We start from the raw sequence: 141,844 nt of genomic DNA, 5'->3' as shown, positions 1-141,844 counted from the left end.
GCATGACGGGGAGAAATTCCCAAGAGTAGGTAGCTTTAGCCCAGAAGTGTTGCAAAATTTAAGGAGGAGGATATGTCTCATTAAATCAACAAAGAGACGAATCCAACATTATGATTATTTGCAGTTATGGCAACAGGAGGGTGAAATACAGAGAGGATTGGCTCTGGCGGCGGGATCTAATCCTATCAAGAAATTGGTAGCCACGGCCCCGCCGCCACCATACATATCAGGAGAGAAATTGGTTGCGGAGAATGACGCATTAGGGTGTAACAAACAAAGACTTAGCAACTGTGTAAATGTTAATAAGTTAACAAATGCAAGTATTAACCCGTGCAAGTTGTACCCTGTTTTGAACTTTCCCCAGGAGTGTGATCAAGAGGACGAATCGGCAACAAAATCGGCGCTCTCTCTAGCAGCCACCATAGCAGAGACAACAGTAGGCACGGCTCCACCCACGAGATTAGTAACAAAAGCCCCTAGCGGAGGGATAGGTGAGGTCGTATCTACAGGTAAGTACGGCACCATACACTATGCTGAAACCATTTCACCACAGGCTGTAGAACCTACACAGAATGATGTTAGTAGACTGTTAGGGTAATAGCAGTGCCAAATGGGAAAACTGACACGACAGGAATAACACCTGTTAGGAACATTGCCATGTACAGCCCATTTTCCCGAATGGAATTAAGAACCATAGTGTCAGAATTCCCTGACCCTAGGAAAGACTTAGTTGCTAGCCAGAAATACATCAGAGACCTAGGAAACACTTTAGAGCCCAATAACAAAGACTGGCAGATATTGCTGAGGGCATGTTTACCCTCCAATGTCGACGCAGCTCAATTTTTAGCTGACTGTGGATTGGATCAGGATGTACCTCTTACAGATGTGTACAACAAAGATAACGTAAAAAGAATAAGTTTACAGTTAAAGGAGTATTTTCCAGCGATAGTTAAATGGAACAAGATTTTCTCCATTAAACAGAAAGAGTCAGAAACTGCTGCAGAATATTTTCACAGGGCATTACTAGAAATGGCAAAATACACAGGTATAGAGGACATTAAAACAAACATAAACCATCGAGAAGTAGCAGTATCTGTACTAATGGATGGTTTAAAAGAGACATTAAAGACAAGGGTACAGACCACGCAACCATGTTGGCGAGGTCTGTCGGTGGCTACTTTGAGAGAGGCTGCTATTGATCACGACCGGAATATCACCCGACACAGGGAGTCACAAGGTGATAAGTTAATGGCCGTAAGTATACAGGCCGTGACCACAAGGCAGCCTTTGTATAAATCACCAAACCCTGTGGGTAAGTCAAATGTGGTAACTTGTTTTTCTTGTCATAGACAGGGACACATGGCACGAGACTGTAGAGTGAAAAATTCACAAAACTCATATCAACCCCCTAGACAACGACACGACACACGACATTGGGAGCAGGGTCCGCAGAAACGGAGTTATGAGCCACATGCAGGGGAAACAAAAAGATACCCCCCAAACAGAGACTGGCAAGCCTCTGGCAGTTCCCATTTAACCCCTTCACAAGTAGTTGCTGCCAGCGGGATTCAGGGAGGTCACCATACCCAATAGGGGTGTGGCCATACCTGTAATCTGCAGCCAGTAAAATTGATTGCAAGTCTTGGGAGTGAACCCGAAATTGCAATAAATGTAGCTGGTAAATCATTAAACTTTCTTGTAGATACGGGGGCGGCCAAATCAGTGATAAATTCGACAGTGGGCATGAGAACCACTGGTAAGACAATTCCAGCCATGGGAGTAACGGGAGTAGTCCAGCACTACCCTGTTAGCAAACCAGCCGAGATTACAGTAGGGCCTTTACATACCAAGCATTCCTTTTTGCTGGCTGCATCGGCACCGACTAATCTCCTGGGAAGAGACTTATTGTGTAAAATGGGGTGCGTCATTTATTGTACTCCTGAAGGTGTATTCTTGGACATACCTGAGAATCACGCTCAGGAAGTGCAAGACATGTTAGACTCCCCATCAAAATTAATGTCACATACCATTATGACAAATAGGACTCCATCCCAAGTAGAAGAAATGACATCCCAGATACCAGAGTCACTGTGGACTAAAGACGGACAAGACACTGGATTGATGGCAAACGTAGCTCCAGTAGTTGTGCAAGTAAAAGATGGTAGGATAGCTCCAAAAATCCCACAGTACCCTCTGAAGCCAGAGGTGGAGTTAGGAGTTTACCCAGTAATAGAGCGCTTGCTACAACAGGGCATACTGGTAAGAACATCCAGCACTGCCAATAGTCCCATCTTCCCTGTTAAAAAGAGTGGGGGGAGGGGTTACAGGCTAGTGCAGGATCTAAGGGGGATTAACAAAATAGTTGAGAGTCAGTTCCCCGTAGTGCCAAATCCAGCTGTCATCCTTATGCAAATCCCTCCCACTGCGAAATTTTTCACTGTTATTGACCTCTGCTCCGCTTTCTTTTCGGTACCTCTGCACCCTGACAGCCAATATTTGTTTGCATTTACATACAGAGGAGTCCAATACACATGGACTCGATTACCACCAGGTTATATAGACAGTCCAAGTATATTTTCCCAGGCTTTGCATGATTGTTTACAGTCTTTCCAACCAGAGAGTGGATCAGTATTAATACAGTACGTGGATGATCTACTACTGTGTTCTGATTCATTGGAAGCATCCCTGAAGGATACGAAACAGCTCCTGTTTCATCTTTCAGACACTGGACACAAGGTTTCCAAAGACAAGTTGCAATTATGCCAAACTAAGGTAAAATATTTGGGACACTGTCTAACACAAGGACTGAGACACCTGACCGCTGATAGAATTCAAGCAATTAGAGACATGACTCTGCCACAAACCCAGCAACAGATCAGAACGTTTTTAGGAATGTGTGGGTATTGCCGTAACTGGATCCCAGGATTTTCCATTCTAGCATTACCTTTGCAGGAGATGGTTTCCTCAAACAAGCCTGATCGGATTTCGCACACAGACGAGTCCGAGATGGCATTTGAGAGACTTAAACAGTGCCTAACGCAGGCACCAGCATTAGGTATGCCAGACTATGGGAAACCCTTTGAGCTGTACGGAACAGAAAGTGCTGGTTGCGCGGCAGGCGTCCTAACCCAAAAACACGGTGATGCCAGCAGGCCAGTAGCATACTATAGCGCTCAACTAGATACGGTAGCGCGATCCCTCCCCACATGCTTGCGAAGCGTTGCTGCGATAGCATTGCTAGTAACGAAAAGCGAAGATGTAGTGCTAGGTCACAACCTCACAATTCATACACCACATGCAGTGTCAGCCTTGCTAAATTCTGCCCAAACCAGACACGTCTCATCAGCGCGGTTTACAAGATGGGAACTGGCACTAATGGCCCCCGTAAACATCACCATAAGGAGATGCAGTGCATTAAATCCTGCAACATATCTCCCAGGTGTGCCTGGACAGGCACAAAGGGTGGAGGATGAGAGTGGTGGGGAAGGAGGATTTAATACAAAGGATGACACACATGATTGTATGGAATATTTAACCCAAAATTTTACCGCAAGGCCTGACATCAGTGACAACCCACTGGAAGATGTAGATCTAACTTTCTACATGGACGGTAGTTGTCACAGACAGTCAGACTCGGGAGACTTGTGTACTGGATACGCAGTCGTAGATGACCAAGGCACCATAGAAGCGGAACCGCTAGGCCCACCTCACTCAGCCCAGGTTGCTGAACTGGTCGCCCTAACCAGAGCATGTGAATTGGCTAAGGGCAAATCAGCCAATATCTACACCGACTCTAGATACGCATTCGGGGTAGTCCATGATTTCGGAGCCCTATGGCGCCTCAGAAATTTCATGACGGCAGCTGGTACACCGGTAGCGCATGCAGCTCACATCAAAAGGCTTCTAACAGCGATACAGGAACCCGACAGAGTGGCTGTTATCAAGTGTAAAGCACACACATATAGCCAGGACCCAGTATCACTTGGTAACAGCCGAGCAGACGAAGCTGCTAAGTTAGCAGCTGGTACCCCCAGACAGACAGACACCACACAACTGATGGTATTTAATACCATCAACACACAGAAGCTGTGTGAAATGCAAAATTTGTGTTCCACACAGGAAAAGGCAGTCTGGAAGGCAAAGGGATATGGCCAGGAGTCCTCAGGACTCTGGACGGATGGACAAGGTAAACCAGTGGCCCCCAGAGCATATCTCCCATGTTTAGCTGAGGCAGCTCACGGGCTGACTCATCTGGGCAAGGAAGGAATGTGCAAGTTGGTAAGAGCATATTGGTGCGCCCCAGGATTTTCATCTCATGCAAGTAAGAGAGCAATGTCATGCCTTACATGCTTGAGAAAGAATATCGGAAAGGCAATACCAACAGAACCATCTCATATCCCACCTACAGGCGGTCCTTTTCAGGTAATACAGATTGACTTTATTCAATTACCCCCTTGTCGAAATTTGAAATATGTACTTGTTTGTATAGATGTGTTCTCAAATTGGGTCGAAGCATTTCCTGCGGCCACAAATACCGCTATGTTCACTGCTAAGAAAATTGTGCAGGAATTTGTATGTAGATATGGTATCCCTAGAATAATTGAAAGTGATAGGGGTACCCATTTTACAGGTGATGTCTTTCAAGGAATGTGTAAGTTGATGGGAATTGATAGCAAGCTGCACACTCCATACCGTCCACAGGCGAGTGCGAAGGTGGAAAGAGTGAACAGCACTATTATAAAATAAACTGAGCAAAGTCATGGCAGAAACAGGATTGACATGGCCAGAAGCTTTACCCATTGTACTATACAGCATCAGAACCACTCCCAGGTCCCCTCTTAATCTGTCTCCCTTTGAAATCTTGTTTGGCCGACAACCGCATGTTATGATTAACCCTCAGGATGATTTGAAGTGTAACAATGAAGTGACTGTAAAGTACCTGGTTAATATGAGTAAACAGCTAAGGAATCAAAATGACAATCTGAAGCTAGTGATTCCTGATTTACCAGATAGTAATTGTCATGACATTGGACCTGGGGATTATGTAATGATACGGAATTTTCTACGCTCAGGTTGCCTTATTGACAGATGGGAAGGACCATACCAAGTCTTATTGACTAGCACTACAGCATTGAAAGTTGCCGAGAGAGAGACTTGGGTTCATTCGTCCCATTGTAAGAAGGTTGCTGATCCAGAGAGGTCCCGTGATAAGGAACAGACGGTAGAGGAAGTTGTATCACTGGAGTGTCTGTTCCAGGAGGACTGAGGCGGCACCTGAGCATCGAGAATCACAAGATCAAAAGCAGTTGTCGATTCCCTGTTCCCTTTTATTGTTTTCCTCCACTTCCCATCCCCTCTCCCTCAAATTATTTTTCCCCCTTCTCATTCTTCTTCGTTTCCTCCTATAAGATGGACTTGCCCCAAGAGACTGTGATCCGGATTTTCCTGTTAACCATGATGTTGACCAGAGCAGTCTGTTCCGGCGAGAGTACCATGGAGGTCGAGAGAGGTTCTGGAATGGGTTCTGATGGCAGAGATGGAGGCGTAGTTTCCCAAGAACAACATAATCAACAAGCAAAGGCGAGTATCAGAAAACGATCCGATAGCATTGACCATAGAAGGAATTGTGAAGGATTGTTAGCTGAAGAAAACTGTATCTGTAGGCTCTGTGACAATGTAGTTGAGGATGGGTGCATCAAGAAATGCCAATCCAGTTTTAATATCCACATGGACCGGCATCCCTTGAGTGACTATCACTCCTTAGTGGGTAGTGTGTTAAATCAAACAGATTGTTGGGTATGCTCTCAAGTACCTCAAGGTCATAGCAAATCAGGACTAGTACCATTTCCTTTAACGATAGGGGAGGTACTTGAGCTAAGTGGTGGGAGGCCGGTGGACAGGAGGTTTAATATCTCCAGTCCTCCTAGTTTGAAGCTCCACCAATATCATGTGGATAGATCCCTAATATGTTTTAACATTTCCAATCCCCGAAAGCCGGGAAATTGGGAAGTGTCATGGAGTAACCAAACCATGACCTTTTCATATAGAGCAGATAGAATGCCGACAGATACAGAGCTTATACGCCACATAGCCAGTAGAGGAAAATCTTTCCGATATAGGTATACCCTAGGAAATAGGATTACGAGAGTTGGAGAGGTATCACCAGGATACTGTGCACATATCGTACAAGCTGATACGTGTACTAGACAGATGGGAGAATTAGGGTTAGGAGATTTAACATGGAAGATGTGTAATATGGTTATGTCCTACTCCGTCCCATATGTTCTCCCCGATGATGCATATTTCATATGCGGGAGGAAGGCGTATAAGTGGCTTGCCCCAAACTCTGAAGGATTGTGTTATATTGGAAAAGTACTGCCTGAAGTAATGACTGTATCACATGCCAAAATGAAAGATATTCACCGTGTTGCCCAAGCTCCTTATACTCATACTCATTACGAGCACGTAGTTAAACGGCACCTGATAGAAAGAACAGAGCATCCGGCCTCTGACATGATCCATGAATCCACCGGGATTCAGTTTCTAATCGCGTTAGATATCACTCGCACCGCTAGAGGAGTGCTGAACTATAGATACATCTCTGCGCTTGCAAATTTGTTAGACAATATCACAGAAATGTATGATGACACGTTTAGGTATACTGGAAGAGAACTTCAAGCTTATAAAACAGAACTAGTTCAGCATAGAATGGTTCTTAATTATCTCACAGCAGTAACAGGTAGATATTGTGTCACACTGGCAACGCAGTACGGCGTGAAATGCTGCACATATATAACGAATAGTACCGAGGACCCGGTCGAGGTCATAGACCAAAAGATGGACGATATTCTCCAATTGAAGTGGGAATTTCGCAGGAGACACAATCTCACCCTTGCTGCTGTGAGTAATGAGCTGACTAGTTGGGTGTCATGGTTGAACCCGCGAAATTGGTTCTCTGGTTTAGGAGAATGGGCTCAAGGAGTCATAATGGATGTTGGGAAGTTTCTTCTATGTATCTTAGGTGTTGTCATAACGATTGGCTTGATATTTAGATGCGGTCAGGCTTTAATGAAGTGCAAACGTAGTACCAGGGTAATGAGTCTAAGGAGTGAGGAAATTGTAATTCCAATGGATTTGATTTATGACCCAACTGTAGAAACAATGATGTGATGAAAATGCGATTTCTACGGTCCGTTTCTTTCACCTGTTTTTTTCCGGTTTCTCCAAGGTAACAAGACCGACGTTTGACGAGGAATTTGATGATCCTGTATACAGACAACGGATGGATTAAAGAAGAAGTTTTGACAACCTTATACACAGAGATTTGATGAACTATGCCATAGACCCCCAGTTTCCCTAGAAATTTTAAAATTACGCTAGCCCAACACTTTTGTAAGTCTATGGACATTGACAAAGCTTTTTGCCCACACGCCTTTTGGCAAAAGCACAAAGAAGACTGCATTCAACAGACACCGAACAAGACTTCAACCGACAAATGTTCATTAACCTGACATAGAATACCACTGCATTTTACCATAAGTGTTCTTTATCTTCATCTCTACAACCTTCAGGTAATTACACACATAGTCGATAGGGAATACAGGCACAGATATCAGCAATCACATATTCCCCCATTCATGTATCATCAACTAAAATGTGCTCCCCATTTTGTTACAACCACAGCCGAAGAGAGCTCGGTAAAGTTTGACAGCCTATCCACAGACCCGTACCACGGGATAAGAAGGAATTCCAATGTATACTTCGCAATACCTCGAAGCTTGATTTAAAACATGTACGGCACGATGATACATGACCCCCAAACACGGATTCATACACACATGCTTCTGCTATCTCACTAGGTCATACCCTTTTCCTACCTTCTCCTCTCCTCCCCTACCCAACCATGGAAATGTATTTACACTTGACATATATTTTTCTCTTTTTGAAATGTTTTAGGAAGTGGCAGTTATTGTTGACTGCCAAAGGGTGGACTGTCAAAGTCAGAAAAATATCACGAGGCACACTGCCATATTTGCACCTCATATGTGTCCCTGCTGCGCATGCGTGCGCTCTCCCGTGCGTGCGCATACTCGCTGTTGCGGGCACCCGCAGGCGCACGGTGTGCGCATTTACGGTAGAGATTGTATGCGTCTAGCGGGCGACTCGTTCATAACATATTTTAACTATATAATGTATTTTGTAGATTATGGTCCCTTTGATAGATTCTGAAAGTTTGGTTAATGTAGCATGTTCATGGACAGAGAAATCCCTCTTTGTTTGATACGAAGGGTCAGACAGGAGTAATACAGTGGTGTTTAGTATCCATCGGAAGAGTATTTAATTAGCAATATTCCGGTGTTGGTTTGAAACAGATTAATCGCTCGTGCGAATAGTTATGGACATAAGAAGTTTATGTCCATTTACTATTATTTGCACTTACTTATCCATGCGGCGGGAAACCTAGTTTCCCACCCACCTGAGCAGTTGGAAATCGTCACAGCCCACCTGTATGAATCAACCTATGACCTTTTGTTATAATGCGAAGAGGAATTCCTGTGTCCAATGAACAATGAGATTGTAGGGACCATTGAATTGTATTGTGTGTGGGGCATAAATAGACAAGCCGATCACATCCAGCTCACTCTTCAACGGTTCTCATTGCTGATAATCGGGAGCTGGATGTCCAGAGGCGCATGCGATCGTTCCCCTTTGTGCGTAAGTTTTCTCCGCAATCATATTGTCTTTCTTGTTATTGTGAGCCATATCTCTCTCTCTCTCTCTTCTCCTCTTTCTCTCGTATTCTCTTAAACGTAATAGTATTGTATTGTATTTCCTGTGTAGTTACCTGGTTAGTTAGTCTGTGTTATATTGTAGTGTATGACTTGTACTGTATTATTCTTTTTGCAAGTATAAACATTCATATAAGGCGTTAGACCCTAAGCCCGGTAGTTGTGTATTTATTATAGTGTTAAGTATTCACAGAGCGTCGGTGACGCTCAAACAGCTTTTAAGTTAATAAGGTTACACTGTGTTGCATCTACACCCTATCTCTACACTAAGGTTTTACTGCATATTACATTGTTTATGGTTTAGAGATAAAGGTTTAACATTGTGAGCGTCTGCGCCGCTGGTGATCTCCTCGTGGTCCCGAGCGTCCGCTACGCTATAGCGAACCATTACGTTAGTCAGCAGCCAATAGCGTGCCTGCCTGTGATCTCTTGGCCGTGAGCGAACGTGACGCTTTAGCGTCTCGACCTCGGCTAAGCGATTGCTACGCAACGTGCGTACCCTTACGGTACTCCATACGTCAATAGCGTACAGTGTTCTTAGGCCTCTTAAAGGGTTTTAAATAAGATAAATATTTAGCTTTATCAAGGTTGAGGGAAAGTGGAAGTAGGAGAGGAGACTGTAAGGCAATCCGAGCAGAAGAATTGCAGAAATGCAGGTGAGAAAAGCAGTGTAGGCTCAAGGGGTGTAGATTTAGTATGAAATGAGTCAAAAGCGTAGATAAAGTGGGTGCAGAAAAGTATTTGGAGTGTAAGAAATGAAAGGATTGTGAGAGGTTTAAGAAGCAATGGTAATTATGTTAGATGTTTTAAGTGTTTGCAGGTAAAATTGCATTGGTGCAGCTGTGCTTAAAAAACAAAATTACAATAATACAGATACAGGCATTTGTAGGTGAAATGGATGGTTTATGAAATGTCCAAGTAAGGTAGTTCTGTGCTATGTAATCAGATGCAACAATCAGGAGGTGAGTGATCTGAGGAGTAAGTGACTCACATTTGTTATTAGTTCTTCAGTTTTCTTTGTTTTGTTAGATTGGTGTGTTTCTGTTTTCCTTCTTTTTCACTTCGATTGAACGCTGATTGAACACTGCTGTTATGTGTCAATTTTATCACGCTTTGATAAAAATGCACGCTTAGATCAATAAATGCACAGCCAAATGGCTTTGCACAGCCTACACCATTGGACTTAAGTAGAAGACTATTACAAGTGAAACCAATAATTGAAATCTGTAACCACACCCCACCCCCTCAAATGCCAGGCAATAAATTACCTTAAAAACAACAACCAGGCATTCCACAAAGATTAAACTGAGTCTATATCATTCAAAACTTTAAAAAAGTACTTCAAAATCACATACTATGCAATAATGTTTCAATTTGCATTACCCAGCAGAATTAGCTTTGCATATATAGATATAGTGCAGCAGAATATATTGGTGGTTGTAGTCAATTGTAATTACCTGTAGGTGACAAGAAGAGAAGAAACGTCAATTCACAATCGATATCAGCTGAAGATAAATTAATGCTGATTGAACACTGCTGTTATGTGTCAATTTTATCACGCTTTGATAAAAATGCACGCTTAGATCAATAAATGCACAGCCAAACGGCTTTGCACAGCCTACACCATTGGACTTAAGTAGAAGACTATTACAAGTGAAACCAATAATTGAAATCTGTAACCACACCCCACCCCCTCAAATGCCAGGCAATAAATTACCGTAAAAACAACAACCAGGCATTCCACAAAGATTAAACTGGGTCTATATCATTCAAAACTTTAAAAAAGTACTTCAAAATCACATACTATGCAATAATGTTTCAATTTGCATAACCCAGCAGAATTAGCTTTGCATATATAGATATAGTGCAGCATAATATATTGGTGGTTGTAGTCAATTGTAATCACCTGTAGGTGACAAGAAGAGAAGAAACGTCAATTCACAATCAATATCAGCTGAAGATAAATTAACGCTGATTGAACGCTGCTGTTATGTGTCAATTTTATCACGCTTTGATAAAAATGCACGCTTAGATCAATAAATGCACAGCCAAACGGCTTTGCACAGCCTACACCATTGGACTTAAGTAGAAGACTATTACAAGTGAAACCAATAATTGAAATCTGTAACCACACCCCACCCCCTCAAATGCCAGGCAATAAATTACCTTAAAAACAACAACCAGGCATTCCACAAAGATTAAACTGGGTCTATATCATTCAAAACTTTAAAAAAGTACTTCAAAATCACATACTATGCAATAATGTTTCAATTTGCATTACCCAGCAGAATTAGCTTTGCATATATAGATATAGTGCAGCAGAATATATTGGTGGTTGTAGTCAATTGTAATTACTCAGCAGAATTAGCTTTGCATATATAGATATAGTGCAGCAGAATATATTGGTGGTTGTAGTCAATTGTAATTACCCAGCAGAATTAGCTTTGCAAATATAGATATAGTGCAGCAGAATATATTGGTGGTTGTAGTCAGTTGTAATTACCCAGCAGAATTAGCTTTGCATATATATAGTGCAGCAGAATATATTGGTGGTTGTAGTCAATTGTAATTACCCAGCAGCAGCTCTACTGCACTCAACATCACCAGTGCTCACAATATATATAATGCTATATACTATGCCATAGTGGTGCTTACTATATAACACCTCCTACTGCGTTCCCCCTGGCAATGAGCATGACACCCAGAGAGTGAAACCCCTGGCAATGAGCATGACACCCAGCACGTGAAACTCTTGGCATTGAGCAGTTTTTGTAAAAGTAATTAGAAGCTTTACTGTAGGGCATAGTGTATCACAGATATTGTGGTGAGTGACATAATATGTTCCAAAGGGCATTAATGTGTGGGGCTTAACATGGTGGAAATTACTGTACTTTTTTCCCTGTGGTGGCCGAGGTCTGTTGGTGCAGGGTCAAGAACTGGGGTGTAAGGTAGTCTTTGCCTGCAAGGCTAAGCCCATTTTATGGAGACCATACCCATTTTTGCGAGGTCACGCCCCCCCATCCCGTCCGGAGCGCTCACGCAAATATAGTTTTTTTTATATATATATATATGGGGGAGGGGCACAATTTTTAATGCCAATGGTGGCGGGGGGCACGCATTTGAAGCCAAATTGTTTAGAAACACCCCTGCAAGAAAATATCTGCAAATCCAATGTTACCATAAGTGTGGCATATACCTGCGCTTGCTCGCGGGGTGAGAACATCTCCCTAATTGAATTCAGCGATATGAATAGAGGATGTGCAGCAGCCACAGAAAGGGTTAATCTCTGCAGCTTGTCACTAAATTACATTGTTGCAATTTTAGCTGGGAGCTGCAATAATTACTCTAATACATAACACAGCCAACACTTCTATATTCACACAATATACTGCATGGTGAATATAGAAGTGGTGCTTACTAAACAGCACCTCCTACTGCATTCCACATCACCGCTGGTCACACTCATATCAGGCCCATAATGCTGTATACTATGCCATAGTGGTGCTTACTATATAACACCAGGTGCTGTGCAGTGGTCAAAACACACTAACTGGTCCCATGCTGTTGTTGAACTAAAGGCCTATACACACGATGAGATTCGGTCTATGCTAATAGGTTTAAAAAGGTTACATAAAAGCTACTTTATGTATTTATTCATTAAAGTTTTTAAGTTGTATTTTACAACCATACAATGATATGATATATAATGTATCGTATAATCATTACATAATGTTGATGGCATTGAATTGTCTCTGCCTTGACTAGTGGCAGCAGCTTCAGCACTAGGTGGAAGTGGATCTTGATCTTTCCCTATTTTACCCTCCACCTTTTTGTTCTCCATTTTTTAATGTGTGGAATTATATGCCAGTAATATATCTGGAATTAGACGGTGGTAATGTCTGGAATTAGATACCACTAGATAGATACCAGATATCACTGCATACCCTCCAACATTTTACACACAAAAATCGGTACAAATTAGAAAAAGGGGCGTGGTCACGGGTAAAGGGGGCGTGGCCACGCCCCTTTTCCTATACTTTCAATGGAAGTTTGGAGAGCCAAAAATAGGTACAGACCATGAAAAAAAGGTACAGTTGGAGGGTATGTCACTGTGACTGGAATGATGACATATGCACAGTGACAGGACACTACCACAGCACCCTACAGCAGCCATATGCGGCACAAGACACTGGAGTATTAGTAATGTACTGTAGTATACTGAGCACCACAAGACAATGAGCAGTGATACGGAGCACTGATGAGATTACTAGAACTGACACTGAGCAGCCAGATGCAGCACTGGACTATGAGCACCACAATGCAGCACAAAACAATGAGCAGTGATACTGAGCACTGATGAGGATACTAGAACTGACACTGAGCAGCAAGATGCAGCACTGGACTATTAGTAATGTACTCTAGTATACTGAGCACCACAATGCAGCACAAGACAATGAGCAGTGATACTGAGCACTGATGAGGATACTACTGAGAACTGACACTGAGCAGGAGAGACACACTACAATTTCATCTTGCGCCTCTTTTTTTATTTATCTTTGCATCATGTGCTGTTTGGGGCTATTTTTTTAAGTGCCATCCTGTCTGACACTGCAGTGCCACTCCTAGATGGGCCAGGTGTTTGTGCTGCCCACTTGGGTCGCTTAGCTTAGTCATCCAGGGACCTTGGTGCAAATTTTAGGACTAAAAATAATATTGGGAGGTGTGAGGTGTTCAGAATAGACTGGAAAGGAGTAGAAATTATGGTTATTGAGCTTAATACTATAGGATCAAAATTACCCCCAAATTCTATGATTTTAGCTGTTTGAGGTTTTAAAAAAAAATCACCCGAATCCAAAACCCGAAAGGGTGGTTTTGCCAAAACGCCCCGTATCTAAAACACAACTGCGGATCCGAAACCAAAACCAAAACATGAAACACGAAAAATGCCCGCTGCACATCTCTAGTTAGGGGAGAAGCATGTAGCCTTGTAGACTATGCACAGCTATATCTAGAAAAATATACGATCTAATCTTTAACCAACCAATGCAAGAAAGTATTTAATGTGAAAATACGAAACACTAGACTAATTGGAGGTGCGCCCTAAAGCATATTACAATGTTAGGATTAGGGGGTTCGGAAAGACCTCTAGTGTATACTAGAGATGAGCGGGTTCGGTTTCTCTGAATCCGAACCCGCCAGAACTTCATGTTTTTTTTCACGGGTCCGAGCGACTCGGATCTTCCCGCCTTGCTCGGTTAACCCGAGCGCGCCCGAACGTCATCATGACGCTGTCGGATTCTCGCGAGGCTCGGATTCTATCGCGAGACTCGGATTCTATATAAGGAGCCGCTCGTCGCCGCCATTTTCACACGTGCATTGAGATTGATAGGGAGAGGACGTGGCTGGCGTCCTCTCCGTTTAGAATTAGAATAGATTAGAGAGACACTTGATTTACTAATTTTGGGGAGCATTAGGAGTACTCAGTAGTGTACAGTGCAGAGTTTTGCTGATAGTGACCAGTGACCACCACTTTTATTTATAATCCGTTCTCTGCCTGAAAAAAGCGATACACAGCACACAGTGACTCAGTCACATACCATATCTGTGTGCACTGCTCAGGCTCAGGCCAGTGTGCTGCATCATCTATTATCTATATATAATATTATATATATCTGTCTGACTGCTCAGCTCACACAGCTTATAATTGTGGGGGAGACTGGGGAGCACTACTGCAGTGCCAGTTATAGGTTATAGCAGGAGCCAGGAGTACATAATATATTATATAGTGAGTGACCACCAGACACACAGTGCAGTTTATTTAATATATCCGTTCTCTGCCTGAAAAAAGCGATACACACAGTGACTCAGTCAGTCACATACCATATCTGTGTGCACTGCTCAGGCTCAGGCCAGTGTGCTGCATCATCTATATATATATTATATATCTGTCTGACTGCTCAGCTCACACAGCTTATAATTGTGGGGGAGACTGGGGAGCACTACTGCAGTGCCAGTTATAGGTTATAGCAGGAGCCAGGAGTACATAATATTATATTAAAATTAAACAGTGCACACTTTTGCTGCAGGAGTGCCACTGCCAGTGTGACTAGTGACCAGTGACCTGACCACCAGTATATAATATTAGTAGTATACTATCTCTTTATCAACCAGTCTATATTAGCAGCAGACACAGTACAGTGCGGTAGTTCACGGCTGTGGCTACCTCTGTGTCGGCACTCGGCAGCTCGTCCATAATTGTATATACCACCTAACCGTGGTTTTTTTTTCTTTCTTTATACATACATACTAGTTACGAGTATACTATCTCTTTATCAACCAGTCTATATATTAGCAGCAGACACAGTACAGTGCGGTAGTTCACGGCTGTGGCTACCTCTGTGTCGGCACTCGGCAGCCCGTCCATAATTGTATATACCACCTAACCGTGGTTTTTTTTTCTTTCTTTATACATACATACTAGTTACGAGTATACTATCTCTTTATCAACCAGTCTATATTAGCAGCAGACACAGTACAGTGCGGTAGTTCACGGCTGTGGCTACCTCTGTGTCGGCACTCGGCAGCCCGTCCATAATTGTATATACCACCTAACCGTGGTTTTTTTTTCTTTCTTTATACATACATACTAGTTACGAGTATACTATCTCTTTATCAACCAGTCTATATATTAGCAGCAGACACAGTACAGTGCGGTAGTTCACGGCTGTGGCTACCTCTGTGTCGGCACTCGGCAGCCCGTCCATAATTGTATATACCACCTAACCGTGGTTTTTTTTTCTTTCTTTATACATACATACTAGTTACGAGTATACTATCTCTTTATCAACCAGTCTATATATTAGCAGCAGACACAGTACAGTGCAGTAGTTCACGGCTGTGGCTACCTCTGTGTCGGCACTCGGCAGCCCGTCCATAATTGTATATACCACCTAACCGTGGTTTTTTTTTCTTTCTTTATACATACATACTAGTTACGAGTATACTATCACTTTATCAACCAGTCTATATATTAGCAGCAGACACAGTACAGTGCGGTAGTTCACGGCTGTGGCTACCTCTGTGTCGGCACTCGGCAGCCCGTCCATAATTGTATACTAGTATCCAATCCATCCATCTCCATTGTTTACCTGAGGTGCCTTTTAGTTGTGCCTATTAAAATATGGAGAACAAAAATGCCACTCCTAGATGGGCCCGGTGTTTGTGTCGGCCACTAGGGTCGCTAATCTTACTCACACAGCTACCTCATTGCGCCTCTTTTTTCTTTGCGTCATGTGCTGTTTGGGGAGGGTTTTTTGGAAGGGACATCCTGCGTGACACTGCAGTGCCACTCCTAGATGGGCCCGGTGTTTGTGTCGGCCACTAGGGTCGCTTATCTTACTCACACAGCGACCTCGGTGCAAATTTTAGGACTAAAAATAATATTGTGAGGTGTGAGGTATTCAGAATAGACTGAAAATGAGTGTAAATTATGGTTTTTGAGGTTAATAATACTTTGGGATCAAAATGACCCCCAAATTCTATGATTTAAGCTGTTTTTTAGTGTTTTTTGAAAAAAACACCCGAATCCAAAACACACCCGAATCCGACAAAAAAAATTCGGTGAGGTTTTGCCAAAACGCGGTCGAACCCAAAACACGGCCGCGGAACCGAACCCAAAACCAAAACACAAAACCCGAAAAATTTCAGGCGCTCATCTCTAGTGTATACACTACTATATACATTTTAAGATAGGAAGGTACAAATTACATATTCACATTGCATCTATGGGCTGGATTCAAATGTCCCTTTCCTCCCTCAATCGTGCCCGTCAGCAGCTATTCTAATGTTGCTGCCAACGGGTGCGACATGTTTATTTCAGCTCGCTACCCCCAGGGGAAACAAGCTGAAATGTGTGCAAAGAGACCCATTTGGGCAACCAAACGGTGTCTTTTCACGATCGCGCCCATTACTTTATTCAGGTTTAGGTGCTTTGTGCACCTAAACCAGAGTGTAATGGGCGCAATAATTGAGGGCATTTGAATTTCCCTTATATGTGTGTGTGTGATATACACACAGACACACATACTGTATTTCTTTATATAATGGACACCTCAGTTTCTATTCATTCATGTCCTGCCCCCTACTCTGTCAGACCCCTTCCCCTCTACTTTTCTGACCCCAAACGCCACTCATTCTTGTTGAGTGCTGGTGGGCCCATTCAGAATTTTGCTATGGGGCCCACAAAGGTCTAGTTACGCCACTGGGCAGGGTTATAGAGGAGGCGGTGCAAGGCATCCTGGGAACAGTCAAAGCTTTAGCCTGTTGGTGCCTTGGATCAACATCCAACTCTACACCCCGATGTTAGTGTAGTGCCTTTTGGGGTTAAGGTTTTACAGAAAGTTAAAGGTTTTTTTAATTTAGTAAAATATGCCCCATTTTAAAGATAGGGCATTTAAATTTGTTGCACCTGTGCAGTACATAGCAGCCTGCAGGGCATGTACAGTGGCTTCATTTGGGTGCACATACATTGCCGGCTCCTGGTCGCAAACTGAAATTATTGTGTGTAAGTGGAATTAGCGGTGTTTATGTCATACAGGGGGGTGGGGGAGGTTTGTGGTTGGCGGGGGGCACGCTGTGCGATTATTATCCTGCATCTATACATACATGCGCTAACACCTGGACATACACTGATGTACCCACACCTAATATCCATACATACACGCCCTGACACCTGGACATACACCAACATTCCCACACCTGCATCTATACATACACATGCTGACACCTGGACATACACCAACATACAAGCACCTGCATCTATATATACACGCGCTGACAAATGGACATACACCGACGTACCCACACTTGCATCTATACATACATGCACTGACATCTGGACATACAAGCACCTGCATCTATACATACACGCGCTGACACCTGAACCTACACTGACGTTCCCACACCTGCATCTATACATACACATTCTGACACCTGGACATACACAGACGTACCCACACCTGCATCTATACATACACGCGTTGACACCTGGACGTACACTGACGTACACACACCTACATCTATATATGCATGGATGCAAATGTGGGTACGTCTGTATACGTCCAGTTGTTAGCATGTGTATGTATAGATGTTAGGTGTGGGTACATCAGTGTATGTCCAGGTGTCAGCACATGTATGTATAGATTCACATGTGGGTACGTTGGTGTACGTTTAGGGGTCAGCGTGTTTATGTATAGATGTTGGTGTGTGTATGTCAGTGTACGTACAGATATAGGTGTGTGTATGTATGTATGTATGTATGTATGTATATGTATAGAGGAAGGTGTGATACATACATATAACACATACATGATAGATACATACATATATCACACACACGATAGATAGATAGATAGATAGATAGATAGAACACATACATACAAGATAGATAGATACATACATACATACATACATACATACATACATGATAGATACATATATACACACACATACGATAGATAGATAGATAGATAGATAGATAGATAGATAGATAGATATCACAAACATATATGATTCATACATATATCACACACACATACATGATACATACATGAGAAAGACCTGGGATGGTGATGAGGCCCGGGCCCCCTGCTGATGTTGCGTTGAGGAAGGCAGTGTTCCAGGGCGGATGCCAGTCGGGGAGAGCGCCGCGCAGCCCGGGAAAAATACTGCTGAGGAGCTACATCTGGAAGAGCCCCAGGGAGGGAGAGTGTCACATGCCCCATCCTGCGCGGCACACTCTGCAGGCCTGCACATGGGAAGGGAGGTCTCTGGCCACACATACTCACCCTGCTGCTGAAGCCCCGCTGCTGTCCCCATCAGCGCTCTCCAGCGCTGAGGAAGCACAAGGGAACTCTCGTCTGGGGACAACAACTGCAGGGAGACCACATCTTTTCAGATGAACATGGGAGGGCGGAAGGCTGCCTAATACTGAAGCACCCTCAGACATTAAACCATATGCAACAACTATTGCAAGCATTCCTGGGGGAAGGTCTGCAGCAGACGGATTTGCATTCGGTGATGTCATCCAAGCAGTGGGCCAAAGTTGGCTGGAACCCTCATCTGTATATGAAAAGAGAAAAGGGGCATGCGGGGCATGGCGGTCTTTTGCGGCGCTTGGATAACCCCAAGTTTGCATTAAACACCCCCACCCTCCTTCGGTGTGGGGCTCATGTTGGCCATGCCCAAGCCCCTGAAGCATTCAAGCTGATTTCTTGCAGCAGCTGGGCACTGTAACAGCTTCAGAGCTGCTCTACAAGACAAGTAAAGGGGTGTGGGCCCTGCAGCACCACCGGTAGTTTGCATACACACATATATAGGACAGCATCTCTTATATGCCCCAGGGTCAATAAAATAGTATCCTTGTCTAGGCTATCCATCCCCTCAGATAAGGCATTTGTCCATGTCGCTACAGCACTACACACCCAGGTCGACGCAATTGCCGGTCTGAGTAAGGTACCTGAATGTGTATAAATGGACTTCAGGGTAATCTCCTGTTTGCGGTCAGCACACTCTTTGAGGGTAGCCGTATCCTGGGACGGGAGGGCTACCTTCTTGGATAAGCGTGTTAATGCTTTGTCCACCCTAGGGGAGGATTCCCATCGTAACCTATCCGTTGATGGGAAAGGATACGCCATAAGAATCCTTTTGGAAATCTGCAGTCTTTTATCTGGAGATTTCCAAGCTTTTTTACATAACTCGTTCAGCTCGTGTGAGGGGGGAAAGGTTACCTCAGGCTTCTTTCCCTTGTACATATGTACCCTCTTGTCAGCGACAGGGGGTTACTCTGTGATGTGCAAAACATCTTTTATTGCCATAATCATAAATCGAATGGATTTTGCCAATTTTGGCTGTAACTTTGCATCATCGTAATCGACACTGGAGTCAGAATCCGTGTCGGTATCTGTGTCAACAAACTGGGATAGTGGGCGCTTATGAGACCCTGACAGTCCCTGCAACATAGGATCAGGCATGGGTTGAGACCCTGACTGTCCCAAAGCTTCTGCCTTGTCTAATCTTTTGTGCAATGAGTTTACACTAGCATTTAAAACATTCCACATATCCATCCAATCAGCTGTCGGCGGAGACACCACATTCATTTGCTCCCGCTCCTCTCTAATATAGCCTTCTTCCTCAGACATGTCGACACACGTGTACCGACACACCACACACACAGGGAATGCTTTTTCTGAAGACAGTTTCCCCACAAGGCCCTTTGGAGAGACAGAGAGGGAGTATGCCAGCACACACCCCAGCGCTATATAACCCAGGAATAAAACAGTAACTTAATGTTTGCCCAGTAGTGCTGCTGTATGTAATTTGCGAATTATGTGCCCCCCCCCCTCTTTTCAACCCTCTTGTCTAACGTGGTATAAGCAGGGTAGAGTCCGGGGAGCTTCCTCTCAGCGGTGCTGTGGAGAAAAAATGGCGCTGGTGAGTGCTGAGGGAGAAGCCCCGCCCCCTTGGAGGCGGGCTTCTATCCCGCTTAAACTGTAAAATTGGTGGGGGCTCATACATATATACAGTGCCCAGCTGTATATATGTTATATTTTTGCGAAAGAGGTTTATATTGCTGCCCGGGGCGCCCCCCCTGCGCCCTGCACCCTTACAGTGACCGGAGTATGTGAGGTGTATGGGAGCAAAGGCACACAGCTGCAGTGCTGTGCGTTACCTCAGTGAAGATCATGAAGTCTTCTGCCGCCTCTGAAGTCTTCTTTTCTTCTCATACTCACCCGGCTTCTATCTTCCGGCTCTGCGAGGGGGACGGAGGCGCGGCTCTGGGACGGACGGCGAGGGTGAGATCCTGCGTACCAATCCCTCTGGAGCTAATGGTGTCCAGTAGCCTAAGAAGCAGGACCTTGCAACTCAGAGAGTAGGGCTGCTTCTCTCCCCTCAGTCCCTCGATGAGGGAGTCTGTTGCCAGCAGTGCTCCCTGAAAATTAAAAACCTAACAAAATACTTTCTGTCAGAAAGCTCAGGAGAGCTCCTGAAAAGCACCCAGTCTCCACTGGGCACAGTATCAAACTGAGGTCTGGAGGAGGGGCATAGAGGGAGGAGCCAGTGCACACCCAGAACTAAAGTCTTTCTTAAAGTGCCCATGTCTCCTGCGGAGCCCGTCTATCCCCATGGTCCTTACGGAGTCCCCATCATCCTCTAGGACATTAGAGAAAATAGGATTTTAATACCTACTGGTAAATCCTTTTCTCTTAGTCCGTAGAGGATGCTGGGCACCCGTCCCAGTGCGTACTGTGTCTGCAGTTATTAAATGGCCCTTAACTCCAGAACATTTATGTGGAGACAACTTTCCTGACTTGACCATCTTCCTTGGATGTTTTCCCCCTGTGTGACTGCTCCGCAGCCTCGGAGGGTTGCATCCGTGGTCCCTAGGATCCCGTCCTGGATCCCAAACCATCACCCCTCTAGGTGGTGAGAACTGTGCAGCCACCAATGGAGTGAGATTCTGGTCTTGGAAGACAGGATTATCCTCCGGTGCATGTGTAGGTGGGATCCGGACCACTTGTCCAACAGGTCCCACTGGAACACTCTGGCATGGAGCCTGCCAAACTGAATGGCCTCGTAGGCCGCAACCATCTTCCCCAGCAACCGAATGCATTGATGGATTAACACTCTTGCTGGTTTCAGAATTTGTTTGACCAGACTCTGGATCTCCAGAGCCATTCCACTAGAAGAAAACCTCTTCTGTGTCCAGTATCACTCCCAAAAACAACAACCGCGTCATTAGGACCAACTGCGATTTTGGCAAGTTTAGGAGCCAACCATGTTGTTAAAGAACTGTCAGGGAGAGTAGATGTTTTGCACCAACTGGTACCTGGATCTCGCCTTTATCAGGAGATCATCCAAGTACGGGTAATTGTGACTCCTTGCTTGCGAAGGAGAACCATCATTTCCGCCATCACCCTGGTGAAAATCCTCGGAGCCGTGGACAGACCAAACGGCAACGTCTGAAATTGGTAATGACAATCCTGAATTGCAAACCTCAGGTAGCTTGATGCAGTGGCTAAATGGGAACATGTAAGTAGGCATCCTTTATGTCTACCAAAACCATGAAATCTCCTTTATCCCCCGGACTGGAGATCACTACCCTGAGAGATTCCATCTTGAAATTGAATTTCTTTAGGTAGAAATTAAGGGATTTCAGATTTAAGATTGGTCTGACTGAGCCGTCCGGCTTCGGGACCACGAAGAGGCTTGAATAAAAACCTTCTCCCTGCTGACTAAGGCTGATTTGAACAATCGGTGAGGGGGAACTTCTTGAAACCCCAGTTTGTACCCTTGGGACACTATTTGTAAAACCCACGAGTCCAGGTCCGAATGAATCCAGAACTGACTGAAGAGTTTTAGACGTGCCCCCCAGTGGCGGAACTAGCGAGCAGTGGGCCCATGTGCGACAAAATGGCTTGGGGCCCCCCCCCATCCCATCCCATCCAAGTCCACCCCCTCACCCCTGGAGAGGATCTGGTGAGGGGGGCCTGCTCAGGGAAGTGGATACCTAGCAACAGTGCCGTAACTAGACATTTTAGCAGTGTGTGCAAGAAACGGCATTGGAGCCCCACCCCTGCATGCAAAACAGGGGCAGTGCGCGCCGTAGGCGCGCGCAAAAAAACATAGTGGCGTGGCTTCGTGGTTAAGCGGTGTGGCCACAAAATAATACCAATTCATAACACGGTGCACAGTAGTCTCCATTATTCAAATTACGCCGCACAGTAGCACCACTACACCAGGTAGAGACCCTTTTACACCTTACGGCGGACAGATTCCTCTTTTTACACATTACAGCAGACAGCGTCCTCTTTTTACACATTACAGCAGACAGCGTCCCCTTTTTACACATTACGGCAGACAGCATCCCCCTATTTTACACAACGGCAGACAGCGTGCCCTTGTTACACATAGCGGCAGACAGCGTACATTTTTTTCACATAACGGCAGACAGCCTGCCCTTGTTAAACATAGCGGCAGACAGCGTACACTTTTTACACATAACGGCAGACAGCCTGCCCTTGTTAAACATAGCGGCAGACAGCGTACACTTTTTTCACATAACAGCAGTCAGCCTGCCCTTGTTACACATAATGGCAGACATCGTACACTTTTTACACATTACAGCAGACAGCTTGCCCTTGTTACACATTACAGCAGACAGCTTGCCCTTGTTACACATTATGGCAGACAGCGTGCCCTTGTTACACATTACGGCAGACAGCATCCCCCTTGTTACACATTACGGCAGGCAGATTCCCCCTTGTTACACATTGCGGCAAGCAGATTCCCCCTTTTTACACATTGCGGCAAGCAGATTCCCCCTTTTTACACATTGCGGCAAGCAGATTCCCCCTTTTTACACATTGCGGCAGGCAGATTCCCCCTTTTTACACACTGCGGCAGGCAGTCCCCCTTTTTACACATAGCTGTAGGCAGATTCCCCCTTTTTACACATAGCGGCAGGCAGATTCCCCCTTTTTACACATTGCGGCAGGCAGTCCCCCTTTTTACACATAGCTGCAGGCAGATTCCCCCTTTTAACACATAGCTGCAGGCAGATTCCCCCCTTTTACACATAGCTGCAGGCAGATTCCCCCTTTTTACACATAGCGGCAGGCAGATTCCCCCTTTTTACACATAGCGGCAGGCAGATTCCCCCTTTTTACACATAGCGGCAGGCAGTCCCAAGAAAGAAAGAGAAGAAAGAAAGAAAGAAAGAAAGAAAGAAAGAAAGAAAGAAAGAAAGAAAGAAAGAAAGAAAGAAAGAAGAATTATACTTACCCTCTCCGCTGGCTCAAGCTCCTCGTGCAGCTTGACGATTCCCGGGCAGTAGAGAAGGAGGAGGAGGGAGGTGGAGGAGGGAGCCGCAGCAGCGCTGTGTTATTGGTGGAGGCGCTGCTGCTGCTGCCCCTCTGCTTCACTATAGGCTGTTCTCGGAAGACAGCCTATAGTGAAGCAGAGGGGCAGCAGCAGCAGCGCCTCCACCAGTAACAAAGCGCTGCTGCGGCTCCTTCCTTCACCTCCCTCCTCCTACTCCTCCCCCCCGTGCCGCTGCTCCTCTCATCTCCAAGCGACCCTCCTCCCTCTTCGTGTGTTACAGAGGCGGCAGCGTGTCTGGTGCTGCGGCTGCTGCCCGTAGTGCCCTGGCCTGATCTGTTCGTTACGACGGGCGGGCGGCGGGAGTCGCAGGACGCAGACCCGACGGGAGCGCTGGTGTGCGGCTGCGGCATGATACAATGAGTCATTGTGACTCATTGTAATGCCGGCGGCTGTGGGCCCTTGAGTGCGGCGGGGCCCCAGTGCAATGCACTGCCTGCCCTGCCAGTAGTTCCGCCCCTGGTGCCCCCCACTGGTGTGGGCTCCTGCAAGAGAGCCCCAGCGTCATGCAGTGGATTTGGCAGAAGCAGAGGACTCTGCTCCTGCGATCTTGAAGAGGCTTCTTGGAGTCAGCATCAGCATTCCCTTGGTGAATCCACAATGCCCTCCTATCCGAGACTGCCATGAAATTGGCCCGTGAGCACTTGTGCCCGGTGTAGGATTTTTAAATATGTGTAGTTTACTGTATGCAAGGGTTTAAAACCTTTTAGGAACTGAGATCTAAGGTGTATTACATGTAGTTTAAAAAAAACAAAAAAGGTTTATTTTATGGCAGTAGTTTCCAAACTGGGGTTCTTGCACTGGTAGCATAGTTTGGTGGTCCAGGACCAATTAAAATTATTTATACTTTATTAAATTGCCAAAACCATTCCCTCACAACATAACTGAACCTGAGGATGACATGCTATAAACACAATTTACTTAATTTTATATTTTTTTCTGAATTTCTCAATAAAAAAAACTTTGGCCTAGGGGTGCCGTGAAACAAATTTTGATACTATTTATTTATATAGTGCTCTTTCTCCAACAGGACTCAAGGCGCTTGAGATATGGCTTCTGGAACTGAACACAGGATTCTAAATGTGGCTGTACCAAGGACCTATACAGTGGCATTACTGTATTACTTTTTTCTGCTACTGGTTCTTTACCTATGCAAACAAGCATCTGACTTGCCTTTCCTATTGCTTTGTTACATTGCTCACCTGAAATAGTAATACTTAGATAGCTTTCCTCTTGCCATTATAATGCCCTTAATATTATAGTTAGCCTTTGTATTTTTGAGACGTGTATGATTTTGCATTTTTTGGCATTAAATGTTGCCATGTTCTTGACCATTCCTCTAGTCCAGGGGCGGAACTGCCAGAGACAACGGAGTCAGTTGCCGCCGGGCTCCAGCCCTAAAGGGGCTTCCTCCATTGCCCTCTGGCTGTTACGTGCCCTTCCTATTAAATAGACAAAGGCGCTACCAGCAGGGTCTCGCAGTTTGTACATTCCATGCCGTAACACCCTTCTTTCCACCTTTTTCAAGACCCAGCCCAGCAGCCTCGCCGCTGCCACCACCGCTAGCTGCAGCACTGCCAGCGGTGGGGTGCCCCTGCTTCTTCTCACACCACAGATAGCTGGGCAGCACTGCAACTGCCTGCCTGATTGCTCCGCCCCCTTCCGGCTCCCAAGCACCTCTGCTGCCCAGTGATCCAGGAGCCTGCTGCTAGGAAGAAGTGGCCGAGCTTCAGCAAGCGAGTCTGGACACTGGCGGAGGAAGCCATGATAACCAGATAATGGGGAGTGGAGAGCCAGTTCCAAGGTAATACTTTATACAGCTGGTTGAGATCCTGGTCGGTGGATATGGATTCCAAGAAAACCCTGGAGGTGCTTCCTTTCAAGGGAGACACTCTCTTTGGAGAAGACCTCAATAAGATTGTAGCTGATCTGGCTACTGCTAAAACAGCTTGCCTACCTAGTATGACTCCTACCACGCAGAAGGCTAAAAGTACTTTCCCTTGGCCCTTTCATCCTCAAGGTAAAGCGTACCCAAGGTCAGGCATACCCAAAGCAAGCTCATGCTTCCAGACCTGCCAAGCCCAGACTGAAGCAAGCCTGGGCTGCCCATCAGCCTGCTTCCAAAACGGACAAGCCTGCCGCATGACGGTGCAGGCCTCCCTCTGGGGGATCCCAGGGTGGGGGGCCCGACTTCTAGGTTTGGCATAATTCTAAGCTAGAGAATTCTGTTTGGAGCTCACCTTGTACTTTGTGAAGAAATAATCAGCATTGTGGCTGAGCAGATACATGTAGTGTGTGGCTGCAAACTGCATGGATCTGCTGCGTTGTAATGCTGATACTTTTTTTTTCAAAGTACCAATAGCTTCATATAATGTTCACAATTTTTATGCAGGATCAAATAGCTCAATAGGTAGGGTGTTTGATTAGAATTCAACAGGTTATAGGTTTGAATCCTGGGTATGGTAGTTTGAGATGTGTTATTTAATAAAGTATGTTGTTCTGACTGCCGGCATCCTATCACCTGGGATATCATACTAAATAAATGGAGTTGATCAATTTTTTTTATTTTTTTTTTAAACTAGGGACAATTTCCAGATACTTTTCTTTATAACTGAGATTGCCCCCTGGAACTTCACATCAGTTGACAACTATGCATGAGTGGGCAGTGCTTGCTCTGGATCTGCCCACCCATTTATGTGCCGTCATAAAAGAAAGCACAACTGACAGTTATCCTGGGCGTACACTACACAATTATCTGTCAGGCTATCTATCCAGTCTGGATGGATGGAATGAAAATCTGGTAATGTATCGGAGCAAATGTCAATTAACCATTTGCTCCCAAACACTAGAAAAGTGGTCAAAAATGGTCATTACACAAATTGGTTAAACCCAAAATTTAACCAATTTGTTTAGGGGACCATTTTTGTCCATTTTCTAGTGTTTGAGAGTAAATCGTTGATGGTCATTTGCTCACATAGATAACCGGATTTCTATTCCAACCAGCCAGTGTTGGAGATATGGTCTGCCAGATTACATAATGCATACCAGAGCCATAACTAGACTTTTTGGTGCCCTGTGACAGATAATTATATGCGCCCCCCCCTCCCCATTTTTGCAATATGGACAAAAGGCGCATGCCTTGTGGGGAAGGGACATAACAAGATTGGTCTCAGAGAAAGCACATGAGATATGAAGATATATCTAGTATACTTGACACTCAATGGTTTGTGGTATTGCCGGGGTGCCCTCCTTAAATGCATATACAGTCACACATGGCGTGTTTGTGCAAATGGCATATCAGCAGTCAGCACTAACTGGTGACATGCCATTTGTACAAGTAAGCCATGTGTGACTAATATATAAACATACTTTATTAAATAACACCTCAAACTATCATACCCAGGATTCAAACCTATAACCTTTTGAATTCTAATCAAATACCCTACCCATTGAGCTACTTGATCCTGCATCTATTCTAACCTCCAAAAACAGATTGAGTTGCATTTTCCAGCGTGTTTTGTTTGCGCCTTTGCAAATGTCTTACATCGACAAACTTATTTAGTACTATTTTGCAAATAGGGTTACATTGTCGCAACATTGTGTTCCCTAATTGCTTGATTTTTTTAAATGCAACAATTGATAAAGACACCTGATAATTGCTCTGTGGAGTCTTATTTTGTGTCTACTTCTTATCTACATTTAATTCCCTACCTCTAATCAAGGCATTTTTAAATGCTGGGGGCTGCCAGGACGTGAGGCCTACCTAGACTTTAGATCTGAATTTGAATGTACTTGTGAACTAACTTAATTTCCTACTTCTAAATTCATTCCTAAATTCACTACTTACATTAATCCTGTAGTTGGGCATTTTGAGCCTTCAATTGTGGGCATTGTTTTGTGTCCAGACCAGCAGCTGGTGGTGTGCATTTGCTGGAAAGGCATCGAAGACCTCCGATATGCTGCATCTCCTGATGTGTGTCTCCCTCAAGTGGCTGTCAGCAAATGCATGCTAGACACCCCATTCCAAGCTGATTGTGACATCACGGAACATGCATCATAGAACAGGCATGCTAGAATATGGGTCTTCAACCTGCGACCCTCCAGCTGCTGTGGAACTACATATACCAGCATGCCCTGCCTCAGTTTTAGCATACCTTAATAGCAAAACTGTGGCAGGGCATGCTGGGATGTGTAGTTTCACAGCAGCTGGAGGGCCACAGGATGAAGACCCATGTGCTAGAGCCAAGCCGCAGGTATATTGAATGCTAGCAAGCTGAATGTTTAAATCATTTTTGTTCCGCAGCATTCCAATGCGGAAGATTCCATGGAACCAGAGATTATTCCATTGAGAAGGACATGCTGCCTGGATGACTACACTGTGCAAATTAAATCACGGAGCCAGTTGGTTTGTGGGTGGCTCTGGTGACTGGGTGGTTGGGTGGGTGGTGTGTCGGAGGTGGAGCACATGCAAATGATTGTGTATCATCCAGCTAGTGAGAGAGAAAACTCATGCAGGAGTGTGCCTGCTTGTCAGTGGGTTATGCACCTTGCCAGACGTCAAATCTACATAGAGCAGCTGGAGGGGACAAGAGCAGGTTTGCAAAATATAGATAGAAGAGCATATATGCTGGCACATTCTCCATGATTGTGTCAGCTTATGTTTTGGTGCACTGCACTTTCCTCCACTAAGTTTTAGCCATTTTTGTTAAGCTCAAGTGTAGTTGCTTCTCGGCCTTTTGGCTGTGATCTTGTATCGTGGTTGAAGGGTCTGCTGGAGGGAGGGATTGTTTTCTTCATTGGCGAAAGACCAAAGATATTCCAGGATGGAAGGCTTGGGAACACTATCCGTTTTTCAGTTGTGGAAGAGCACAGAGGTCGGATTGGACTACATTCTATAGTAAAGGATACCTTTCTATTTATTGCCCCTCCCCTTATATGTGTCTGTGTTACAATAAAGCTTCGGTCTTGTGATTCCCTCACCCTCTTACACTCCACACACATAGCCTTATTAACTGTTGTATTATTGTATAGTTTAAATGTATAGTGCAGTTCATGATTTATAGTGTAGGCTGGCCTGTGCTGTAGTTCTTGAACTGTACTATACCGACAGCATTTGTATTGTGTTTTGGCTGTGCTGCAACACAGTACTTATGTGTGTAATGTTTATGTATGTTTTTTTGCTTCTTTATGTCAATAAAGACTGCTTTTTCAATCCAATATCTGAAAACAATCAATGTTTATCTTTGATGGCAATAGAAGTGGTATGATATTTGCTACTTTTGAAAGGCAATATCTGATATGTCCCCTATCTGGGAACCATATATTAAATGGCTTTTCAGAAAAGGAAGATGGTAGAAGAGCTTTCAGTACTTGTTGGACCGATGCACATTTCCTATTCTAGCCTCCAAAAACAGATTCAGTTGCATTTTCCAGTGTGTTTTAAATGCGCCTTTGCAAATGTCTTACATCGACAAACTTATTTAGTACTATTTTGCAAATAGGGTTACATTGTTGCAACATTGTGTTCCCTAATTGCTTGATTTTTTAAATGCAACAATTGATAAAGACACCTGATAACTGCTCTGTGGAGTCTTATTTTGCGTCTACTTCTTATCTACATTTAATTCCCTACCTCTAATCAAGGCATTTTTAAATGCTGGGGGCTGCCAGGACGTGAGGCCTACCTAGACTTTAGATCTGAATTTGAATGTACTTGTGAACTAACTTAATTTCCTACTTCTAAATTCTTTCCTAAATTCACTACTTACATGAATCCTGTAGTTGGGCATTTTGGGACTTCGATTGTGGGCATTGTTTTGTGTCCAGACCAGCAGCAGGTGGTGTGCATTTGCTGGAAAGGCATTGAAGACCTCCGATATGCTGCATCTCCTGATGTGTGTCTACCTCAAGTGGCTGTCAGCAAATGCCTGCTAGATACCCCATTCCAAGCTGATTGTGACATCACGGAACATGCATCATAGAACAGGCATGCTAGAACATGGGTCTTCAACCTGCGACCCTCCAGCTGCTGTGGAACTACACATCCCAGCATGCCCTGCCTCAGTTTTAGCATACCTTAATAGCAAAACTGTAGCAGGGCATGCTGGGATGTGTAGTTTCACAGCAGCTGGAGGGCCACAGGATGAAGACCCATGTGCTAGAGCCAAGCCGCAGGTACATTGAATGCTAGCAAGCTGAATGTTTAAATCCTTTTTGTTCCGCAGCATTCCAATGCGGAAGATTCCATGGAACCAGAGATTATTCCATTGAGAAGGACATGCTGCCTGGATGACTGCACTGTGCAAATTAAGTCACGGAGCCAGTTGGCTTGTGGGTGGCTCTGGTGACTGGGTGGTTGGGTGGGCGGTGTGTCGGAGGTGGAGCACATGCAAATGAATGTGTATCATCCATCTAGTGAGAGTGAAAACTCATGCAGGAGTGTGCCTGCTTGTCAGTGGGTTATGCACCTTGCCAGACGTCAAATCTACATGGAGCAGCTGTAGGGGACAAGAGCAGGTTTGCAAAATATAGATAGAAGAGCATATATGCTGGCACATTCTCCATGATTGTGTCAGCTTATGTTTTGGTGCACTGCACTTTCCTCCACTAAGTTTTAGCTATTTTGGTTAAACGCAAGTGTAGTTGCTTCTCGCCCTTTTGGCTGTGATCTTGTATCGTGGTTGAAGAGTCTGCTGGAGGGATTGTTTTCTTCATTGGCGAGAGACTGAAGATATTCTAGGATGGAAGGCTTGGGAACACTATCCGTTTTTAAGTTGTGGAAGAGTTGAAAGACTGGATTGAATTACATTCTATAGTAAAGGATATCTTTGTATTTATTAATCCTCCCTTTATATGTGTCTGTCTTTCAATAAAGCTTCGGGCTTGTGATTCCCTCACCCTCTTACACTCCACACCCATAGCCTTATTAACTGTTGTATTATTGTATTGTTTAAATGTATAGTGCAGTTCATGATTTATAGTGTAGGCTGGCCTGTGCTGTAGTTCTTGAACTGTACTATACCGACAGCATTTGTATTGTGTTTTATCTGTGCTGCAACACAGTACTTATGTGTGTAATGTTTATGTATGTTTTTTTGCTTCTTTATGTCAATAAAGACTGCTTTTTCAATCCAATATCTGAAAACAATCAATGTTTATCTTTGATGGCAATAGAAGTGGTATGATATTTGCTGATTTTGAAAGGCAATATCTGATATGTCCCCTATCTGGAAACCATATATTAAATGGCTTTTCAGAAAAGGGAGATGGTAGAAGAGCTTTCAGTACTTGTAGGACCGATGCACATTTCCTATTCTAGCCTCCAAAAACAGATTCAGTTGCATTTTCCAGCGTGTTTTGGATGCGCCTTTGCAAATGTCTTACATCGACAAACTTATTTAGTACTATTTTGCAAATAGGGTTACATTGTTGCAACATTGTGTTCCCTAATTGCTTGATTTTTTAAATGCAACAATTGATAAAGACACCTGATAACTGCTCTGTGGAGTCTTATTTTGTGTCTACTTTTTATCTACATTTAATTCTCTACCTCTAATCAAGGCATTTTTAAGTGCTGGGGGCTGCCAGGACGTGAGGCCTACCTAGACTTTAGATCTTAATTTGAATGTACTTGTGAACTAACTTAATTTCCTACTTCTAAATTCATTCCTAAATTCACTACTTACATGAATCCTGTAGTTGGGCATTTTGGGACTTCGATTGTGGGCATTGTTTTGTGTCCAGACCAGCAGCAGGTGGTGTGCATTTGCTGGAAAGGCATCGAAGACCTCCGATATGCTGCATCTCCCTCAAGTGGCTGTCGGCAAATGCCTGCTAGACACCCCATTTCAAGCTGATTGTGACATCACGGTACATGCATCATAGAACAGGCATGCTAGAACATGGGTCTTCAACCTGCGACCCTCCAGCTGCTGTGGAACTACACATCCCAGCATGCCCTGCCTCAGTTTTAGCATACCTTAATAGCAAAACTGTGGCAGGGCATGCTGGGATGTGTAGTTTCACAGCAGCTGGAGGGCCACAGGATGAAGACCCATGTGCTAAAGCCAAGCCGCAGGTACATTGAATGCTAGCAAGCTGAATATTTAAATCCTTTTTATTCCGCAGCATTCCAATGTGGAAGATTCCATGGAACCAGAGATCCTTCTATTGAGAAGGACATGCTGCCTGGATGACTACACTGTGCAAATTAAATCACGGAGCCAGTTGGCTTGTGGGTGGCTCTGGTCACTGGGTGGTTGGGTGGGTGGTGTGTCGGAGGTGGAGCACATGCAAATGATTGTGTATCATCCAGCTAGTGAGAGAGAAAACTCATGCAGGAGTGTGCCTGCTTGTCAGTGGGTTATGCACCTTTCCAGACGTCAAATCTACATGGAGCAGCTGGAGAGGACAAGAGCAGGTTTGCAAAATATAGACAGAAGAGCTCTCCAGCCTAGTTTGCTGTCTGTTTCCACTTCTCTTTTCTTGAGCCGCTCCCTTCTATGCCCTAGCGCACTATCCTGACTTCTCCCATCTGCTTACTTTGTGCCTTCCAACGCACAATGCGAACTACAGGTAGTGCTGCAGGGCCCACACCCTTTTACTTGCCATACAGAGCAGCTCTGGAGCTGTTACAGTGCCCAGCTTCTGCAAGAAATCAGCTTGAATGCTTCAGGGGCTGGGGCATAGCCAACATGAGCCCCACACCGAAGGAGGGTGGAGGTGTTTAATGCGAACTAGGGGTCATCCAAGCACCGCAAAAGGCCGCCATGCCCTGCACGCCCCTTTTCTCTTTTCATATGCAGACGAGGGTTGAAGCCAACTTTGACCCACTGCTTGGATGACATCACCATATGCAAATCCATCTGCTGCAGGCCTTCCCCCAGGAATGCTTGCACTAGTTGTTGCATTTGGTTTGTTGTTTGGGGGTGCTTCAGTATTAGGCAGCCTTCTGCCCTCCCATGTTCATCTGAAAATATGTGTTCTCCCTGCAGTTGTTGTCCCCAGATGAGAGTTCCCTTGTGCTGCCTCAGTTGAATCTTCTTTACTTGACAGAGATGTGCCTGAGCAGCGGCCCTCCCCAGCCCTATCCTAAATCATACTTATTTTGCATAGGAGATACCATCAGAGCCGGCCCTAACCAATATGATGCCCTAGGCAAGATTTTGTCTGGTGCCCCCTAGCACCACCCCTGGTTCCGCCTCTGACCTTGCACTTCTTTACCAGAACCATCACCCCTCAGCCATAACAGTCCTTATTTTGGTGTTTGTACCCCCTATATTTTAAATAGGAACAGTTCGCACATTTGGCGCACAGCCCAAAAAGGGGTGTGTTTTTGCTGGCAAGGGGCATGGCCACACAATAGTAACCCCAATTCCAAATACGCCACACAGTACTGCACTTTATTCACATTTGATCATGCGATAGTTTCCATAATTAATATTACATCCCACAGTAGTATCACTTTACCTTATAAACGTTACTCCTCACAGTAGAGCCCCTTATTCACATTACATCACACTGAATTGCTCCTTATTCACATTACACTACACCCTATTGCTCTTTATTCACATTAGACGACACAGTAGTACCCTTTCTATACGCAACACCACATAGAAGAGCACCTTAAACACATAATTCCACACAGTAATGCCCCTAACACATATGAGACACATTATTAATGTCCTTCTAAACATAATGTGCTTACACATTATGACAACCTTTATTAATGCCCTTTTACACAGAATGTCCCTTACACATATGCCGCACATTATTAATGCCCTAATACACATAATGACACACATAGTGCCCCCTACACATTTGCTGCACATTGTTAGTGCCCCTATACACATAATGACAAATACAGTAGTACCCTGTTACACATACTGTATGCCACACATTATTAATGCCCTTATACACATAATGACACATAGTGCCCCTTATACATATGTTGCACATTAATGCATTTTTACATAACACACATAATGCTCCTTACACATATTCCGAACACTACTGCACAACCAACCCACTCACATGCACACAGCACTCACACTGCTGCTAACACTGTGACCTCTGCCTCTGCTTGGATACAGATGTGTCCTCATAAATCTTGCCTCAGTGCTAACGTCGGGCACATTTTTTTATGAAAATGCATCTTATTTGCATTGTTATGTGGCTAGGATGCACAAGCAGCTTCTGCTGATTAAAATGATATACAGCATGCCTTTATACTGTGTGAGACTGTGGCTGTATCTGCATATGAAATGTTACACACAGAATATAGGCATGCTGCATATCATTTTAATCAGCAGAAGCTGCTGATGCCCCTGGGCATATCAAATGCCCTAGGCAATTGCCTAGTTTGCCTATAGCTATGGCCGGCTCTGGATACCATGGTCATGAAGATTGTTCTCCCAGGGTGAGGTTCATTCATTGCATTCTGGGTATGCTGACCCCTGTGATTTCCCCAAATGTGGGAAACTTGACTGCATTATTTGTGGTAGTGGGGGACTGTGTTTGTGCTTTCCTCTGGTCAGCTCTGGTAAAAGTCAGATTTATTTGTCTCAGATCTTCCTCTAGCCTTGTTCTTCTTTCGAGAGTTCCCATGTGCTGACTCAGTTGGATCTCCTTCACTTGACAGGGAAGTGCCCGAGCAGCGACCCTACCCAGCTCTAGCCCAACTCCTACTTACCTGCCAGGTGAGATACTATGATCATGAAGGTGCTTCTCCCAGGGCAAGGCTCACCCATTGCACTCTGGGTGTGCTGCTCTTGCGATTTCCCCAAATGTGGGAAACTTGACTGCATAATTTGTGTTTCCCCTGGTCGGCTCTCGTATAATTCAGATCTCTTTGTCTCAGGTCTCTCTCCAGCCTAGTTTGCTGTATGTTTCCACTTCTCTTTTCTTGAGCCGCTCCCTTCTATGCCCTTGCGCACTATTATGACCTCTCCTGTCTGCTTACTTTATGCCTTCCAACGTCAATGCAAACTACAGGTAGTGCTGCAGGGCCCACACCCTTTTACATGCTTTACAGAGCAGCTCTGGAGCTGTTACAGTGCCCAGCTGCTGCAAGAAATCAGCTTGAATGCTTCAGGGGCTGGGGCATAGCCAACATGAGCCCCACACCGAAGGAGGGTGGAGGTGTTTAATGTGAATTAGGGGTCATCCAAGCGCCGCAAAAGGCCGCCATGCCCTGCACATCCCTTTTTTCTTTTCATATGCAGACGAGGGTTGAAGCCAACTTTGACCCACTGCTTGGATGACATCACCATATGCAAATCCATCTGCTGCAGGCCTTCCCCCAGGAATGCTTGCACTAGTTGTTGCATTTGGTTTGTTGTTTGGGGGTGCTTCAGTATTAGGCAGCCTTCTGCCCTCCCATGTTCATCTGAAAATATGTGTTCTCCCTGCAGTTGTTGTCCCCAGATGAGAGTTCCCTTGTGCTGCCTCAGTTGAATCTCCTTTACTTGACAGAGATGTGCCTGAGCAGCGGCCCTCCCCAGCTCTATCCCAAATCATACTTATTTTGCATAGGAGATACCATGGTCATGAAGATTGTTCTCCCAGGTTGAGGTTCATTCATTGCATTCTGGGTATGCTGACCCCTGTGATTTCCCCAAATGTGGGAAACTTGGCTGCATTATTTGTGGTAGTGGGGGACTGTGTTTGTGCTTTCCTCTGGTCAGCTCTGGTAAAAGTCAGATTTCTTTGTCTCAGATCTTCCTCTAGCCTTGTTCTTCTTTCGAGAGTTCCCTTGTGCTGACTCAGTTGGATCTCCTTCACTTGACAGGGGGGTGCCCGAGCTGCGACCCTCCCCAGCTCTAGCCCAGCTCCTACTTACCTGCCAGGTGAGATACTATGATCATGTAGGTGCTTCTCCCAGGGCAAGGCTCACCCATTGCACTCTGGGTGTGCTGCCCCTGTGATTTCCCCAAATGTGGGAAACTTGACTGCATAATTTGTGTTTCCCCTGGTCGGCTCTCGTATAATTCAGATCTCTTTGTCTCAGGTCTCTCTCCAGCCTAGTTTGCTGTCTGTTTCCACTTCTCTTTTCTTGAGCCGCTCCCTTCTATGCCCTTGCGCACTATTCTGACCTCTCCTGTCTGCTTACTTTGTGCCTTCCATCGCACAATGCAAACTACAGGTAGTGCTGCAGGGCCCACACCCTTTTACATGCTTTACAGAGCAGCTCTGGAGCTGTTACAGTGCCCAGCTGCTGCAAGAAATCAGCTTGAATGCTTCAGGGGCTGGGGCATAGCCAACATGAGCCCCACACCGAAGGAGGGTGGAGATGTTTAATGCGAATTAGGGGTCATCCAAGCGCCGCAAAAGGCCGCCATTCCCTGCACATCCCTTTTTTCTTTTCATATGCAGACGAGGGTTGAAGCCAACTTTGACCCACTGCTTGGATGACATCACCATATGCAAATCCATCTGCTGCAGGCCTTCCCCCAGGAATGCTTGCACTAGTTGTTGCATTTGGTTTGTTGTTTGGGGGTGCTTCAGTATTAGGCAGCCTTCTGCCCTCCCATGTTCATCTGAAAATATGTGTTCTCCCTGCAGTTGTTGTCCCCAGATGAGAGTTCCCTTGTGCTGCCTCAGTTGAATCTCCTTTACTTGACAGAGATGTGCCTGAGCAGCGGCCCTCCCCAGCTCTATCCCAAATCATACTTATTTTGCATAGGAGATACCATGGTCATGAAGATTGTTTTCCCAGGGTGAGGTTCATTCATTGCATTCTGGGTATGCTGACCCCTGTGATTTCCCCAAATGTGGGAAACTGGACTGCATTATTTGTGGTAGTGAGAGACTGTGTTTGTGCTTTCCTCTGGTCAGCTCTGGTAAAAGTCAGATTTCTTTGTCTCAGATCTTCCTCTAGCCTTGTTCTTCTTTCGAGAGTTCCCTTGTGCTGCCTCAGTTGGATCTCCTTCACTTAACAGGGGGGTGCCCGAGCAGCGACCCTCCCCAGCTCTAGCCCAGCTCCTACTTACCTGCCAGGTGAGATACTATGATCATGAAGGTGCTTCTCCCAGGGCAAGGCTCACCGATTGCACTCTGGGTGTGCTACTCCTGCGGTTTCCCCAAATGTTGGACACTTGATTGCATAATTTGTGTTTCACCTGGTCGGCTCTCGTATAATTCAGATCTCTTTGTCTCAGGTCTCTCTCCAGCCTAATTTGCAGTCTGTTTCCACTTCTCTTTTCTTGAGTTGCTCCCTTCTATGCCCTTGCGCACTATCCTGACTTCTCCCGTCTGCTTACTTTGTGCCTTCCAACGCACAATGCAAACTACAGGTAGTGCTGCAGGGCCCACACCCTTTTACTTGCCTTACAGAGCAGCTCTGGAGCTGTTACAGTGCCCAGCTGCTGCAAGAAATCAGCTTGAATGCTTCAGGGGCTGGGGCATAGCCATCATGAGCCCCACACCGAAGGAGGGTGGAGGTGTTTAATGCGAACTAGGGGTCATCCAAGCACCGCAAAAGGCCGCCATGCCCTGCATGCCAATTTTATCTTTTCATATGCAGACGAGGGTTGAAGCCAACTTTGACCCACTGCTTGGATGACATCACCATATGCAAATCCATCTGCTGCAGGCCTTCCCCCAGGAATGCTTGCACTAGTTGTTGCATTTGGTTTGTTGTTTGGGGGTGCTTCAGTATTAGGCAGCCTTCTGCCCTCCCATGTTCATCTGAAAATATGTGTTCTCCCTGCAGTTGTTGTCCCCAGATGAGAGTTCCCTTGTGCTGCCTCAGTTGAATCTCCTTTACTTGACAAGGGAGGCATTTTGGATTTTTTCTTTGGGTACCCTTACACCTGATGGTCTGAATGAGAGCATCGAACTGAACAACATTGGCAGTCTCTGAAGATTTTATCTATTGATTTACCTAATATATTATTTATTGAATATCCATTTATTGTATGTTTAATAAATAAACAAAATTATTAGAAGTAGCTATTTTGGAAACAGCTTTCCTCTTAGGATGAAACTGTATAATCCTGTTGTGTGTGTTCCTTTAAAGTTCTTTAGTAAAATCCACTAGTAATGATGAACATCAGATTTCTTCCTCCATCCTCTTTTTACACTTTCTCTTGGTTCTATATATATATTTTTTTTTTCTATTTTTTTTTTCCCTCCTTCTCCCAAAAGGCCCCCCTCCCCCCCCTCCCTGTTTTAAATTTTAAAATCTTTAAATATTTAAATCTTTGAATCCTTAAATTGTCTGTTTAATATTTATTTTTTCTTCATTTCTTTTTGTTGTTTAAACAGCAATGTAATTATTCCAGGGGTTAAAATAATGAAATATAGAAATAATATTAACAAAAATTAAAGGTAAAAATGAATTGATAGAATGATCCCATTAAAAGTAAATAAATAATATGGATGTTAAGCTGAGCGGGTTGGATTCGAACATGGGACTAGCTGCATAGAGTGCATTTGATGTTTCCCCTGCGCCACAAGAACTGCTTTAGTAGTGGCATGGATTTATGTTACCCTAAAAGGTTTTATATAAGTAAATGGGGATCCTTAGTGCTGAGTCTCTGAATTATGTATATGTGATTATAGATATGAGGTATTGATTGAAAGATTATAGGTTAATCTGTATATAGATTATATATTTTCTGTTATTTTTTAAACCACCTTGTTGCTTATTTTATTATTATTTTTAATCACCATGTTGCTTATTTTTATATTATGAAATGCCTTTATATGTGCAATTGCAATTAGAAAGTTGTTCCATATGTGGGTCATTACATGTATGCATCCAATTAGTACATGTATGTATCCAATCAACTAATTAGTAATGCTATTGGTCCGGTGCATTTTAAAAAGAGCCTGCTAGGCTGCTGATGTATCCTCTGATGAAACCGCTCTTGGATAACAGCGGAGAAACGCGTAAGAAAGGTGATTACCGGACACTCTGATTGCTGAGATATAAGCCCGTTCATGAACGAGCTACATCACGGCGGACGTCTGATGTAAAGACAGCGGTGAAGGGGAAAAAGCAATTTGAGACCGAGCAAAAGGAGGTCTCTACCCCACGGCAGGGAGAAATATCCCGACCGCGAGTGCCAATAAGATCCAGCCACGGTTAACGGGGGTCGTAGCATACCGCTGTGTTTCACCAACCATCACAGCGCTCTCCCCCTGTTTTCTTTCATTACTCACGTGAGTTACATATGAACTTTAACTGCAGTAAATAAGAGGCGTTGGTTACAACTGTTGCTGTTCATCCACAAGAAGGAATTTAATGTATCAATTACAATTGGAAAGTAACGATTAAATTACAACAGCTGTATCCAGGAGGATTTTTTGGACACTTTAATAAACATTCCGTTGTCATCAAGGGCAATATGAAATAGATCCTGATTACATTTAGATATGGATAGTGGTGCCTATATATGTTGACTCCATTGTATTTTATTGAATGTGGGTTTCTTCTGTCTATATATATTTTTTAAAAATAAAGAGCTTGTACATTTTATTTTTTGCGCTCCCTTGATAACAAGTGTGATTATCTTTAAAATTTGGTTTATTATTGGTAGAACAGTACTACCTATGGGAGCAGCATTTTATAATATATGGTGAAAATTAATAGATGTATAAAGATTAAATAAGCAACAAATTGGTGAAATAGATACGTTTTGATAGGAGCGCTGGGTTCTATATATATATATTGACATTTGGTTATATATATGTATAGACTTTATAAATTCTTGACAGAGATGTGCCTGAGCAGCGGCCCTCCCCAGCCCTATCCCAAATCATACTTATTTTGCATAGGAGATACCATGGTCATGAAGATTGTTCTCCCAGGGTGAGGTTCATTCATTGCATTCTGGGTATGCTGACCCCTGTGATTTCCCCAAATGTGGGAAACTCGACTGCATTATTTGTGGTAGTGGGGGACTGTGTTTGTGCTTTCCTCTGGTCAGCTCTGGTAAAAGTCAGATTTATTTGTCTCAGATCTTCCTCTAGCCTTGTTCTTCTTTCGAGAGTTTCCTTGTGCTGCCTCAGTTGGATCTCCTTCACTTGACAGGGGGGTGCCCGAGCAGCGACCCTCCCCAGCTCTAGCCCAACTCCTACTTACCTGCCAGGTGAGATACTATGATCATGAAGGTGCTTCTCCCAGGGCAAGGCTCACCCATTGCACTCTGGGTGTGCTGCTCCTGCGGTTTCCCCAAATGTTGGACACTTGACTGCATAATTTGTGTTTCCCCTGGTCGGCTCTCGTATAATTCAGATCTCTTTGTCTCAGGTCTCTCTCCAGCCTAGTTTGCTGTCTGTTTCCACTTCTCTTTTCTTGAGTTGCTCCCTTCTATGCCCTTGCGCACTATCCTGACTTCTCCCGTCTGCTTACTTTGTGCCTTCCAACGCACAATGCAAACTACAGGTAGTGCTGCAGGGCCCACACCCTTTTACTTGCCTTACAGAGCAGCTCTGGAGCTGTTACAGTGCCCAGCTGCTGCAAGAAATCAGCTTGAATGCTTCAGGGGCTGGGGCATAGCCCCACACCGAAGGAGGGTGGAGGTGTTTAATGCGAACTAGGGGTCATCCAAGCGCCGCAAAAGGCCGCCATGCCCTGCACGCCCCTTTTCTCTTTTCATATGCAGACGAGGGTTGAAGCCAACTTTGACCCACTGCTTGGATGACATCACCATATGCAAATCCATCTGCTGCAGGCCTTCCCCCAGGAATGCTTGCACTAGTTGTTGCATTTGGTTTGTTGTTTGGGGGTGCTTCAATATTAGGCAGCCTTCTGCCCTCCCATGTTCATCTGAAAATATGTGTTCTCCCTGCAGTTGTTGTCCCCAGATGAGAGTTCCCTTGTGCTGCCTCAGTTGAATCTCCTTTACTTGACAGAGATGTGCCTGAGCAGCGGCCCTCCCCAGCTCTATCCCAAGTCATACTTATTTTGCATAGGAGATACCATGCATCTATACATACATGCGCTAACACCTGGGCATACACTGATGTACCCACACCTAATATCCATACATACACGCCCTGACACCTGGACATACACCAACATTCCCACACCTGCATCTATACATACACATGCTGACACCTGGACATACACCAACATACAAGCACCTGCATCTATATATACACGCGCTGACAAATGGACATACACCGACGTACCCACACTTGCATCTATACATACATGCACTGACATCTGGACATACAAGCACCTGCATCTATACATACACGCGCTGACACCTGAACCTACACTGACGTTCCCACACCTGCATCTATACATACACATTCTGACACCTGGACATACACAGACGTACCCACACCTGCATCTATACACACACGCGTTGACACCTGGACGTACACTGACGTACACACACCTACATCTATATATGCATGGATGCAAATGTGGGTACGTCTGTATACGTCCAGTTGTTAGCATGTGTATGTATAGATGTTAGGTGTGGGTACATCAGTGTATGTCCAGGTGTCAGCACATGTATGTATAGATTCACATGTGGGTACGTTGGTGTACGTTTAGGGGTCAGCGTGTTTATGCATAGATGTTGGTGTGTGTATGTCAGTGTACGTACAGATATAGGTGTGTGTATGTATGTATGTATGTATGTATGTATATGTATAGAGGAAGGTGTGATACATACATATAACACATACATGATAGATACATACATATATCACACACACGATAGATAGATAGATAGATAGATAGATAGAACACATACATACAAGATAGATACATACATACATACATGATAGATACATATATACACACACATACGATAGATAGATAGATAGATAGATAGATATATATCACACTCACATACATGATACATACATGAGAAAGACCTGGGAAGGTGATGAGGCCCGGGCCCCCTGCTGATGTTGCGTTGAGGAAGGCAGTGTTCCAGGGCGGATGCCAGTCGGGGAGAGCGCCGCGCAGCCCGGGAAAAATACTGCTGAGGAGCTACATCTGGAAGAGCCCCAGGGAGGGAGAGTGTCACATGCCCCATCCTGCGCGGCACACTCTGCAGGCCTGCACATGGGAAGGGAGGTCTCTGGCCACACATACTCACCCTGCTGCTGAAGCCCCGCTGCTGTCCCCATCAGCGCTCTCCAGCGGGGAGCGGGGCCAGGATGAACCTCAACCTGTGAGAACTATCTTCATGATCAAGAGATCTCATATGCAAGATAAGTATGTGTTGGGAAAGGGCTGGGGAGGGCGGCTGCTCGGGCACACCCTCGTCAAGTTAAGGAGATTTAACTGAGGAAGCACAAGGGAACTCTCGTCTGGGGACAACAACTGCAGGGAGACCACATCTTTTCAGATGAACATGGGAGGGCGGAAGGCTGCCTAATACTGAAGCACCCTCAGACATTAAACCATATGCAACAACTATTGCAAGCATTCCTGGGGGAAGGTCTGCAGCAGACGGATTTGCATTCAGTGATGTCATCCAAGCAGTGGGCCAAAGTTGGCTGGAACCCTCATCTGTATATGAAAAGAGAAAAGGGGCATGCGGGGCATGGCGGTCTTTTGCGGCGCTTGGATAACCCCAAGTTTGCATTAAACACCCCCACCCTCCTTCGGTGTGGGGCTCATGTTGGCCATGCCCAAGCCCCTGAAGCATTCAAGCTGATTTCTTGCAGCAGCTGGGCTCTACAAGACAAGTAAAAGGGTGTGGGCCCTGCAGCACCACCGGTAGTTTGCATACACACATATATAGGACAGCATCTCTTATATGCCCCAGGGTCAATAAAATAGTATCCTTGTCTAGGCTATCCATCCCCTCAGATAAGGCATTTGTCCATGCCGCTACAGCACTACACACCCAGGTCGACGCAATTGCCGGTCTGAGTAAGGTACCTGAATGTGTATAAATGGACTTCAGGGTAATCTCCTGTTTGCGGTCAGCACACTCTTTGAGGGTAGCCGTATCCTGGGACGGGAGGGCTACCTTCTTGGATAAGCGTGTTAATGCTTTGTCCACCCTAGGGGAGGATTCCCATTGTAACCTATCCGTTGATGGGAAAGGATACGCCATAAGATTCCTTTTGGAAATCTGCAGTCTTTTATCTGGAGATTTCCAAGCTTTTTTACATAACTCGTTCAGCTCGTGTGAGGGGGGAAAGGTTACCTCAAGCTTCTTTCCCTTGTACATATGTACCCTCTTGTCAGCGACAGGGGGTTACTCTGTGATGTGCAAAACATCTTTTATTGCCATAATCATAAATCGAATGGATTTTGCCAATTTTGGCTGTAACTTTGCATCATCGTAATCGACACTGGAGTCAGAATCCGTGTCGGTATCTGTGTCAACAAACTGGGATAGTGGGCGCTTATGAGACCCTGACAGTCCCTGCAACATAGGATCAGGCATGGGTTGAGACCCTGACTGTCCCAAAGCTTCTGCCTTGTCTAATCTTTTGTGCAATGAGTTTACACTAGCATTTAAAACATTCCACATATCCATCCAATCAGCTGTCGGCGGAGACACCACATTCATTTGCTCCCGCTCCTCTCTAATATAGCCTTCTTCCTCAGACATGTCGACACACGTGTACCGACACACCACACACACAGGGAATGCTTTTTCTGAAGACAGTTTCCCCACAAGGCCCTTTGGAGAGACAGAGAGGGAGTATGCCAGCACACACCCCAGCGCTATATAACCCAGGAATAAAACAGTAACTTAATGTTTGCCCAGTAGTGCTGCTGTATGTAATTTGCGAATTATGTGCCCCCCCCCCCCCCCCCTCTTTTCAACCCTCTTGTCTAACGTGGTATAAGCAGGGTAGAGTCCGGGGAGCTTCCTCTCAGCGGTGCTGTGGAGAAAAAATGGCGCTGGTGAGTGCTGAGGGAGAAGCCCCGCCCCCTCGGAGGCGGGCTTCTGTCCCGCTTAAACTGTAAAATTGGTGGGGGCTCATACATTTATACAGTGCCCAGCTGTATATATGTTATATTTTTGCGAAAGAGGTTTATATTGCTGCCCAGGGCGCCCCCCCTGCGCCCTGCACCCTTACAGTGACCGGAGTATGTTAGGTGTATGGGAGCAAAGGCACACAGCTGCAGTGCTGTGCGTTACCTCAGTGAAGATCATGAAGTCTTCTGCCGCCTCTGAAGTCTTCTTTTCTTCTCATACTCACCCGGCTTCTATCTTCCGGCTCTGCGAGGGGGACGGCGGCGCGGCTCTGGGACGGACGGCGAGGGTGAGATCCTGCGTACCAATCCCTCTGGAGCTAATGGTGTCCAGTAGCGTAAGAAGCAGGACCTTGCAACTCAGAGAGTAGGGCTGCTTCTCTCCCCTCAGTCCCTCGATGAGGGAGTCTGTTGCCAGCAGTGCTCCCTGAAAATTAAAAACCTAACAAAATACTTTCTGTCAGAAAGCTCAGGAGAGCTCCTGAAAAGCACCCAGTCTCCACTGGGCACAGTATCAAACTGAGGTCTGGAGGAGGGGCATAGAGGGAGGAGCCAGTGCACACCCAGAACTAAAGTCTTTCTTAAAGTGCCCATGTCTCCTGCGGAGCCCGTCTATCCCCATGGTCCTTACGGAGTCCCCAGCATCCTCTAGGACGTTAGAGAAAATAGGATTTTAATACCTACTGGTAAATCCTTTTCTCTTATTCCGTAGAGGATGCTGGGCACCCGTCCCAGTGCGTACTGTGTCTGCAGTTATTAAATGGCCCTTAACTCCAGAACATTTATGTGGAGACAACTTTCCTGACTTGACCATCTTCCTTGGATGTTTTCCCCCTGTGTGACTGCTCCCCAGCCTCGGAGGTTTGCATCCGTGGTCCCTAGGATCCCGTCCTGGATCCCAAACCATCGCCCCTCTAGGTGGTGAGAACTGTGCAGCCACCAATGGAGTGAGATTCTGGTCTTGGAAGACAGGATTATCCTCCGGTGCATGTGTAGGTGGGATCCGGACCACTTGTCCAACAGGTCCCACTGGAACACTCTGGCATGGAGCCTGCCAAACTGAATGGCCTCGTAGGCCGCAACCATCTTCCCCAGCAACCGAATGCATTGATGGATTAACACTCTTGCTGGTTTCAGAATTTGTTTGACCAGACTCTGGATCTCCAGAGCCATTCCACTAGAAGAAAACCTCTTCTGTGTCCAGTATCACTCCCAAAAACAACAACCGCGTCATTAGGACCAACTGCGATTTTGGCAAGTTTAGGAGCCAACCATGTTGTTAAAGAACTGTCAGGGAGAGTAGATGTTTTGCACCAACTGGTACCGGGATCTCGCCTTTATCAGGAGATCATCCAAGTACGGGATAATTGTGACTCCTTGCTTGCGAAGGAGAACCATCATTTCCGCCATCACCCTGGTGAAAATCCTCGGAGCCGTGGACAGACCAAACGGCAACGTCTGAAATTGGTAATGACAATCCTGAATTGCAAACCTCAGGTAGCTTGATGCAGTGGCTAAAAGGGAACATGTAAGTAGGCATCCTTTATGTCTACCAAAACCATGAAATCTCCTTTATCCCCCGGACTGGAGATCACTACCCTGAGAGATTCCATCTTGAAATTGAATTTCTTTAGGTAGAAATTAAGGGATTTCAGATTTAAGATTGGTCTGACTGAGCCGTCCGGCTTCGGGACCACGAAGAGGCTTGAATAAAAACCTTCTCCCTGCTGACTAAGGCTGATTTGAACAATCGGTGAGGGGGAACTTCTTGAAACCCCAGTTTGTACCCTTGGGACACTATTTGTAAAACCCACGAGTCCAGGTCCGAATGAATCCAGAACTGACTGAAGAGTTTTAGACGTGCCCCCCAGTGGCTGAACTAGCGAGCAGTGGGCCCATGTGCGACAAAATGGCTTGGGCCCCCCCCCCATCCCATCCCATCCAAGTCCACCCCCTCACCCCTGGAGAGGATCTGGTGAGGGGGGCCTGCTCAGGGAAGTGGATACCTAGCAACAGTGCCGTAACTAGACATTTTAGCAGTGTGTGCAAGAAACGGCATTGGAGCCCCACCCCTGCATGCAAAACAGGGGCAGTGCGCGCCGTAGGCGCGCGCAAAAAAACATAGTGGCGTGGCTTCGTGGTTAAGGGGTGTGGCCAAAAAATAATACCAATTCATAAAACGGTGCACAGTAGTCTCCATTATTCAAATTACGCCGCACAGTAGCACCACTACACCAGGTAGAGACCCTTTTACACCTTACGGCGGACAGATTCCTCTTTTTACACATTACAGCAGACAGCGTCCTCTTTTTACACATTACAGCAGACAGCGTCCCCTTTTTACACATTACGGCAGACAGCATCCCCCTTTTTTACACAACGGCAGACAGTGTGCCCTTGTTACACATAGCGGCAGACAGCGTACATTTTTTTCACATAACGGCAGACAGCCTGCCCTTGTTAAACATAGCGGCAGACAGCGTACACTTTTTACACATAACGGCAGACAGCCTGCCCTTGTTAAACATAGCGGCAGACAGCGTACACTTTTTTCACATAACAGCAGTCAGCCTGCCCTTGTTACACATAATGGCAGACATCGTACACTTTTTACACATTACAGCAGACAGCTTGCCCTTGTTACACATTACAGCAGACAGCTTGCCCTTGTTACACATTATGGCAGACAGCGTGCCCTTGTTACACATTACGGCAGACAGCATCCCCCTTGTTACACATTACGGCAGGCAGATTCCCCCTTGTTACACATTGCGGCAAGCAGATTCCCCCTTTTTACACATTGCGGCAAGCAGCTTCCCCCTTTTTACACATTGCGGCAGGCAGATTCCCCCTTTTTACACATTGCGGCAGGCAGTCCCCCTTTTTACACATAGCTGCAGGCAGATTCCCCCTTTTTACACATAGCGGCAGGCAGATTCCCCCTTTTTACACATTGCGGCAGGCAGTCCCCCTTTTTACACATAGCTGCAGGCAGATTCCCCCTTTTAACACATAGCTGCAGGCAGATTCCCCCCTTTTACACATAGCTGCAGGCAGATTCCCCCTTTTTACACATAGCGGCAGGCAGATTCCCCCTTTTTACACATAGCGGCAGGCAGATTCCCCCTTTTTACACATAGCGGCAGGCAGATTCCCCCTTTTTACACATAGCGGCAGGCAGTCCCAACAAAGAAAGAAAGAGAAGAAAGAAAGAAAGAAAGAAAGAAAGAAAGAAAGAAAGAAAGAAAGAAAGAAAGAAAGAAAGAAAGAAAGAAAGAAGAATTATACTTACCCTCTCCGCTGGCTCAGGCTCCTCGTGCAGCTTGACGATTCCCGGGCAGTAGAGAAGGAGGAGGAGGGAGGTGGAGGAGGGAGCCGCAGCAGCGCTGTGTTATTGGTGGAGGCGCTGCTGCTGCTGCCCCTCTGCTTCACTATAGGCTGTTCTCGGAAGACAGCCTATAGTGAAGCAGAGGGGCAGCAGCAGCAGCGCCTCCACCAGTAACAAAGCGCTGCTGCGGCTCCTTCCTTCACCTCCCTCCTCCTCCTCCTCCCCCCCGTGCCGCTGCTCCTCTCATCTCCAAGCGACCCTCCTCCCTCTTCGTGTGTTACAGAGGTGGCAGCGTGTCTGGTGCTGCGGCTGCTGCCCGTAGTGCCCTGGCCTGATCTGTTCGTTACGACGGGCGGGCGGCGGGAGTCGCAGGACGCAGACCCGACGGGAGCGCTGGTGTGCGGCTGCGGCATGATACAATGAGTCATTGTGACTCATTGTAATGCCGGCGGCTGTGGGCCCTTGAGTGCGGCGGGGCCCCAGTGCAATGCACTGCCTGCCCTGCCAGTAGTTCCGCCCCTGGTGCCCCCCACTGGTGTGGGCTCCTGCAAGAGAGCCCCAGCGTCATGCAGTGGATTTGGCAGAAGCAGAGGACTCTGCTCCTGCGATCTTGAAGAGGCTTCTTGGAGTCAGCATCAGCATTCCCTTGGTGAATCCACAATGCCCTCCTATCCGAGACTGCCATGAAATTGGCCCGTGAGCACTTGTGCCCGGTGTAGGATTTTTAAATATGTGTTGTTTACTGTATGCAAGGGTTTAAAACCTTTTAGGAACTGATATCTAAGGTGTATTACATGTAGTTTAAAAAAAACAAAAAAGGTTTATTTTATGGCAGTAGTTTCCAAACTGGGGTTCTTGCACTGGTAGCATAGTTTGGTGGTCCAGGACCAATTAAAATTATTTATACTTTATTAAATTGGCAAAACCATTCCCTCACAACATAACTGAACCTGAGGATGACATGCTATAAACACAATTTACTTAATTTTATATTTTTTTCTGAATTTCTCAATAAAAAAAACTTTGGCCTAGGGATGCCGTGAAACAAATTTTGATACTATTTATTTATATAGTGCTCTTTCTCCAACAGGACTCAAGGCGCTTGAGATATGGCTTCTGGAACTGAACACAGGATTCTAAATGTGGCTGTACCAAGGACCTATACAGTGGCATTACAGGTTGAGTATCCCTTATCCAAAATGCTTGGGACCAGAGGAATTTTGGATATCGGATTTTTCTGTATTTTGGAATAATTGCATACCATAACGAGATATTATGGTGATGGGACCTAAATCTAAGCACAGAATGCATTTATGTTTCATATATACCATATACACACAGCCTGAAGGTCATTTTAGCCAATATTTTTTATAACTTTGTGCATTAAACAAAGTGTGTGTACATTCACAGAATTCATTTATGTGTCATATACACCTTATACACACAGTCTGAAGTTCATTTAATACAATATTTTTAATAACTTTGAGTATTAAACAAAGTTTGTGTACACTGAGCCATCAAAAAACAAAGGTTTCACTATCTCAGTCTCACTCAAAAAAGTCCGTATTTTGGAATATTCCGTATTTCGGAATATTTGGATATGGGATACTCAACCTGTATTACTTTTTTCTGCTACTGGTTCTTTACCTATGCAAACAAGCATCTGACTTGCCTTTCCTATTGCTTTGTTACATTGCTCACCTGAAATAGTAATACTTAGATAGCTTTCCTCTTGCCATTATAATGCCCTTAATATTATAGTTAGCCTTTGTATTTTTGAGACGTGTATGATTTTGCATTTTTTGGCATTAAATGTTGCCATGTTCTTGACCATTCCTCTAGTCCAGGGGCGGAACTGCCAGAGACAACGGAGTCAGTTGCCGCCGGGCTCCAGCCCTAAAGGGGCTTCCTCCATTGCCCTCCGGCTGTTACGTGCCCTTCCTACTAAATAGACAAAGGCGCTACCAGCAGGGTCTCGCAGTTTGTACATTCCATGCCGTAACACCCTTCTTTCCACCTTTTTAAAGACCCAGCCCAGCAGCCTCGCCGCTGCCACCACCGCTAGCTGCAGCACTGCCAGCGGTGGGGTGCCCCTGCTTCTTCTCACACCACAGATAGCTGTGCAGCACTGCAACTGCCTGCCTGATTGCTCCGCCCCCTTCCGGCTCCCAAGCACCTCTGCTGCCCAGTGATCCAGGAGCCTGCTGCTAGGAAGAAGTGGCCGAGCTTCAGCAAGCGAGTCTGGACACTGGCGGAGGAAGCCATGATAACCAGATAATGGGGAGTGGAGAGCCAGTTCCAAGGTAATACTTTATACAGCTGGTTGAGATCCTGGTCGGTGGATATGGATTCCAAGAAAACCCTGGAGGTGCTTCCTTTCAAGGGAGACACTCTCTTTGGAGAAGACCTCAATAAGATTGTAGCTGATCTGGCTACTGCTAAAACAGCTTGCCTACCTAGTATGACTCCTACCACGCAGAAGGCTAAAAGTACTTTCCCTTGGCCCTTTCATCCTCAAGGTAAAGCGTACCCAAGGTCAGGCATACCCAAAGCAAGCTCATGCTTCCAGACCTGCCAAGCCCAGACTGAAGCAAGCCTGGGCTGCCCATCAGCCTGCTTCCAAAACGGACAAGCCTGCCGCATGACGGTGCAGGCCTCCCTCTGGGGGATCCCAGGGTGGGGGGCCCGACTTCTAGGTTTGGCATAATTCTAAGCTAGAGAATTCTGTTTGGAGCTCACCTTGTACTTTGTGAAGAAATAATCAGCATTGTGGCTGAGCAGATACATGTAGTGTGTGGCTGCAAACTGCATGGATCTGCTGCGTTGTAATGCTGATACTTTTTTTTTCAAAGTACCAATAGCTTCATATAATGTTCACAATTTTTATGCAGGATCAAATAGCTCAATAGGTAGGGTGTTTGATTAGAATTCAACAGGTTATAGGTTTGAATCCTGGGTATGGTAGTTTGAGATGTGTTATTTAATAAAGTATGTTGTTCTGACTGCCGGCATCCTATCACCTGGGATATCATACTAAATAAATGGAGTTGATCAATTTTTTTTAATTTTTTTTTTAAACTAGGGACAATTTCCAGATACTTTTCTTTATAACTGAGATTGCCCCCTGGAACTTCACATCAGTTGACAACTATGCATGAGTGGGCAGTGCTTGCTCTGGATCTGCCCACCCATTTATGTGCCGTCATAAAAGAAAGCACAACTGACAGTTATCCTGGGCGTACACTACACAATTATCTGTCAGGCTATCTATCCAGTCTGGATGGATGGAATGAAAATCTGGTAATGTATAGGAGCAAATGTCAATTAACCATTTGCTCCCAAACACTAGAAAAGTGGTCAAAAATGGTCATTACACAAATTGGTTAAACCCAAAATTTAACCAATTTGTTTAGGGGACCATTTTTGTCCATTTTCTAGTGTTTGAGAGTAAATCGTTGATGGTCATTTGCTCACATAGATAACCGGATTTCTATTCCAACCAGCCAGTGTTGGAGATATGGTCTGCCAGATTACATAATGCATACCAGAGCCATAACTAGACTTTTTGGTGCCCTGTGACAGATAATTATATGCCCCCCCTCCCCATTTTTGCAATATGGACAAAAGGCGCATGCCTTGTGGGGAAGGGGCATAACAAGATTGGTCTCAGAGAAAGCACATGAGATATGAAGATATATCTAGTATACTTGACACTCAATGGTTTGTGGTATTGCCGGGGTGCCCTCCTTAAATGCATATACAGTCACACATGGCGTGTTTGTGCAAATGGCATATCAGCAGTCAGCACTAACTGGTGACATGCCATTTGTACAAGTAAGCCATGTGTGACTAGTATATAAACATACTTTATTAAATAACACCTCAAACTATCATACCCAGGATTCAAACCTATAACCTGTTGAATTCTAATCAAATACCCTACCCATTGAGCTACTTGATCCTGCATCTATTCTAACCTCCAAAAACAGATTCAGTTGCATTTTCCAGCGTGTTTTGTTTGCGCCTTTGCAAATGTCTTACATCGACAAACTTATTTAGTACTATTTTGCAAATAGGGTTACATTGTCGCAACATTGTGTTCCCTAATTGCTTGATTTTTTTAAATGCAACAATTGATAAAGACACCTGATAATTGCTCTGTGGAGTCTTATTTTGTGTCTACTTCTTATCTACATTTAATTCCCTACCTCTAATCAAGGCATTTTTAAATGCTGGGGGCTGCCAGGACGTGAGGCCTACCTAGACTTTAGATCTGAATTTGAATGTACTTGTGAACTAACTTAATTTCCTACTTCTAAATTCATTCCTAAATTCAATACTTACATTAATCCTGTAGTTGGGCATTTTGAGCCTTCAATTGTGGGCATTGCTTTGTGTCCAAACCAGCAGCTGGTGGTGTGCATTTGCTGGAAAGGCATCGAAGACCTCCGATATGCTGCATCTCCTGATGTGTGTCTCCCTCAAGTGGCTGTCAGCAAATGCATGCTAGACACCCCATTCCAAGCTGATTGTGACATCACGGAACATGCATCATAGAACAGGCATGCTAGAATATGGGTCTTCAACCTGCGACCCTCCAGCTGCTGTGGAACTACATATACCAGCATGCCCTGCCTCAGTTTTAGCATACCTTAATAGCAAAACTGTGGCAGGGCATGCTGGGATGTGTAGTTTCACAGCAGCTGGAGGGCCACAGGATGAAGACCCATGTGCTAGAGCCAAGCCGCAGGTACATTGAATGCTAGCAAGCTGAATGTTTAAATCATTTTTGTTCCGCAGCATTCCAATGCGGAAGATTCCATGGAACCAGAGATTATTCCATTGAGAAGGACATGCTGCCTGGATGACTGCACTGTGCAAATTAAATCACGGAGCCAGTTGGCTTGTGGGTGGCTCTGGTGACTGGGTGGTTGGGTGGGCGGTGTGTCGGAGGTGGAGCACATGCAAATGAATGTGTATCATCCAGCTAGTGAGAGTGAAAACTCATGCAGGAGTGTGCCTGCTTGTCAGTGGGTTATGCACCTTGCCAGGCGTCAAATCTACATGGAGCAGCTGGAGGGGACAAGAGCAGGTTTGCAAAATATAGATAGAAGAGCATATATGCTGGCGCATTCTCCATGATTGTGTCAGCTTATGTTTTGGTGCACTGCACTTTCCTTCACTAAGTTTTAGCCATTTTGGTTAAATGCAAGTGTAGTTGCTTCTCGCCCTTTTGGCTGTGATCTTGTATCGTGGTTGAAGAGTCTGCTGGAGGGATTGTTTTCTTCATTGGCGAGAGACTGAAGATATTCCAGGATGGAAGGCTTGGGAACACTATCCGTTTTTCAGTTGTGGAAGAGTTGAAAGACCGGATTGGACTACATTCTATAGTAAAGGATATCTTTGTATTTATTAATCCTCCCTTTATATGTGTCTGTCTTTCAATAAAGCTTCGGGCTTGTGATTCCCTCACCCTCTTACACTCCACACACATAGCCTTATTAACTGTTGTATTATTGTATTGTTTAAATGTATAGTGCAGTTCATGATTTATAGTGTAGGCTGGCCTGTGCTGTAGTTCTTGAACTGTACTATACCGACAGCATTTGTATTGTGTTTTGGCTGTGCTGCAAAACGGTACTTAAGTGTGTAATGTTTATGTATGTTTTTTTGCTTCTTTATGTCAATAAAGACTGCTTTTTCAATCCAATATCTGAAAACAATCAATGTTTATCTTTGATGGCAATAGAAGTGGTATGATATTTGCTGCTTTTGAAAGGCAATATCTGATATGTCCCCTATCTGGGAACCATATATTAAATGGCTTTTCAGAAAAGGGAGATGGGAGAAGAGCTTTCAGTACTTGTAGGACCGATGCTCATTTCCTATTCTAGCCTCCAAAAACAGATTCAGTTGCATTTTCCAGCGTGTTTTGGATGCGCCTTTGCAAATGTCTTACATCGACAAACTTATTTAGTACTATTTTGCAAATAGGGTTACATTGTTGCAACATTGTGTTCCCTAATTGCTTGATTTTTTAAATGCAACAATTGATAAAGACACCTGATAACTGCTCTGTGGAGTCTTATTTTGCGTCTACTTCTTATCTCCACTATTCTGACTTCTCCTGTCTGCTTACTTTGTGCCTTCCAACGCACAATGCGAACTACAGGTAGTGCTGCAGGGCCCACACCCTTTTAGTTGCCTTACAGAGCAGCTCTGGAGCTATTACAGTGCCCAGCTGCTGCAAGTAATCAGCTTGAATGCTTCAGGGGCTGTGGCATAGCCAACATGAGCACCAAACCGAAGTAGGGTGGAGGTGTTTAATGCGAACTAGGGGTCATCCAAGCGCCGCAAAAGGCCGCCATGCCCTGCACGCCCCTTTTCTCTTTTCATATGCAGACGAGGGTTGAAGCCAACTTTGACCCACTGCTTGGATGACATCACCATATGCAAATCCATCTGCTGCAGGCCTTCCCCCAGGAATGCTTGCACTAGTTGTTGCATTTTGTTTGTTGTTTGGGGGTGCTTCAGTATTAGGTAGCCTTCTGCCCTCCCATGTTCATCTGAAAATATGTGTTCTCCCTGCAGTTGTTGTCCCCAGATGAGAGTTCCCTTGTGCTGCCTCAGTTGAATCTCCTTTACTTGACAGAGATGTGCCTGAGCAGCGGCCCTCCCCAGCCCTATCCCAAATCATACTTATTTTGCATAGGAGATACCATGGTCATGAAGATTGTTCTCCCAGGGTGAGGTTCATTCATTGCATTCTGGGTATGCTGACCCCTGTGATTTCCCCAAATGTGGGAAACTTTACAGCATTATTTGTGGTAGTGGGGGACTGTGTTTGTGCTTTCCTCTGGTCAGCTCTGGTAAAAGTCAGATTTCTTTGTCTCAGATCTTCCTCTAGCCTTGTTCTTCTTTCGAGAGTTTCCTTGTGCTGCCTCAGTTGGATCTCCTTCACTTGACAGGGGGGTGCCCGAGCAACGACCCTCCCCAGCTCTAGCCCAACTCCTACTTACCTGCCAGGTGAGATACTATGATCATGAAGGTGCTTCTCCCAGGGCAAGGCTCACCCATCGCACTCTGGGTGTGCTGCTCCTGCGATTTCCCCAAATGTGGGAAACTTGACTGCATAATTTGTGTTTCCCCTGGTCGGCTCTCGTATAATTCAGATCTCTTTGTCTCAGGTCTCTCTCCAGCCTAGTTTGCTGTCTGTTTCCACTTCTCTTTTCTTGAGCCGCTCCCTTCTATGCCCTTGCGCACTATCCCAGGATAATTATGGTAGCTGGTCTGCGGGTAACAGCTCTCAGATCCACTTCTAGAAAAAATGCAACAATGTAATTTGAGTGACAAACTGCAGAGATGAACGCTTTCTGTGACTGCTGCACAGGGATCACACAAACTCTATTCATAGGGCTGACTTCACTTAGGGGAGATGTTCTCGCCCCGCAAAGAAGTGCGAGTATATAACGCACTTACGGTACCATTGGATTTACAGATATTTTTTTGCAATACACTATGGGGGTCATTCTGAGTTGATTGCTCGCTATTTAAAACGGTGGAGTTAACATATCTCACGTGGAAGGTGGTCATGTTATTAGCCTTGGCTTCGGCTAGGCGAGTGTCGGAATTAGCGGCTTTGTCACATAAAAGCCCATATTTGGTGTTCCATGTGGATAGAGCGGAATTGCGGACCCATCCTCAATTCCTACCAAAAGTGGTCTCATCTTTTCATATGAACCAACCTATTGTGGTGCCTTTGGCTACGCGTGACTTGGAGGATTCCGAGTTACTTGATGTGGTCAGGGCTTTGAAAATTTACGTGGCCAGGACGGCTAGAGTCAGGAAAACTGAAGCGCTGTTTGTCCTGTATGCAACCAACAAGATTGGTGCCCCTGCTTCAAAGCAGGCTATTGCTCGCTGGATTTGTAACACGATTCAGCAAGCGCATTCTATGGCTGGATTGCAGTTACCGAAATCGGTCTAGGCCCATTCCACGAGGAAAGTGGGCTCTTCTTGGGCGGCTGCCCGAGGGGTCTCGGCACTACAGCTGTGTCGAGCTGCTACTTGGTCAGGTTCAAACACCTTTTCAAAATACTATAAGTTTGATACCCTGGCTGAGGAGGAACTCATGTTTGCTCAATCGGTGCTGCAGAGTCATCCGCACTCTCCCGCCCGTTTTGGAGCTTTGGTATAATCCCCATGGTCCTTACGGAGTCCCCAGCATCCTCTAGGACGTTAGAGAAAATAAGATTTTAAACCTACCGGTAAATCTTTTTCTCGTAGTCCGTAGAGGATGCTGGGCGCCCGTCCCAAGTGCGGACTACTTCTGCAATACTTGTATATAGTTATTGCTTCAATAAGGGTTATGTTATAGTTGCATCGGTCCTGCACTGATGCTACAGTATGTTGTTTTTTCGTACTCATAACTGGGTAGTTTATCACAAGTTATACGGTGTGATTGGTGTGGCTGGTATGAATCTTGCCCTGGATTAACAAAATCCTTTCCTCATACTGTCAGTCTCCTCTGGGCACAGTTTCTCTAACTGTGGCATAGAGGCGCATAGAGGGAGGAGCCAGTGCACACCCAGAACTAAAGTCTTTCTTAAAGTGCCCATGTCTCCTGCGTAGCCCATCTATCCCCATGGTCCTTTCGGAGTCCCCAACACCCTCTACGGACTACGAGAAAAAGATTTACCGGTAGGTTTAAAATCTTATTTTCTACTTTATTCTTTTCTATCCTAGTTTATTACGACCAACTCTCATCCAAGGAGTTTGATATTCTACTACCTGCATGCAATTTAAATTGCTTAAATTGTTTATATGGTTGATTTGTCCTTCACAACCCATAATCTGCAACTTGGATGTACTTGTGTCATTGAAAATCTTATAATAAAAATGTTTATATATTGAAAAAAAAAGTTATAAGACATATGCATTCAATATTTGAAGAAACAAAATAAAATAAAGCTATGTATTGGGTTTCACTAACAAGCACATTGGAAGACTTGACTACTGTTAAAAGACATGCATTACATGGTATAGAGCCACAAACCACAATGTAGTAAAATAAAAACAAACTTACATGTGCTAGAGCTGGGGAGGGTCGCTGCTCGGGCAGCCCCCTGTCAAGTGAAGGAGATCCAACTGAGGCAGCACAAGGGAACTCTCGAAAGAAGAACAAGGCTAGAGGAAAATCTGAGACAAAGAAATCTGACTTTTACCAGAGCTGTCCAGAGGAAAGCACAAACACAGCCCCCCACTACCACAAATAATGCAGTCGAGTTTCCCACATTTGTGGAAATCACAGGGGTCAGCATACCCAGAATGCAATGAATGAACCTCACCCTGGGAGAACAATCTTCATGACCATGGTATCTCCTATACAAAATAAGTATGATTTGGGATAGGGCTGGGGAGGGCCGCTGCTCAGGCACATCTCTGTCAAGTAAAGGAGATTCAACTGAGGCAGCACAAGGGAACTCTCATCTGGGGACAACAACTGCAGGGAGAACACATATTTTCAGATGAACATGGGAGGGCAGAAGGCTACCTAATACTGAAGCACATCCAAACAACAAACAAAATGCAACAACTAGTGCAAGCATTCCTGGGGGAAGGCCTGCAGCAGATGGATTTGCATATGGTGATGTCATCCAAGCAGTGAGTCAAAGTTGGCTTCAACCCTCGTCTGCATATGAAAAGAGAAAAGGGGCGTGCAGGGCATGGCAGCCTTTTGCGGCGCTTGGATGACCCCTAGCTCGCATTAAACACCTCCACCCTCCTTCGGTGTGGGGCTCATGTTGGCTATGCCCCAGCCCCTGAAGCATTCAAGCTGATTTCTTGCAGCAGCTGGGCACTGTAACAGCTCCAGAGCTGCTCTGTAAGGCAAATAAAAGGGTGTGGGACCTGCAGCACTACCTGTAGTTCGCATTGTGCGTTGGAAGGCAAAAAGTAAGCAGACGGGAGAAGTCAGGATAGTGCGCAAGGGCATAGAAGGGAGGGGCTCAAGAAAAGAGAAGTGGAAACAGACAGCAAACTAGGCTGGAGAGAGACCTGAGACAAAGAGATCTGAATTATACGAGAGCCGACCAGGGGAACACAAATTATGCAGTCAAGTTTCCCACATTTGGGGAAATCGCAGGAGCAGCACACCCAGAGTGCAATGGGTGAGCCTTGCCCTGGGAGAAGCACCTTCATGATCATAGTATCTCACCTGGCAGGTAAGTAGGAGTTGGGCTAGAGCTGGGGAGGGTCGCTGCTCGGGCACCCCCTTCTCAAGTGAAGGAGATCCAACTGAGGCAGCACAAGGAAACTCTCGAAAGAAGAACAAGGCTAGAGGAAGATCTGAGACAAAGAAATCTGACTTTTACCAGAGCTGACCAGAGGAAAGCACAAACACAGTCACTCACTACCACAAATAATGCAGTCAAGTTTCCCACATTTGGGGAAATCACAGGGGTCAGCATACCCAGAATGCAATGAATGAACCTCACCCTGGGAGAACAATCTTCATGACCATGGTATCTCCTATGCAAAATAAGTATGATTTGGGATAGGGCTGGGGAGGGCCGCTGCTCAGGCACATCTCTGTCAAGTAAAGGAGATTCAACTGAGGCAGCACAAGGGAACTCTCATCTGGGGACAACAACTGCAGGGAGAACACATATTTTCAGATGAACATGGGAGGGCAGAAGGCTGCCTAATACTGAAGCACCCCCAAACAACAAACCAAATGCAACAACTAGTACAAGCTTTCCTGGGGGAAGGTCTGCAGAAGACGGATTTGCATACGGTGATGTCATCCAAGCAGTGGGCCAAAGTTGGCTGGAACCCTCATCTGCATATGAAAAGAGAAAAGGGGTATGCAGGGCATGGCGGCCTTTTGCGGCGCTTGGATGACCCCTAGTTCGCATTAAATACCCCCAACCTCCTTCTGTGTGGGGCTCATGTTGGCCATGCCCCAGCCCCTGAAGCATTCAAGCTGATTTCTTGCAGCAGCTGGGCACTGTAACAGCTCCAGAGCTGCTCTGTAAGGCAAGTAAAAGGGTGTGGGCCCTGCAGCACTACCTGTAGTTTGCATTGTGCATTGTAAGGCACAAAGTAAGCAGACGGGAGGAGAAGTCAGAATAGTGCACAAGGGTATAGAAGGGAGGGGCTCAAGAAAAAAGAAGTGGAAACAGACAGTAAACTAGGCTGGAGAGAGACCTGAGACAAAGAGATCTGAATTATATGAGAGCCGACCAGGGGAAACACAAATTACGCAGTCAAGTTTCCCACATTTGGAGAAATCACAGGGGCAGCACACCCAGAGTGCAATGGGTGATCCTTGCCCAGGGAGAAGCAACTTCATGATCATAGTATCTCACCTGGCAGGTAAGTAGGAGTTGGGCTAGAGCTGGGGAGGGTCGCTGCTCGGGCACCCCCCTGTCAAGTGAAGGAGATCCAACTGAGGCAGCACAAGGGAACTCTCGAAAGAAGAACAAGGCTAGAGGAAAATCTGAGACAAAGAAATCTGACTTTTACCAGAGCTGACCAGAGGAAAGCACTACCACAAATAATGCAGTCGAGTTTCCCACATTTAGGGAAATCACAGGGGTCAGCATACCCAGAATGCAATGAATGAACCTCACCCTGAGAGAACAATCTTCATGACCATGGTATCGCCTATGCACAATAAGTATGATTTGGGATAGGGCTGGGGAGGGCCGCTGCTCAGGCACATCTCTGTCAAGTAAAGGAGATTCAACTGAGGCAGCACAAGGGAACTCTCATCTGGGGACAACAACTGCAGGGAGAACACATATTTTTAGATGAACATGGGAGGGCAGAAGGCTGCTTAATACTGAAGCACCCCCAAACAACAAACCAAATGCAACAACTAGTGCAAGCATTCCTGGGGGAAGGCCTGCAGCAGATGGATTTGCATATGGTGATGTCATCCAAGCAGTGGGTCAAAGTTGGCTTCAACCCTCGTCTGCATATGAAAAGATAAAATTAGCATGCAGGGCATGGCGGCCTTTTGCGGTGCTTGGATGACCCCTAGTTCGCATTAAACACCTCCACCCTCCTTCGGTGTGGGGCTCATGATGGCTATGCCCCAGCCCCTGAAGCATTCAAGCTGATTTCTTGCAGCAGCTGGGCACTGTAACAGCTCCAGAGCTGCTCTGTAAGGCAAGTAAAAGGGTGTGGGCCCTGCAGCACTACCTGTAGTTTGCATTGTGCGTTGGAAGGCACAAAGTAAGCAGACGGGAGAAGTCAGGATAGTGCGCAAGGGCATAGAAGGGAGCAACTCAAGAAAAGAGAAGTGGAAACAGACTGCAAATTAGGCTGGAGAGAGACCTGAGACAAAGAGATCTGAATTATACGAGAGCCGACCAGGTGAAACACAAATTATGCAGTCAAGTGTCCAACATTTGGGGAAACCGCAGGAGTAGCACACCCAGAGTGCAATGGGTGAGCCTTGCCCTGGGAGAAGCACCTTCATGATCATAGTATCTCACCTGGCAGGTAAGTAGGAGCTGGGCTAGAGCTGGGGAGGATCGCTGCTCGGGCACCCCCCTGTCAAGTGAAGGAGATCCAACTGAGGCAGCACAAGGGAACTCTCGAAAGAAGAACAAGGCTAGAGGAAGATCTGAGACAAAGAAATCTAACTTTTACCAGAGCTGACCAGAGGAAAGCACAAACACAGTCCCTCACTACCACAAATAATGCAGTCCAGTTTCCCACATTTGGGGAAATCACAAGGGTCAGCATACCCAGAATGCAATGAATGAACCTCACCCTGGGAGAACAATCTTCATGACCATGGTATCTCCTATGCAAAATAAGTATGATTTGGGATAGAGCTGGGGAGGGCCGCTGCTCAGGCACATCTCTGTCAAGTAAAGGAGATTCAACTGAGGCAGCACAAGGAAACTCTCATCTGGGGACAACAACTGCAGGGAGAACACATATTTTCAGATGAACATGGGAGGGCAGAAGGCTGCCTAATACTGAAGCACCCCCAAACAACAAACCAAATGCAACAACTAGTGCAAGCATTCCTGGGGGAAGGCCTGCAGCAGATGGATTTGCATATGGTGATGTCATCCAAGCAGTGGGTCAAAGTTGGCTTCAACACTCATCTGCATATGAATAGAGAAGAGGGGCGTGCAGGGCATGGCGGCCTTTTGCGGCGCTTGGATGACCCCTAATTCGCATTAAACATCTCCACCCTCCTTCGGTGTGGGGCTCATGTTGGCTATGCCCCAGCCCCTGAAGCATTCAAGCTGATTTCTTGCAGCAGCTGGGCACTGTAACAGCTCCAGAGCTGCTCTGTAAAGCATTTAAAAGGGTGTGGGCCCTGCAGCACTACCTGTAGTTTGCATTGTGCGTTGGAAGGCACAAAGTAAGCAGACAGGAGAGGTCAGAATAGTGCGCAAGGGCATAGAAGGGAGCGGCTCAAGAAAAGAGAAGTGGAAACAGACAGCAAACTAGGCTGGAGAGAGACCTGAGACAAAGAGATCTGAATTATACGAGAGCCGACCAGGGGAAACACAAATTATGCAGTCAAGTTTCCCACATTTGGGGAAATCACAGGGGCAGCACACCCAGAGTGCAATGGGTGAGCCTTGCCCTGGGAGAAGCACCTACATGATCATAGTATCTCACCTGGCAGGTAAGTAGGAGTTGGGCTAGAGCTGGGGAGGGTCGCAGCTCGGGCACCCCCCTGTCAAGTGAAGGAGATCCAACTGAGGCAGCACAAGGGAACTCTCGAAAGAAGAACAAGGCTAGAGGAAGATCTGAGACAAAGAAATCTGACTTTTACCAGAGCTGACCAGAGGAAAGCACAAACACAGTCCCCCACTACCACAAATAATGCAGTCAAGTTTCCCACATTTGGGGAAATCACAGGGGTCAGCATACCCAGAATGCAATGAATGATCCTCAACCTGGGAGAACAATCTTCATGACCATGGTATCTCCTATGCAAAATAAGTATGATTTGGGATAGAGCTGGGGAGGGCCGCTGCTCAGGCACATCTCTGTCAAGTAAAGGAGATTCAACTGAGGCAGCACAAGGGAACTCTCATCTGGGGACAACAACTGCAGGGAGAACACATATTTTCAGATGAACATGGGAGGGCAGAAGGCTGCCTAATACTGAAGCACCCCCAAACAACAAACCAAATGCAACAACTAGTGCAAGCATTCCTGGGGGAAGGCCTGCAGCAGATGGATTTGCATATGGTGATGTCATCCAAGCAGTGGGTCAAAGTTGGCTTCAACCCTCGTCTGCATATGAAAAGAAAAAAGGGATGTGCAGGGCATGGCGGCCTTTTGCGGCGCTTGGATGACCCCTAATTCACATTAAACACCTCCACCCTCCTTCGGTGTGGGGCTCATGTTGGCTATGCCCCAGCCCCTGAAGCATTCAAGCTGATTTCTTGCAGCAGCTGGGCACTGTAACAGCTCCAGAGCTGCTCTGTAAAGCATGTAAAAGGGCGTGGGCCCTGCAGCACTACCTGAAGTTTGCATTGTGCGTTGGAAGGCACAAAGTAAGCAGACGGGAGAAGTCAGGATAGTGCGCAAGGGCATAGAAGGGAGCGGCTCAAGAAAAGAGAAGTGGAAACAGACAGCAAACTAGGCTGGAGAGAGACCTGAGACAAAGAGATCTGAATTATACGAGAGCCGACCAGGGGAAACACAAATTATGCAGTCAAGTTTCCCACATTTGGGGAAATCGCAAGAGCAGCACACCAAGAGTGCAATGGGTGAGCCTTGCCCTGGGAGAAGCACCTTCATGATCATAGTATCTCACCTGGCAGGTAAGTAGGAGTTAGGCTAGAGCTGGGTAGGTTCGCTGCTCGGGCACTTCCCTGTCAAGTGAAGGAGATCCAACTGAGTCAGCACAAGGGAACTCTCGAAAGAAGAACAAGGCTAGAGGAAGATCTGAGACAAATAAATCTGACTTTTACCAGAGCTGACCAGAGGAAAGCAAAAACACAGTCCCCCACTACCACAAATAATGAAGTCGAGTTTCCCACATTTGGGGAAATCACAGGGGTCAGCATACCCAGAATGCAATGAATGAACCTCACCCTGGGATAACAGTCTTCATTACCATGATATCTTCTATGCAAAATAAGTATGATTTGGGATAGGGCTGGGGAGGGCCGCTGCTCAGGCACATCTCTGTCAAGTTAAGGAGATTCAACTGAGGCAGCACAAGGGAACTCTCATCTGGGGACAACAACTGCAGGGAGAACACATATTTTCAGATGAACATGGGAGGGCAGAAGGCTGCCTAATACTGAAGCACCCCCAAACAACAAACCAAACGCAACAACTAGTACAAGCATTCCTGGGGGAAGGTCTGCAGAAGACAGATTTGCATACAGTGATGTCATCCAAGCAGTGGGCCAAAGTTGGCTGGAACCCTCATCTGCATATGAAAAGAGAAAAGGGGTATGCAGGGAATGGCGGCCTTTTGCGGCGCTTGGATGACCCTTAGTTCGCATTAAACACCCCACCCTCCTTCGGTGTGGGGCTCATGTTGGCAATGCCCCAGCCCCTGAAGCATTCAAGCTGATTTCTTGCAGCAGCTTGGCACTGTAACAGCTCCAGAGCTGCTCTGTAATGCAAGTAAAAGTTTGTGGGCCCTGCAGCACTACCTGTAGTTTGCATTGTGCATTGGAAGGCACAAAGTAAGCAGACAGGAGGAGAAATCAGGATAGTGCACAAGGGTATAGAAGGGAGGGGCTCAAAAAAAAAGAAGTGGAAACAGACTGCAAACTAGGCTGGAGAGAGACCTGAGACAAAGAGATCTGAATTATATGAAAGCCGACCAGTGGAAACACAAATTATGCAGTCAAGTTTCCCACATTTGGGGAAATCACAGGGGCAGCACACCCAGAGTGCAATGGGTGAGCCTTGCCCTGGGAGAAGCACCTTCATGATCATAGTATCTCACCTGGCAGGTAAGTAGGAGTTGGGCTAGAGCTGGGGAGGGTCGCTGCTTGGGCACCCCCCTGTCAAGTGAAGGAGATCCAACTGAGGCAGCACAAGGGAACTCTCGAAAGAAGAACAAGGCTAGAGGAAGATCTGAGACAAAGAAATCTGATTTTTACCAGAGCTGACCAGAGGAAAGCACAAACACAGTCCCCCACTACCACAAATAATGCAGTTAAGTTTCCCACATTTGGGGAAATCACAGGTGTCAGCATACCCAGAATGCAATGAATGAACCTCACCCTGGGAGAACAATCTTCATGACCATGGTATCTCCTATGCAAAATAAGTATGATTTGGGATAGGGCTGGGGAGGGCCGCTGCTCAGGCACATCTCTGTCAAGTTAAGAAGATTCAACTGAGGCAGCACAAGGGAACTCTCATCTGGGGACAACAACTGCAGGGAGAACACATATTTTCAGATGAACATGGGAGGGCAGAAGGCTGCCTAATACTGAAGCACCCCCAAACAACAAACCAAATGCAACAACTAGTGCAAGCATTCCTGGGGGAAGGCCTGCAGCAGATGGATTTGCATATGGTGATGTCATCCAAGCAGTGGGTCAAAGTTGGCTTCAACCCTCGTCTGCATATGAAAAGAGAAAAGGGGCGTGCAGGGCATGGCGGCCTTTTGCGGCGCTTGGATGACCCCTAGTTCGCATTAAACACCTCCACCCTCCTTCGGTGTGGGGCTCATGTTGGCTATGCCCCAGCCCCTGAAGCATTCAAGCTGATTTCTTGCAGAAGCTGGGCACTGTAACAGCTCCAGAGCTGCTCTGTATGGCAAGTAAAAGGGTGTGGGCCCTGCAGCACTACCTGTAGTTCGCATTGTGCGTTGGAAGGCACAAAGTAAGCAGATGGGAGAAGTCAGGATAGTGCGCAAGGGCATAGAAGGGAGCGGCTCAAGAAAAGAGAAGTGGAAACAGACAGCAAACTAGGCTGGAGAGCTCTTCTGTCTATATTTTGCAAACCTGCTCTTGTCCTCTCCAGCTACTCCATGTAGATTTGACGTCTGGAAAGGTGCATAACCCACTGACAAGCAGGCACACTCCTGCATGAGTTTTCTCTCTCACTAGCTGGATGATACACAATCATTTGCATGTGCTCCACCTCCGACACACCACCCACCCAACCACCCAGTGACCAGAGCCACCCACAAGCCAACTGGCTCTGTGATTTAATTTGCACAGTGTAGTCATCCAGGCAGCATGTCCTTCTCAATGGAAGGATCTCTGGTTCCATGGAATCTTCCACATTGGAATGCTGCGGAATAAAAAGGATTTAAATATTCAGCTTGCTAGCATTCAATGTACCTGCGGCTTGGCTTTAGCACATGGGTCTTCATCCTGTGGCCCTCCAGCTGCTGTGAAACTACACATCCCAGCATGCCCTGCCACAGTTTTGCTATTAAGGTATGCTAAAACTGAGGCAGGGCATGCTGGGATGTGTAGTTCCACAGCAGCTGGAGGGTCGCAGGTTGAAGACCCATGTTCTAGCATGCCTGTTCTATGATGCATGTACCGTGATGTCACAATCAGCTTGGAATGGGGTGTCTAGCAGGCATTTGCTGACAGCCACTTGAGGGAGACACACATCAGGAGATGCAGCATATCGGAGGTCTTCGATGCCTTTTCAGCAAATGCACACCACCTGCTGCTGGTCTGGACACAAAACAATGCCCACAATCGAAGTCCCAAAATGCCCAACTACAGGATTCATGTAAGTAGTGAATTTAGGAATGAATTTAGAAGTAGGAAATTAAGTTAGTTCACAAGTACATTCAAATTCAGATCTAAAGTCTAGGTAGGCCTCACGTCCTGGCAGCCCCCAGCACTTAAAAATGCCTTGATTAGAGGTAGAGAATTAAATGTAGATAAAAAGTAGACACAAAATAAGACTCCACAGAGCAGTTATCAGGTGTCTTTATCAATTGTTGCATTTAAAAAATCAAGCAATTAGGGAACACAATGTTGCAACAATGTAACCCTATTTGCAAAATAGTACTAAATAAGTTTGTCGATGTAAGACATTTGCAAAGGCGCATCCAAAACACGCTGGAAAATGCAACTGAATCTGTTTTTGGAGGCTAGAATAGGAAATGTGCATCGGTCCTACAAGTACTGAAAGCTCTTCTACCATCTCCCTTTGTACATTCAAATTCAGATCTAAAGTCTAGGTAGGCCTCACGTCCTGGCAGCCCCCAGCATTTAAAAATGCCTTGATTAGAGGTAGAGAATTAAATGTAGATAAGAAGTAGACACAAAATAAGACTCCACAGAGCAGTTATCAGGTGTCTTTATCAATTGTTGCATTTAAAAAATCAAGCAATTAGGGAACACAATGTTGCAACAATGTAACCCTATTTGCAAAATAGTACTAAATAAGTTTGTCGATGTAAGACATTTGCAAAGGCGCATCCAAAACACGCTGGAAAATGCAACTGAATCTGTTTTTGGAGGCTAGAATAGGAAATGAGCATTGGTCCTACAAGTACTGAAAGCTCTTCTCCCATCTCCCTTTTCTGAAAAGCCATTTAATATATGGTTCCCAGATAGGGGACATATCAGATATTGCCTTTCAAAAGCAGCAAATATCATACCACTTCTATTGCCATCAAAGATAAACATTGATTGTTTTCAGATATTGGATTGAAAAAGCAGTCTTTATTGACATAAAGAAGCAAAAAAACATACATAAACATTACACACATAAGTACCGTGTTGCAGCACAGCCAAAACACAATACAAATGCTGTCGGTATAGTACAGTTCAAGAACTACAGCATAGGCCAGCCTACACTATAAATCATGAACTGCACTATACATTTAAACAATACAATAATACAACAGTTAATAAGGCTATGGGTGTGGTGTGTAAGAGGGTGAAGGAATCACAAGCCCGAAGCTTTATTGAAAGACAGACACATATAAAGGGAGGATTAATAAATACAAAGATATCCTTTACTATAGAATGTAGTCCAATCCGGTCTTTCAACTCTTCCACAACTGAAAAACGGATAGTGTTCCCAAGCCTTCCATCCTGGAATATCTTCAGTCTCTCGCCAATGAAGAAAACAATCCCTCCAGCAGACTCTTCAACCACGATACAAGATCACAGCCAAAAGGGCGAGAAGCAACTACACTTGCGTTTAACCAAAATGGCTAAAACTTAGTGAAGGAAAGTGCAGTGCACCAAAACATAAGCTGACACAATCATGGAGAATGCGCCAGCATATATGCTCTTCTATCTATATTTTGCAAACCTGCTCTTGTCCCCTCCAGCTGCTCCATGTAGATTTGACGCCTGGCAAGGTGCATAACCCACTGACAAGCAGGCACACTCCTGCATGAGTTTTCACTCTCACTAGCTGGATGATACACATTCATTTGCATGTGCTCCACCTCCGACACACCGCCCACCCAACCACCCAGTCACCAGAGCCACCCACAAGCCAACTGGCTCCGTGATTTAATTTGCACAGTGCAGTCATCCAGGCAGCATGTCCTTCTCAATGGAATAATCTCTGGTTCCATGGAATCTTCCGCATTGGAATGCTGCGGAACAAAAATGATTTAAACATTCAGCTTGCTAGCATTCAATGTACCTGCGGCTTGGCTCTAGCACATGGGTCTTCATCCTGTGGCCCTCCAGCTGCTGTGAAACTACACATCCCAGCATGCCCTGCCACAGTTTTGCTATTAAGGTATGCTAAAACTGAGGCAGGGCATGCTGGTATATGTAGTTCCACAGCAGCTGGAGGGTCGCAGGTTGAAGACCCATATTCTAGCATGCCTGTTCTATGATGCATGTTCCGTGATGTCACAATCAGCTTGGAATGGGGTGTCTAGCATGCATTTGCTGACAGCCACTTGAGGGAGACACACATCAGGAGATGCAGCATATCGGAGGTCTTCGATGCCTTTCCAGCAAAATGCACACCACCAGCTGCTGGTCTGGACACAAAACAATGCCCACAATTGAAGGCTCAAAATGCCCAACTACAGGATTAATATAAGTAGTGAATTTAGGAATGAATTTAGAAGTAGGAAATTAAGTTAGTTCACAAGTACATTCAAATTCAGATCTAAAGTCTAGGTAGGCCTCACGTCCTGGCAGCCCCCAGCATTTAAAAATGCCTTGATTAGAGGTAGGGAATTAAATGTAGATAAGAAGTAGACACAAAATAAGACTCCACAGAGCAATTATCAGGTGTCTTTATCAATTGTTGCATTTAAAAAAATCAAGCAATTAGGGAACACAATGTTGCGACAATGTAACCCTATTTGCAAAATAGTACTAAATAAGTTTGTCGATGTAAGACATTTGCAAAGGCGCAAACAAAACACGCTGGAAAATGCAACTGAATCTGTTTTTGGAGGTTAGAATAGATGCAGGATCAAGTAGCTCAATGGGTAGGGTATTTGATTAGAATTCAACAGGTTATAGGTTTGAATCCTGGGTATGATAGTTTGAGGTGTTATTTAATAAAGTATGTTTATATATTAGTCACACATGGTTTACTTGTACAAATGGCATGTCACCAGTTAGTGCTGACTGCTGATATGCCATTTGCACAAACACGCCATGTGTGACTGTATATGCATTTAAGGAGGGCACCCCGGCAATACCACAAACCATTGAGTGTCAAGTATACTAGATATATCTTCATATCTCATGTGCTTTCTCTGAGACCAATCTTGTTATGCCCCTTCCCCACAAGGCATGCGCCTTTTGTCCATATTGCAAAAATGGGGAGGGGGGGGGGGCATATAATTATCTGTCACAGGGCACCAAAAAGTCTAGTTATGGCTCTGGTATGCATTATGCATTCTGGCAGACCATATCTCCAACACTGGCTGGTTGGAATAGAAATCCGGTTATCTATGTGAGCAAATGACCATCAACGATTTACTCTCAAACACTAGAAAATGGACAAAAATGGTCCCCTAAACAAATTGGTTAAATTTTGGGTTTAACCAATTTGTGTAATGACCATTTTTGACCACTTTTCTAGTGTTTGGGAGCAAATGGTTAATTGACATTTGCTCCTATACATTACCAGATTTTCATTCCATCCATCCAGACTGGATAGATAGCCTGACAGATAATTGTGTAGTGTACGCCCAGGATAACTGTCATTTGTGCTTTCTTTTATGACGGCACATAAATGGGTGGGCAGATCCAGAGCAAGCACTGCCCACTCATGCATAGTTGTCAACTGATGTGAAGTTCCAGTGGGCAATCTCAGTTATAAAGAAAAGTATCTGGAAATTGTCCCTAGTTTAAAAAAAAAATAAAAAAAAATTGATCAACTCCATTTATTTAGTATGATATCCCAGGTGACAGGATGCCGGCAGTTAGAACAACATACTTTATTAAATAACACATCTCAAACTACCATACCCAGGATTCAAACCTATAACCTGTTGAATTCTAATCAAACACCCTACCTATTGAGCTATTTGATCCTGCATAAAAATTGTGAACATTATATGAAGCTATTGGTACTTTGAAAAAAAAAGTATCAGCATTACAACGCAGCAGATCCATGCAGTTTGCAGCCACACACTACATGTATCTGCTCAGCCACAATGCTGATTATTTCTTCACAAAGTACAAGGTGAGCTCCAAACAGAATTCTCTAGCTTAGAATTATGCCAAACCTAGAAGTCGGGCCCCCCACCCTGGGATCCCCCAGAGGGAGGCCTGCACCGTCATGCGGCAGGCTTGTCCGTTTTGGAAGCAGGCTGATGGGCAGCCCAGGCTTGCTTCAGTCTGGGCTTGGCAGGTCTGGAAGCATGAGCTTGCTTTGGGTATGCCTGACCTTGGGTACGCTTTACCTTGAGGATGAAAGGGCCAAGGGAAAGTACTTTTAGCCTTCTGCGTGGTAGGAGTCATACTAGGTAGGCAAGCTGTTTTAGCAGTAGCCAGATCAGCTACAATCTTATTGAGGTCTTCTCCAAAGAGAGTGTCTCCCTTGAAAGGAAGCACCTCCAGGGTTTTCTTGGAATCCATATCCACCGACCAGGATCTCAACCAGCTGTATAAAGTATTACCTTGGAACTGGCTCTCCACTCCCCATTATCTGGTTATCATGGCTTCCTCCGCCAGTGTCCAGACTCGCTTGCTGAAGCTCGGCCACTTCTTCCTAGCAGCAGGCTCCTGGATCACTGGGCAGCAGAGGTGCTTGGGAGCCAGAAGGGGGCGGAGCAATCAGGCAGGCAGTTGCAGTGCTGCCCAGCTATCTGTGGTGTGAGAAGAAGCAGGGGCACCCCACCGCTTGCAGTGCTGCAGTTAGCGGTGGTGGCAGCGGCGAGGCTGCTGGGCTGGGTCTTGAAAAAGGTGGAAAGAAGGGTGTTACGGCATGGAATGTACAAACTGCGAGACCCTGCTGGTAGCGCCTTTGTCTATTTAGTAGGAAGGGCACGTAACAGCCGGAGGGCAATGGAGGAAGCCCCTTTAGGGCTGGAGCCCGGCGGCAACTGACTCCGTTGTCTCTGGCAGTTCCGCCCCTGGACTAGAGGAATGGTCAAGAACATGGCAACATTTAATGCCAAAAAATGCAAAATCATACACGTCTCAAAAATACAAAGGCTAACTATAATATTAAGGGCATTATAATGGCAAGAGGAAGCTATCTAAGTATTACTATTTCAGGTGAGCAATGTAACAAAGCAATAGGAAAGGCAAGTCAGATGCTTGTTTGCATAGGTAAAGAACCAGTAGCAGAAAAAAGTAATACAGGTTGAGTATCCCATATCCAAATATTCCGAAATACGGAATATTCCGAAATACGGACTTTTTTGAGTGAGACTGAGATAGTGAAACCTTTGTTTTTTGATGGCTCAGTGTACACAAACTTTGTTTAATACTCAAAGTTATTAAAAATATTGTATTAAATGAACTTCAGACTGTGTGTATAAGGTGTATATGACACATAAATGAATTCTGTGAATGTACACACACTTTGTTTAATGCACAAAGTTATAAAAAATATTGGCTAAAATGACCTTCAGGCTGTGTGTATATGGTATATATGAAACATAAATGCATTCTGTGCTTAGATTTAGGTCCCATCACCATAATATCTCGTTATGGTATGCAATTATTCCAAAATACAGAAAAATCCGATATCCAAAATTCCTCTGGTCCCAAGCATTTTGGATAAGGGATACTCAACCTGTAATGCCACTGTATAGGTCCTTGGTACAGCCACATTTAGAATCCTGTGTTCAGTTCCAGAAGCCATATCTCAAGCGCCTTGAGTCCTGTTGGAGAAAGAGCACTATATAAATAAATAGTATCAAAATTTGTTTCACGGCACCCCTAGGCCAAAGTTTTTTTTATTGAGAAATTCAGAAAAAAATATAAAATTAAGTAAATTGTGTTTATAGCATGTCATCCTCAGGTTCAGTTATGTTGTGAGGGAATGGTTTTGCCAATTTAATAAAGTATAAATAATTTTAATTGGTCCTGGACCACCAAACTTTGCTACCAGTGCAAGAACCCCAGTTTGGAAACTACTGCCATAAAATAAACCTTTTTTGTTTTTTTTAAACTACATGTAATACACCTTAGATCTCAGTTCCTAAAAGGTTTTAAACCCTTGCATACAGTAAACTACACATATTTAAAAATCCTACACCGGGCACAAGTGCTCACGGGCCAATTTCATGGCAGTCTCGGATAGGAGGGCATTGTGGATTCATCAAGGGAATGCTGATGCTGACTCCAAGAAGCCTCTTCAAGATCGCAGGAGCAGAGTCCTCTGCTTCTGCCAAATCCACTGCATGACGCTGGGGCTCTCTTGCAGGAGCCCACACCAGTGGGGGGCACCAGGGGTGGAACTACTGGCAGGGCAGGCAGTGCATTGCACTGGGGCCCCGCCGCACTCAAGGGCCCACAGCCGCCGGCATTACAATGAGTCACAATGACTCATTGTATCATGCCGCAGCCGCACACCAGCGCTCCCGTCGGGTCTGCGTCCTGCGACTCCCGCCGCCCGTCGTAACGAACAGATCAGGCCAGGGCACTACGGGCAGCAGCCGCAGCACCAGACACGCTGCCGCCTCTGTAACACACGAAGAGGGAGGAGGGTCGCTTGGAGATGAGAGGAGCAGCGGCACGGGGGGGAGGAGGAGGAGGAGGGAGGTGAAGGAAGGAGCCGCAGCAGCGCTTTGTTACTGGTGGAGGCGCTGCTGCTGCTGCCCCTCTGCTTCACTATAGGCTGTCTTCCGAGAACAGCCTATAGTGAAGCAGAGGGGCAGCAGCAGCAGCGCCTCCACCAATAACACAGCGCTGCTGCGGCTCCCTCCTCCACCTCCCTCCTCCTCCTTCTCTACTGCCCGGGAATCGTCAAGCTGCACGAGGAGCCTGAGCCAGCGGAGAGGGTAAGTATAATTCTTCTTTCTTTCTTTCTTTCTTTCTTTCTTTCTTTCTTTCTTTCTTTCTTTCTTTCTTTTTTTCGTCTCTTTCTTTCTTTGTTGGGACTGCCTGCCGCTATGTGTAAAAAGGGGGAATCTGCCTGCCGCTATGTGTAAAAAGGGGGAATCTGCCTGCCGCTATGTGTATAAAGGGGGAATCTGCCTGCCGCTATGTGTAAAAAGGGGGAATCTGCCTGCAGCTATGTGTAAAAGGGGGGAATCTGCCTGCAGCTATGTGTTAAAAGGGGGAATCTGCCTGCAGCTATGTGTAAAAAGGGGGAAGCTGCTTGCCGCAATGTGTAAAAAGGGGGAATCTGCTTGCCGCAATGTGTAACAAGGGGGAATCTGCCTGCCGTAATGTGTAACAAGGGGGATGCTGTCTGCCGTAATGTGTAACAAGGGCACGCTGTCTGCCATAATGTGTAACAAGGGCAAGCTGTCTGCTGTAATGTGTAACAAGGGCAAGCTGTCTGCTGTAATGTGTAAAAAGTGTACGATGTCTGCCATTATGTGTAACAAGGGCAGGCTGACTGCTGTTATGTGAAAAAAGTGTACGCTGTCTGCCGCTATGTTTAACAAGGGCAGGCTGTCTGCCGTTATGTGTAAAAAGTGTACGCTGTCTGCCGCTATGTTTAACAAGGGCAGGCTGTCTGCCGTTATGTGAAAAAAATGTACGCTGTCTGCCGCTATGTGTAACAAGGGCACGCTGTCTGCCGTTGTGTAAAAAAGGGGGATGCTGTCTGCCGTAATGTGTAAAAAGGGGACGCTGTCTGCTGTAATGTGTAAAAAGAGGACGCTGTCTGCTGTAATGTGTAAAAAGAGGAATCTGTCCGCCGTAAGGTGTAAAAGGGTCTCTTGAAAGGAAGGCTGCGCTTGAGAGGAAATGAGCAATATCCACTAAATGTACTCAATTAATAACAATTTATTAAAAACATATTTACTTAAAAAACAGTGATATTATGTGCAATTACATTATACCATATGCATGCTATGGAGTTGTAAATTTTACCCAGGTGTTATTCCGGACATGTATCATAAGACTCTGGAGGATCTGTTTCAAATATTGCCCAAAGACGGTTTATAACCAGTAATTTTCCACTATATAAGTCCCATTCAAATGGTACCAGAAGAGTCCTTTGTAAATTCCTTTGAAAAAGCTGCAAGGCATACGCAGCGAAACGCGTCAGGTTATCTGGATACTGCATGCTTTGAGCACGACTATCTTCAACCGGATCTGAACCAGCCCACAACAATTTCCAGCTACCCAGAGGAACTCCAGAGAGGCACCATCCAAACACCGCATTGCATGAGGTACCCACAAACTTTGGGACATTTACATCTTTTAAAATCCTCTAGCGGTCCATGGAATTTACAAAGGACTCTTCTGGTACCATTTTTGCATGCAGGGGTGGGGCTCCAATGCCGTTTCTTGCACACACTGCTAAAATGTCTAGTTACGGCACTGTTGCTAGGTATCCACTTTCCTGAGCAGGCCCCCCTCACCAGATCCTCTCCAGGGGTGAGGGGGTGGACTTGGATGGGAAGGGATGGGGGGGGGGCCCAAGCCATTTTGTCGCACATGGGCCCACTGCTCGCTAGTTCCGCCACTGGGGGGCACGTCTAAAACTCTTCAGTCAGTTCTGGATTCATTCGGACCTGGACTCGTGGGTTTTACAAATAGTGTTCCAAGGGTACAAACTGGGGTTTCAAGAAGTTCCCCCTCACCGATTGTTCAAATCAGCCTTAGTCAGCAGGGAGAAGGTTTTTATTCAAGCCTCTTAGTGGTCCCGAAGCCGGACGGCTCAGTCAGACCAATCTTAAATCTGAAATCCCTTAATTTCTACCTAAAGAAATTCAATTTCAAGATGGAATCTCTCAGGGTAGTGATCTGCAGTCCGGGGGATAAAGGAGATTTCCTGGTTTTGGTAGACATAAAGGATGCCTACTTACATGTTCCCATTTAGCCACTGCATCAAGCTACCTGAGGTTTGCAATTCAGGATTGTCATTACCAATTTCAGACGTTGCCGTTTGGTCTGTCCACGGCTCCGAGGATTTTCACCAGGGTGATGGCGGAAATGATGGTTCTCCTTCGCAAGCAAGGAGTCACAATTATCCCGTACTTGGATGATCTCCTGATAAAGGCGAGATCCAGGTACCAGTTGGTGCAAAACATCTGCTCTCCCTGACAGTTCTTTAACAACATGGTTGGCTCCTAAACTTGCCAAAATCGCAGTTGGTCCTAATGACGCGGTTGTTGTTTTTGGGAGTGATACTGGACACAGAAGAGGTTTTCTTCTAGTGGAATGGCTCTGGAGATCCAGAGTCTGGTCAAACAAATTCTGAAACCAGCAAGAGTGTTAATCCATCAATGCATTCGGTTGCTGGGGAAGATGGTTGCGGCCTACGAGGCCATTCAGTTTGGCAGGCTCCATGCCAGAGTGTTCCAGTGGGACCTGTTGGACAAGTGGTCCGGATCCCACCTACACATGCACCGGAGGATAATCCTGTCTTCCAAGACCAGAATCTCACTCCATTGGTGGCTGCACAGTTCTCACCACCTAGAGGGGCGATGGTTTGGGATCCAGGACGGGATCCTAGGGACCACGGATGCAACCCTCCGAGGCTGGGGAGCAGTCACACAGGGGGAAAACATCCAAGGAAGATGGTCAAGTCAGGAAAGTTGTCTCCACATAAATGTTCTGGAGTTAAGGGCCATTTAATAACTGCAGACACAGTACGCACTGGGACGGGTGCCCAGCATCCTCTACGGACTAAGAGAAAAGGATTTACCAGTAGGTATTAAAATCCTATTTTCTCTAAAGTCCTAGAGGATGCTGGGGACTCCGTAAGGACCATGGGGATAGACTGGCTCCACAGTAGACATGGGCACTTTAAGAAAGACTTTAGTTCTGGGTGTGCACTGGCTCCTCCCTCTATGCCCCTCCTCCAGACCTCAGTTTGATACTGTGCCCAGTGGAGACTGGGTGCTTTTCAGGAGCTCTCCTGAGCTTTCTGACAGAAAGTATTTTGTTAGGTTTTTAATTTTCAGGGAGCACTGCTGGCAACAGACTCCCTCATCGAGGGACTGAGGGGAGAGAAGCAGCCCTACTCTCTGAGTTGCAAGGTCCTGCTTCTTAGGCTACTGGACACCATTAGCTCCAGAGGGATTGGTACGCAGGATCTCACCCTCGCCGTCCGTCCCAGAGCCGCGCCTCCGTCCCCCTCGCAGAGCCGGAAGATAGAAGCCGGGTGAGTATGAGAAGAAAAGAAGACTTCAGAGGCGGCAGAAGACTTCATGATCTTCACTGAGGTAACGCACAGCACTGCAGCTGTGTGCCTTTGCTCCCATACACCTCACATACTCCGGTCACTGTAAGGGTGCAGGGCGCAGGGGGGGCGCCCTGGGCAGCAATATAAACCTCTTTCGCAAAAATATAACATATATACAGCTGGGCACTGTATATATGTATGAGCCCCCACCAATTTTACAGTTTAAGCGGGACAGAAGCCCGCCTCCAAGGGGGCGGGGCTTCTCCCTCAGCACTCACCAGCGCCATTTTTTCTCCACAGCACCGCTGAGAGGAAGCTCCCCGGACTCTACCCTGCTTATACCACGTTAGACAAGAGGGTTGAAAAGAGGGGGGGGGGGGGGGGGCACATAATTCGCAAATTACATACAGCAGCACTACTGGGCAAACATTAAGTTACTGTTTTATTCCTGGGTTATATAGCGCTGGGGTGTGTGCTGGCATACTCCCTCTCTGTCTCTCCAAAGGGCCTTGTGGGGAAACTGTCTTCAGAAAAAGCATTCCCTGTGTGTGTGGTGTGTCGGTACACGTGTGTCGACATGTCTGAGGAAGAAGGCTATATTAGAGAGGAGCGGGAGCAAATGAATATGGTGTCTCCGCCGACAGCTGATTGGATGGATATGTGGAATGTTTTAAATGCTAGTGTAAACTCATTGCACAAAAGATTAGACAAGGCAGAAGCTTTGGGACAGTCAGGGTCTCAACCCATGCCTGATCCTATGTTGCAGGGACTGTCAGAGTCTCATAAGCGCCCACTATCCCAGTTTGTTGACACAGATACCGACACGGATTCTGACTCCAGTGTCGATTACGATGATGCAAAGTTACAGCCAAAATTGGCAAAATCCATTCGATTTATGATTATGGCAATAAAAAATGTTTTGCACATAACAGAGTAACCCCCTGTCGCTGACAAGAGGGTACATATGTACAAGGGAAAGAAGCCTGAGGTAACCTTTCCCCCCTCACACGAGCTGAACGAGTTATGTGAAAAAGCTTGGAAATCTCCAGATAAAAGACTGCAGATTTCCAAAAGGATTCTTATGGCGTATCCTTTCCCATCAACGGATAGGTTACGATGGGAATCCTCCCCTAGGGTGGACAAAGCATTAACACGCTTATCCAAGAAGGTAGCCCTCCCGTCCCAGGATACGGCTACCCTCAAAGAGTGTGCTGACCGCAAACAGGAGATTACCCTGAAGTCCATTTATACATATTCAGGTACCTTACTCAGACCGGCAATTGCGTCGACCTGGGTGTGTAGTGCTGTAGCGGCATGGACAAATGCCTTATCTGAGGGGATGGATAGCCTAGACAAGGATACTATTTTATTGACCCTGGGGCATATAAGAGATGCTGTCCTATATATGTGTGTATGCAAACTACCGGTGGTGCTGCAGGGCCCACACCCTTTTACTTGTCTTGTAGAGCAGCTCTGAAGCTGTTACAGTGCCCAGCTGCTGCAAGAAATCAGCTTGAATGCTTCAGGGGCTTGGGCATGGCCAACATGAGCCCCACACCGAAGGAGGGTGGGGGTGTTTAATGCAAACTTGGGGTTATCCAAGCACCGCAAAAGACCGCCATGCCCCGCATGCCCCTTTTCTCTTTTCATATACAGATGAGGGTTCCAGCCAACTTTGGCCCACTGCTTGGATGACATCACCGAATGCAAATCCGTCTGCTGCAGACCTTCCCCCAGGAATGCTTGCAATAGTTGTTGCATATGGTTTAATGTCTGAGGGTGCTTCAGTATTAGGCAGCCTTCCGCCCTCCCATGTTCATCTGAAAAGATGTGGTCTCCCTGCAGTTGTTGTCCCCAGACGAGAGTTCCCTTGTGCTTCCTCAGTTAAATCTCCTTAACTTGACGAGGGTGTGCCCGAGCAGCCGCCCTACCCAGCCCTTTCCCAACACATACTTATCTTGCATATGAGATCTCTTGATCATGAAGATAGTTCTCACAAGTTGAGGTTCATCCTGGCCCCGCTCCCCGCTGGAGAGCGCTGATGGGGACAGCAGCGGGGCTTCAGCAGCAGGGTGAGTATGTGTGGCCAGAGACCTCCCTTCCCATGTGCAGGCCTGCAGAGTGTGCCGCGCAGGATGGGGCATGTGACACTCTCCCTCCCTGGGGCTCTTCCAGATGTAGCTCCTCAGCAGTATTTTTCCCGGGCTGCGCGGCGCTCTCCCCGACTGGCATCCACCCTGGAACACTGTCTTCCTCAACGCAACATCAGCAGGGGGCCCGGGCCTCATCACCATCCCAGGTCTTTCTCATGTATGTATCATGTATGTGTGTGTGATATATGTATGAATCATATATGTTTGTGATATATATATATATATATATATATATATCTATCGTATGTGTGTGTATATATGTATCTATCATGTATGTATGTATGTATGTATCTATCTTGTATGTATGTGTTCTATCTATCTATCTATCTATCTATCTATCGTGTGTGTGATATATGTATGTATCTATCATGTATGTGTTATATGTATGTATCACACCTTCCTCTATACATATACATACATACATACATACATACACACACCTATATCTGTACGTACACTGACATACACACACCAACATCTATACATAAACACGCTGACCCCTAAACCAACCAACCAACCAACGTACCCACATGTGAATCTATACATACATGTGCTGACACCTGGACATACACTGATGTACCCACACCTAACATCTATACATACACATGCTAACAACTGGACGTATACAGACGTACCCACATTTGCATCCATGCATATATAGATGTAGGTGTGTGTACGTCAGTGTACGTCCAGGTGTCAACGCGTGTATGTATAGATGCAGGTGTGGGTACGTCTGTGTATGTCCAGGTGTCAGAATGTGTATGTATAGATGCAGGTGTGGGAACGTCAGTGTAGGTTCAGGTGTCAGCGCGTGTATGTATAGATGCAGGTGCTTGTATGTCCAGATGTCAGTGCATGTATGTATAGATGCAAGTGTGGGTACGTCGGTGTATGTCCATTTGTCAGCGCGTGTATATATAGATGCAGGTGCTTGTATGTTGGTGTATGTCCAGGTGTCAGCATGTGTATGTATAGATGCAGGTGTGGGAATGTTGGTGTATGTCCAGGTGTCAGGGCGTGTATGTATGGATATTAGGTGTGGGTACATCAGTGTATGCCCAGGTGTTAGCGCATGTATGTATAGATGCATGGTATCTCCTATGCAAAATAAGTATGACTTGGGATAGAGCTGGGGAGGGCCGCTGCTCAGGCACATCTCTGTCAAGTAAAGGAGATTCAACTGAGGCAGCACAAGGGAACTCTCATCTGGGGACAACAACTGCAGGGAGAACACATATTTTCAGATGAACATGGGAGGGCAGAAGGCTGCCTAATACTGAAGCACCCCCAAACAACAAACCAAATGCAACAACTAGTGCAAGCATTCCTGGGGGAAGGCCTGCAGCAGATGGATTTGCATATGGTGATGTCATCCAAGCAGTGGGTCAAAGTTGGCTTCAACCCTCGTCTGCATATGAAAAGAGAAAAGGGGCGTGCAGGGCATGGCGGCCTTTTGCGGCGCTTGGATGACCCCTAGTTCGCATTAAACACCTCCACCCTCCTTCGGTGTGGGGCTATGCCCCAGCCCCTGAAGCATTCAAGCTGATTTCTTGCAGCAGCTGGGCACTGTAACAGCTCCAGAGCTGCTCTGTAAGGCAAGTAAAAGGGTGTGGGCCCTGCAGCACTACCTGTAGTTTGCATTGTGCGTTGGAAGGCACAAAGTAAGCAGACGGGAGAAGTCAGGATAGTGCGCAAGGGCATAGAAGGGAGCAACTCAAGAAAAGAGAAGTGGAAACAGACAGCAAACTAGGCTGGAGAGAGACCTGAGACAAAGAGATCTGAATTATACGAGAGCCGACCAGGGGAAACACAAATTATGCAGTCAAGTGTCCAACATTTGGGGAAACCGCAGGAGCAGCACACCCAGAGTGCAATGGGTGAGCCTTGCCCTGGGAGAAGCACCTTCATGATCATAGTATCTCACCTGGCAGGTAAGTAGGAGTTGGGCTAGAGCTGGGGAGGGTCGCTGCTCGGGCACCCCCCTGTCAAGTGAAGGAGATCCAACTGAGGCAGCACATGGAAACTCTCGAAAGAAGAACAAGGCTAGAGGAAGATCTGAGACAAATAAATCTGACTTTTACCAGAGCTGACCAGAGGAAAGCACAAACACAGTCCCCCACTACCACAAATAATGCAGTCGAGTTTCCCACATTTGGGGAAATCACAGGGGACAGCATACCCAGAATGCAATGAATGAACCTCACCCTGGGAGAACAATCTTCATGACCATGGTATCTCCTATGCAAAATAAGTATGATTTGGGATAGGGCTGGGGAGGGCCGCTGCTCAGGCACATCTCTGTCAAGAATTTATAAAGTCTATACATATATATAACCAAATGTCAATATATATATATAGAACCCAGCGCTCCTATCAAAACGTATCTATTTCACCAATTTGTTGCTTATTTAATCTTTATACATCTATTAATTTTCACCATATATTATAAAATGCTGCTCCCATAGGTAGTACTGTTCTACCAATAATAAACCAAATTTTAAAGATAATCACACTTGTTATCAAGGGAGCGCAAAAAATAAAATATACAAGCTCTTTATTTTTAAAAAATATATATAGACAGAAGAAACCCACATTCAATAAAATACAATGGAGTCAACATATATAGGCACCACTATCCATATCTAAATGTAATCAGGATCTATTTCATATTGCCCTTGATGACAACGGAATGTTTATTAAAGTGTCCAAAAAATCCTCCTGGATACAGCTGTTGTAATTTAATCGTTACTTTCCAATTGTAATTGATACATTAAATTCCTTCTTGTGGATGAACAGCAACAGTTGTAACCAACGCCTCTTATTTACTGCAGTTAAAGTTCATATGTAACTCACGTGAGTAATGAAAGAAAACAGGGGGAGAGCGCTGTGATGGTTGGTGAAACACAGCGGTATGCTACGACCCCCGTTAACCGTGGCTGGATCTTATTGGCACTCGCGGTCGGGATATTTCTCCCTGCCGTGGGGTAGAGACCTCCTTTTGCTCGGTCTCAAATTGCTTTTTCCCCTTCACCGCTGTCTTTACATCAGACGTCCGCCGTGATGTAGCTCGTTCATGAACGGGCTTATATCTCAGCAATCAGAGTGTCCGGTAATCACTTTCTCCGCTGTTATCCAAGAGCGGTTTCGTCAGAGGATACATCAGCAGCCTAGCAGGCTCTTTTTAAAATGCACCGGACCAATAGCATTACTAATTAGTTGATTGGATACATACATGTACTAATTGGATGCATACATGTAATGACCCACATATGGAACAACTTTCTAATTGCAATTGCACATATAAAGGCATTTCATAATATAAAAATAAGCAACATGGTGATTAAAAATAATAATAAAATAAGCAACAAGGTGGTTTAAAAAATAACAGAAAATATATAATCTATATACAGATTAACCTATAATCTTTCAATCAATACCTCATATCTATAATCACATATACATAATTCAGAGACTCAGCACTAAGGATCCCCATTTACTTATATAAAACCTTTTAGGGTAACATAAATCCATGCCACTACTAAAGCAGTTCTTGTGGCGCAGGGGAAACATCAAATGCACTCTATGCAGCTAGTCCCAAATTCGAATCCAACCCGCTCAGCTTAACATCCATATTATTTATTTACTTTTAATGGGATCATTCTATCAATTCATTTTTACCTTTAATTTTTGTTAATATTATTTCTATATTTCATTATTTTAACCCCTGGAATAATTACATTGCTGTTTAAACAACAAAAAGAAATGAAGAAAAAATAAATATTAAACAGACAATTTAAGGATTCGAAGATTTAAATATTTAAAGATTTTAAAATTTAAAACAGGGAGGGGGGGGGGAGGGGGGCCTTTTGGGAGAAGGAGGGAAAAAAAATAGAAAAAATATATATATATATATATAGAACCAAGAGAAAGTGTAAAAAGAGGATGGAGGAAGAAATCTGATGTTCATCATTACTAGTGGATTTTACTAAAGAACTTTAAAGGAACACACACAACAGGATTATACAGTTTCATCCTAAGAGGAAAGCTGTTTCCAAAATAGCTACTTCTAATAATTTTGTTTATTTATTAAACATACAATAAATGGATATTCAATAAATAATATATTAGGTAAATCAATAGATAAAATCTTCAGAGACTGCCAATGTTGTTCAGTTCGATGCTCTCATTCAGACCATCAGGTGTAAGGGTACCCAAAGAAAAAATCCAAAATGCCTCCCTTGTCAAGTAAAGGAGATTCAACTGAGGCAGCACAAGGGAACTCTCATCTGGGGACAACAACTGCAGGGAGAACACATATTTTCAGATGAACATGGGAGGGCAGAAGGCTGCCTAATACTGAAGCACCCCCAAACAACAAACCAAATGCAACAACTAGTACAAGCATTCCTGGGGGAAGGCCTGCAGCAGATGGATTTGCATATGGTGATGTCATCCAAGCAGTGGGTCAAAGTTGGCTTCAACCCTCGTCTGCATATGAAGAGAGAAAAGGGGCGTGCAGGGCATGGCGGCCTTTTGCGGCGCTTGGATGACCCCTAGTTCGCATTAAACACCTCCACCCTACTTCGGTGTGGGGCTCATGTTGGCTATGCCCCAGCCCCTGAAGCATTCAAGCTGATTACTTGCAGCAGCTGGGCACTGTAATAGCTCCAGAGCTGCTCTGTAAGGCAACTAAAAGGGTGTGGGCCCTTCAGCACTACCTGTAGTTCGCATTGTGCGTTGGAAGGCACAAAGTAAGCAGACGGGAGAAGTCAAGATAGTGCGCAAGGGCATAGAAGGTAGTGGCTCAAGAAAAGAGAAGTGTAAACAGACAGCAAACTAGGCTGGAGAGAGACATGAGACAAAGAGATCTGAATTATACGAGAGCCGACCAGGGGAAACACAAATTATGCAGTCAAGTTTCCCACATTTGGGGATATCGCAGAAGCAGCACACCCAGAGTGCAATTGGTGAGCCTTGCCCTGGGAGAAGCACCTTCATGATCATAGTATCTCAAATGGCAGGTAAGTAGGAGTTGGGCTAGAGCTGGGGAGGGTCGCTGCTCGGGCACCCCCCTGTCAAGTGAAGGAGATCCAACTGAGGCAGCACAAGGGAACTCTCGAAAGAAGAACAAGGCTAGAGGAAGATCTGAGACAAAGAAATCTGACTTTTACCAGAGCTGACCAGAGGAAAGCACAAACACAGTCCCCCACTACCACAAATAATGCTGTCAAGTTTACCACATTTGGGGAAATAACAGGGGTCAGCATACCCAGAATGCAATGAATGAACCTCACCCTGGGAGAACAATCTTCATGACCATGGTATCTCCTATGCAAAATAAGTATGATTTGGGATAGGGCTGGAGAGGGCCGCTGCTCAGGCACATCTCTGTCAAGTAAAGGAGATTCAACTGAGGCAGCACAAGGGAACTCTCATCTGGGGACAACAACTGCAGGAGGTACACATATTTTCAGATGAACATGGGAGGGCAGAAGGCTGCCTAATACTGAAGCACCCCCAAACAACAAACCAAATGCAACAACTAGTGCAAGCATTCCTGGGGGAAGGCCTGCAGCAGATGGATTTGCATATGGTGATGTCATCCAAGCAGTGGGTCAAAGTTGGCTTCAACCCTCGTCTGCATATGAAAAGATAAAATTGGCATGCAGGGCATGGCGGCCTTTTGCGGTGCTTGGATGACCCTTAGTTCGCATTAAACACCTCCACCCTCCTTCGGTGTGGGGCTCATGATGGCTATGCCCCAGCCCCTGAAGCATTCAAGCTGATTTCTTGCAGCAGCTGGGCACTGTAACAGCTCCAGAGCTGCTCTGTAAGGCAAGTAAAAGGGTGTGGGCCCTGCAGCACTACCTGTAGTTTGCATTGTGCGTTGGAAGGCACAAAGTAAGCAGACGGGAGAAGTCAGGATAGTGCGCAAGGGCATAGAAGGGAGCGGCTCAAGAAAAGAGAAGTGGAAACAGACTGCAAATTAGGCTGGAGAGAGACCTGAGACAAAGAGATCTGAATTATACGAGAGCCGACCAGGTGAAACACAAATTATGCAGTCAAGTGTCCAACATTTGGGGAAACCGCAGGAGTAGCACACCCAGAGTGCAATGGGTGAGCCTTGCCCTGGGAGAAGCACCTTCATGATCATAGTATCTCACCTGGCAGGTAAGTAGGAGCTGGGCTAGAGCTGGGGAGGGTCGCTGCTCGGGCACCCCCCTGTTAAGTGAAGGAGATCCAACTGAGGCAGCACAAGGGAACTCTCGAAAGAAGAACAAGGCTAGAGGAAGATCTGAGACAAAGAAATCTGACTTTTACCAGAGCTGACCAGAGGAAAGCACAAACACAGTCTCTCACTACCACAAATAATGCAGTCCAGTTTCCCACATTTGGGGAAATCACAGGGGTCAGCATACCCAGAATGCAATGAATGAACCTCACCCTGGGAAAACAATCTTCATGACCATGGTATCTCCTATGCAAAATAAGTATGATTTGGGATAGAGCTGGGGAGGGCCGCTGCTCAGGCACATCTCTGTCAAGTAAAGGAGATTCAACTGAGGCAGCACAAGGGAACTCTCATCTGGGGACAACAACTGCAGGGAGAACACATATTTTCAGATGAACATGGGAGGGCAGAAGGCTGCCTAATACTGAAGCACCCCCAAACAACAAACCAAATGCAACAACTAGTGCAAGCATTCCTGGGGGAAGGCCTGCAGCAGATGGATTTGCATATGGTGATGTCATCCAAGCAGTGGGTCAAAGTTGGCTTCAACACTCATCTGCATATGAATAGAGAAGAGGGGCGTGCAGGGCATGGCGGCCTTTTGCGGCGCTTGGATGACCCCTAGTTCGCATTAAACACCTCCACCCTCCTTCGGTGTGGGGCTCATGTTGGCTATGCCCCAGCCTCTGAAGCATTCAAGCTGATTTCTTGCAGCAGCTGGGCACTGTAACAGCTCCAGAGCTGCTCTGTAAGGCAAGTAAAAGGGTGTGGGCCCTGCAGCACTACCTGTAGTTCGCATTGTGCGTTGGATAGAGATGAGCGGGTTCGGTTCCTCGGAATCCGAACCCGCCCGAACTTCAGCTTTTTTTACACGGATCCGAGCGACTCGGATCTTCCCGCCTTGCTCGGTTAACCCGAGCGCGCCCGAACGTCATCATGACACTGTCGGATTCTCGCGAGGCTCGGATTCTATCGCGAGACTCGGATTCTATATAAGGAGCCGCGCGTCGCCGCCATTTTACACGTGCATTGAGATTGATAGTGAGAGGACGTGGCTGGCGTCCTCTCCGTTTAGAGAAGAAATAGATAGGAGAGTGAGAGTGAGACAGTGACACTTCATTTACTGGAGCTTAGGAGGAGTACTCAGACAGAGAGTGCAGAATTTTGCTGATAGTATTAGTTAGTTATACTAGTGACAGAGTGAGACAGTGACACTTCATTTACTGGAGCTTAGGAGGAGTACTCAGACAGAGAGTGCAGAATTTTGCTGATAGTATTAGTTAGTTATACTAGTGACTGACCAGTGACCACCAGTGCAGTTTTATATTATTTAATATAATCCGTTCTCTGCCTGAAAAAACGATACACAGTGACTCAGTCACATACCATATCTGTGCTCAGCCCAGTGTGCTGCTGCATCATCTATGTATAATATCTGACTGTGCTCACACAGCTTAATTGTGGGGGAGACTGGGGAGCAGTTAGGTTATAGCAGGAGCCAGGAGTACATATTAAAATTAAACAGTGCACACTTTTTTTCTGCAGGAGTGCCACTGCCAGTGTGACTGACCAGTGACCTGACCACCAGTATATAGTATACTATATTGTATTGTGAATGTCTGCCTGTAAAAGTTAAACACACGTCGTGTGACTTGTGTGGTGTTTTTTTATTCTATAAAATAAAAAACTCATTCTGCTGACAGACAGTGTCCAGCAGGTCCGTCATTATATAATATATACCTGTCCGGCTGCAGTAGTGATATATATATATATTTTTTATATCATTATTTATCATCCAGTCGCAGCAGACACAGTACGGTAGTTCACGGCTGTAGCTACCTCTGTGTCGGCACTCGGCAGTCCATCCATAATTGTATACCACCTACCCGTGGTTTTTTTTTTCTTTCTTCTTTATACATACTACATCTCATTATCATCCAGTCTATATTAGCAGCAGACACAGTACAGTACGGTAGTCCACGGCTGTAGCTACCTCTGTGTCGGCACTCGGCAGTCCGTCCATAATTGTATACCACCTACCCGTGGTTTTTTTTTTCTTTCTTCTTTATACATACTACATCTCATTATCAACCAGTCTATATTAGCAGCAGACACAGTACGGTAGTCCACGGCTGTAGCTACCTCTGTGTCGGCACTCGGCAGTCCATCCATAATTGTATACCACCTACCCGTGGTTTTTTTTTCTTTCTTCTTTATACATACTACATCTCATTATCATCCAGTCTATATTAGCAGCAGACACAGTACAGTACGGTAGTCCACGGCTGTAGCTACCTCTGTGTCGGCACTCGGCAGTCCGTCCATAATTGTATACCACCTACCCGTGGTTTTTTTTTTCTTTCTTCTTTATACATACTACATCTCATTATCAACCAGTCTATATTAGCAGCAGACACAGTACGGTAGTCCACGGCTGTAGCTACCTCTGTGTCGGCACTCGGCAGTCCATCCATAATTGTATACCACCTACCCGTGGTTTTTTTTTCTTTCTTCTTTATACATACTACATCTCATTATCATCCAGTCTATATTAGCAGCAGACACAGTACAGTACGGTAGTCCACGGCTGTAGCTACCTCTGTGTCGGCACTCGGCAGTCCGTCCATAATTGTATACCACCTACCCGTGGTTTTTTTTTCTTTCTTCTTTATACATACTACATCTCATTATCATCCAGTCTATATTAGCAGCAGACACAGTACAGTACGGTAGTCCACGGCTGTAGCTACCTCTGTGTCGGCACTCGGCAGTCCGTCCATAATTGTATACCACCTACCCGTGGTTTTTTTTTTCTTTCTTCTTTATACATACTACATCTCATTATCATCCAGTCTATATTAGCAGCAGACACAGTACAGTACGGTAGTCCACGGCTGTAGCTACCTCTGTGTCGGCACTCGGCAGTCCGTCCATAATTGTATACCACCTACCCTTGGTTTTTTTTTCTTTCTTCTTTATACATACTACATCTCATTATCATCCAGTCTATATTAGCAGCAGACACAGTACAGTACGGTAGTCCACGGCTGTAGCTACCTCTGTGTCGGCACTCGGCAGTCCGTCCATAATTGTATACCACCTACCCGTGGTTTTTTTTTTCTTTCTTCTTTATACATACTACATCTCATTATCAACCAGTCTATATTAGCAGCAGACACAGTACGGTAGTCCACGGCTGTAGCTACCTCTGTGTCGGCACTCGGCAGTCCATCCATAATTGTATACTAGTATCCATCCATCTCCATTGTTTACCTGAGGTGCCTTTTAGTTGTGCCTATTAAAATATGGAGAACAAAAATGTTGAGGTTCCAAAATTAGGGAAAGATCAAGATCCACTTCCACCTCGTGCTGAAGCTGCTGCCACTAGTCATGGCCGAGACGATGAAATGCCAGCAACGTCGTCTGCCAAGGCCAATGCCCAATGTCATAGTACAGAGCATGTCAAATCCAAAACACCAAATATCAGTAAAAAAAGGACTCCAAAACCTAAAATAAAATTGTCGGAGGAGAAGCGTAAACTTGCCAATATGCCATTTACCACACGGAGTGGCAAGGAACGGCTGAGGCCCTGGCCTATGTTCATGGCTAGTGGTTCAGCTTCACATGAGGATGGAAGCACTCAGCCTCTCGCTAGAAAACTGATAAGACTCAAGCTGGCAAAAGCACCGCAAAGAACTGTGCGTTCTTCGAAATCCCAAATCCACAAGGAGAGTCCAATTGTGTCGGTTGCGATGCCTGACCTTCCCAACACTGGACGTGAAGAGCATGCGCCTTCCACCATTTGCACGCCCCCTGCAAGTGCTGGAAGGAGCACCCGCAGTCCAGTTCCTAATAGTCAGATTGAAGATGTCAGTGTTGAAGTACACCAGGATGAGGAGGATATGGGTGTTGCTGGCGCTGGGGAGGAAATTGACCAGGAGGATTCTGATGGTGAGGTGGTTTGTTTAAGTCAGGCACCAGGGGAGACACCTGTTGTCCGTGGGAGGAATATGGCCACTGACATGCCTGGTGAAAATACCAAAAAAATCAGCTCTTCGGTGTGGAAGTATTTCAACAGAAATGCGGACAACAGGTGTCAAGCCGTGTGTTGCCTTTGTCAAGCTGTAATAAGTAGGGGTAAGGACGTTAACCACCTCGGAACATCCTCCCTTATACGTCACCTGCAGCGCATTCATAATAAGTCAGTGACAAGTTCAAAAACTTTGGGGCGACAGCGGAAGCAGTCCACTGACCAGTAAATCCCTTCCTCTTGTAACCAAGCTCACGCAAACCACCCCACCAACTCCCTCAGTGTCAATTTCCTCCTTCCCCAGGAATGCCAATAGTCCTGCAGGCCATGTCACTGGCAATTCTGACGAGTCCTCTCCTGCCTGGGATTCCTCCGATGCATCCTTGCGTGTAACGCCTACTGCTGCTGGCGCTGCTGTTGTTGCTGCTGGGAGTCGATGGTCATCCCAGAGGGGAAGTCGTAAGCCCACTTGTACTACTTCCAGTAAGCAATTGACTGTTCAACAGTCCTTTGCGAGGAAGATGAAATATCACAGCAGTCATCCTGCTGCAAAGCGGATAACTGAGGCCTTGACAACTATGTTGGTGTTAGACGTGCGTCCAGTATCCGCCGTTAGTTCACAGGGAACTAGACAATTTATTGAGGCAGTGTGCCCCCGTTACCAAATACCATCTAGGTTCCACTTCTCTAGGCAGGCGATACCGAGAATGTACACGGACGTCAGAAAAAGACTCACCAGTGTCCTAAAAAATGCAGTTGTACCCAATGTCCACTTAACCACGGACATGTGGACAAGTGGAGCAGGGCAGGGTCAGGACTATATGACTGTGACAGCCCACTGGGTAGATGTATGGACTCCCGCCGCAAGAACAGCAGCGGCGGCACCAGTAGCAGCATCTCGCAAACGCCAACTCTTTCCTAGGCAGGCTACGCTTTGTATCACCGCTTTCCAGAATACGCACACAGCTGAAAACCTCTTACGGCAACTGAGGAAGATCATCGCGGAATGGCTTACCCCAATTGGACTCTCCTGTGGATTTGTGGCATCGGACAACGCCAGCAATATTGTGTGTGCATTAAATATGGGCAAATTCCAGCACGTCCCATGTTTTACACATACCTTGAATTTGGTGGTGCAGAATTTTTTAAAAAACGACAGGGGCGTGCAAGAGATGCTGTCGGTGGCCAGAAGAATTGCGGGACACTTTCGGCGTACAGGCACCACGTACAGAAGACTGGAGCACCACCAAAAACTACTGAACCTGCCCTGCCATCATCTGAAGCAAGAAGTGGTAACGAGGTGGAATTCAACCCTCTATATGCTTCAGAGGTTGGAGGAGCAGCAAAAGGCCATTCAAGCCTATACAATTGAGCACGATATAGGAGGTGGAATGCACCTGTCTCAAGCGCAGTGGAGAATGATTTCAACGTTGTGCAAGGTTCTGATGCCCTTTGAACTTGCCACACGTGAAGTCAGTTCAGACACTGCCAGCCTGAGTCAGGTCATTCCCCTCATCAGGCTTTTGCAGAAGAAGCTGGAGACATTGAAGGAGGAGCTAACACGGAGCGATTCCGCTAGGCATGTGGGACTTGTGGATGAAGCCCTTAATTCGCTTAACAAGGATTCACGGGTGGTCAATCTGTTGAAATCAGAGCACTACATTTTGGCCACCGTGCTCGATCCTAGATTTAAAGCCTACCTTGGATCTCTCTTTCCGGCAGACACAAGTCTGCTGGGGTTGAAAGACCTGCTGGTGAGAAAATTGTCAAGTCAAGCGGAACGCGACCTGTCAACATCTCCTCCTTCACATTCTCCCGCAACTGGGGGTGCGAGGAAAAGGCTCAGAATTCCGAGCCCACCCGCTGGCGGTGATGCAGGGCAGTCTGGAGCGACTGCTGATGCTGACATCTGGTCCGGACTGAAGGACCTGACAACGATTACGGACATGTCGTCTACTGTCACTGCATATGATTCTCTCAACATTGAAAGAATGGTGGAGGATTATATGAGTGACCGCATCCAAGTAGGCACGTCACACAGTCCGTACTTATACTGGCAGGAAAAAGAGGCAATTTGGAGGCCCTTGCACAAACTGGCTTTATTCTACCTAAGTTGCCCTTCCACAAGTGTGTACTCCGAAAGAGTGTTTAGTGCCGCCGCTCACCTTGTCAGCAATCGGCGTACGAGGTTACATCCAGAAAATGTGGAGAAGATGATGTTCATTAAAATGAATTATAATCAATTCCTCCGCGGAGACATTGACCAGCAGCAATTGCCTCCACAAAGTACACAGGGAGCTGAGATGGTGGATTCCAGTGGGGACGAATTGATAATCTGTGAGGAGGGGGATGTACACGGTGATATATCGGAGGATGATGATGAGGTGGACATCTTGCCTCTGTAGAGCCAGTTTGTGCAAGGAGAGATTAATTGCTTCTTTTTGGGGGGGGGTCCAAACCAACCCGTCATATCAGTCACAGTCGTGTGGCAGACCCTGTCACTGAAATGATGGGTTGGTTAAAGTGTGCATGTCCTGTTTATACAACATAAGGGTGGGTGGGAGGGCCCAAGGACAATTCCATCTTGCACCTCTTTTTTCTTTTATTTTTCTTTGCATCATGTGCTGTTTGGGGAGGGTTTTTTGGAAGGGCCATCCTGCGTGACACTGCAGTGCCACTCCTAGATGGGCCCGGTGTTTGTGTCGGCCACTAGGGTCGCTTATCTTACTCACACAGCGACCTCGGTGCAAATTTTAGGACTAAAAATAATATTGTGAGGTGTGAGGTATTCAGAATAGACTGAAAATGAGTATTATGGTTTTTGAGGTTAATAATACTTTGGGATCAAAATGACCCCCAAATTCTATGATTTAAGCTGTTTTTTAGGGTTTTTTGAAAAAAACACCCGAATCCAAAACACACCCGAATCCGACAAAAAAAATTCGGTGAGGTTTTGCCAAAACGCGGTCGAACCCAAAACACGGCCGCGGAACCGAACCCAAAACCAAAACACAAAACCCGAAAAATTTCCGGCGCTCATCTCTAGCGTTGGAAGGCACAAAGTAAGCAGACGGGAGAAGTCAGGATAGTGCGCAAGGGCATAGAAGGGAGCGGCTCAAGAAAAGAAAAGTGGAAACAGACAGCAAACTAGGCTGGAGAGAGACCTGAGACAAATACATCTGAATTATACGAGAGCCGACCAGGGGAAACACAAATTATGCAGTCAAGTTTCCCACATTTGGGGAAATCACAGGGGCAGCACACCCAGAGTGCGATGGGTGAGCCTTGCCCTGGGAGAAGCACCTACATGATCATAGTATCTCACCTGGCAGGTAAGTAGGAGTTGGGCTAGAGCTGGGGAGGGTCGCTGCTCGGGCACCCCCCTGTCAAGTGAAGGAGATCCAACTGAGGCAGCACAAGGGAACTCTCGAAAGAAGAACAAGGCTAGAGGAAGATCTGAGACAAAGAAATCTGACTTTTACCAGAGCTGACCAGAGGAAAGCACAAACACAGTCCCCCACTACCACAAATAATGCAGTCGAGTTTCCAACATTTGGGGAAATCACAAGGGTCAGCATACCCAGAATGCAATGAATGAACCTCACCCTGGGAGAACAATCGTCATGACCATGGTATCTCCTATGCAAAATAAGTATGATTTGGGATAGGGCTGGGGAGGGCCGCTGCTCAGGCACATCTCTGTCAAGTAAAGGCGATTCAACTGAGGCAGCACAAGGGAACTCTCATCTTGGGACAACAACTGCAGGGAGAACACATATTTTCAGATGAACATGGGAGGGCAGAAGGCTGCCTAATACTGAAGCACCCCCAAACAACAAACCAAATGCAACAACTAGTGCAAGCATTCCTGGGGAAGGCCTGCAGCAGATGGATTTGCATATGGTGATGTCATCCAAGCAGTTGGTCAAAGTTGGCTTCAACCCTCGTCTGCATATGAAAAGAAAAAAGGGATGTGCAGGGAATGGCGGCTTTTGCGGCGCTTGGATGACCCCTAATTCGCATTAAACATCTTCACCCTCCTTCGGTGTGGGGCTCATGTTGGCTATGCCCCAGCCCCTGAAGCATTCAAGCTGATTTCTTGCAGCAGCTGGGCACTGTAACAGCTCCAGAGCTGCTCTGTAAAGCATGTAAAAGGGTGTGGGCCCTGCAGCACTACCTGTAGTTTGCATTGTGCGTTGGAAGGCACAAAGTAAGCAGACAGGAGAGGTCAGAATAGTGCGCAAGGGCATAGAAGGGAGCGGCTCAAGAAAAGAGAAGTGGAAACAGACAGAAAACTAGGCTGGAGAGAGACCTGAGACAAAGAGATCTGAATTATACGAGAGCCGACCAGGGGAAACACAAATTATGCAGTCAAGTTTCCCACATTTGGGGAAATCACAGGGGCAGCACACCCAGAGTGCAATGGGTGAGCCTTGCCCTGGGAGAAGCACCTACATGATCATAGTATCTCACCTGGCAGGTAAGTAGGAGTTGGGCTAGAGCTGGGGAGGGTCGCAGCTCGGGCACCCCCCTGTCAAGTGAAGGAGATCCAACTGAGGCAGCACAAGGGAACTCTCGAAAGAAGAACAAGGCTAGAGGAAGATCTGAGACAAAGAAATCTGACTTTTACCAGAGCTGACCAGAGGAAAGCACAAACACAGTCCCCCACTACCACAAATAATGCAGCCAAGTTTCCCACATTTGGGGAAATCACAGGGGTCAGCATACCCAGAATGCAATGAATGAACCTCAACCTGGGAGAACAATCTTCATGACCATGGTATCTCCTATGCAAAATAAGTATGATTTGGGATAGAGCTGGGGAGGGCCGCTGCTCAGGCACATCTCTGTCAAGTAAAGGAGATTCAACTGAGGCAGCACAAGGGAACTCTCATCTGGGGACAACAACTGCAGGGAGAACACATATTTTCAGATGAACATGGGAGGGCAGAAGGCTGCCTAATACTGAAGCACCCCCAAACAACAAACCAAATGCAACAACTAGTACAAGCATTCCTGGGGGAAGGCCTGCAGCAGATGGATTTGCATATGGTGATGTCATCCAAGCAGTGGGTCAAAGTTGGCTTCAACCCTCGTCTGCATATGAAAAGAGAAAAGGGGCGTGCAGGGCATGGCGGCCTTTTGCGGCGCTTGGATGACCCCTAGTTCGCATTAAACACCTCCACCCTACTTCGGTGTGGGGCTCATGTTGGCTATGCCCCAGCCCCTGAAGCATTCAAGCTGATTTCTTGCAGCAGCTGGGCACTGTAACAGCTCCAGAGCTGCTCTGTAAAGCATGTAAAAGGGTGTGGGCTCTGCAGCACTACCTGTAGTTTGCATTGTGCGTTGGAAGGCACAAAGTAAGCAGACAGGAGAGGTCAGAATAGTGCGCAAGGGCATAGAAGGGAGCGGCTCAAGAAAAGAGAAGTGGAAACAGACAGCAAACTAGGCTGGAGAGAGACCTGAGACAAAGAGATCTGAATTATACGAGAGCCGACCAGGGGAAACACAAATTATGCAGTCAAGTTTCCCACATTTGGGGAAATCACAGGGGCAGCACACCCAGAGTGCAATGGGTGAGCCTTGCCCTGGGAGAAGCACCTACATGATCATAGTATCTCACCTGGCAGGTAAGTAGGAGTTGGGCTAGAGCTGGGGAGGGTCGCAGCTCGGGCACCCCCCTGTCAAGTGAAGGAGATCCAACTGAGGCAGCACAAGGGAACTCTCGAAAGAAGAACAAGGCTAGAGGAAGATCTGAGACAAAGAAATCTGACTTTTACCAGAGCTGACCAGAGGAAAGCACAAACACAGTCCCCCACTACCACAAATAATGCAGCCAAGTTTCCCACATTTGGGGAAATCACAGGGGTCAGCATACCCAGAATGCAATGAATGAACCTCAACCTGGGAGAACAATCTTCATGACCATGGTATCTCCTATGCAAAATAAGTATGATTTGGGATAGAGCTGGGGAGGGCCGCTGCTCAGGCACATCTCTGTCAAGTAAAGGAGATTCAACTGAGGCAGCACAAGGGAACTCTCATCTGGGGACAACAACTGCAGGGAGAACACATATTTTCAGATGAACATGGGAGGGCAGAAGGCTGCCTAATACTGAAGCACCCCCAAACAACAAACCAAATGCAACAACTAGTGCAAGCATTCCTGGGGGAAGGCCTGCAGCAGATGGATTTGCATATGGTGATGTCATCCAAGCAGTGGGTCAAAGTTGGCTTCAACCCTCGTCTGCATATGAAAAGAAAAAAGGGATGTGCAGGGCATGGCGGCCTTTTGCGGCGCTTGGATGACCCCTAATTCACATTAAACACCTCCACCCTCCTTCGGTGTGGGGCTCATGTTGGCTATGCCCCAGCCCCTGAAGCATTCAAGCTGATTTCTTGCAGCAGCTGGGCACTGTAACAGCTCCAGAGCTGCTCTGTAAAGCATGTAAAAGGGTGTGGGCCCTGCAGCACTACCTGTAGTTTGCATTGACGTTGGAAGGCACAAAGTAAGCAGACAGTAGAGGTCATAATAGTGCGCAAGGGCATAGAAGGGAGCGGCTCAAGAAAAGAGAAGTGGAAACAGACAGCAAACTAGGCTGGAGAGAGACCTGAGACAAAGAGATCTGAATTATACGAGAGCCGACCAGGGGAAACACAAATTATGCAGTCAAGTTTCCCACATTTGGGGAAATCGCAAGAGCAGCACACCCAGAGTGCAATGGGTGAGCCTTGCCCTGGGAGAAGCACCTTCATGATCATAGTATCTCACCTGGCAGGTAAGTAGGAGTTGGGCTAGAGCTGGGTAGGGTCGCTGCTCGGGCACTTCTCTGTCAAGTGAAGGAGATCCAACTGAGTCAGCACAAAGGAACTCTCGAAAGAAGAACAAGGCTAGAGGAAGATCTGAGACAAATAAATCTGACTTTTACCAGAGCTGACCAGAGGAAAGCACAAACACAGTCCCCCACTACCACAAATAATGAAGTCGAGTTTCCCACATTTGGGGAAATCACAGGGGTCAGCATACCCAGAATGCAATGAATGAACCTCACCCTGGGATAACAGTCTTCATTACCATGATATCTCCTATGCAAAATAAGTATGATTTGGGATAGGGCTGGGGAGGGCCGCTGCTCAGGCACATCTCTGTCAAGTAAGGGAGATTCAACTGAGGCAGCACAAGGGAACTCTCATCTGGGGACAACAACTGCAGGGAGAACACATATTTTCAGATGAACATGGGAGGGCAGAAGGCTGCCTAATACTGAAGCACCCCCAAACAACAAACCAAATGCAACAACTAGTACAAGCATTCCTGGGGGAAGGCCTGCAGCAGATGGATTTGCATATGGTGATGTCATCCAAGCAGTGGGTCAAAGTTGGCTTCAACCCTCGTCTGCATATGAAAAGAGAAAAGGGGCGTGCAGGGCATGGCGGCCTTTTGCGGCGCTTGGATGACCCCTAGTTCGCATTAAACACCTCCACCCTACTTCGGTGTGGGGCTCATGTTGGCTATGCCCCAGCCCCTGAAGCATTCAAGCTGATTTCTTGCAGCAGCTGGGCACTGTAACAGCTCCAGAGCTGCTCTGTAAAGCATGTAAAAGGGTGTGGGCCCTGCAGCACTACCTGTAGTTTGCATTGTGCGTTGGAAGGCACAAAGTAAGCAGACAGGAGAGGTCAGAATAGTGCGCAAGGGCATAGAAGGGAGCGGCTCAAGAAAAGAGAAGTGGAAACAGACAGCAAACTAGGCTGGAGAGAGACCTGAGACAAAGAGATCTGAATTATACGAGAGCCGACCAGGGGAAACACAAATTATGCAGTCAAGTTTCCCACATTTGGGGAAATCACAGGGGCAGCACACCCAGAGTGCAATGGGTGAGCCTTGCCCTGGGAGAAGCACCTACATGATCATAGTATCTCACCTGGCAGGTAAGTAGGAGTTGGGCTAGAGCTGGGGAGGGTCGCAGCTCGGGCACCCCCCTGTCAAGTGAAGGAGATCCAACTGAGGCAGCACAAGGGAACTCTCGAAAGAAGAACAAGGCTAGAGGAAGATCTGAGACAAAGAAATCTGACTTTTACCAGAGCTGACCAGAGGAAAGCACAAACACAGTCCCCCACTACCACAAATAATGCAGCCAAGTTTCCCACATTTGGGGAAATCACAGGGGTCAGCATACCCAGAATGCAATGAATGAACCTCAACCTGGGAGAACAATCTTCATGACCATGGTATCTCCTATGCAAAATAAGTATGATTTGGGATAGAGCTGGGGAGGGCCGCTGCTCAGGCACATCTCTGTCAAGTAAAGGAGATTCAACTGAGGCAGCACAAGGGAACTCTCATCTGGGGACAACAACTGCAGGGAGAACACATATTTTCAGATGAACATGGGAGGGCAGAAGGCTGCCTAATACTGAAGCACCCCCAAACAACAAACCAAATGCAACAACTAGTGCAAGCATTCCTGGGGGAAGGCCTGCAGCAGATGGATTTGCATATGGTGATGTCATCCAAGCAGTGGGTCAAAGTTGGCTTCAACCCTCGTCTGCATATGAAAAGAAAAAAGGGATGTGCAGGGCATGGCGGCCTTTTGCGGCGCTTGGATGACCCCTAATTCACATTAAACACCTCCACCCTCCTTCGGTGTGGGGCTCATGTTGGCTATGCCCCAGCCCCTGAAGCATTCAAGCTGATTTCTTGCAGCAGCTGGGCACTGTAACAGCTCCAGAGCTGCTCTGTAAAGCATGTAAAAGGGTGTGGGCCCTGCAGCACTACCTGTAGTTTGCATTGACGTTGGAAGGCACAAAGTAAGCAGACAGGAGAGGTCATAATAGTGCGCAAGGGCATAGAAGGGAGCGGCTCAAGAAAAGAGAAGTGGAAACAGACAGCAAACTAGGCTGGAGAGAGACCTGAGACAAAGAGATCTGAATTATACGAGAGCCGACCAGGGGAAACACAAATTATGCAGTCAAGTTTCCCACATTTGGGGAAATCGCAAGAGCAGCACACCCAGAGTGCAATGGGTGAGCCTTGCCCTGGGAGAAGCACCTTCATGATCATAGTATCTCACACCTGGCAGGTAAGTAGGAGTTGGGCTAGAGCTGGGTAGGGTCGCTGCTCGGGCACTTCTCTGTCAAGTGAAGGAGATCCAACTGAGTCAGCACAAGGGAACTCTCGAAAGAAGAACAAGGCTAGAGGAAGATCTGAGACAAATAAATCTGACTTTTACCAGAGCTGACCAGAGGAAAGCACAAACACAGTCCCCCACTACCACAAATAATGAAGTCGAGTTTCCCACATTTGGGGAAATCACAGGGGTCAGCATACCCAGAATGCAATGAATGAACCTCACCCTGGGATAACAGTCTTCATTACCATGATATCTCCTATGCAAAATAAGTATGATTTGGGATAGGGCTGGGGAGGGCCGCTGCTCAGGCACATCTCTGTCAAGTAAGGGAGATTCAACTGAGGCAGCACAAGGGAACTCTCATCTGGGGACAACAACTGCAGGGAGAACACATATTTTCAGATGAACATGGGAGGGCAGAAGGCTGCCTAATACTGAAGCACCCCCAAACAACAAACCAAATGCAACAACTAGTACAAGCATTCCTGGGGGAAGGTCTGCAGAAGACGGATTTGCATACAGTGATGTCATCCAAGCAGTGGGCCAAAGTTGGCTGGAACCCTCATCTGCATATGAAAAGAGAAAAGGGGTATGCAGGGAATGGCGGCCTTTTGCGGCGCTTGGATGACCCTTAGTTCGCATTAAACACCCCCACCCTCCTTCGGTGTGGGGCTCATGTTGGCAATGCCCCAGCCCCTGAAGCATTCAAGCTGATTTCTTGCAGCAGCTTGGCACTGTAACAGCTCCAGAGCTGCTCTGTAATGCAAGTAAAAGTTTGTGGGCCCTGCAGCACTACCTGTAGTTTGCATTGTGCATTGGAAGGCACAAAGTAAGCAGACAGGAGGAGAAGTCAGGATAGTGCACAAGGGTATAGAAGGGAGGGGCTTAAAAAAAAAGAAGTGGAAACAGACTGCAAACTAGGCTGGAGAAAGACCTGAGACAAAGAGATCTGAATTATATGAAAGCCGACCAGTGGAAACACAAATTATGCAGTCAAGTTTCCCACATTTGGGGAAATCACAGGGGCAGCACACCCAGAGTGCAATGGGTGAGCCTTGCCCTGGGAGAAGCACCTTCATGATCATAGTATCTCACCTGGCAGGTAAGTAGGAGTTGGGCTAGAGCTGGGGAGGGTCGCTGCTTGGGCACCCCCCTGTCAAGTAAAGGAGATCCAACTGAGGCAGCACAAGGGAACTCTCGAAAGAAGAACAAGGCTAGAGGAAGATCTGAGACATAGAAATCTGACTTTTACCAGAGCTGACCAGAGGAAAGCACAAACACAGTCCCCCACTACCACAAATAATGCAGTCAAGTTTCCCACATTTGGGGAAATCACAGGGGTCAGCATACCCAGAATGCAATGAATGAACCTCACCCTGGGAGAACAATCTTCATGACCATGGTATCTCCTATGCAAAATAAGTATGATTTAGGATAGGGCTGGGGAGGGCCGCTGCTCAGGCACATCTCTGTCAAGTAAAGAAGATTCAACTGAGGCAGCACAAGGGAACTCTCATCTGGGGACAACAACTGCAGGGAGAACACATATTTTCAGATGAACATGGGAGGGCAGAAGGCTGCCTAATACTGAAGCACCCCCAAACAACAAACCAAATGCAACAACTAGTGCAAGCATTCCTGGGGGAAGGCCTGCAGCAGATGGATTTGCATATGGTGATGTCATCCAAGCAGTGGGTCAAAGTTGGCTTCAACCCTCGTCTGCATATGAAAAGAGAAAAGGGGCGTGCAGGGCATGGCGGCCTTTTGCGGTGCTTGGATGACCCCTAGTTCGCATTAAACACCTCCACCCTCCTTCGGTGTGGGGCTCATGTTGGCTATGCCCCAGCCCCTGAAGCATTCAAGCTGATTTCTTGCAGAAGCTGGGCACTGTAACAGCTCCAGAGCTGCTCTGTATGGCAAGTAAAAGGGTGTGGGCCCTGCAGCACTACCTGTAGTTCGCATTGTGCGTTGGAAGGCACAAAGTAAGCAGATGGGATAAGTCAGGATAGTGCGCTAGTGCATAGAAGGGAGCGGCTCAAGAAAAGAGAAGTGGAAACAGACAGCAAACTAGGCTGGAGAGCTCTTCTGTCTATATTTTGCAAACCTGCTCTTGTCCTCTCCAGCTGCTCCATGTAGATTTGACGTCTGGAAAGGTGCATAACCCACTGACAAGCAGGCACACTCCTGCATGAGTTTTCTCTCTCACTAGCTGGATGATACACAATCATTTGCATGTGCTCCACCTCCGACACACCACCCACCCAACCACCCAGTGACCAGAGCCACCCACAAGCCAACTGGCTCCGTGATTTAATTTGCACAGTGTAGTCATCCAGGCAGCATGTCCTTCTCAATGGAAGGATCTCTGGTTCCATGGAATCTTCCACATTGGAATGCTGCGGAATAAAAAGGATTTAAATATTCAGCTTGCTAGCATTCAATGTACCTGCGGCTTGGCTTTAGCACATGGGTCTTCATCCTGTGGCCCTCCAGCTGCTGTGAAACTACACATCCCAGCATGCCCTGCCACAGTTTTGCTATTAAGGTATGCTAAAACTGAGGCAGGGCATGCTGGGATGTGTAGTTCCACAGCAGCTGAAGGGTCGCAGGTTGAAGACCCATGTTCTAGCATGCCTGTTCTATGATGCATGTACCGTGATGTCACAATCAGCTTGAAATGGGGTGTCTAGCAGGCATTTGCCGACAGCCACTTGAGGGAGATGCAGCATATCGGAGGTCTTCGATGCCTTTCCAGCAAATGCACACCACCTGCTGCTGGTCTGGACACAAAACAATGCCCACAATCGAAGTCCCAAAATGCCCAACTACAGGATTCATGTAAGTAGTGAATTTAGGAATGAATTTAGAAGTAGGAAATTAAGTTAGTTCACAAGTACATTCAAATTCAGATCTAAAGTCTAGGTAGGCCTCACGTCCTGGCAGCCCCCAGCACTTAAAAATGCCTTGATTAGAGGTAGAGAATTAAATGTAGATAAAAAGTAGACACAAAATAAGACTCCACAGAGCAGTTATCAGGTGTCTTTATCAATTGTTGCATTTAAAAAATCAAGCAATTAGGGAACACAATGTTGCAACAATGTAACCCTATTTGCAAAATAGTACTAAATAAGTTTGTCGATGTAAGACATTTGCAAAGGCGCATTTAAAACACACTGGAAAATGCAACTGAATCTGTTTTTGGAGGCTAGAATAGGAAATGTGCATCGGTCCAACAAGTACTGAAAGCTCTTCTACCATCTTCCTTTTCTGAAAAGCCATTTAATATATGGTTCCCAGATAGGGGACATATCAGATATTGCCTTTCAAAAGCAGCAAATATCATACCACTTCTATTGCCATCAAAGATAAACATTGATTGTTTTCAGATATTGGATTGAAAAAGCAGTCTTTATTGACATAAAGAAGCAAAAAAACATACATAAACATTACACACATAAGTACTGTGTTGCAGCACAGCCAAAACACAATACAAATGCTGTCGGTATAGTACAGTTCAAGAACTACAGCACAGGCCAGCCTACACTATAAATCATGAACTGCACTATACATTTAAACTATACAATAATACAACAGTTAATAAGGCTATGTGTGTGGAGTGTAAGAGGGTGAGGGAATCACAAGACCGAAGCTTTATTGTAACACAGACACATATAAGGGGAGGGGCAATAAATAGAAAGGTATCCTTTACTATAGAATGTAGTCCAATCCGACCTCTGTGCTCTTCCACAACTGAAAAACGGATAGTGTTCCCAAGCCTTCCATCCTGGAATATCTTTGGTCTTTCGCCAATGAAGAAAACAATCCCTCCCTCCAGCAGACCCTTCAACCACGATACAAGATCACAGCCAAAAGGCCGAGAAGCAACTACACTTGAGCTTAACAAAAATGGCTAAAACTTATTGGAGGAAAGTGCAGTGCACCAAAACATAAGCTGACACAATCATGGAGAATGTGCCAGCATATATGCTCTTCTATCTATATTTTGCAAACCTGCTCTTGTCCCCTCCAGCTGCTCTATGTAGATTTGACGTCTGGCAAGGTGCATAACCCACTGACAGGCAGGCACACTCCTGCATGAGTTTTCTCTCTCACTAGCTGGATGATACACATTCATTTGCATGTGCTCCACCTCCGACACACCACCCACCCAACCACCCAGTCACCAGAGCCACCCACAAACCAACTGGCTCCGTGATTTAATTTGCACAGTGTAGTCATCCAGGCAGCATGTCCTTCTCAATGGAAGGATCTCTGGTTCCATGGAATCTTCCACATTGGAATGCTGCGGAACAAAAAGGATTTAAATATTCAGCTTGCTAGCATTCAATGTACCTGCGGCTTGGCTCTAGCACATGGGTCTTCATCCTGTGGCCCTCCAGCTGCTGTGAAACTACACATCCCAGCATGCCCTGCCACAGTTTTGCTATTAAGGTATGCTAAAACTGAGGCAGGGCATGCTGGGATGTGTAGTTCCACAGCAGCTGGAGGGTCGCAGGTTGAAGACCCATGTTCTAGCATGCCTGTTCTATGATGCATGTACCGTGATGTCACAATCAGCTTGGAATGGGGTGTCTAGCAGGCATTTGCTGACAGACACTTGAGGGAGACACACATCAGGAGATGCAGCATATCGGAGGTCTTCGATGCCTTTCCAGCAAATGCACACCACCTGCTGCTGGTCTGGACACAAAACAATGCCCACAATCGAAGTCCCAAAATGCCCAACTACAGGATTCATGTAAGTAGTGAATTTAGGAATGAATTTAGAAGTAGGAAATTAAGTTAGTTCACAAGTACATTCAAATTCAGATCTAAAGTCTAGGTAGGCCTCACGTCCTGGCAGCCCCCAGCATTTAAAAATGCCTTGATTAGAGGTAGAGAATTAAATGTAGATAAGAAGTAGACACAAAATAAGACTCCACAGAGCAGTTATCAGGTGTCTTTATCAATTGTTGCATTTAAAAAATCAAGCAATTAGGGAACACAATGTTGCAACAATGTAACCCTATTTGCAAAATAGTACTAAATAAGTTTGTCGATGTAAGACATTTGCAAAGGCGCATCCAAAACACGCTGGAAAATGCAACTGAATCTGTTTTTGGAGGCTAGAATAGGAAATGAGCATCGGTCCTACAAGTACTGAAAGCTCTTCTCCCATCTCCCTTTTCTGAAAAGCCATTGAATATATGGTTCCCAGATAGGGGACATATCAGATATTGCCTTTCAAAAGCAGCAAATATCATACCACTTCTATTGCCATCAAAGATAAACATTGATTGTTTTCAGATATTGGATTGAAAAAGCAGTCTTTATTGACATAAAGAAGCAAAAAAACATACATAAACATTACACACATAAGTACCGTGTTGCAGCACAGCCAAAACACAATACAAATGCTGTCGGTATAGTACAGTTCAAGAACTACAGCACAGGCCAGCCTACACTATAAATCATGAACTGCACTATACATTTAAACAATACAATAATACAACAGTTAATAAGGCTATGGGTGTGGAGTGTAAGAGGGTGAGGGAATCACAAGCCCGAAGCTTTATTGAAAGACAGACACATATAAAGGGAGGATTAATAAATACAAAGATATCCTTTACTATAGAATGTAATTCAATCCGGTCTTTCAACTCTTCCACAACTTAAAAACGGATAGTGTTCCCAAGCCTTCCATCCTGGAATATCTTCAGTCTCTCGCCAATGAAGAAAACAATCCCTCCAGCAGACTCTTCAACCACGATACAAGATCACAGCCAAAAGGGCGAGAAGCAACTACACTTGCGTTTAACCAAAATAGCTAAAACTTAGTGGAGGAAAGTGCAGTGCACTAAAACATAAGCTGACACAATCATGGAGAATGTGCCAGCATATATGCTCTTCTATCTATATTTTGCAAACCTGCTCTTGTCCCCTACAGCTGCTCCATGTAGATTTGACGTCTGGCAAGGTGCATAACCCACTGACAAGCAGGCACACTCCTGCATGAGTTTTCACTCTCACTAGATGGATAATACACATTCATTTGCATGTGCTCCACCTCCGACACACCGCCCACCCAACCACCCAGTCACCAGAGCCACCCACAAGCCAACTGGCTCCGTGACTTAATTTGCACAGTGCAGTCATCCAGGCAGCATGTCCTTCTCAATGGAATAATCTCTGGTTCCATGGAATCTTCCGCATTGGAATGCTGCGGAACAAAAAGGATTTAAACATTCAGCTTGCTAGCATTCAATGTACCTGCGGCTTGGCTCTAGCACATGGGTCTTCATCCTGTGGCCCTCCAGCTGCTGTGAAACTACACATCCCAGCATGCCCTGCCACAGTTTTGCTATTAAGGTATGCTAAAACTGAGGCAGGGCATGCTGGGATGTGTAGTTCCACAGCAGCTGGAGGGTCGCAGGTTGAAGACCCATGTTCTAGCATGCCTGTTCTATGATGCATGTTCCGTGATGTCACAATCAGCTTGGAATGGGGTGTCTAGCATGCATTTGCTGACAGCCACTTGAGGGAGACACACATCAGGAGATGCAGCATATCGGAGGTCTTCGATGCCTTTCCAGCAAATGCACACCACCAGCTGCTGGTCTGGACACAAAACAATGCCCACAATTGAAGGCTCAAAATGCCCAACTACAGGATTAATGTAAGTAGTGAATTTAGGAATGAATTTAGAAGTAGGAAATTAAGTTAGTTCACAAGTACATTCAAATTCAGATCTAAAGTCTAGGTAGGCCTCACGTCCTGGCAGCCCCCAGCATTTAAAAATGCATTGATTAGAGGTAGGGAATTAAATGTAGATAAGAAGTAGACACAAAATAAGACTCCACAGAGCAATTATCAGGTGTCTTTATCAATTGTTGCATTTAAAAAAATCAAGCAATTAGGGAACACAATGTTGCGACAATGTAACCCTATTTGCAAAATAGTACTAAATAAGTTTGTCGATGTAAGACATTTGCAAAGGCGCAAACAAAACACGCTGGAAAATGCAACTGAATCTGTTTTTGGAGGTTAGAATAGATGCAGGATCAAGTAGCTCAATGGGTAGGGTATTTGATTAGAATTCAACAGGTTATAGGTTTGAATCCTGGGTATGATAGTTTGAGGTGTTATTTAATAAAGTATGTTTATATATTAGTCACACATGGCTTACTTGTACAAATGGCATGTCACCAGTTAGTGCTGACTGCTGATATGCCATTTGCACAAACACGCCATGTGTGACTGTATATGCATTTAAGGAGGGCACCCCGGCAATACCACAAACCATTGAGTGTCAAGTATACTAGATATATCTTCATATCTCATGTGCTTTCTCTGAGACCAATCTTGTTATGTCCCTTCCCCACAAGGCATGCGCCTTTTGTCCATATTGCAAAAATGGGGAGGGGGGGGCGCATATAATTATCTGTCACAGGGCACCAAAAAGTCTAGTTATGGCTCTGGTATGCATTATGTAATCTGGCAGACCATATCTCCAACACTGGCTGGTTGGAATAGAAATCCGGTTATCTATGTGAGCAAATGACCATCAACGATTTACTCTCAAACACTAGAAAATGGACAAAAATGGTCCCCTAAACAAATTGGTTAAATTTTGGGTTTAACCAATTTGTGTAATGACCATTTTTGACCACTTTTCTAGTGTTTGGGAGCAAATGGTTAATTGACATTTGCTCCGATACATTACCAGATTTTCATTCCATCCATCCAGACTGGATAGATAGCCTGACAGATAATTGTGTAGTGTACGCCCAGGATAACTGTCAGTTGTGCTTTCTTTTATGACGGCACATAAATGGGTGGGCAGATCCAGAGCAAGCACTGCCCACTCATGCATAGTTGTCAACTGATGTGAAGTTCCAGGGGGCAATCTCAGTTATAAAGAAAAGTATCTGGAAATTGTCCCTAGTTTAAAAAAAAAATAAAAAAAATTGATCAACTCCATTTATTTAGTATGATATCCCAGGTGATAGGATGCCGGCAGTCAGAACAACATACTTTATTAAATAACACATCTCAAACTACCATACCCAGGATTCAAACCTATAACCTGTTGAATTCTAATCAAACACCCTACCTATTGAGCTATTTGATCCTGCATAAAAATTGTGAACATTATATGAAGCTATTGGTACTTTGAAAAAAAAAGTATCAGCATTACAACGCAGCAGATCCATGCAGTTTGCAGCCACACACTACATGTATCTGCTCAGCCACAATGCTGATTATTTCTTCACAAAGTACAAGGTGAGCTCCAAACAGAATTCTCTAGCTTAGAATTATGCCAAACCTAGAAGTCGGGCCCCCCACCCTGGGATCCCCCAGAGGGAGGCCTGCACCGTCATGCGGCAGGCTTGTCCGTTTTGGAAGCAGGCTGATGGGCAGCCCAGGCTTGCTTCAGTCTGGGCTTGGCAGGTCTGGAAGCATGAGCTTGCTTTGGGTATGCCTGACCTTGGGTACACTTTACCTTGAGGATGAAAGGGCCAAGGGAAAGTACTTTTAGCCTTCTGCGTGGTAGGAGTCATACTAGGTAGGCAAGCTGTTTTAGCAGTAGCCAGATCAGCTACAATCTTATTGAGGTCTTCTCCAAAGAGAGTGTCTCCCTTGAAAGGAAGCACCTCCAGGGTTTTCTTGGAATCCATATCCACCGACCAGGATCTCAAACAGCTGTATAAAGTATTACCTTGGAACTGGCTCTCCACTCCCCATTATCTGGTTATCATGGCTTCCTCCGCCAGTGTCCAGACTCGCTTGCTGAAGCTCGGCCACTTCTTCCTAGCAGCAGGCTCCTGGATCACTGGGCAGCAGAGGTGCTTGGGAGCCGGAAGGGGGCGGAGCAATCAGGCAGGCAGTTGCAGTGCTGCCCAGCTATCTGTGGTGTGAGAAGAAGCAGGGGCACCCCACCGCTGGCAGTGCTGCAGCTAGCGGTGGTGGCAGCGGCGAGGCTGCTGGGCTGGGTCTTGAAAAAGGTGGAAAGAAGGGTGTTACGGCATGGAATGTACAAACTGCGAGACCCTGCTGGTAGCGCCTTTGTCTATTTAATAGGAAGGGCACGTAACAGCCGGAGGGCAATGGAGGAAGCCCCTTTAGGGCTGGAGCCCGGCGGCAACTGACTCCGTTGTCTCTGGCAGTTCCGCCCCTGGACTAGAGGAATGGTCAAGAACATGGCAACATTTAATGCCAAAAAATGCAAAATCATACACGTCTCAAAAATACAAAGGCTAACTATAATATTAAGGGCATTATAATGGCAAGAGGAAAGCTATCTAAGTATTACTATTTCAGGTGAGCAATGTAACAAAGCAATAGGAAAGGCAAGTCAGATGCTTGTTTGCATAGGTAAAGAACCAGTAGCAGAAAAAAGTAATACAGGTTGAGTATCCCATATCCAAATATTCCGAAATACGGAATATTCCGAAATACGGACTTTTTTGAGTGAGACTGAGATAGTGAAACCTTTGTTTTTTGATGGCTCAGTGTATACAAACTTTGTTTAATACTCAAAGTTATTAAAAATATTGGGGGTAATTCTGAGTTGATCGCAGCAGCAAGAAAGTTAGCAATTGGGCAAAACCATGTGCACTGCAGGTGTGGCAGATATAACATATGCAGAGAGAGTTAGATTTGGGTGGGTTATATTGTTTCTGTGCAGGGTAAATACTGGCTACTTTATTTTTACACTGCAAATTAGATTGCAGATTGAACACACCACACCCAAATCTAATTCTCTCTGCACATGTTATATCTGCCTCCCCTGCAGTGCACATGGCTTTGCCCAATTGCTAAAAAATTTCCTGCTGCGATCAACTTGGAATTACCCCCATTGTATTAAATGAACTTCAGACTGTGTGTATAAGGTGTATATGACACATAAATGAATTCTGTGAATGTACACACACTTTGTTTAATGCACAAAGTTATAAAAAATATTGGCTAAAATGACCTTCAGACTGTGTGTATATGGTATATATGAAACATAAATGCATTCTGTGCTTAGATTTAGGTCCCATCACCATAATATCTCGTTATGGTATGCAATTATTCCAAAATACAGAAAAATCCGATATCCAAAATTCCTCTGGTCCCAAGCATTTTGGATAAGGGATACTCAACCTGTAATGCCACTGTATAGGTCCTTGGTACAGCCACATTTAGAATCCTGTGTTCAGTTCAAGAAGCCATATCTCAAGCGCCTTGAGTCCTGTTGGAGAAAGAGCACTATATAAATAAATAGTATCAAAATTTGTTTCACGGCACCCCTAGGCCAAAGTTTTTTTTATTGAGAAATTCAGAAAAAAATATAAAATTAAGGCCCTCATTCCGAGTTGTTCGCTCGGTATTTTTCATCGCATCGCAGTGAAAATCCGCTTAGTACGCATGCGCAAAGTTCGCACTGCGACTGCGCCAAGTAACTTTACTATGAAGAAAGTATTTTTACTCACGGCTTTTTCTTCGCTCCGGCGATCGTAATGTGATTGACAGGAAATGGGTGTTACTGGGCGGAAACACGGCGTTTCAGGGGCGTGTGGCTGAAAACGCTACCGTTTCCGGAAAAAACGCAGGAGTGGCTGGAGAAACGGTGGGAGTGCCTGGGCGAACGCTGGGTGTGTTTGTGACGTCAACCAGGAACGACAAGCACTGAACTGATCGCACAGGCAGAGTAAGTCTGAAGCTACTCTGAAACTGCTAAGTAGTTAGTAATCGCAATATTGCGCATACATCGGTCGCAATTTTAAGAAGCTAAGATTCACTCCCAGTAGGCGGCGGCTTAGCGTGTGTAACTCTGCTAAATTCGCCTTGCGACCGATCAACTCGGAATGAGGGCCTAAGTAAATTGTGTTTATAGCATGTCATCCTCAGGTTCAGTTATGTTGTGAGGGAATGGTTTTGGCAATTTAATAAAGTATAAATAATTTTAATTGGTCCTGGACCACCAAACTATGCTACCAGTGCAAGAACCCCAGTTTGGAAACTACTGCCATAAAATAAACCTTTTTTGTTTTTTTTAAACTACATGTAATACACCTTAGATCTCAGTTCCTAAAAGGTTTTAAACCCTTGCATACAGTAAACTACACATATTTAAAAATCCTACACCGGGCACAAGTGCTCACGGGCCAATTTCATGGCAGTCTCGGATAGGAGGGCATTGTGGATTCACCAAGGGAATGCTGATGCTGACTCCAAGAAGCCTCTTCAAGATCGCAGGAGCAGAGTCCTCTGCTTCTGCCAAATCCACTGCATGACGCTGGGGCTCTCTTGCAGAAGCCCACACCAGTGGGGGGCACCAGGGGCGGAACTACTGGCAGGGCAGGCAGTGCATTGCACTGGGGCCCCGCCGCACTCAAGGGCCCACAGCCGCCGGCATTACAATGAGTCACAATGACTCATTGTATCATGCCGCAGCCGCACACCAGCGCTCCCGTCGGGTCTGCGTCCTGCGACTCCCGCCGCCCGTCGTAACGAACAGATCAGGCCAGGGCACTACGGGCAGCAGCCGCAGCACCAGACACGCTGCCGCCTCTGTAACACACGAAGAGGGAGGAGGGTCGCTTGGAGATGAGAGGAGCAGCGGCACGGGGGGGAGGAGTAGGAGGAGGGAGGTGAAGGAAGGAGCCGCAGCAGCGCTTTGTTACTGGTGGAGGCGCTGCTGCTGCTGCCCCTCTGCTTCACTATAGGCTGTCTTCCGAGAACAGCCTATAGTGAAGCAGAGGGGCAGCAGCAGCAGCGCCTCCACCAATAACACAGCGCTGCTGCGGCTCCCTCCTCCACCTCCCTCCTCATCCTTCTCTACTGCCCGGGAATCGTCAAGCTGCACGAGGAGCCTGAGCCAGCTGAGAGGGTAAGTATAATTCTTCTTTCTTTCTTTCTTTCTTTCTTTCTTTCTTTCTTTCTTTCTTTCTTTCTTTCTTTCTTTCGTCTCTTTCTTTCTTTGTTGGGACTGCCTGCCGCTATGTGTAAAAAGGGGGAATCTGCCTGCCGCTATGTGTAAAAAGGGGGAATCTGCCTGCCGCTATGTGTAAAAAGGGGGAATCTGCCTGCCGCTATGTGTAAAAAGGGGGAATCTGCCTGCAGCTATGTGTAAAAGGGGGGAATCTGCCTGCAGCTATGTGTTAAAAGGGGGAATCTGCCTGCAGCTATGTGTAAAAAGGGGGACTGCCTGCCGCAATGTGTAAAAAGGGGGAATCTGCCTGCCGCTATGTGTAAAAAGGGGGAATCTGCCTACAGCTATGTGTAAAAAGGGGGACTGCCTGCCGCAGTGTGTAAAAAGGGGGAATCTGCCTGCCGCAATGTGTAAAAAGGGGGAATCTGCTTGCCGCAATGTGTAAAAAGGGGGAATCTGCTTGCCGCAATGTGTAACAAGGGGGAATCTGCCTGCCGTAATGTGTAACAAGGGGGATGCTGTCTGCCGTAATGTGTAACAAGGGCACGCTGTCTGCCATAATGTGTAACAAGGGCAAGCTGTCTGCTGTAATGTGTAACAAGGGCAAGCTGTCTGCTGTAATGTGTAAAAAGTGTACGATGTCTGCCATTATGTGTAACAAGGGCAGGCTGACTGCTGTTATGTGAAAAAAGTGTACGCTGTCTGCCGCTATGTTTAACAAGGGCAGGCTGTCTGCCGTTATGTGTAAAAAGTGTACGCTGTCTGCCGCTATGTTTAACAAGGGCAGGCTGTCTGCCGTTATGTGAAAAAAATGTACGCTGTCTGCCGCTATGTGTAACAAGGGCACGCTGTCTGCCGTTGTGTAAAATAGGGGGATGCTGTCTGCCGTAATGTGTAAAAAGGGGACGCTGTCTGCTGTAATGTGTAAAAAGAGGACGCTGTCTGCTGTAATGTGTAAAAAGAGGAATCTGTCCGCCGTAAGGTGTAAAAGGGTCTCTACCTGGTGTAGTGGTGCTACTGTGCGGCGTAATTTGAATAATGGAGACTACTGTGCACCGTGTTATGAATTGGTATTATTTTGTGGCCACACCGCTTAACCACGAAGCCACGCCACTATGTTTTTTTGCGCGCGCCTGCGGCGCGCACTGCCCCTGTTTTGCATGCAGGGGTGGGGCTCCAATGCCGTTTCTTGCACACACTGCTAAAATGTCTAGTTACGGCACTGTTGCTAGGTATCCACTTCCCTGAGCAGGCCCCCCTCACCAGATCCTCTCCAGGGGTGAGGGGGTGGACTTGGATGGGATGGGATGGGGGGGGGGCCCAAGCCATTTTGTCACACATGGGCCCACTGCTCGCTAGTTCCGCCACTGGGGGGCACGTCTAAAACTCTTCAGTCAGTTCAGGATTCATTCGGACCTGGACTCGTGGGTTTTACAAATAGTGTCCCAAGGGTACAAACTGGGGTTTCAAGAAGTTCCCCCTCACCGATTGTTCAAATCAGCCTTAGTCAGCAGGGAGAAGGTTTTTATTCAAGCCTCTTCGTGGTCCCGAAGCCGGACGGCTCAGTCAGACCAATCTTAAATCTGAAATCCCTTAATTTCTACCTAAAGAAATTCAATTTCAAGATGGAATCTCTCAGGGTAGTGATCTCCAGTCCGGGGGATAAAGGAGATTTCATGGTTTTGGTAGACATAAAGGATGCCTACTTACATGTTCCCATTTAGCCACTGCATCAAGCTACCTGAGGTTTGCAATTCAGGATTGTCATTACCAATTTCAGACGTTGCCGTTTGGTCTGTCCACGGCTCCGAGGATTTTCACCAGGGTGATGGCGGAAATGATGGTTCTCCTTCGCAAGCAAGGAGTCACAATTATCCCGTACTTGGATGATCTCCTGATAAAGGCGAGATCCAGGTACCAGTTGCTGCAAAACATCTACTCTCCCTGACAGTTCTTTAACAACATGGTTGGCTCCTAAACTTGCCAAAATCGCAGTTGGTCCTAATGACGCGGTTGTTGTTTTTGGGAGTGATACTGGACACAGAAGAGGTTTTCTTCTAGTGGAATGGCTCTGGAGATCCAGAGTCTGGTCAAACAAATTCTGAAACCAGCAAGAGTGTTAATCCATCAATGCATTCGGTTGCTGGGGAAGATGGTTGCGGCCTACGAGGCCATTCAGTTTGGCAGGCTCCATGCCAGAGTGTTCCAGTGGGACCTGTTGGACAAGTGGTCCGGATCCCACCTACACATGCACCGGAGGATAATCCTGTCTTCCAAGACCAGAATCACACTCCATTGGTGGCTGCACAGTTCTCACCACCTAGAGGGGTGATGGTTTGGGATCCAGGACGGGATCCTAGGGACCACGGATGCAACCCTCCGAGGCTGGGGAGCAGTCACACAGGGGGAAAACATCCAAGGAAGATGGTCAAGTCAGGAAAGTTGTCTCCACATAAATGTTCTGGAGTTAAGGGCCATTTAATAACTGCAGACACAGTACGCACTGGGACGGGTGCCCAGCATCCTCTACGGACTAAGAGAAAAGGATTTACCAGTAGGTATTAAAATCCTATTTTCTCTAAAGTCCTAGAGGATGCTGGGGACTCCGTAAGGACCATGGGGATAGACGGGCTCCGCAGGAGACATGGGCACTTTAAGAAAGACTTTAGTTCTGGGTGTGCACTGGCTCCTCCCTCTATGCCCCTCCTCCAGACCTCAGTTTGATACTGTGCCCAGTGGAGACTGGGTGCTTTTCAGGAGCTCTCCTGAGCTTTCTGACAGAAAGTATTTTGTTAGGTTTTTAATTTTCAGGGAGCACTGCTGGCAACAGACTCCCTCATCGAGGGACTGAGGGGAGAGAAGCAGCCCTACTCTCTGAGTTGCAAGGTCCTGCTTCTTAGGCTACTGGACACCATTAGCTCCAGAGGGATTGGTACGCAGGATCTCACCCTCGCCGTCCGTCCCAGAGCCGCGCCGCCGTCCCCCTCGTAGAGCCGGAAGATAGAAGCCGGGTGAGTATGAGAAGAAAAGAAGACTTCAGAGGCGGCAGAAGACTTCATGATCTTCACTGAGGTAACGCACAGCACTGCAGCTGTGTGCCTTTGCTCCCATACACCTCACATACTCCGGTCACTGTAAGGGTGCAGGGCGCAGGGGGGGCGCCCCGGGCAGCAATATAAACCTCTTTCGCAAAAATATAACATATATACAGCTGGGCACTGTATATATGTATGAGCCCCCACCAATTTTACAGTTTAAGCGGGACAGAAGCCCGCCTCCGAGGGGGCGGGGCTTCTCCCTCAGCACTCACCAGCGCCATTTTTTCTCCACAGCACCGCTGAGAGGAAGCTCCCCGGACTCTACCCTGCTTATACCACGGTAGACAAGAGGGTTGAAAAGAGGGGGGGGGGGGGGGCACATAATTCGCAAATTACATACAGCAGCACTACTGGGCAAACATTAAGTTACTGTTTTATTCCTGGGTTATATAGCGCTGGGGTGTGTGCTGGCATACTCCCTCTCTGTCTCTCCAAAGGGCCTTGTGGGGAAACTGTCTTCAGAAAAAGCATTCCCTGTGTGTGTGGTGTGTCGGTACACGTGTGTCGACATGTCTGAGGAAGAAGGCTATATTAGAGAGGAGCGGGAGCAAATGAATGTGGTGTCTCTGCCGACAGCTGATTGGATGGATATGTGGAATGTTTTAAATGCTAGTGTAAACTCATTGCACAAAAGATTAGACAAGGCAGAAGCTTTGGGACAGTCAGGGTTTCAACCCATGCCTGATCCTATGTTGCAGGGACTGTCAGGGTCTCATAAGCGCCCACTATCCCAGTTTGTTGACACAGATACCGACACGGATTCTGACTCCAGTGTCGATTACGATGATGCAAAGTTACAGCCAAAATTGGCAAAATCCATTCGATTTATGATTATGGCAATAAAAGATGTTTTGCACATCACAGAGTAACCCCCTGTCGCTGACAAGAGGGTACATATGTACAAGGGAAAGAAGCCTGAGGTAACCTTTCCCCCCTCACACGAGCTGAACGAGTTATGTAAAAAAGCTTGGAAATCTCCAGATAAAAGACTGCAGATTTCCAAAAGGATTCTTATGGCGTATCCTTTCCCATCAACGGATAGGTTACGATGGGAATCCTCCCCTAGGGTGGACAAAGCATTAACACGCTTATCCAAGAAGGTAGCCCTCCCGTCCCAGGATACGGCTACCCTCAAAGAGTGTGCTGACCGCAAACAGGAGATTACCCTGAAGTCCATTTATACACATTCAGGTACCTTACTCAGACCGGCAATTGCGTCGACCTGGGTGTGTAGTGCTGTAGCGGCATGGACAAATGCCTTATCTGAGGGGATGGATAGCCTAGACAAGGATACTATTTTATTGACCCTGGGGCATATAAGAGATGCTGTCCTATATATGTGTGTATGCAAACTACCGGTGGTGCTGCAGGGCCCACACCCCTTTACTTGTCTTGTAGAGCAGCTCTGAAGCTGTTACAGTGCCCAGCTGCTGCAAGAAATCAGCTTGAATGCTTCAGGGGCTTGGGCATGGCCAACATGAGCCCCACACCGAAGGAGGGTGGGGGTGTTTAATGCAAACTTGGGGTTATCCAAGCGCCGCAAAAGACCGCCATGCCCCGCATGCCCCTTTTCTCTTTTCATATACAGATGAGGGTTCCAGCCAACTTTGGCCCACTGCTTGGATGACATCACCGAATGCAAATCCGTCTGCTGCAGACCTTCCCCCAGGAATGCTTGCAATAGTTGTTGCATATGGTTTAATGTCTGAGGGTGCTTCAGTATTCGGCAGCCTTCCGCCCTCCCATGTTCATCTGAAAAGATGTGGTCTCCCTGCAGTTGTTGTCCCCAGACGAGAGTTCCCTTGTGCTTCCTCAGTTAAATCTCCTTAACTTGACGAGGGTGTGCCCGAGCAGCCGCCCTCCCCAGCCCTTTCCCAACACATACTTATCTTGCATATGAGATCTCTTGATCATGAAGATAGTTCTCACAGGTTGAGGTTCATCCTGGCCCCGCTCCCCGCTGGAGAGCGCTGATGAGGACAGCAGCGGGGCTTCAGCAGCAGGGTGAGTATGTGTGGCCAGAGACCTCCCTTCCCATGTGCAGGCCTGCAGAGTGTGCCGCGAAGTATGGGGCATGTGACACTCTCCCTCCCTGGGGCTCTTCCAGATGTAGCTCCTCAGCAGTATTTTTCCCGGGCTGCGCGGCGCTCTCCCCGACTGGCATCCGCCCTGGAACACTGCCTTCCTCAACGCAACATCAGCAGGGGGCCCGGGCCTCATCACCATCCCAGGTCTTTCTCATGTATGTATCATGTATGTGTGTGTGATATATGTATGAATCATATATGTTTGTGATATCTATCTATCTATCTATCTATCTATCTATCTATCTATCGTATGTGTGTGTGTGTATATATGTATCTATCATGTATGTATGTATGTATGTATGTATGTATGTATCTATCTTGTATGTATGTGTTCTATCTATCTATCTATCTATCTATCTATCTATCGTGTGTGTGATATATGTATGTATCTATCATGTATGTGTTATATGTATGTATCACACCTTCCTCTATACATATACATACATACATACATACATACATACATACACACACCTATATCTGTACGTACACTGACATACACACACCAACATCTATACATAAACACGCTGACCCCTAAACGTACACCAACGTACCCACATGTGAATCTATACATACATGTGCTGACACCTGGACATACACTGATGTACCCACACCTAACATCTATACATACACATGCTAACAACTGGACGTATACAGACGTACCCACATTTGCATCCATGCATATATAGATGTAGGTGTGTGTACGTCAGTGTACGTCCAGGTGTCAACGCGTGTATGTATAGATGCAGGTGTGGGTACGTCTGTGTATGTCCAGGTGTCAGAATGTGTATGTATAGATGCAGGTGTGGGAACGTCAGTGTAGGTTCAGGTGTCAGCGCGTGTATGTATAGATGCAGGTGCTTGTATGTCCAGATGTCAGTGCATGTATGTATAGATGCAAGTGTGGGTACGTCGGTGTATGTCCATTTGTCAGCGCGTGTATATATAGATGCAGGTGCTTGTATGTTGGTGTATGTCCAGGTGTCAGCATGTGTATGTATAGATGCAGGTGTGGGAATGTTGGTGTATGTCCAGGTGTCAGGGCGTGTATGTATGGATATTAGGTGTGGGTACATCAGTGTATGTCCAGGTGTTAGCGCATGTATGTATAGATGCAGGATAATAATCGCACAGCGTGCCCCCCGCCAACCACAAACCTCCCCCACCCCCCTGTATGACATAAACACCGCTAATTCCACTTACACACTATAATTTCAGTTTGCGACCAGGAGCCGGCAATGTATGTGCACCCAAATGAAGCCACTGTACATGCCCTGCAGGCTGCTATGTACTGCACAGGTGCAACAAATTTAAATGCCCTATCTTTAAAATGGGGCATATTTTACTAAATTAAAAAAACCTGTAACTTTCTGTAAAACCTTAACCCCAAAAGGCACTACACTAACATCGGGGTGTAGAGTTGGATGTTGATCCAAGGCACCAACAGGCTAAAGCTTTGACTGTTCCCAGGATGCCTTGCACCGCCTCCTCTATAACCCTGCCCAGTGGCGTAACTAGACCTTTGTGGGCCCCATAGCAAAATTCTGAATGGGCCCACCACCACTCAATAAGAATGAGTGGCGTTTGGGGTCAGAAAAGTAGAGGGGAAGGGGTCTGACAGAGTAGGGGGCAGGACATGAATGAATAGAAACTGAGGTCTCCATTATATAAAGAAATACAGTATGTGTGTCTGTGTGTATATCACACACACACATATAAGGGAAATTCAAATGCCCTCAATTATTGCGCCCATTACACTCTGGTTTAGGTGCACAAAGCACCTAAACCTGAATAAAGTAATGGGCGCGATCGTGAAAAGACACCGTTTGGTTGCCCAAATGGGTCTCTTTGCACACATTTCAGCTTGTTTCCCCTGGGGGTAGCGAGCTGAAATAAACATGTCGCACCCGTTGGCAGCAACATTAGAATAGCTGCTGACGGGCACGATTGAGGGAGGAAAGGGACATTTGAATCCAGCCCATAGATGCAATGTGAATATGTAATTCGTACCTTCCTATCTTAAAATGTATATAGTAGTGTATACACTAGAGGTCTTTCCGAACCCCCTAATCCTAACATTGTAATTTGCTTTAGGGCGCACCTCCAATTAGTCTAGTGTTTCGTATTTTCACATTAAATACTTTCTTGCATTGGTTGGTTAAAGATTAGATCGTATATTTTTCTAGATATAGCTGTGCATAGTCTACAAGGCTACATGCTTCTCCCCTAACTAGAGATGTGCAGCGGGCATTTTTCGTGTTTCATGTTTTGGTTTTGGTTTCGGATCCGCAGTTGTGTTTTAGATACGGACGCGTTTTGGCAAAACCACCCTTTCGGGTTTTGGATTCGGGTGATTTTTTTTTAAAACCTCAAACAGCTAAAATCATAGAATTTGGGGGTAATTTTGATCCTATAGTATTAAGCTCAATAACCATAATTTCTACTCCTTTCCAGTCTATTCTGAACACCTCACACCTCCCAATATTATTTTTAGTCCTAAAATTTGCACCAAGGTCCCTGGATGACTAAGCTAAGCGACCAAAGTGGGCAGCACAAACACCTGGCCCATCTAGGAGTGGCACTGCAGTGTCAGACAGGATGGCACTTAAAAAAATAGCCCCAAACAGCACATGATGCAAAGATAAATAAAAAAAGAGGCGCAAGATGAAATTGTAGTGTGTCTCTCCTGCTCAGTGTCAGTTCTCAGTAGTATCCTCATCAATGCTCAGTATCACTGCTCATTGTCTTGTGCTGCATTGTGGTGCTCAGTATACTAGAGTACATTACTAATAGTCCAGTGCTGCATCTTGCTGCTCAGTGTCAGTTCTAGTATCCTCATCAGTGCTCAGTATCACTGCTCATTGTTTTGTGCTGCATTGTGGTGCTCAGTATACTACAGAACATTACTAATAGTCCAGTGCTGCATCTGGCTGCTCAGTGTCAGTTCTAGTAATCTCATCAGTGCTCCGTATCACTGCTCATTGTCTTGTGGTGCTCAGTATACTACAGTACATTACTAATACTCCAGTGTCTTGTGCCGCATATGGCTGCTGTAGGGTGCTGTGGTAGTGTCCTGTCACTGTGCATATGTCATCATTCCAGTCACAGTGACATACCCTCCAACTGTACCTTTTTAATAGGTACAGTACCTTTTTTTCATGGTCTGTACCTATTTTTGGCTCTCCAAACTTCCATTGAAAGTATAGGAAAAGGGGCGTGACCACGCCCCCTTTACCCGTGACCACGCCCCTTTTCCTAATTTGTACCGATTTTTGTGTGTAAAATGTTGGAGGGTATGCAGTGATATCTGGTATCTATCTAGTGGTATCTAATTCCAGACATTACCACCGTCTAATTCCAGATATATTACTGGCATATAATTCCACACATTAAAAAATGGAGAACAAAAAGGTTGAGGGTAAAATAGGGAAAGATCAAGATCCACTTCCACCTAGTGCTGAAGCTGCTGCCACTAGTCAAGGCAGAGACAATTCAATGCCATCAACATTATGTAATGATTATACGATACATTATATATCATATCATTGTATGGTTGTAAAATACAACTTAAAAACTTTAATGAATAAATACATAAAGTAGCTTTTATGTAACCTTTTTAAACATATTAGCATAGACCGAATCTCATCGTGTGTATAGGCCTTTAGTTCAACAACAGCATGGGACCAGTTAGTGTGTTTTGACCACTGCACAGCACCTGGTGTTATATAGTAAGCACCACTATGGCATAGTATACAGCATTATGGGCCTGATATGAGTGTGACCAGCGGTGATGTGGAATGCAGTAGAGATGAGCGCCTGAAATTTTTCGGGTTTTGTGTTTTGGTTTTGGGTTCGGTTCCGCGGCCGTGTTTTGGGTTCGAACGCGTTTTGGCAAAACCTCACCGAATTATTTTTGTCGGATTCGGGTGTGTTTTGGATTCGGGTGTTTTTTTCCAAAAACACTAAAAAACAGCTTAAATCATAGAATTTGGGGGTCATTTTGATCCCAAAGTATTATTAACCTCAAAAACCATAATTTACACTCATTTTCAGTCTATTCTGAATACCTCACACCTCACAATATTATTTTTAGTCCTAAAATTTGCACCGAGGTCGCTGTGTGAGTAAGATAAGCGACCCTAGTGGCCGACACAAACACCGGGCCCATCTAGGAGTGGCACTGCAGTGTCACGCAGGATGTCCCTTCCAAAAAACCCTCCCCAAACAGCACATGACGCAAAGAAAAAAAGAGGCGCAATGAGGTAGCTGTGTGAGTAAGATTAGCGACCCTAGTGGCCGACACAAACACCGGGCCCATCTAGGAGTGGCACTGCAGTGTCACGCAGGATGGCCCTTCCAAAAAACCCTCCCCAAACAGCACATGACGCAAAGAAAAAAAGAGGCGCAATGAGGTAGCTGACTGTGTGAGTAAGATTAGCGACCCTAGTGGCCGACACAAACACCGGGCCCATCTAGGAGTGGCACTGCAGTGTCACGCAGGATGGCCCTTCCAAAAAACCCTCCCCAAACAGCACATGACGCAAAGAAAAAAAGAGGCGCAATGAGGTAGCTGACTGTGTGAGTAAGATTAGCGACCCTAGTGGCCGACACAAACACCGGGCCCATCTAGGAGTGGCACTGCAGTGTCACGCAGGATGTCCCTTCCAAAAAACCCTCCCCAAACAGCACATGACGCAAAGAAAAAAAGAGGCGCAATGAGGTAGCTGTGTGAGTAAGATTAGCGACCCTAGTGGCCGACACAAACACCGGGCCCATCTAGGAGTGGCACTGCAGTGTCACGCAGGATGTCCCTTCCAAAAAACCCTCCCCAAACAGCACATGACGCAAAGAAAAAAAGAGGCGCAATGAGGTAGCTGACTGTGTGAGTAAGATTAGCGACCCTAGTGGCCGACACAAACACCGGGCCCATTTAGGAGTGGCACTGCAGTGTCACGCAGGATGTCCCTTCCAAAAAACCCTCCCCAATCAGCACATGATGCAAAGAAAAAGAAAAGAAAAAAGAGGTGCAAGATGGAATTATCCTTGGGCCCTCCCACCCACCCTTATGTTGTATAAACAAAACAGGACATGCACACTTTAACCAACCCATCATTTCAGTGACAGGGTCTGCCACACGACTGTGACTGATATGACGGGTTGGTTTGGACCCCCCCCAAAAAAGAAGCAATTAATCTCTCCTTGCACAAACTGGCTCTACAGAGGCAAGATGTCCACCTCATCTTCACCCTCCGATATATCACCGTGTACATCCCCCTCCTCACAGATTATCAATTCGTCCCCACTGGAATCCACCATCTCAGCTCCCTGTGTACTTTGTGGAGGCAATTGCTGCTGGTCAATGTCTCCGCGGAGGAATTGATTATAATTCATTTTAATGAACATCATCTTCTCCACATTTTCTGGATGTAACCTCGTACGCCGATTGCTGACAAGGTGAGCGGCGGCACTAAACACTCTTTCGGAGTACACACTTGTGGGAGGGCAACTTAGGTAGAATAAAGCCAGTTTGTGCAAGGGCCTCCAAATTGCCTCTTTTTCCTGCCAGTATAAGTACGGACTGTGTGACGTGCCTACTTGGATGCGGTCACTCATATAATCCTCCACCATTCTATCAATGTTGAGAGAATCATATGCAGTGACAGTAGACGACATGTCCGTAATCGTTGTCAGGTCCTTCAGTCCGGACCAGATGTCAGCATCAGCAGTCGCTCCAGACTGCCCTGCATCACCGCCAGCGGGTGGGCTCGGAATTCTGAGCCTTTTCCTCGCACCCCCAGTTGCGGGAGAATGTGAAGGAGGAGATGTTGACAGGTCGCGTTCCGCTTGACTTGACAATTTTGTCACCAGCAGGTCTTTCAACCCCAGCAGACCTGTGTCTGCCGGAAAGAGAGATCCAAGGTAGGCTTTAAATCTAGGATCGAGCACGGTGGCCAAAATGTAGTGCTCTGATTTCAACAGATTGACCACCCGTGAATCCTTGTTAAGCGAATTAAGGGCTGCATCCACAAGTCCCACATGCCTAGCGGAATCGCTCCCTTTTAGCTCCTTCTTCAATGCCTCCAGCTTCTTCTGCAAAAGCCTGATGAGGGGAATGACCTGACTCAGGCTGGCAGTGTCTGAACTGACTTCACGTGTGGCAAGTTCAAAGGGCATCAGAACCTTGCACAACGTTGAAATCATTCTCCACTGCACTTGAGACAGGTGCATTCCATCTACTATATCGTGCTCAATTGTATAGGCTTGAATGGCCTTTTGCTGCTCCTCCAACCTCTGAAGCATATAGAGGGTTGAATTCCACCTCGTTACCACTTCTTGCTTCAGATGATGGCAGGGCAGGTTCAGTAGTTTTTGGTGGTGCTCCAGTCTTCTGTACGTGGTGCCTGTACGCCGAAAGTGTCCCGCAATTTTTCTGGCCACCGACAGCATCTCTTGCACGCCCCTGTCGTTTTTTAAAAAATTCTGCACCACCAAATTCAAGGTATGTGCAAAACATGGGACGTGCTGGAATTTGCCCATATTTAATGCACACACAATATTGCTGGCGTTGTCCGATGCCACAAATCCACAGGAGAGTCCAATTGGGGTAAGCCATTCCGCGATGATCTTCCTCAGTTGCCGTAAGAGGTTTTCAGCTGTGTGCGTATTCTGGAAAGCGGTGATACAAAGCGTAGCCTGCCTAGGAAAGAGTTGGCGTTTGCGAGATGCTGCTACTGGTGCCGCCGCTGCTGTTCTTGCGGCGGGAGTCCATACATCTACCCAGTGGGCTGTCACAGTCATATAGTCCTGACCCTGCCCTGCTCCACTTGTCCACATGTCCGTGGTTAAGTGGACATTGGGTACAACTGCATTTTTTAGGAGACTGGTGAGTCTTTTTCTGACGTCCGTGTACATTCTCGGTATCGCCTGCCTAGAGAAGTGGAACCTAGATGGTATTTGTTAACGGGGGCACACTGCCTCAATAAATTGTCTAGTTCCCTGTGAACTAACGGCGGATACCGGACGCACGTCTAACACCAACATAGTTGTCAAGGACTCAGTTATCCGCTTTGCAGTAGGATGACTGCTGTGATATTTCATCTTCCTCGCAAAGGACTGTTGAACAGTCAATTGCTTACTGGAAGTAGTACAAGTGGGCTTACGACTTCCCCTCTGGGATGACCATCGACTCCCAGCGGCAACAACAGCAGCGCCAGCAGCAGTAGGCGTTACACGCAAGGATGCATCGGAGGAATCCCAGGCAGGAGAGGACTCGTCAGACTTGCCAGTGACATGGCCTGCAGGACTATTGGCATTCCTGGGGAAGGAGGAAATTGACACTGAGGGAGTTGGTGGGGTGGTTTGCGTGAGCTTGGTTACAAGAGGAAGGGATTTACTAGTCAGTGGACTGCTTCCGCTGTCACCCAAAGTTTTTGAACTTGTCACTGACTTATTATGAATGCGCTGCAGGTGACGTATAAGGGAGGATGTTCCGAGGTGGTTAACGTCCTTACCCCTACTTATTACAGCTTGACAAAGGGAACACACGGCTTGACACCTGTTGTCCGCATTTCTGGTGAAATACCTCCACACCGAAGAGCTGATTTTTTTGGTATTTTCACCTGGCATGTCAACGGCCATATTCCTCCCACGGACAACAGGTGTCTCCCCGGGTGCCTGACTTAAACAAACCACCTCACCATCAGAATCCTCCTGGTCAATTTCCTCCCCAGCGCCAGCAACACCCATATCCTCCTCATCCTGGTGTACTTCAACACTGACATCTTCAATCTGACTATCAGGAACTGGACTGCGGGTGCTCCTTCCAGCACTTGCAGGGGGCGTGCAAATGGTGGAAGGCGCATGCTCTTCACGTCCAGTGTTGGGAAGGTCAGGCATCGCAACCGACACAATTGGACTCTCCTTGTGGATTTGGGATTTCAAAGAACGCACAGTTCTTTGCGGTGCTTTTGCCAGCTTGAGTCTTTTCAGTTTTCTAGCGAGAGGCTGAGTGCTTCCATCCTCATGTGAAGCTGAACCACTAGCCATGAACATAGGCCAGGGCCTCAGCCGTTCCTTGCCACTCCGTGTGGTAAATGGCATATTGGCAAGTTTACGCTTCTCCTCCGACAATTTTATTTTAGGTTTTGGAGTCCTTTTTTTACTGATATTTGGTGTTTTGGTTTTGACATGCTCTGTACTATGCCATTGGGCATCGGCCTTGGCAGACGACGTTGCTGGCATTTCATCGTCTCGGCCATGACTAGTGGCAGCAGCTTCAGCACGAGGTGGAAGTGGATCTTGATCTTTCCCTAATTTTGGAACCTCAACATTTTTGTTCTCCATATTTTAATAGGCACAACTAAAAGGCACCTCAGGTAAACAATGCAGATGGATGGATTGGATACTAGTATACAATTATGGACGGGCTGCCGAGTGCCGACACAGAGGTAGCCACAGCCGTGAACTACCGCACTGTACTGTGTCTGCTGCTAATATATAGATTGGTTGATAAAGAGATAGTATACTCGTAACTAGTATGTATGTATAAAGAAAGAAAAAAAAACCACGGTTAGGTCACTGGTATATACAATTATGGACGGGCTGCCGAGTGCCGACACAGAGGTAGCCACAGCCGTGAACTACCGCACTGTACTGTGTCTGCTGCTAATATATAGACTGGTTGATAAAGAGATAGTATACTCGTAACTAGTATGTATGTATAAAGAAAGAAAAAAAAACCACGGTTAGGTCACTGGTATATACAATTATGGACGGGCTGCCGAGTGCCGACACAGAGGTAGCCACAGCCGTGAACTACCGCACTGTACTGTGTCTGCTGCTAATATATAGACTGGTTGATAAAGAGATAGTATACTCGTAACTAGTATGTATGTATAAAGAAAGAAAAAAAAACCACGGTTAGGTCACTGGTATATACAATTATGGACGGGCTGCGGAGTGCCGACACAGAGGTAGCCACAGCCGTGAACTACCGCACTGTACTGTGTCTGCTGCTAATATATAGACTGGTTGATAAAGAGATAGTATACTCGTAACTAGTATGTATGTATAAAGAAAGAAAAAAAAACCACGGTTAGGTGGTATATACAATTATGGACGGGCTGCCGAGTGCCGACACAGAGGTAGCCACAGCCGTGAACTACCGCACTGTACTGTGTCTGCTGCTAATATATAGACTGGTTGATAAAGAGATAGTATACTCGTAACTAGTATGTATGTATAAAGAAAGAAAAAAAAACCACGGTTAGGTCACTGGTATATACAATTATGGACGGGCTGCCGAGTGCCGACACAGAGGTAGCCACAGCCGTGAACTACCGCACTGTACACTGGTTGATAAAGAGATAGTAGTATACTCGTAACAACTAGTATGACGACGGTATAAAGAATGAAAAAAAAACCACGGTTAGGTGGTATATAATACAATTATGGTTGGACGGACTGCCTGCCGAGTGCCGACACAGAGGTAGCCACAGCCGTGAACTACCGCACTGTACACTGGTTGATAAAGAGATAGTAGTATACTCGTAACAACTAGTATGACGACGGTATAAAGAATGAAAAAAAAACCACAGTTAGGTGGTATATAATACAATTATGGTTGGACGGACTGCCTGCCGAGTGCCGACACAGAGGTAGCCACAGCCGTGAACTACCGCACTGTACACTGGTTGATAAAGAGATAGTAGTATACTCGTAACAACTAGTATGACGACGGTATAAAGAACGAAAAAAAAACCACGGTTAGGTGGTATATAATACAATTATGGTTGGGCGGACTGCCTGCCGAGTTCCGACACAGAGGTAGCCACAGCCGTGAACTACCGCACTGTACACTGGTTGATAAAGAGATAGTAGTATACTCGTAACAACTAGTATGACGACGGTATAAAGAACGAAAAAAAAACCACGGTTAGGTGGTATATATTATAATACAATTATGGATGGACGGACTGCCTGCCGAGTTCCGACACAGAGGTAGCCACAGCCGTGAACTACCGCACTGTACACTGGTTGATAAAGAGATAGTAGTATACTCGTAACAACTAGTATGACTATGACGACGGTATAAAGAAAGAAAAAAAAACCACGGTTAGGTGGTATATAATACAATTATGGATGGACGGACTGCCTGCCGAGTGCCGACACAGAGGTAGCCACAGCCGTGAACTACCGCACTGTACTGTGTCTGCTGCTAATATAGACTGGTTGATAAAGAGATAGTATACAATACTACTAATATACTGGTGGTCAGGCACTGGTCACCACTAGTCACACTGGCAGTGGCACTCCTGCAGCAAAAGTGTGCACTGTTTAATTTTAATATAATATTATTTATCATGTACTCCTGGCTCCTGCTATAACAACCTGCAGTGCTCCCCAGTCTCCCCCACAATTATAAGCTTTATATACAATACATTGATGTGCAGCACACTGGGCTGAGCAGTGCACACAGACTGAGTCACTGTGTGACTGTGTATCGTTTTTTTCAGGCAGAGAACGGATATATTAAATAAAACAAACAACTGCACTGTCTCTGGTGGTCACTGGTCACTGTGGTCGTCAGTCACTAAACTCTGTCTGCACTCTGCACTCTCTTCTAATCTACAGTATCACAGCAATCTCTCTCTCTCTTCTAAATCTAATCTAAATGGAGAGGACGCCAGCCACGTCCTCTCCCTATCAATCTCAATGCACGTGTGAAAATGGCGGCGACGCGCGGCTCCTTATATAGAATCCGAGTCTCGCGAGAATCCGACAGCGTCATGATGACGTTCGGGCGCGCTCGGGTTAACCGAGCAAGGCGGGAAGATCCGAGTCGCTCGGACCCGTGAAAAAAAAAGTGAAGTTCGTGCGGGTTCGGATTCAAAGAAACCGAACCCGCTCATCTCTAGAATGCAGTAGGAGGTGCTGTTTAGTAAGCACCACTTCTATATTCACCATGCAGTATATTGTGTGAATATAGAAGTGTTGGCTGTGTTATGTATTAGAGTAATTATTGCAGCTCCCAGCTAAAATTGCAACAATGTAATTTAGTGACAAGCTGCAGAGATTAACCCTTTCTGTGGCTGCTGCACATCCTCTATTCATATCGCTGAATTCAATTAGGGAGATGTTCTCACCCCGCGAGCAAGCGCAGGTATATGCCACACTTATGGTAACATTGGATTTGCAGATATTTTCTTGCAGGGGTGTTTCTAAACAATTTGGCTTCAAATGCGTGCCCCCCGCCACCATTGGCATTAAAAATTGTGCCCCTCCCCCATATATATATATATAAAAAAAACTATATTTGCGTGAGCGCTCCGGACGGGATGGGGGGGCGTGACCTCGCAAAAATGGGTATGGTCTCCATAAAATGGGCGTAGCCTTGCAGGCAAAGACTACCTTACACCCCAGTTCTTGACCCTGCACCAACAGACCTCGGCCACCACAGGGAAAAAAGTACAGTAATTTCCACCATGTTAAGCCCCACACATTAATGCCCTTTGGAACATATTATGTCACTCACCACAATATCTGTGATACACTATGCCCTACAGTAAAGCTTCTAATTACTTTTACAAAAACTGCTCAATGCCAAGAGTTTCACGTGCTGGGTGTCATGCTCATTGCCAGGGGTTTCACTCTCTGGGTGTCATGCTCATTGCCAGGGGGAACGCAGTAGGAGGTGTTATATAGTAAGCACCACTATGGCATAGTATATAGCATTATATATATTGTGAGCACTGGTGATGTTGAGTGCAGTAGAGCTGCTGCTGGGTAATTACAATTGACTACAACCACCAATATATTCTGCTGCACTATATATATGCAAAGCTAATTCTGCTGGGTAATTACAACTGACTACAACCACCAATATATTCTGCTGCACTATATCTATATTTGCAAAGCTAATTCTGCTGGGTAATTACAATTGACTACAACCACCAATATATTCTGCTGCACTATATCTATATATGCAAAGCTAATTCTGCTGAGTAATTACAATTGACTACAACCACCAATATATTCTGCTGCACTATATCTATATATGCAAAGCTAATTCTGCTGGGTAATGCAAATTGAAACATTATTGCATAGTATGTGATTTTGAAGTACTTTTTTAAAGTTTTGAATGATATAGACCCAGTTTAATCTTTGTGGAATGCCTGGTTGTTGTTTTTAAGGTAATTTATTGCCTGGCATTTGAGGGGGTGGGGTGTGGTTACAGATTTCAATTATTGGTTTCACTTGTAATAGTCTTCTACTTAAGTCCAATGGTGTAGGCTGTGCAAAGCCGTTTGGCTGTGCATTTATTGATCTAAGCGTGCATTTTTATCAAAGCGTGATAAAATTGACACATAACAGCAGCGTTCAATCAGCGTTAATTTATCTTCAGCTGATATTGATTGTGAATTGACGTTTCTTCTCTTCTTGTCACCTACAGGTAATTACAATTGACTACAACCACCAATATATTATGCTGGACTATATCTATATATGCAAAGCTAATTCTGCTGGGTTATGCAAATTGAAACATTATTGCATAGTATGTGATTTTGAAGTACTTTTTTAAAGTTTTGAATGATATAGACCCAGTTTAATCTTTGTGGAATGCCTGGTTGTTGTTTTTACGGTAATTTATTGCCTGGCATTTGAGGGGGTGGGGTGTGGTTACAGATTTCAATTATTGGTTTCACTTGTAATAGTCTTCTACTTAAGTCCAATGGTGTAGGCTGTGCAAAGCCGTTTGGCTGTGCATTTATTGATCTAAGCGTGCATTTTTATCAAAGCGTGATAAAATTGACACATAACAGCAGTGTTCAATCAGCATTAATTTATCTTCAGCTGATATCGATTGTGAATTGACGTTTCTTCTCTTCTTGTCACCTACAGGTAATTACAATTGACTACAACCACCAATATATTCTGCTGCACTATATCTATATATGCAAAGCTAATTCTGCTGGGTAATGCAAATTGAAACATTATTGCATAGTATGTGATTTTGAAGTACTTTTTTAAAGTTTTGAATGATATAGACCATGGGTCTTCATCCTGTGGCCCTCCAGCTGCTGTGAAACTATACATCCCAGCATGCCCTGCCACAGTTTTGCTATTAAGGTATGCTAAAACTGAGGCAGGGCATGCTGGGATGTGTAGTTCCACAGTAGCTGGAGGGTCGCAGGTTGAAGACCCATGATATAGACTCAGTTTAATCTTTGTGGAATGCCTGGTTGTTGTTTTTAAGGTAATTTATTGCCTGGCATTTGAGGGGGTGGGGTGTGGTTACAGATTTCAATTATTGGTTTCACTTGTAATAGTCTTCTACTTAAGTCCAAAGGTGTAGGCTGTGCAAAGCCATTTGGCTGTGCATTTATTGATCTAAGCGTGCATTTTTATCAAAGCGTGATAAAATTGACACATAACAGCAGTGTTCAATCAGCGTTCAATCGAAGTGAAAAAGAAGGAAAACAGAAACACACCAATCTAACAAAACAAAGAAAACTGAAGAACTAATAACAAATGTGAGTCACTTACTCCTCAGATCACTCACCTCCTGATTGTTGCATCTGATTACATAGCACAGAACTACCTTACTTGGACATTTCATAAACCATCCATTTCACCTACAAATGCCTGTATCTGTATTATTGTAATTTTGTTTTTTAAGCACAGCTGCACCAATGCAATTTTACCTGCAAACACTTAAAACATCTAACATAATTACCATTGCTTCTTAAACCTCTCACAATCCTTTCATTTCTTACACTCCAAATACTTTTCTGCACCCACTTTATCTACGCTTTTGACTCATTTCATACTAAATCTACACCCCTTGAGCCTACACTGCTTTTCTCACCTGCATTTCTGCAATTCTTCTGCTCGGATTGCCTTACAGTCTCCTCTCCTACTTCCACTTTCCCTCAACCTTGATAAAGCTAAATATTTATCTTATTTAAAACCCTTTAAGAGGCCTAAGAACACTGTACGCTATTGACGTATGGAGTACCGTAAGGGTACGCACGTTGCGTAGCAATCGCTTAGCCGAGGTCGAGACGCTCAAGCGTCACGTTCGCTCACGGCCAAGAGATCACAGGCAGGCACGCTATTGGCTGCTGACTAACGTAATGGTTCGCTATAGCATAGCGGACGCTCGGGACCACGAGGAGATCACCAGCGGCGCAGACGCTCACAATGTTAAACCTTTATCTCTAAACCATAAACAATGTAATATGCAGTAAAACCTTAGTGTAGAGATAGGGTGTAGATGCAACACAGTGTAACCTTATTAACTTAAAAGCTGTTTGAGCGTCACCGACGCTCTGTGAATACTTAACACTATAATAAATACACAACTACCGGGCTTAGGGTCTAACGCCTTATATGAATGTTTATACTTGCAAAAAGAATAATACAGTACAAGTCATACACTACAATATAACACAGACTAACTAACCAGGTAACTACACAGGAAATACAATACAATACTATTACGTTTAAGAGAATACGAGAGAAAGAGGAGAAGAGAGAGAGAGAGAGATATGGCTCACAATAACAAGAAAGACAATATGATTGCGGAAAAAACTTACGCACAAAGGGGAATGATCGCATGCGCCTCTGGACATCCAGCTCCCGATTATCAGCAATGAGAACCGTTGAAGAGTGAGCTGGATGTGATCGGCTTGTCTATTTATGCCCCACACACAATACAATTCAATGGTCCCTACAATCTCATTGTTCATTGGACACAGGAATTCCTCTTCGCATTATAACAAAAGGTCATAGGTTGATTCATACAGGTGGGCTGTGACGATTTCCAACTGCTCAGGTGGGTGGGAAACTAGGTTTCCCGCCGCATGGATAAGTAAGTGCAAATAATAGTAAATGGACATAAACTTCTTATGTCCATAACTATTCGCACGAGCGATTAATCTGTTTCAAACCAACACCGGAATATTGCTAATTAAATACTCTTCCGATGGATACTAAACACCACTGTATTACTCCTGTCTGACCCTTCGTATCAAACAAAGAGGGATTTCTCTGTCCATGAACATGCTACATTAACTAAACTTTCAGAATCTATCAAAGGGACCATAATCTACAAAATACATTATATAGTTAAAATATGTTATGAACGAGTCGCCCGCTAGACGCATACAATCTCTACCGTAAATGCGCACACCGTGCGCCTGCGGGTGCCCGCAACAGCGAGTATGTGCACGCACGGGAGAGCGCACGCATGCGCAGCAGGGACACATATGAGGTGCAAATATGGCAGTGTGCATCGTGATATTTTTCTGACTTTGACAGTCCACCCTTTGGCAGTCAACAATAACTGCCACTTCCTAAAACATTTCAAAAAGAGAAAAATATATGTCAAGTGTAAATACATTTCCATTGTTGGGTAGGGGAGGAGAGGAGAAGGTAGGAAAAGGGTATGACCTAGTGAGATAGCAGAAGCATGTGTGTATGAATCCGTGTTTGGGGGTCATGTATCATCGTGCCGTACGTGTTTTAAATCAAGCTTCGAGGTATTGCGAAGTATACATTGGAATTCCTTCTTATCCCGTGGTATGGGTCTGTGGAAAGGCTGTCAAACTTTACCGAGCTCTCTTCGGCTGTGGTTGTAACAAAATGGGGAGCACATTTTAGTTGATGATACATGAATGGGGGAATATGTGATTGCTGATATCTGTGCCTGTATTCCCTATCGACTATGTGTGTAATTACCTGAAGGTTGTAGAGATGAAGATAAAGAACACTTATGGTAAAATGCAGTGGTATTCTATGTCAGGTTAATGAACATTTGTCGGTTGAAGTCTTGTTCGGTGTCTGTTGAATGCAGTCTTCTTTGTGCTTTTGCCAAAAGGCGTGTGGGCAAAAAGCTTTGTCAATGTCCATAGACTTACAAAAGTGTTGGGCTAGCGTAATTTTAAAATTTCTAGGGAAACTGGGGGTCTATGGCATAGTTCATCAAATCTCTGTGTATAAGGTTGTCAAAACTTCTTCTTTAATCCATCCGTTGTCTGTATACAGGATCATCAAATTCCTCGTCAAACGTCGGTCTTGTTACCTTGGAGAAACCGGAAAAAAACAGGTGAAAGAAACGGACCGTAGAAATCGCATTTTCATCACATCATTGTTTCTACAGTTGGGTCATAAATCAAATCCATTGGAATTACAATTTCCTCACTCCTTAGACTCATTACCCTGTGTCACGATCCGGGTATCTGGACGCCATTTCTTACCCATCAGATGCCTCCTAAGGCTGGCTCAGCGCTCCAGGACCGGATCCCATCTGTTATCCTGATGTGTACATTCCTGTATCCTCTCCTGTCACTCTGGGACGCTGTCACAGTAAACGCCATATTACACCTGGCATGGCGTCTCCCGCGGCCTCCGCCGCCGTCCCTGAACTTCTGCATGCAGAGTGTCTGAGTGGCGATTACGTCAGCCGCGGCCTCCGCTGTGTCCGCGTGGTTGGATGTGCATCTGTCAGCCTGGCGCCTCCTGTCTCCGGTGGCCGGCGCCGCCATTACTGTTTTCATTACCACATGGATTACAAACCAAACTTCCCTCCAAGTGTCTGCATGGGCGCAGCCATCTTGGATTCTGTCAGCTGATCATTTCCACCAATCTGTTCTCAGTATTGATAATCTGCATAATTGCCTAGCCAATCCCTTCCTTGCTGCAGGTATAAATACACTGTGCCTGAGCAAGGAAGGCGTCAGTGCTTTGGTTGTCAAACCTAGTTCCTGTTTGTCTCTCTCCTGTGATTGTCTTCCAGGTTCCAGCTCCTGTCTCAAGACTTCCACCATAGAGACCCGCACCAGCATTCCACCTGCGGTGTAGCCTGACTCTCCAATCCATTGTGGATTCATCTGTTTCCAGCTACAACATTACCTGCTTCCAGCACAGCTTCCAGCAGAATACAGCTTCCCTTAAAGGGCCGGTGTCCTTTCTACACTTTACCACTCTCCACCGGTATTATTATTTCTCCGCTCTCAAGTTCTACATTTCAGTTCATATTTCATCGCTCCCAAGTTCATTTATTATTTAACTGGTTCCAGCCAGTATCCACTCCGTGCTAACAACAGTCTGGTTCCAGCCAGTATCCACAGCAGCTGTTTTATCTTCAGCAACCCAGCTTTCCCTGGAACACCAGCTGGCACAATCCTGGGTTATCTCCATTGCTACAGTCGGGCCTGGTAAGGACTTTCCATCTAGAAGATCATAAGAACTATCTCACACTACCAGTGCCCTGTGGCTCCTGCCATCCTGTAGTACCCAGGAACTGTATTTATTCTTTGCTGACTTTTACGTTTTCTTTTACTGCTGCTGTGTTGCGGAGTTGTCATAATAAACATCATTGACTTTTATCCAAGTTGTCGTGGTCACGCCTTCGGGCAGTTATTATTCATGTTACTTACATGTCCAGGGGTCTGATACAACCTCCCAGGTTCCGGTACATCTCAGCCCCTACAACTGAGGCTGCCTCCCGTCAGCTCAGGCCCTCAGTTGTGACAGTAAGCACTGACCTAATGAATCCAGCCGGAGACCAGGATCAAGCGGCCAGGCCGATGCAAGAACTGGCAGCCCGACTAGAACATCAGGAGGCTGCACAGGGCCACATCATCCGCTGTCTCCAGGATCTCTCTACTCGGCTGGATGGGATTCAGACAACTCTCCGTGGATCAGGCGCGTCTGGTGCGTCAACCACAGTGACTCCAGCTATAACCCCACCCACCTTACCCATTTCTGCTCCACGTCTTCATCTTCCAACGCCAGCAAAATTTGACGGATCTCCAAGATTCTGCAGGGGATTTCTCAACCAGTGTGAGATTCAGTTTGAGCTACAACCTGGCAATTTTCCCAGTGACCGTACAAAAATTGCCTACATTATTTCTCTTCTCAGTGGCTCAGCCCTTGATTGGGCATCACCGTTATGGGAGAGGTCCGACACCCTGCTATCTTCCTACACTGCCTTCGTGTCAACATTCAAGCGCATCTTCGACGAGCCAGGCCGGGTAACCTCAGCTTCATCCGAGATTCTCCGTTTACGCCAGGGGTCACGTACTGTAGGACAATATCTGATACAGTTCCAGATCCTGGCATCCGAACTGGCATGGAACGACGAGGCCCTGTATGCTGCATTCTGGCATGGCTTATCTGAGCGTATTAAAGATGAGTTAGCTACCAGAGACTTACCTTCTAAGTTAGATGAGCTAATCTCACTCTGCACGAAAGTTGATTTACGTTTCAGAGAGAGAGCAACTGAGCGTGGAAGATCATCTGCTCCAAAATCTTCTGCTCCTCCTCCTCGTCAACTGTCACCATCTAAAGATGAGCCCATGCAACTTGGCCGTTCCCGTTTAACTCCTGCTGAGCGCCGAAGACGTCTCTCCGAGTTTCTCTGTCTCTATTGTGCAGCTCCGTCTCACACCATTAATGCCTGTCCCAAACGTCCGGGAAACTCCAAATCCTAGCTCGCCAAGGAGAGGGCCGGCTAGGAGTAATGATCTCCTCTCCATCTCCTCAAGATTGTAATCTCCCAGTCTCGCTTCAAGTTGCTCAACGTTATCGGAACGTCATTGCCCTCCTTGATTCCGGAGCAGCTGGGAACTTTATTACCGAAGCCTATGTTAAACGGTGGTCCCTACCCACCGAGAGACTTCCTTCGTCCATTTCTTTAACTGCCGTGGATGGCAGCAACATTTTTGATGCAGTTATTTCTTTAAGGACTCTACCAGTTCGTCTGAGAGTGGGAGTTCTTCATTCCGAACTTATTTCTTTTTTAGTGATTCCAAGAGCCACACATCCTGTGGTCCTGGGCCTTCCATGGCTCCGTCTTCACAATCCTACAATTGATTGGACGACTACGCAAATCCTGGCATGGGGTTCCTCCTGTGCTGAGACATGTTTGTTTAAAGTATTGCCTGTCTGTTCTTCCTCCCCCAGGTCGTCTGATGTTCCACCTCCTCCATATCAAGATTTCACGGATGTGTTCAGTAAAGCTTCTGCTGATATCCTTCCTCCTCATAGAGAATGGGACTGTCCGATTGATCTCGTTCCAGGGAAGGTTCCACCTCGAGGCCGAACTTATCCGTTGTCTCTGCCTGAGACGCATTCTATGGAGGAATATATTAAAGAGAACCTAGCAAAGGGGTTCATTCGACCTTCTTCTTCTCCAGCCGGCGCAGGCTTCTTTTTTGTAAAAAAGAAAGATGGTGGTCTGCGGCCGTGCATCGACTACAGAGGTTTGAACGACATTACCATCAAGAACCGTTATCCTTTACCCCTGATTACTGAGCTCTTTGACAGAGTTAGCGGAGCTACCATCTTTACAAAGCTGGACTTGCGAGGTGCATACAATCTCATCCGGATCCGTGAGGGTGACGAGTGGAAGACCGCCTTTAACACCCGTGACGGACATTATGAGTACCTCGTCATGCCCTTCGGATTGAGCAATGCTCCAGCTGTCTTCCAGCATTTTGTCAATGAGATCTTCAGAGACATTCTATACCGTCATGTCGTGGTCTATCTAGACGATATCCTCATTTTTGCCAACGATTTAGAGGAACATCGTTTTTGGGTTAAAGAGGTTCTGTCCCGTCTCCGTGTCAATCATCTCTATTGCAAATTAGAAAAATGCGTCTTTGAAGTCAAGTCCATTCCGTTTCTAGGGTACATTGTGTCCGGTTCCGGACTAGAGATGGATCCTGAGAAACTACAAGCAATCCAAAATTGGCCGGTACCCTTAACCCTCAAAGGGGTCCAGAGGTTCTTAGGGTTCGCCAACTATTACCGAAAGTTTATACGAGACTTTTCCACCATTGTGGCGCCTATTACTGCTTTCACTAAGAAGGGTGCTAACCCGTCCAAGTGGTCTGAAGAAGCCATGCAAGCATTTCATCTTTTAAAACAAAGGTTCATCTCTGCGCCTGTTCTGAAACAGCCTGACATCGACTCTCCTTTCATCTTAGAGGTGGATGCCTCCTCCGTTGGAGTAGGAGCGGTGTTATCTCAGAGGGCTAAAGATGGCCATTTACACCCTTGCAGTTTCTTCTCCCGGAAGTTCTCCTCAGCTGAGCGCAACTATGCCATTGGCGACCAGGAGTTGCTAGCCATCAAGCTCGCTCTAGAAGAGTGGAGGTATCTGTTGGAGGGAGCTTCTCATTCAATCCCCATACTTACAGACGACAAGAACCTTTTATACCTGAAGGGCGCACAATGTCTCAACCCTCGTCAGGCCAGATGGGCACTTTTCTTTTCCAGGTTCGACTTTAAACTCCAGTTCTGTCCGGGCTCTCAGAATCGCAAGGCCGATGCCCTTTCCCGCTCATGGGAGCAAGAAAATGAGTCAGAGTCTTCAGACAAGCATCCTATTATAAATCCGTTGGCATTCTCCACGGTAGGGATGGACTCTACGCCCCCATCAGGGAAAAGTTTTGTGAAGCCGATGCTAAGGAAGAAGCTCATGCATTGGGCCCATGCTTCCCGTTTTACCGGACATACAGGTATCCAAAAAACCCTGGAGTTTATCTCTAGGTCCTATTGGTGGCCAACTCTGAAAAAGGACGTCTTGGAGTTTATTGCATCTTGCCCAAAGTGTGCCCAACATAAAGTATCCCGCCAGTCGCCTGCGGGGCAACTGGTTCCACTATCCGTTCCCCGTCGACCATGGACCCACTTGTCGATGGATTTCATTACAGACTTACCCATGTGCAACAAGTTCAATACCATCTGGGTGGTAGTTGACCGGTTCACCAAGATGGCACACTTCATTCCTCTCACCGGTCTTCCGTCAGCTTCCAAGTTGGCTCAAGTATTCATACAAGAGATCTTCCGACTCCACGGTCTTCCTGAAGAAATTATCTCAGATCGAGGAGTTCAATTCACAGCCAAATTCTGGCGAAGTTTATGTCAAGTCCTCCGAATCAAGCTAAAGTTTTCCACGGCTTACCATCCTCAGACCAATGGTCAAACCGAGAGGGTGAATCAGGACTTGGAGGCCTTCCTCCGCATCTATGTGTCCTCCTCTCAAGATGACTGGGTTCAATTACTTCCCTGGGCCGAGTTCTGTCATAACAACCAGTATCATTCTTCATCTGCTTCAACACCATTCTTCACTAACTTTGGATTCCACCCTAAAGTCCCTGAGTTCCAACCGCTTCCAGCAACTTCTGTTCCCGCAGTGGATATCACCTTGCATCAGTTTGCCAATATCTGGAAGAGCGTACGATCAGCTCTGCTCAAGGCATCGTTCAGGTACAAGAAGTTTGCGGATAAGAAGCGTCGAGCAGTTCCTGCTCTCAAGGTGGGTGATCGGGTATGGTTATCCACGAAGAATTTGAGGTTAAGAGTTCCCAGTATGAAGTTTGCACCTCGCTATATCGGTCCTTTCAAGATTGAACAAGTCATCAATCCTGTTGCTTACAGACTCCAGTTGCCTCCCTTCTTAAAAATACCCAGGACATTCCATGTTTCCCTGTTGAAACCGCTGATCTTGAATCGGTTTCATTCCTCACTTCCTCCAACTCCGAAAGTCCAAACTCAACGAGGCGTTGAGTATGAAGTGGCCAAGATCCTGGACTCACGTCACCGTTACGGTCAACTACAATATCTTATTGACTGGAAGGGTTATGGTCCTGAGGAACGTTCATGGACCAATGCTTCTGATGTCCATGCTCCTGCCTTGGTCTGGAGATTCCATTCCAAGTTTCCTCAAAAGCCAAAGAAGTGTCCTGGGGCCACTCCTAAAGGGGGGGGTGCTGTCACGATCCGGGTATCTGGACGCCATTTCTTACCCATCAGATGCCTCCTAAGGCTGGCTCAGCGCTCCAGGACCGGATCCCATCTGTTATCCTGATGTGTACATTCCTGTATCCTCTCCTGTCACTCTGGGACGCTGTCACAGTAAACGCCATATTACACCTGGCATGGCGTCTCCCGCGGCCTCCGCCGCCGTCCCTGAACTTCTGCATGCAGAGTGTCTGAGTGGCGATTACGTCAGCCACGGCCTCCGCTGTGTCCGCGTGGTTGGATGTGCATCTGTCAGCCTGGCGCCTCCTGTCTCCGGTGGCCGGCGCCGCCATTACTGTTTTCATTACCACATGGATTACAAACCAAACTTCCCTCCAAGTGTCTGCATGGGCGCAGCCATCTTGGATTCTGTCAGCTGATCATTTCCACCAATCTGTTCTCAGTATTGATAATCTGCATAATTGCCTAGCCAATCCCTTCCTTGCTGCAGGTATAAATACACTGTGCCTGAGCAAGGAAGGCGTCAGTGCTTTGGTTGTCAAACCTAGTTCCTGTTTGTCTCTCTCCTGTGATTGTCTTCCAGGTTCCAGCTCCTGTCTCAAGACTTCCACCATAGAGACCCGCACCAGCATTCCACCTGCGGTGTAGCCTGACTCTCCAATCCATTGTGGATTCATCTGTTTCCAGCTACAACATTACCTGCTTCCAGCTCAGCTTCCAGCAGAATACAGCTTCCCTTAAAGGGCCGGTGTTTTTTCTACACTTTACCACTCTCCACCGGTATTATTATTTCTCCGCTCTCAAGTTCTACATTTCAGTTCATATTTCATCGCTCCCAAGTTCATTTATTATTTAACTGGTTCCAGCCAGTATCCACTCCGTGCTAACAACAGTCTGGTTCCAGCCAGTATCCACAGCAGCTGTTTTATCTTCAGCAACCCAGCTTTCCCTGGAACACCAGCTGGCACAATCCTGGGTTATCTCCATTGCTACAGTCGGGCCTGGTAAGGACTTTCCATCTAGAAGATCATAAGACATAAGAACTATCTCACACTACCAGTGCCCTGTGGCTCCTGCCATCCTGTAGTACCCAGGAACTGTATTTATTCTTTGCTGACTTTTACGTTTTCTTTTACTGCTGCTGTGTTGCGGAGTTGTCATAATAAACATCATTGACTTTTATCCAAGTTGTCGTGGTCACGCCTTCGGGCAGTTATTATTCATGTTACTTACATGTCCAGGGGTCTGATACAACCTCCCAGGTTCCGGTACATCTCAGCCCCTACAACTGAGGCTGCCTCCCGTCAGCTCAGGCCCTCAGTTGTGACACCCTGGTACTACGTTTGCACTTCATTAAAGCCTGACCGCATCTAAATATCAAGCCAATCGTTATGACAACACCTAAGATACATAGAAGAAACTTCCCAACATCCATTATGACTCCTTGAGCCCATTCTCCTAAACCAGAGAACCAATTTCGCGGGTTCAACCATGACACCCAACTAGTCAGCTCATTACTCACAGCAGCAAGGGTGAGATTGTGTCTCCTGCGAAATTCCCACTTCAATTGGAGAATATCGTCCATCTTTTGGTCTATGACCTCGACCGGGTCCTCGGTTCTATTCGTTATATATGTGCAGCATTTCACGCCGTACTGCGTTGCCAGTGTGACACAATATCTACCTGTTACTGCTGTGAGATAATTAAGAACCATTCTATGCTGAACTAGTTCTGTTTTATAAGCTTGAAGTTCTCTTCCAGTATACCTAAACGTGTCATCATACATTTCTGTGATATTGTCTAACAAATTTGCAAGCGCAGAGATGTATCTATAGTTCAGCACTCCTCTAGCGGTGCGAGTGATATCTAACGGGATTAGAAACTGAATCCCGGTGGATTCATGGATCATGTCAGAGGCCGGATGCTCTGTTCTTTCTATCAGGTGCCGTTTAACTACGTGCTCGTAATGAGTATGAGTATAAGGAGCTTGGGCAACACGGTGAATCTCTTTCATTTTGGCATGTGATACAGTCATTACTTCAGGCAGTACTTTTCCAATATAACACAATCCTTCAGAGTTTGGGGCAAGCCACTTATACGCCTTCCTCCCGCATATGAAATATGCATCATCGGGGAGAACATATGGGACGGAGTAGGACATAACCATATTACACATCTTCCATGTGAAATCTCCTAACCCTAATTCTCCCATCTGTCTAGTACACGTATCAGCTTGTACGATATGTGCACAGTATCCTGGTGATACCTCTCCAACTCTCGTAATCCTATTTCCTAGGGTATACCTATATCGGAAAGATTTTCCTCTACTGGCTATGTGGCGTATAAGCTCTGTATCTGTCGGCATTCTATCTGCTCTATATGAAAAGGTCATGGTTTGGTTACTCCATGACACTTCCCAATTTCCCGGCTTTCGGGGATTGGAAATGTTAAAACATATTAGGGATCTATCCACATGATATTGGTGGAGCTTCAAACTAGGAGGACTGGAGATATTAAACCTCCTGTCCACCGGCCTCCCACCACTTTGCTCAAGTACCTCCCCTATCGTTAAAGGAAATGGTACTAGTCCTGATTTGCTATGACCTTGAGGTACTTGAGAGCATACCCAACAATCTGTTTGATTTAACACACTACCCACTAAGGAGTGATAGTCACTCAAGGGATGCCGGTCCATGTGGATATTAAAACTGGATTGGCATTTCTTGATGCACCCATCCTCAACTACATTGTCACAGAGCCTACAGATACAGTTTTCTTCAGCTAACAATCCTTCACAATTCCTTCTATGGTCAATGCTATCGGATCGTTTTCTGATACTCGCCTTTGCTTGTTGATTATGTTGTTCTTGGGAAACTACGCCTCCATCTCTGCCATCAGAACCCATTCCAGAACCTCTCTCGACCTCCATGGTACTCTCACCGGAACAGACTGCTCTGGTCAACATCATGGTTAACAGGAAAATCCGGATCACAGTCTCTTGGGGCAAGTCCATCTTATAGGAGGAAACGAAGAAGAATGAGAAGGGGGAAAAATAATTTGAGGGAGAGGGGATGGGAAGTGGAGGAAAACAATAAAAGGGAACAGGGAATCGACAACTGCTTTTGATCTTGTGATTCTCGATGCTCAGGTGCCGCCTCAGTCCTCCTGGAACAGACACTCCAGTGATACAACTTCCTCTACCGTCTGTTCCTTATCACGGGACCTCTCTGGATCAGCAACCTTCTTACAATGGGACGAATGAACCCAAGTCTCTCTCTCGGCAACTTTCAATGCTGTAGTGCTAGTCAATAAGACTTGGTATGGTCCTTCCCATCTGTCAATAAGGCAACCTGAGCGTAGAAAATTCCGTATCATTACATAATCCCCAGGTCCAATGTCATGACAATTACTATCTGGTAAATCAGGAATCACTAGCTTCAGATTGTCATTTTGATTCCTTAGCTGTTTACTCATATTAACCAGGTACTTTACAGTCACTTCATTGTTACACTTCAAATCATCCTGAGGGTTAATCATAACATGCGGTTGTCGGCCAAACAAGATTTCAAAGGGAGACAGATTAAGAGGGGACCTGGGAGTGGTTCTGATGCTGTATAGTACAATGGGTAAAGCTTCTGGCCATGTCAATCCTGTTTCTGCCATGACTTTGCTCAGTTTATTTTTAATAGTGCTGTTCACTCTTTCCACCTTCGCACTCGCCTGTGGACGGTATGGAGTGTGCAGCTTGCTATCAATTCCCATCAACTTACACATTCCTTGAAAGACATCACCTGTAAAATGGGTACCCCTATCACTTTCAATTATTCTAGGGATACCATATCTACATACAAATTCCTGCACAATTTTCTTAGCAGTGAACATAGCGGTATTTGTGGCCGCAGGAAATGCTTCGACCCAATTTGAGAACACATCTATACAAACAAGTACATATTTCAAATTTTGACAAGGGGGTAATTGAATAAAGTCAATCTGTATTACCTGAAAAGGACCGCCTGTAGGTGGGATATGAGATGGTTCTGTTGGTATTGCCTTTCCGATATTCTTTCTCAAGCATGTAAGGCATGACATTGCTCTCTTACTTGCATGAGATGAAAATCCTGGGGCGCACCAATATGCTCTTACCAACTTGCACATTCCTTCCTTGCCCAGATGAGTCAGCCCGTGAGCGGCCTCAGCTAAACATGGGAGATATGCTCTGGGGGCCACTGGTTTACCTTGTCCATCCGTCCAGAGTCCTGAGGACTCCTGGCCATATCCCTTTGCCTTCCAGACTGCCTTTTCCTGTGTGGAACACAAATTTTGCATTTCACACAGCTTCTGTGTGTTGATGGTATTAAATACCATCAGTTGTGTGGTGTCTGTCTGTCTGGGGGTACCAGCTGCTAACTTAGCAGCTTCGTCTGCTCGGCTGTTACCAAGTGATACTGGGTCCTGGCTATATGTGTGTGCTTTACACTTGATAACAGCCACTCTGTCGGGTTCCTGTATCGCTGTTAGAAGCCTTTTGATGTGAGCTGCATGCGCTACCGGTGTACCAGCTGCCGTCATGAAATTTCTGAGGTGCCATAGGGCTCCGAAATCATGGACTACCCCGAATGCGTATCTAGAGTCGGTGCAGATATTGGCTGATTTGCCCTTAGCCAATTCACATGCTCTGGTTAGGGCGACCAGTTCAGCAACCTGGGCTGAGTGAGGTGGGCCTAGCGGTTCCGCTTCTATGGTGCCTTGGTCATCTACGACTGCGTATCCAGTACACAAGTCTCCCGAGTCTGACTGTCTGTGACAACTACCGTCCGTGTAGAAAGTTAGATCTACATCTTCCAGTGGGTTGTCACTGATGTCAGGCCTTGCGGTAAAATTTTGGGTCAAATATTCCATACAATCATGTGTGTCATCCTTTGTATTAAATCCTCCTTCCCCACCACTCTCATCCTCCACCCTTTGTGCCTGTCCAGGCACACCTGGGAGATATGTTGCAGGATTTAATGCACTGCATCTCCTTATGGTGATGTTTACGGGGGCCATTAGTGCCAATTCCCATCTTGTAAACCGCGCTGATGAGACGTGTCTGGTTTGGGCAGAATTTAGCAAGGCTGACACTGCATGTGGTGTATGAATTGTGAGGTTGTGACCTAGCACTACATCTTCGCTTTTCGTTACTAGCAATGCTATCGCAGCAACGCTTCGCAAGCATGTGGGGAGGGATCGCGCTACCGTATCTAGTTGAGCGCTATAGTATGCTACTGGCCTGCTGGCATCACCGTGTTTTTGGGTTAGGACGCCTGCCGCGCAACCAGCACTTTCTGTTCCGTACAGCTCAAAGGGTTTCCCATAGTCTGGCATACCTAATGCTGGTGCCTGCGTTAGGCACTGTTTAAGTCTCTCAAATGCCATCTCGGACTCGTCTGTGTGCGAAATCCGATCAGGCTTGTTTGAGGAAACCATCTCCTGCAAAGGTAATGCTAGAATGGAAAATCCTGGGATCCAGTTACGGCAATACCCACACATTTCTAAAAACGTTCTGATCTGTTGCTGGGTTTGTGGCAGAGTCATGTCTCTAATTGCTTGAATTCTATCAGCGGTCAGGTGTCTCAGTCCTTGTGTTAGACAGTGTCCCAAATATTTTACCTTAGTTTGGCATAATTGCAACTTGTCTTTGGAAACCTTGTGTCCAGTGTCTGAAAGATGAAACAGGAGCTGTTTCGTATCCTTCAGGGATGCTTCCAATGAATCAGAACACAGTAGTAGATCATCCACGTACTGTATTAATACTGATCCACTCTCTGGTTGGAAAGACTGTAAACAATCATGCAAAGCCTGGGAAAATATACTTGGACTGTCTATATAACCTGGTGGTAATCGAGTCCATGTGTATTGGACTCCTCTGTATGTAAATGCAAACAAATATTGGCTGTCAGGGTGCAGAGGTACCGAAAAGAAAGCGGAGCAGAGGTCAATAACAGTGAAAAATTTCGCAGTGGGAGGGATTTGCATAAGGATGACAGCTGGATTTGGCACTACGGGGAACTGACTCTCAACTATTTTGTTAATCCCCCTTAGATCCTGCACTAGCCTGTAACCCCTCCCCCCACTCTTTTTAACAGGGAAGATGGGACTATTGGCAGTGCTGGATGTTCTTACCAGTATGCCCTGTTGTAGCAAGCGCTCTATTACTGGGTAAACTCCTAACTCCACCTCTGGCTTCAGAGGGTACTGTGGGATTTTTGGAGCTATCCTACCATCTTTTACTTGCACAACTACTGGAGCTACGTTTGCCATCAATCCAGTGTCTTGTCCGTCTTTAGTCCACAGTGACTCTGGTATCTGGGATGTCATTTCTTCTACTTGGGATGGAGTCCTATTTGTCATAATGGTATGTGACATTAATTTTGATGGGGAGTCTAACATGTCTTGCACTTCCTGAGCGTGATTCTCAGGTATGTCCAAGAATACACCTTCAGGAGTACAATAAATGACGCACCCCATTTTACACAATAAGTCTCTTCCCAGGAGATTAGTCGGTGCCGATGCAGCCAGCAAAAAGGAATGCTTGGTATGTAAAGGCCCTACTGTAATCTCGGCTGGTTTGCTAACAGGGTTTTGCTGGACTACTCCCGTTACTCCCATGGCTGGAATTGTCTTACCAGTGGTTCTCATGCCCACTGTCGAATTTATCACTGATTTGGCCGCCCCCGTATCTACAAGAAAGTTTAATGATTTACCAGCTACATTTATTGCAATTTCGGGT

The 141,844-nt window shown here is 46.0% G+C and overlaps 41 non-coding genes and 2 pseudogenes across 41 annotated transcripts; 10 read left to right on the top strand and 33 right to left on the bottom strand.

The window, feature by feature from the left end:
* The first annotated feature begins 34,092 nt into the window (after nt 1-34,092).
* Nucleotides 34,093-34,256, top strand: LOC134952735 (U1 spliceosomal RNA). The gene has a single exon (XR_010185172.1). It is a non-coding gene; the product is annotated as a U1 spliceosomal RNA (small nuclear RNA).
* A 152-nt stretch (nt 34,257-34,408) lies between these two features.
* On the top strand, nt 34,409-34,571 carry LOC134952298 (U1 spliceosomal RNA). The gene has a single exon (XR_010184854.1). It is a non-coding gene; the product is annotated as a U1 spliceosomal RNA (small nuclear RNA).
* Nucleotides 34,572-35,241: 670 nt separating this feature from the next.
* LOC134951438 (U1 spliceosomal RNA) lies at nt 35,242-35,405 on the top strand. The gene has a single exon (XR_010184178.1). It is a non-coding gene; the product is annotated as a U1 spliceosomal RNA (small nuclear RNA).
* Nucleotides 35,406-35,557: 152 nt separating this feature from the next.
* LOC134952556 (U1 spliceosomal RNA) lies at nt 35,558-35,720 on the top strand. The gene has a single exon (XR_010185054.1). It is a non-coding gene; the product is annotated as a U1 spliceosomal RNA (small nuclear RNA).
* Nucleotides 35,721-36,391: 671 nt separating this feature from the next.
* On the top strand, nt 36,392-36,555 carry LOC134951790 (U1 spliceosomal RNA). The gene has a single exon (XR_010184465.1). It is a non-coding gene; the product is annotated as a U1 spliceosomal RNA (small nuclear RNA).
* A 152-nt stretch (nt 36,556-36,707) lies between these two features.
* LOC134953628 (U1 spliceosomal RNA) lies at nt 36,708-36,870 on the top strand. The gene has a single exon (XR_010185689.1). It is a non-coding gene; the product is annotated as a U1 spliceosomal RNA (small nuclear RNA).
* Nucleotides 36,871-39,489: 2,619 nt separating this feature from the next.
* On the top strand, nt 39,490-39,653 carry LOC134950362 (U1 spliceosomal RNA). The gene has a single exon (XR_010183295.1). It is a non-coding gene; the product is annotated as a U1 spliceosomal RNA (small nuclear RNA).
* A 152-nt stretch (nt 39,654-39,805) lies between these two features.
* On the top strand, nt 39,806-39,968 carry LOC134952908 (U1 spliceosomal RNA). The gene has a single exon (XR_010185285.1). It is a non-coding gene; the product is annotated as a U1 spliceosomal RNA (small nuclear RNA).
* A 13,690-nt stretch (nt 39,969-53,658) lies between these two features.
* On the top strand, nt 53,659-53,822 carry LOC134951183 (U1 spliceosomal RNA). Its single transcript, XR_010183971.1, has one exon. It is a non-coding gene; the product is annotated as a U1 spliceosomal RNA (small nuclear RNA).
* A 152-nt stretch (nt 53,823-53,974) lies between these two features.
* On the top strand, nt 53,975-54,137 carry LOC134952401 (U1 spliceosomal RNA). Its single transcript, XR_010184933.1, has one exon. It is a non-coding gene; the product is annotated as a U1 spliceosomal RNA (small nuclear RNA).
* A 2,060-nt stretch (nt 54,138-56,197) lies between these two features.
* LOC134951200 (U1 spliceosomal RNA) lies at nt 56,198-56,361 on the bottom strand. The gene has a single exon (XR_010183985.1). It is a non-coding gene; the product is annotated as a U1 spliceosomal RNA (small nuclear RNA).
* Nucleotides 56,362-57,033: 672 nt separating this feature from the next.
* On the bottom strand, nt 57,034-57,194 carry LOC134952119 (U1 spliceosomal RNA). The gene has a single exon (XR_010184723.1). It is a non-coding gene; the product is annotated as a U1 spliceosomal RNA (small nuclear RNA).
* Nucleotides 57,195-57,346: 152 nt separating this feature from the next.
* On the bottom strand, nt 57,347-57,510 carry LOC134951392 (U1 spliceosomal RNA). Its single transcript, XR_010184141.1, has one exon. It is a non-coding gene; the product is annotated as a U1 spliceosomal RNA (small nuclear RNA).
* A 695-nt stretch (nt 57,511-58,205) lies between these two features.
* Nucleotides 58,206-58,347, bottom strand: LOC134953491 (U1 spliceosomal RNA; annotated as a pseudogene).
* Nucleotides 58,348-58,492: 145 nt separating this feature from the next.
* Nucleotides 58,493-58,647, bottom strand: LOC134953172 (U1 spliceosomal RNA; annotated as a pseudogene).
* A 671-nt stretch (nt 58,648-59,318) lies between these two features.
* On the bottom strand, nt 59,319-59,481 carry LOC134953048 (U1 spliceosomal RNA). The gene has a single exon (XR_010185389.1). It is a non-coding gene; the product is annotated as a U1 spliceosomal RNA (small nuclear RNA).
* A 152-nt stretch (nt 59,482-59,633) lies between these two features.
* Nucleotides 59,634-59,797, bottom strand: LOC134951614 (U1 spliceosomal RNA). The gene has a single exon (XR_010184321.1). It is a non-coding gene; the product is annotated as a U1 spliceosomal RNA (small nuclear RNA).
* A 671-nt stretch (nt 59,798-60,468) lies between these two features.
* Nucleotides 60,469-60,631, bottom strand: LOC134952554 (U1 spliceosomal RNA). Its single transcript, XR_010185053.1, has one exon. It is a non-coding gene; the product is annotated as a U1 spliceosomal RNA (small nuclear RNA).
* Nucleotides 60,632-60,783: 152 nt separating this feature from the next.
* Nucleotides 60,784-60,947, bottom strand: LOC134951532 (U1 spliceosomal RNA). Its single transcript, XR_010184255.1, has one exon. It is a non-coding gene; the product is annotated as a U1 spliceosomal RNA (small nuclear RNA).
* Nucleotides 60,948-61,618: 671 nt separating this feature from the next.
* On the bottom strand, nt 61,619-61,781 carry LOC134952844 (U1 spliceosomal RNA). The gene has a single exon (XR_010185232.1). It is a non-coding gene; the product is annotated as a U1 spliceosomal RNA (small nuclear RNA).
* Nucleotides 61,782-61,933: 152 nt separating this feature from the next.
* On the bottom strand, nt 61,934-62,097 carry LOC134952358 (U1 spliceosomal RNA). The gene has a single exon (XR_010184901.1). It is a non-coding gene; the product is annotated as a U1 spliceosomal RNA (small nuclear RNA).
* A 673-nt stretch (nt 62,098-62,770) lies between these two features.
* On the bottom strand, nt 62,771-62,933 carry LOC134952237 (U1 spliceosomal RNA). Its single transcript, XR_010184805.1, has one exon. It is a non-coding gene; the product is annotated as a U1 spliceosomal RNA (small nuclear RNA).
* Nucleotides 62,934-63,085: 152 nt separating this feature from the next.
* LOC134950836 (U1 spliceosomal RNA) lies at nt 63,086-63,249 on the bottom strand. Its single transcript, XR_010183685.1, has one exon. It is a non-coding gene; the product is annotated as a U1 spliceosomal RNA (small nuclear RNA).
* Nucleotides 63,250-78,579: 15,330 nt separating this feature from the next.
* Nucleotides 78,580-78,742, bottom strand: LOC134952907 (U1 spliceosomal RNA). The gene has a single exon (XR_010185284.1). It is a non-coding gene; the product is annotated as a U1 spliceosomal RNA (small nuclear RNA).
* A 152-nt stretch (nt 78,743-78,894) lies between these two features.
* Nucleotides 78,895-79,058, bottom strand: LOC134950382 (U1 spliceosomal RNA). The gene has a single exon (XR_010183311.1). It is a non-coding gene; the product is annotated as a U1 spliceosomal RNA (small nuclear RNA).
* A 2,611-nt stretch (nt 79,059-81,669) lies between these two features.
* LOC134953637 (U1 spliceosomal RNA) lies at nt 81,670-81,832 on the bottom strand. Its single transcript, XR_010185691.1, has one exon. It is a non-coding gene; the product is annotated as a U1 spliceosomal RNA (small nuclear RNA).
* Nucleotides 81,833-81,984: 152 nt separating this feature from the next.
* Nucleotides 81,985-82,148, bottom strand: LOC134951295 (U1 spliceosomal RNA). Its single transcript, XR_010184062.1, has one exon. It is a non-coding gene; the product is annotated as a U1 spliceosomal RNA (small nuclear RNA).
* Nucleotides 82,149-82,819: 671 nt separating this feature from the next.
* LOC134953045 (U1 spliceosomal RNA) lies at nt 82,820-82,982 on the bottom strand. Its single transcript, XR_010185388.1, has one exon. It is a non-coding gene; the product is annotated as a U1 spliceosomal RNA (small nuclear RNA).
* Nucleotides 82,983-83,134: 152 nt separating this feature from the next.
* Nucleotides 83,135-83,298, bottom strand: LOC134951789 (U1 spliceosomal RNA). Its single transcript, XR_010184464.1, has one exon. It is a non-coding gene; the product is annotated as a U1 spliceosomal RNA (small nuclear RNA).
* A 6,944-nt stretch (nt 83,299-90,242) lies between these two features.
* Nucleotides 90,243-90,405, bottom strand: LOC134952837 (U1 spliceosomal RNA). The gene has a single exon (XR_010185228.1). It is a non-coding gene; the product is annotated as a U1 spliceosomal RNA (small nuclear RNA).
* A 152-nt stretch (nt 90,406-90,557) lies between these two features.
* Nucleotides 90,558-90,721, bottom strand: LOC134951547 (U1 spliceosomal RNA). The gene has a single exon (XR_010184267.1). It is a non-coding gene; the product is annotated as a U1 spliceosomal RNA (small nuclear RNA).
* A 669-nt stretch (nt 90,722-91,390) lies between these two features.
* Nucleotides 91,391-91,553, bottom strand: LOC134952553 (U1 spliceosomal RNA). Its single transcript, XR_010185052.1, has one exon. It is a non-coding gene; the product is annotated as a U1 spliceosomal RNA (small nuclear RNA).
* Nucleotides 91,554-91,705: 152 nt separating this feature from the next.
* LOC134951437 (U1 spliceosomal RNA) lies at nt 91,706-91,869 on the bottom strand. Its single transcript, XR_010184177.1, has one exon. It is a non-coding gene; the product is annotated as a U1 spliceosomal RNA (small nuclear RNA).
* Nucleotides 91,870-92,540: 671 nt separating this feature from the next.
* On the bottom strand, nt 92,541-92,703 carry LOC134952552 (U1 spliceosomal RNA). The gene has a single exon (XR_010185051.1). It is a non-coding gene; the product is annotated as a U1 spliceosomal RNA (small nuclear RNA).
* Nucleotides 92,704-92,855: 152 nt separating this feature from the next.
* Nucleotides 92,856-93,019, bottom strand: LOC134951434 (U1 spliceosomal RNA). The gene has a single exon (XR_010184176.1). It is a non-coding gene; the product is annotated as a U1 spliceosomal RNA (small nuclear RNA).
* A 670-nt stretch (nt 93,020-93,689) lies between these two features.
* LOC134952297 (U1 spliceosomal RNA) lies at nt 93,690-93,852 on the bottom strand. Its single transcript, XR_010184853.1, has one exon. It is a non-coding gene; the product is annotated as a U1 spliceosomal RNA (small nuclear RNA).
* Nucleotides 93,853-94,004: 152 nt separating this feature from the next.
* Nucleotides 94,005-94,168, bottom strand: LOC134951892 (U1 spliceosomal RNA). Its single transcript, XR_010184547.1, has one exon. It is a non-coding gene; the product is annotated as a U1 spliceosomal RNA (small nuclear RNA).
* A 671-nt stretch (nt 94,169-94,839) lies between these two features.
* LOC134952551 (U1 spliceosomal RNA) lies at nt 94,840-95,002 on the bottom strand. Its single transcript, XR_010185050.1, has one exon. It is a non-coding gene; the product is annotated as a U1 spliceosomal RNA (small nuclear RNA).
* Nucleotides 95,003-95,154: 152 nt separating this feature from the next.
* On the bottom strand, nt 95,155-95,318 carry LOC134951433 (U1 spliceosomal RNA). The gene has a single exon (XR_010184175.1). It is a non-coding gene; the product is annotated as a U1 spliceosomal RNA (small nuclear RNA).
* A 670-nt stretch (nt 95,319-95,988) lies between these two features.
* Nucleotides 95,989-96,153, bottom strand: LOC134952846 (U1 spliceosomal RNA). Its single transcript, XR_010185234.1, has one exon. It is a non-coding gene; the product is annotated as a U1 spliceosomal RNA (small nuclear RNA).
* A 152-nt stretch (nt 96,154-96,305) lies between these two features.
* LOC134951891 (U1 spliceosomal RNA) lies at nt 96,306-96,469 on the bottom strand. Its single transcript, XR_010184546.1, has one exon. It is a non-coding gene; the product is annotated as a U1 spliceosomal RNA (small nuclear RNA).
* Nucleotides 96,470-97,143: 674 nt separating this feature from the next.
* LOC134952236 (U1 spliceosomal RNA) lies at nt 97,144-97,306 on the bottom strand. The gene has a single exon (XR_010184804.1). It is a non-coding gene; the product is annotated as a U1 spliceosomal RNA (small nuclear RNA).
* A 152-nt stretch (nt 97,307-97,458) lies between these two features.
* Nucleotides 97,459-97,622, bottom strand: LOC134950554 (U1 spliceosomal RNA). The gene has a single exon (XR_010183454.1). It is a non-coding gene; the product is annotated as a U1 spliceosomal RNA (small nuclear RNA).
* Nucleotides 97,623-141,844: the final 44,222 nt, after the last annotated feature.

This window comes from Pseudophryne corroboree, chromosome 8 (genome assembly GCF_028390025.1).
Source record: "Pseudophryne corroboree isolate aPseCor3 chromosome 8, aPseCor3.hap2, whole genome shotgun sequence".
NCBI lineage: Eukaryota > Metazoa > Chordata > Amphibia > Anura > Myobatrachidae > Pseudophryne > Pseudophryne corroboree.
This window is presented reverse-complemented; position numbering and strand designations above follow the sequence as displayed.